Source organism: Equus asinus, chromosome 9, assembly GCF_041296235.1.
Source record: "Equus asinus isolate D_3611 breed Donkey chromosome 9, EquAss-T2T_v2, whole genome shotgun sequence".
Taxonomy (NCBI): Eukaryota; Metazoa; Chordata; class Mammalia; order Perissodactyla; family Equidae; genus Equus; species Equus asinus.
In genome coordinates, this window is record NC_091798.1 from 93,190,043 (window position 1) to 93,309,343 (window position 119,301).

The 119,301-nt window shown below is 47.0% G+C and overlaps 1 long non-coding RNA gene across 4 annotated transcripts; it reads left to right on the top strand.

Moving 5' to 3' along the window:
• Nucleotides 1-10,894: 10,894 nt before the first annotated feature.
• Nucleotides 10,895-118,037, top strand: LOC123289056 (uncharacterized). 4 transcript variants are annotated; one of them, XR_011506059.1, is made up of 6 exons: nt 10,895-16,474; nt 38,272-38,444; nt 39,408-39,543; nt 95,727-95,954; nt 100,758-101,369; nt 101,601-118,037. It is a non-coding gene; the product is annotated as an uncharacterized lncRNA (long non-coding RNA). The 4 variants fall into 4 exon arrangements; XR_011506058.1 differs by lacking the exon at nt 101,601-118,037 and having other exon boundaries at nt 10,896-16,474; nt 100,758-101,583; XR_011506061.1 differs by lacking the exons at nt 95,727-95,954; nt 100,758-101,369; nt 101,601-118,037 and adding exons at nt 59,391-59,579; nt 63,412-68,739 and having other exon boundaries at nt 10,897-16,474.
• The last annotated feature ends 1,264 nt before the right edge of the window (nt 118,038-119,301 follow it).

Consider the following 119,301-nt stretch of genomic DNA (forward strand, 5'->3'; position numbering starts at 1 on the left):
CCTCACGGGGTGTGCCTGGTATCTCTGCGTGTGTGTCCAATTTCCTCACTTTATAAGGACACCAGTCAGATTGGACTAGGGCTCACCCTAACAGCCTCATTTTAACTTAGTAACCCTTTCAAAGGCCCTATCTCCAAATACAGGCACATGCTGAGGTAGGACTCCAACACATGAATTTTGGGAGGACGAAATTCAGCTCATAACAAGACATATGGAGTTTGAGGTGCCTTTGGACATCCCAGAGAAGATGTCTAGTAGATGGTTTGCAGCATCAATTGGCGCCCAGGGGAGGGGTCAGGGCTGGGGACGTAGGGGTGAGCCGATGAATCAAGTGCATGAGCTGAGGTCAGGGGAAAAGATGAGAAGAAGCGCTCACTCTGGGGTCATGGTGGTAAAGTTACTAATAAAATAGTAATGGTTGCCATGTATTGAGTTTTCTGTGTATCAGCCCTGGGCTAGGCCATTTGCCTGCTTGGAATAACAGCTCTGTGAAAGAGTTATTATCGTTGTTGTTGTTGTTATCATTTACCTTTATTTTATAGAAGAGAAAGCTGAAGCCTGGAAAGGTGAAGTGATTTTCTAAGCTCTGATAGCTCATAAGTAGCAAAACCAGAATAAAAAAATCAAGTGTCTGAATTTAATGATTTGTGCCTGACTGTCTCCAGGAAGAGCAAGTAGGAGAAAAAGAGAAGAAAGTCAAGGGCAGAATCAATATTTGGTGGGGAGGGGGTGGGGGGAGGAGGAAAAGCAGAGCAGAGGGACACTGAAAGGATGGTCAGAAGACAGAAAAGCCAGGCAGAAATGGCGAGCTGGGAGCTGAAGGCAGTTGCGGGGGCATAGTCCACACGACCAAATGTGGCAGCAGATGAGAAGTAACAGATGCCTGTGGGCTGGGGACAGGGAGGCCGCTGGTAACCTTTGTGAGAGCTGGTCTTCTGGAGAGTCGGAGGCAGATGACAGATGGCGATGTGTTGAGGAGAGAATGGGAAGTGAGAAGAGGAGGTGGCAAGCCTCATCATCTTGTCAAGGAACAGGAGAGAAAGAGGTCTTGCGGAAGGAGGAGCAGAACCAAGGAAAGTTTATTTCTATAATGGGACAGAAAGATTTGAAATCGTTGGCAGGTGGGGGGGGCACACCTTCTGAAGATAAGAGAGGAAATCGTTTAATGAACAAGGCTCTGGCAGAAGTGGGGGTGGCAGGGGGGACTTCAGGTTGAAAATGGCTTTAAAAAGGAACAAGGCGTCTTCCTCCGAGACAAGAGGGGTTGAGGAAGGAAGGGTGATGACACTGAGGAGCCAGGAGGTTGGCTGGCTTGGAACAAGAAGTAAGTCAAAGTACAATAGATAGAGTAGAAGTTTCTGAAGGAAATTTCCAGCAAGAATGATGAGTTCCTGAACCACAAGCTACGGCAATCCAGAGATGGTTCTCTTTCCTCAGTCTCAGGCTTGGACTGGCCCTGAAACCGGGGCACAGGTGAGCCTGAGAGCGAACCCAAAAAGCTTCACTGGAAGGAATTATTGGGCTGACCAGGATCAATAAATATTTGAACGTTCATGTTGAGAAACATTTCCAGTTAGCTAATACATATTGGATGGCCTCCATGTGCAAAGTGTGATCATTTCTTGGGAGACTGATTTTCCAAGGGTTCCCCAGCTTGTCTTCTTGTGTAAATTGATCCCATCCTTAGCCTCTGCCGTGTGCAGGAACAAGTGTAGGCCCTGGGTTAGTGATGGTCCCGTGCTGGTCCCTGGCCTTGTCGACACTGTCTTTACAGATGTTTATAATTTGTTAGAGTTGGCCTGAGTCAAAAGCAAATCATGCAATAAAGGGACTCAGCCTCTAGCGATCTGGCTTGGGAACACAAGAGCCAATTAATTACTAGGTCATTTAACAAGACTGCTTTTAAATTGTCCACGTGATGTCACAGACGATCCTGGGCTTTTCAAAGTGATAGGCACTGTCCAGGGAAGTGCAGGTGTGCGAGCATTTGCCAGTGCGGGCATGCGGAGGACTTGCTGTTCTGGAAACCTCTTCCAGGCTCCCACGAGAGGGGTCACCAGCGGTGGTTCTCGTCACATTTGGGCGCTTGCTCTGTGGGCAGTGGGAATGGCCGATTTCTTCTCAGGGAGTCTCCTGTTGGTGGGAGGAGAGCTCGGCTTAAGTGCCCAGCTCTCGTATGAAGTGGACGTTGAGATGGTGGAAAGCAGAGGAAGGTTTGCCCCCTTGCTGCAGAGCCACATGGACCGCGTCAATACCGAAAGGGAGTGTGGCAGAGGCTGTCACCACTGTCCCCAGGGGCTGGCGATGGCTCGCTGGTATTTGCCTCTTTGAGGGCATCTGAGAGTTGGCTTCGTAAGCATTTAGAAGCACGTGGGTGCTGTGGAACTTGGCTCTGGGATTTCTGGGTCTGGTGTTCCAGCCTGGGCCATGGTTCCTGCAGGGGCATCTCCACAGCCCAGACCTGGGCTTCCCGAGGCAGCGAACATGCTTCCTCATCTTCAGTCTCCATACGCCTTTGGCATTTTAAAGTAGGCATTTGTTTTAAAATGGCAAATGATACAACATGAATTTCAGGAAAATTCTGCAGGGTTCCTCCGGGAGGCAGAGTGGGGAGTGCAGCTGCCTGGAAAACACGCTCCAAAGTAAGATCCCTCAAGGCCACTTACGGAACACAGGGTACAGAGCTCCCAAGTCAGGTTCTGTGTTGTTAAAGGAAAGACAATACAAACGTTGGACTAGGAGAGGTATTTAGAGACCATTTCGTCTCTCCCTGGGGAAAAAGAAGAAGAAACACATTGCACACCACTCACCCCTCATTGCAGCTAGCCCACGGCCTGCAAAGAGGGGGAGCTGTGTCAGGGTTTGCTGAATGAATGAATGAATGAATGAATGAACTGCTCTCTACTCCTCCCTTTCACACACGTGAGCTCACGGAGCTGTCTGAACTGAGTTCTTGGCAAATGTTTTTGAAGTGGCGTACGTTAAGAAATACAGGTTCAATATATCTGAAAGACGTTTAAATGAAAATTAAAACCCTAAAGCCAGCTAATATAGGATGGGGTGGGGTGGTGGCATGGGAGGGCTCATTATACCGGAACTTAGCCTCAGAATGCTACTAATATTGAATGCAAAACATGTCTCTGAGTTTCCTATCAGTCAAGGCAAAAAAGAAAAAAGATGGATTCATGAGTTCTTATTTTTAAAAGTCATGCCGTTTTGCAAAGAGAGAAATTTCCTGGATGCCGAGAGGAATTTGTTGTATGCTTGTGGTATAAGAACCAGCTATAAATATGGCTGTTTTTTTACATTGATTCTTGATAAAAATGGTGAGCATGATCTGCAGTCACGTTGATGTGAAGGGACTCTAAAGGGACTCAGTGGTGTGTCTGGCTGTGAAAGTCCTTGGTGGTCTGACTCGAAGGAACAACTGGCTGCCTTTAGCTGGCGTTCCTTGTCAGGTCCTAACCTGGGCTGCTGGGGAGGGCTCCAGGCCCGTGATAGACAGAGAGCACACTTAAGGATGCTCCCTTCATTCAAATATGAGGGTGGGGGAGGACAGCAAGGTGAGTAGTTGCACTGGTATCTTGGAATACTACATGTTAAAACAAACATGGATGTATTATGATGTATAGTATATAACCCGAAAATCACAACAGTATTTTTATGGCGAAATCTCTGAAGAAATTTCTTTTCGTAACAGGCCACTTCAGGCTTCTCATGCACACCTTTGTTTTCTGCTGACCCTGGGAATGATTGCATGGCAAAATCTGACAACCCTCTCAAATACGTTATTTTGCCTGAGCTCTTAATAGGAGCTATATGGTTCACAATTCAAAGCTGGGGTTCCCGATAAGTGTTGGAAGGGCAGGCATTGGAGATTGAGAGAGAATGCCCATGCCCTTGTCCCGGGCAGACAGGCAGGAAAAATGAGATTTTGATGATAAGTGGATGCATCTTCTGTCATTGCTTCTAAGAAAGAAGCTCTATTCCAGCCAACACACCAGTGCTGGCACACCCGGACACGCCTAGACGGAGGAAGAGAGCAGCCGTGAGTTACGGGCGCTGTTCTAGTTTAAAATCTGTGTGGTTCAGCGAAGGGTTTGCATCTGCCTGTGATGCTCTTTGCTGTTGTGTAAATCTTCACATTGCACATGAGGCTTTCCAGGTAAGGGCTTTGAGCTGTGGCCGCAGCTGAGCAGCAGCACTAGGGTTCCAAGCAGGGCAGAGACTCCCTCTGTTCGGTGTGGGGGAAAAATTCCGTTCCAGTCAGGGACACCAGGCAGCGGACTCTGCTGCTTTTTATTACTATGGCAGCCCCATGGTTTCATGAGCGTTTGGCTCCGAATGTTACTGGTGTCCCTGCCCCAGGCTTGCTGTTGGTGATGTCTTTAGAAAACGTCTCTTCCGTATTCAAAAATCTCTACTGGTTTTATTTCACACACGAGGCTGTGGAATAAAACCTACAGCCTCCACCACAGTCCAAACGCCCCATGGGGTTTGGCTCGTGGCCACCTGTCTGCTCCCTTTGCTACCCACTCCTGGTCGGCCCCTCTCAGCTGCAGTGGCCAATGTTCCTCAGATGAGCTGGGTTCACCCCTCCTCTGGCTCTCCTCTCCGCCTGGAGCACACTCCCCCAGGGGTCAACACGTCTCAGGCCCTCACCCTTATGGATGGTTTCCGTTTTCACTCCCTCCGCCATACCTTTCCCTCATCTCTATAACCTCACCAAGCCTTTCCTTGTTCTTCAAGGCGTTATCACTATGCTATCTGTTTGATGATTTGGTTTATTGTCTCTCTTTCCCTCTAGAAGGTAAACTCCATAAGGGCAGGAAATTCCTCTCTTCTGTTCACTGTTACCGTCCCATTCGCTAGAACAGTACCAGGCCCATAGCATGCGCTCTCTTTTTGGAAAGAATAAGTCAATACTTCATATCCTTGTTTGCCAGTGGATGACAGAGGGCCTGAAAGAGGCCGTCATGGGAAGACGGGTAGCTTGTGGCTGGCGTTATGTAACAAGAAACATTTGTGTGGTGAGGAGAGGCAAGGAAAAACGAATTGAAATACTTTTTATCCTCCTTCTGTGGGAGAAAGTTCTGGAGAATCAGGAAGGAGAACAATAGAAATATAACATGGTGGAGCTAAAATAACCTTAGGAAATGGTTTCTGGACTTTTTATCAACAAAGATCTCTTTTTAAACTTCTTTCATGTATTTTGTCAGATCTTCCTACCAAGACCCCACACTTTTGAAATAACAATTCATTGATTTTCTCAATCATATTAATTAAAGCCATATGTAATGTCAATAAGACCCTCAGCTTGAAATTAAAATAATCAGGGTAATTATGTGACTCTGAGATAATTCCTTCTGAAAGCAAAGGCAGAGCTTGTGCAGCCTCAGCTCCAACAATTAGACGCTCTCCAGTGGTCCTCCGAAATTTTGAAATTGGCTCAAGGGCCCCCGTTAGCATCTAAAATACTGTGACTGCCCAAGGTCATAGCAAGTCACTGGCACTGTTTCTAGACTGACAGGCTGGTGCTGTGGCTTCTGCCCTGGAGCTCTGGACCAGCGTATGGACAGCTGCCCACGAAGTCCATGCACTTGTCAGCTCTGGTCTAGTGAGTTACTTAGAGGCCAACAGCAACAACTGCTCTTATTTACTAAACATGTAGTATGTCTGGGCTAGGTGGTTTTCCTAAATTTGATATAATTCTAAAAATAGGCTTTATAATAAATATCATTTCCCTCATTTTACTAAAGAGGAAGGAGCAGGGAGAACTTCAGGAACTTGCGCAGGAGCTCACAGCTAGTGAGTGGTGGCAGAGTCAGGATTTGAACCCGGGTTTTTCTGCTTCAAAGCCCACATTCTTTGTTACACATTGCTGCTGCTACACCCAGTGCCAGGTTCTTGTACGTGATTCGCCTATTGAGAGGTTGTGCCCTGGAGAGGCGGTCATTTTTAATTATTTCAACAACGGAACCCTCCCCCAAGTAGGTAGGTTACAAAGAGCGCGGCCTCTTTGATCCACGGCTCCCTGAGCCCGGGGAGGAGAGAAGGCAACTGTGGGAAAGACATCTGGGCAGCTGGGCAGAGCAGGATGGCCTCTTAAACCTGAGTTATTTGTATAGTCACGCAAATCCCTTAATAGTCTACAGCTTTTCTGTCTCCTTCCTTAGTTCATCCTCACGTGTCACCATGACCCGGGAGTCTCCCTATCTGAGACTCACGTTCCCCAGCTGTTCTTAAAAACTATAGAGTCTTGGCTTTGGTATAAGTTGCCACACCTAGCATTGGCAGGTGGAGAGCATCTCGTGAGTGGTCACAAAGGTTTAGAAGCTATAACGTTCATGACTATTACCTAAAGAATATTTGGTTTCTGATAATGGACTTGTGACAAACACTTATCATGTGAATACTAATTACTGTGACTTATACTGAATTCTCACTGGCTGCCTTACTTAGGAGCTGATGTTCCAGAAAGTTCCTGCTGGGTGAAAGACATAGAACCATGTCTGGCATTGAGATGTTAGAAGGAAAACAGTACACTTTGTTCTCTTGGCGCGCTCCCACTTAACTGACAAATCGGTTGAGCTGGAGAAGCTTTGTTTAAGTAAGGAATAAGGAATGATTTAATTCATGTGACAGTCCAAATATGATATTTCCAAGATGGGCTAGGAGGCATGTCTGACCGCTTTGCTCTGAAGGAGGGAAGAAGTGTAGCTTGGTGGGAAAAGCATGAACTTTACAAGCAGAGAGAGGTGACTTTTTAATTTCAGCGTCACTGTTTGTTATTATTATTGCTGTTGTGAGTAATTATAACAGAAATAGTTTACCTTGCACATGTAGGCAGTATTCTAGATGCTTGCCTGGCTTACCTTAATCACGACAACAGTCCTACGCTGTGTTATCATGAGGGATTATCAGTCATTTCTATTTCACAAGTGAGAGGATGGGGCTGAGAGAGTGGATCAGTCAGGGTCCTGGCAGGAAGCAGAATTGAATTCAGATGGTTCCAATACGGAGCCTTTAAGGAAAAGAGTCCCTGCAGAGGTGGAGCAGGGATACGGGAACCAACGAAGGGTGCTGAGGCGCGGAGACTGCAGCCTTGGTAACCATTGCCCCCCTAGAGCTGAGAGGGCAAGAGGAGGACGCAGGGAGTGCCTCCTGGTGGGAGCTGGTGTCACAGGGGGATGCTGCGACAGCCAGCAATGTGGCACCAAATCTGGGAGGGAGTCGGGGAAGAGCATCTCACTCCCTCTCTTCTCCCCTCTGATCTCCTGTCTGTGCCTCTGGCTGACTAAACCAAGGGGAAGCCAGAGGGCGAGGGAAAGCGAGGATGCTCGGTGGATCAGCCTTTCAGGCCACAAGCAGGTTAGAGGATGGAGAGAGTGGGTTGAGGTTGGAAACTGAAGAAACGGGATTCAGTCTCAATTCAGTTTGGATGTTGACACTGATGAGGCTATACATACACTAAGAGGGAGAAAAAGGTGTAACTCATATAACGAGGCTTTCTGGGAGAGCATGGTGGCTCCCACGCAGATCTGAAAATGGCTTGAGAGTGCAGGGAAAGGAGACTGGCTTGGTATTTTTATGGTGGTCAGAGGGTGGAGGTACAGTGAGGGTTCCCATGCCTGGTTTAAATTTCTAGCCAGTGCCAAAGGAAGGAGCACCCAGGCTTTCTAATCAGCTTGCCCAGGTGTGGGGCTGGAGGAGAAGAGGGAGAGGTGGGTCTTCCAAGCTCAGACTCTTTATCATATGGTGTCAAATGGAGATTAACCAGCAGAGTGAGGCTCATTGTTGTGTCCTAAGGCACTTAACTATTAAGTACGGAGCTGGGTTTTCAACCCAAGCCAATCCTTGGCCAAAACTCCTGCTTTTAACTGGCTTTGTCACCTTGAGCAAATTACTTGGTCTTCTTGTCCACAAGCTGGACGTGGCAGCTCAGAGTCGGATGTGCTGGAACAGGTGTTCCATTAATGGCAGTTATTATTGTCACTCTTTTGTTTCTGCTGAGGTTGCTGTTGGTGGTGGTATTTCTTTCTCCCATCGTCTGTCTCCATCAGGGCTGGATACCCTGGCATTCTGGTGTCTCTTTGTGAAAAGGCTGGCACAGATTTTACTCCCACTTCCCCAAGAAGCATATCCTTGGACACCAAACTTTACCTCTTTCTAAGACAAGGCTGAGAAGACTTATCTTGTGAAGTGAACTAACAGGCAACTTTAACATCTGTCTCCCTGAGGCACTCAGACAGGAAGCCGCAAAGCTTTCAATCATCTGGACGCCGCAGCAATGCAATCGAGGAGCGGAGAAATGAACGGGGCCCTTCTCACTCTATCCTCTGCTATCAACTTTGGAATATTGTCTTTCTAAGATGCTAGGTAAGAAAAGCTGTGAGATGGGCATTTTTCCCCCCAGCGATCCTTAAATGTCATGTGGTTCCAGAATCTTCTATTTCTCTAATGCTACTCCAGCTCACCTACCCCATGGACTGGGTGTTTTGCACATAGTCTCTCCTTGATTCATCTTTGTTGAATTAAAACAAATACATTAAAGACTGATCTTTGAACCAATGGCACACCAACTAAACCACCAATGGCTTGCATGTTTTTCTTTTAAAAATGAGGCCAAGAAGATTAATTATAAAAATAAAGGGTGTTTCAGAGAGAATATTACCAGCAGCCATCTCGTCACATGTGGGAACTGAACTCACTTCTGAAAAATTCCAGGTCTCTAGACTGCATGCACGTGAATGGCGGATCAACCAGGTGACGACACCAGCCCGCAGCCTGGGACTGGGGAGGTCCTGGGCCTGCAAGTGCCTGTTCTTCCAGCCAAGGGGCTGGGGATGTGAGGCAAAGAACCTCTCAAAAAGCTTTGACAGGAACTTTTCTAGGAATTTCAAAAAGCATTATTGAAAAAAAAATCCTGGCATCTGTCCTTCAGCCAGCAGTCCTGTGGTGGATGAGAACAGATGCTACCCTGGCTCAGTAAAGGGCACAACATGAGTCTTTTTCTTTCTGCTTTGTAAACCAGAAAACACCATGCAATGCAGGCCAGAACAAGACAGGTGGCATCCATTGGAATTGGAAATGAGATGCTGAGATAATGGACTGGGGCTCCACCGTGGCCGGCCTCAGGGAGTGGCTCCCGGTCAGAGGGCTCATTGTGTTTCTCTCTTAATGAGCAGACTTCATAAAATGTACAGCTCCTGATGCCACTTTGATTCCCTAAACTGTGTTAATTGTTCTTTTGTGCGCTCTTCTTGGCACAATTTGCTTGTGATGAACCCCGAGCGTTCATCATGACTGGACGGGGCTGCCTCTCCCAGAGACCCTGGGCTTTCTGTGAAGCAACAAAGGAAGAAATGGTTCTGTGTGGGCTGATTCCCAGAGTCTGGGAGGTTCTGCGAGTGCCTGTGTCACCTCCTTGGCACAGCCCCTCAGCGTGGAGGAATCTTTAGGGCGGGGGGAGGAGAGACGGGGTTTAAAGATGAAGAAAGCTGGAGAATCTTCACCATCTCCTGACTGGAAAGGGCAGAGTTGTGTGGCAGGGTAAGTGGGCAGTGGGCCTTTCTGACCCTCTGTCAGTGTCCATTTACCTCTTCTCTCCCATCATGGGACGATACCCTCTACAGCCCCTTGCTGCTCTGTCCTCCTGACCCCGGCTTCATGCACAGTGGGGTGGGGGGAGTTGGGAGTTGGGGACAAGATTCATCTTTCAGATTTCCACTCTTTCACACGGTTTCTCGTCTTTACACACACCCCTGACAACAGTGAACCCAAATTTACTGGCACTTGGGGCTCAGTGAGGGGTTCCTCCATTGGAGGAAAGCTCCAGGTTACAGCATTGATGCCCCCTAAGCGTGTGGTCTGCTTTCTAGCCCAGGTAATGGTAACTTTGGTATTTTCACAGCCTCTTCTGTGGCCATAACCAAAGCAAGGGGGAGGGGTTTCAGTTGTCATGAAAGAGCCAGTTTGGGACTGATTTGGGAGCAGGGAGTATCTTTCTATTTTTCAAAGCCCTCAAATTAAGCCACAAAACCCCAGCATTAGGCAGTACACCCTCTGGAAGAAGAACGGGAGCTGAAATGCATCGAGAGACGCTAAGTTTTCCTGTCTTTTGACCTAGTGGTTGCAGCTGTAGGTGTCTATCCTAACGAGGAGATGTGCGGAAATGCAGACAGAGCTTTCTGTGGGACAATGTTTATGGCAGTAGTGTTTTTCTAGCTGGGAAAACAATTATTCGAAGAGCTGGCAAATAATTCCTTTCAGAGAGAAAACTGCCCTGGTTTAGGGTCACAGCTTCTGGGGCAGTTATGGTTACGAGGGTGAGGCTCTCTGGCGACAGGCAGATGGACAAAAAGATACCTAGACCTCTCTGCCTATGGTGTTTATGGGCATCTGGGGGTTAGGAAAGGCTGACAACAGAACAGAGGGAGAGAGGAAGGGAGAATGCGGAACAGAGCATCTGGAAGGGGGTGGCGGAGGAGCTCTATGGAAATGTCTAGGCCTCTGGGTAAGTTGAAGGAGTGGGTTGCCAGCAGGCATGTATCTGTATCAGTTTATTCAAATAGGGGAAAGAGAAGGGAAAAAGGAGACAAGTGTGGCGAGGAAGACAGAGGAGGACACACCTGGTCCTTGGGCAGAGCTCTAAGGCCTAAGTGGAGAGGCTGTCTTCACAAAGGAACTCAAGGGCCTGCTACTCAGTGTGGTGCGGGGCCCTGCACGTCAGCCCACCTGGGAGCATTTAGATCCACTCGAGACCTCATGAATTGAGACCTGCATTGTTACACGATCGAGGTGATCTGTGTACTCATTGAAGTTTGGGAAGTGCTGCCCTGGGAGACCCAGCAAATCCAAGAACATCTCAGAGAATGAGAAAGAGCAGCTTCCCCTCCGTGTCTGCCAGAGCACTGCCTGGCTGGGGAAACAGAGAGAGGACGGGGACCAGCTGGGGCCTTGGATTCTCACGGAAGGAGTGGCAGGGAGAGCATGAACGTTGAGTGAGTTTTCAGAGGTGGGAACAGTTCAGAGGACTGAGAGATCACAAGGATTACTCAATAGCAGACATGAGATACGCTGGGAAGTCGCGAACACAGCGCTGAGGCTTGGAGAAAGGCGGGTCTTGTGTAACACACAAGCCCACCTGTCAGCAGGACCACTGCAGCGGCCTTGGGAAGACCTGGTAGGGTGTGTGGCTGGTCTGATCCTTACTCGAAGGAGAGTGTACAGACAAGGAAATATTATTGCCAATGATCGCAGGGAAACGTACCTTAATTTAATCAGTGTGATTTCAGATTTTACTTTCATGCATTTTTGTACTTTGCAAATTTTCTGCGATGATCATGGGTAAATGTTAGTAGAAAAATGCAGCAAACTGTAAATAGTGCCTGCCTCTGAGCGGTCTTAGTGTGGATTTATTCCTCCTTCCTATTTTTCTGTACTTTCTGAAGTTTCTCCATGAACTGGTAATACATTTGTAATGAGAAGGGAAACAAAAAGAAGCAGGAGATACGGACTCAGAAGACTTGTGTTCCAGATGGACCCCTGCCCTTGAAGCTGTGTGTTCTGTTGTCATGCGGCCTCGTTCAGCCTCATGGGACACTGTCACAGACCTCGGGGCTGTGGAGATAATGGGTGTGGAGGACTTTGTGAACTGGTGAGTGCTCCACAGATGTTAGTCCCCAGGCTGGCCTGGCGGGGTCCTGTAGAGTCCTGCCTCGGAGCTCTTCCCGCTCCTCCCTTGGCCCACACACGGGGAGGTCAGCGCAGAGTGTCTGGCTCCAAGGAAACCTTCCAGCCCCAGCAAGGGACTTTCCGCTCCACAAATGAGTGGCCGGGGGCCCAAAATTCTTCTTCCTCTTTGGCCAATTTGACTGAGATAGAATTCCCGAACTTTTCTTTTTTTAAAATTAAAATTTGTTTTTTATTGCAATAACATTGGATTATAACATTATATAGCTTTCAGATGTACATCGTAATATATTTCGAATTCTGTGTAGATTACATCATGTTCACCACCCAAAGACTAGCTATAATCCATCACCACACACATGTGCCTAATCACCCCTTTTGCTCTCTCCCCTCCCCCCTTCCCCTCTGGTAACCACCAATCCAATCTCTGTTGCTATGTGTTTGTTTGTCGTTGTTTTTATCTTCTACTTATGAGTGAGATCATATGGTATTTGACTTTCTCCCTCTGACTTATTTCACTTCGCATAATACCCTCAAGGTCCATCCATGTTGTCACAAATGGCCGGATTTCACCATTTCTTTTGGCTGAGTAGTATTCCATTGTGTATATATACCACATCTTCTTTATCCATTCGTCCCCTGATGGGCACCTAGGTTGCTTCCAAGTCTTGGCTATTGTGAATAATCTGAACTTTTCTTAACAAAATGCTACCTGCCGTCTGTCAGACAAGAGTGGCATCTCTCATTAAAACTGCTGGAATGGCGCCATGGTGTTTTCTGTTGAGTCCTCATTGCCTGGTGTGACAGTGGCCTTCTTTAGACAAGCTGTTTGGAACCTCGAACAGGTCTGAAATTACATGAGGTGTAACTAACAAACATGTAGACTGGTGGATAAGGCCAGTTCAACATACGTGGAAGAAACGTCTTCCTACACGCACCGAAATGATCTTCATCTGTAAAGCCACATGGGTCCTGCCAGCCCAGTGCCTGTCATGCCGGGCTGCTGCGTCCAGAAGCACTTTTGACTTGCAGTCTAGGTGCTGCAGTTCAGCAGTCAGGCTGCCCAGAGAGCCCTCGTGTGCCTTGCTTTCTCCTAACATGGGTGCAGATGTGATGTGCAAACCCGAAGGGCGTTGACTCGGACGGAGGCTTGGAGATGGGTCCCTCACCTGGCAATCCAGTGTCTGATGACAACACCAGAAACCTTGTGAGACCAAAGTCCCTATTTTAAAAGACACCACTATTAAGTTTTGCCAAACAGAGACGATGTAGGGCAGGATCAGCTCTCGCCCCCAGTTTTAGGGAGATTTCTTATTTGCAGATGTGGGATGTTAGGCCTTTTGTTAAGATGGACTGTAGCCCAGCTCTTTGACTTATTTCTTAATGGCCTTGATCCTCGTCAAATACAAGCGAGGCAATTTGTTGACTTATTTGCCCTTGTGTGTGTCATCAGCTTTGACAGATGGTAGTCAACGTAGTGGTCAACAAATATTGACTGGGCCGGCTCTCCCTGGGGGCTGGCCAGGCAGGTTCTCTTCCCTACTCTGTCTCTGTAGCTGTTTCATGGGGCTCAGCTGGGCGGAGTCTCAGAGATGTAGCTGGGGAGGAGGCGCCTGCCAGGTGGGAGGAGAGACCTGAGACCCTTGTTGGCACACAGACAGCCCATTGACTCCCTACCCATCAAGGTGAGGAGGGTGAGGCAGCCTTTCCTTCCTTCCCCGCATCCTGCCCTTCAGGCTGCCCTGTCACTGCTTGTCTTCCCCTTCCAGGATGTATTTGATGTTACTGTTTGCTAGTTTGCATTTGAATTAAAAAAGGAAGTGAGTTTGTGAAAGAGGGGATGCAGTGTCATTTGCCATGGGTGGGCCTTGAAAGCAAGACTCTGGCCTTCTGCACCTTGGGGAGAAAAGTCTTCTGCTCACGAAAAGATCATACAAAAAAATGATACTAGCTATATTTTTAGTGACTCTCATTATTTTCTAGACGTTGAGATGTGGGCTTTCTGTGTAAAGTTTTGAGACTCTAGTGTAGCAGAATATGCAAATAAGACTACATTATTTGTTTCTGCTGCTCAGAAGAGGCAAGCTCTTCATTCCTTGGGGATGGGAGGCCATGACTGCTTTTCCGAAGGCCAAGCCTTCTCTCCCTCGGGAAAGATAAACCAGCTCTTTGGTGGCGATGGGCCATTGGCTGCCCAAATCAACCGGCACTTTTTCCCTAGAGCCACTAAACCTCCTCCTGAAGCCAAAGGGTAGGAAGATATGCTTTTCCTTTCTAAGGGTTGAGAAGGAAGGGCTCAAGAGAGGAGAGTGGAGTTCTCCAGGAGTCAGGATAAGGACGGAAGGGTGGTTGGTGCCTTCCAAGAGTGGTAAAACTTGAGCCCGCATGTGCTCAGCACTCTAGAAGTTGCTGGAGCTTGGAAGGAAATGACCCAGGGTGGCATGTGGCTGCTGGAATCCAAAAGTAATGAGTCCCCAAGGCCAGCTAGTCGTGAAGGGAGTATGGCCACCTGCCTATGACAAGGCTGTGTGAGGGTGGCAAGAAGCATCCTGAGGTGTTCACAGTAGACTGCTAGCCTGAGGCCTTTCCCCTTGATTTCCTTGACTATTCCTGGATTACCAGGTCAACGGGAAACATGGTAAAAACATAACAGATCCTAGACTGCTCATGGCACTGGTGGGTAGAGAGTTGCATCTGGATTTGACACAATTTAGGAAAAAGTAAAGCAACAACAACAACAAAAACCCATGACAGCCCCAAACAGGCAAAATTGAGTGCTATATTTCGGAATCAATACACAAGTGGTAAAACTATAAGGAAAAACAAAAGGACAATGACGAGGGAAGTCCCATGGGAGGGAGGGTGGTGAGGGGACGGGATAGCCTTCTAAGTAGAACTGCAAGATGAAATACAGGACATTGAGGTAAATGTGGTTGTCGGATAAACAATAAAGAGTATTTTAGTGAAAGTGTTTCCCAAATGTTGCATGGGACAAACTTATACTTGAAAAAAAAATCATTTATTGCTTATCTGAAACTCAATTCCTGTATTTTTACTTGGTAAGTCTGGCCTTCTAAGGTACTGGCGATGTCCTGATTCTTGACCAGGGCTAGTCTACTGTTTGACTGTGGGGGTTCACTTTATTTTGAAATGTACATGTATGTTTTATATACTATCCTGCATGTGTTAGCTTTCATAATAAATTTTTGTTTAAATATTCTCACTCCTCAACTATTGTGGAATAATTTGAACCAATTACAAAAATATCATCTTATTTACTCTGTCGCTTCCCGTCCCTCCCCTCCCCCACAAATGTTGTAAGGAATGTACTCACATCCCATTACAGATGAGGCAACTGAGGCTCATTAAATAACTTGTCCAAGGTCACAGAGCTGGTAAGGGGTAGAACCAAGCTTGAAATTGAGTGTGTCAGACCCCGAAGGCTGTGCTTCTAACTGCCGTGAAGTGCTTGAGTTTCGCAACCAAAATAACATAGACCAAAATCTCCTGGGGCTCACAGGAAACTTGCAAAAACACTTGTCCTTGAAGCAAGGGATGGTCATGTCACTCTGACAATGGGGTCATGAGTAAAAAGTTTTATAAAAGAGAATAGAAAGAATCAGCAGATAGCAACACTGAGATGTCACATCTGTCGGAATTATCTAACAAGGATTTTAAAGCAGCTGTCATAAAAATGCTTTGACAAGCAATTATGAACGTACTTGAAATAGTGAAAAAATAGAAAGTCTTAGCAAGAAAAGAAAATACAAACAAGAACCAAGTGAAAATTTTAGAAGCCAAACATACAATAATGAAATAAAAAACTTAGTGGGGCTCAACAGCAGAATGGAGAGAACAGAGAAATGAATCCATGAATTTGAAGAGAGGACAATAGGAATTACCCAATCTGAGCAATTGAGAGAATGTAGACTAAAAAGGAAAGAATGAACAGAACCTTTCAGGGATCTGCAGAACTGTAACAAAGGATCTGACATTCATGTATGTAATCAGAGCATCAGAGAAAAGAAAGAGGGTGGGGCTGAAAAAGTACTCAAAGAAATGATGGCTGAAAAGTTCCCAACTACGGCAAAATTGGAAACATATAGATTCAAGAAGCTGAGAGGATTTCAAACAGGATAGATCAAAGAAATCCACACCAAGACATATTATAATCAGGCATCAGAAAACCAGAGCCTGGGGCCCAGCCCTGTGGCCGAGTGGTTAAGTTCGCGCGCTCCACTTAGGAGGCCCAGGGTTTCGTGGTTCGGATCCTGGGCGCAGACATGGCACTGCTCATCAGGCCATGTTGAGGCAGCATCCCACATGCCACAGCGAGAAGGATCCACAACTAAAATATACAACTATGTACTGGGGGGATTTGGGGAGAAAAAGCAGAAAAAAAAAAAGAAAACTAAAGACAAAAACCCAAAAAATCTTGAAAGGAACAAGAGAGAAATGCCACTTTACCTACAGATGAAAAGCAATTTGAGTGACAGTGGGATTACTCATCAGAAACCACGGAGGCCAGAAAGAAGTCACACAACATTTTTCAAGAGCTGAAAGAAGATAACTGTCAGTTCTGAATTCTACATCCTGTGACGCTATCCTTCAGGAAGGGAAATCAAGCCATTTTTAGATGAAGGAAAATTAAAGAATTTGTCACCAGCAGACCTACCCTAAAAGCCTCTTTAAAAGAAGTTCTTGAAACAGAAAGGAAACGATGAAGGAGGGAATCTTGGAACGTCTGGAAGGAGGAAAGAAAAATGAAAAGAGTAAAAACGTGAGTAGATACAATAGACTTTCCTTCTCCTCGTTTTCTTATATTTATCTGATATTATTTTCATATATTATTACTTCTTAAATTGTATTTTTCAATCCAAGCAAAAAGCGTAACATTGCCTGATGTGGATTTCAATGCATGTAGAGGAAACATTTGAGACAATTATATTGTAAATCGTGGCGGGGGTGGGGGGGCAAAGGGACTTAAGGGGAGCTGAGATTTCTACACTTCACTCAAACTGGTAAGATACTGGCACTGGCAGATCTCTGTGGTGATCCGTGTCTTGATTGTGATGGTGGTTACAGAAATCTACGGACGCAATCACCTGTAGTAGAACTATACACCGCATTGTACCCATGTCAATTTCCTGTTTTTAATATTGCGTTTTAGCTATGCAAGATGTAACCACTGGGAGAATTAGTTGAAGGGTACATGGGAACTCTTTGTCATATCTTTGCAATTTCCTGTAAATCTGTAATTATTTCAAAATAAAAAGTTGAGAGAGAGAGAATGAGCAGCAGGCTCCAGTTGTCGTGTTTTTCCAGTTGTAGTTGTTTGACTTTAGGGTGTCTAGGAAAAGCCTGAGTGGCTTTAAGACGTCTGAGTTAAGTTCTGGCTGGATAGAGCCTACAGTAATTGAATTGAGGCGTCTGTGGGTCAGCCTGAAACCAGACCACTTTGTGTCTGGAACATGTCTTGGTTTCCTGTGCCCTTTCAAGGGAATCGATATATTGATTTTCATTTACCCAGCCATATGTGTTCAGGACATGGTTTATTTAGAGATGTCCCTTCTCCCTATGCATCAAAAGATATGGAGGGGCTAATTGAGAGGTTCACAAACACAATTTTCCTGGGGAAGAACAGTCATAAATAGAAAGCCTCTTTCTTCGGAATTCCCGCTTCCTCCTCCCTCTGCCTCCACTGTGCCCATGGTCGGGTCTGTCCTGATAACGTGCATTCCATGTACACCCACACCCCCCACAAGTCCTCTCAGCTCTACTTCCAAACTGTATTTCAAATTTCCCCACTCCTTTCTTTCTCCATCGTCATCATCCCTGTCCAAGTCACCTTCAGTGCCATGCGGATTACTTCAGCATTCCCTTCTTGATCTTTCTTCCAACTTGCGCCCTTAAAATCCATCCTCCATGCACCAGTCCAGGTGATATTCTAACAATGTACATCGGATCATGTCACACCCCTGCTTAGTGCCTCTGATAGCTCCCCTTGTGCTTGGAATAAAATTTGCACTTATGACTTATGGCCATGACCTTGCCTCTGCCTTTTTCTTTGACCTCATCTTCAGGCGTCACATTGTCTTAGGTCCACTGGCTGCTTTTCTGTTCCTTCACCACCCAAGCTATTGCACACTTGATGTCCCCATGCTTTCCCTGGAATGGGTGTCTTACTGCTCTTCATGCTGCTGGCTCTTTTTACCCTTTGCGTCACAGTTGAGAAGCCTGACATCCAAGTGGTCTTCTTTGACCCCTTGTCTAAAGCAGCTCCTGCCTCATTGACTCCCTGTTCCATCAGCCCATTTATTATACTTTCTAATGCTCCTGGTTGTCTTCTTGTTTATTGTCTGTTACTCTCCTAGAAAGGAGGCTCTAAGGGCGGGGGCTTTGCATTCCTAGTCACTATCATGGCCCCAACTCAATACATATTCGTTGAAAACATGAATGAATAAAAGAATGCTTGAAGAATTCTAGGCTATCAGAGCTGCAGGACCTTCTTGCCGACAAGAAGCCCCCTGGGGCGCTTGGAGGACGTTGGGGAGGGAAGATGGTGACAGCAATCTGACTTTGGAGTTTACAGAACGTTTTGCATTAGAGTGCCTCCATTCCACAGGTGAGAAGCAGTGAGGCTCCTTAGGGTCACCCAGACCGCAGCAGGCAGGAGCCTGGACCTGGAGAAGCCAGTTCAGCTTCTCAGGACACGGGCCTCCGGCAGGGCGCTTGGAACAAGTGTCCCCCTTGTTGCCAGCACTTGCGCAGCTTTCACTGTTTATCCAGCAGCAGAGGCTTCAGGCGGTCTGCATCAGGCCCTGTCACCAGAATATGGAGCAAAGCTGAGAAAGAGAAGTCCTCAGGGAGACAAAAAGCTTCAGGAGGCACTGGTGACATGCCACTGTGATGGGGAGGGAAGAGAGGCAGAAGCAGGAAGGTCGATGGGGAATGAACAAAGGGAAGCATGACTTAACCGAGCTGGTGTCCCGGGGGCTTCAGTTGGTCAAAGCTTCAGCAGCAGTTCAGCCATTCCAGAGGACCGCCACAGCAGGACCTAGTCTCTGTCCCCTTGAGAGCATCCCGGGGCTTCTGGGGTCCCACTGGTGCTGAGAGCACAGAGAGGGGCACCTGAAATTGGACCCCCTGTGGCTGGATCGCGGTCTCCCATCCGGTCTTCCATTGCCTCTGACTTTTTGAAAAGATTGAGATAATGCTGGAAGAATTTCCAAAGCTACTCTTTGCTGTCGCTCTTCTCTTGTTTCCAGAGTCATAGTATTCAAGACACAGACAATCCCAGCTTCCCCAAAGCACCCATTGGAGTGATAACGTTACCCCAGAAATTCCACTTGCATCTACCTTTAATCATGTGGCAAATTACCTTATTAACCACCAGGGAGTCTAGTCTCGTTACCTAATTAAACCATCTCTTTCTTTTCTTCTTATTAAAACCACATGGGTTTTAACTTCTGTGTGGTTTTAGATTCTTTCCCCCTTCTTCGGATGTCTGGGTAATAATAGCTGCGTAAAAGAATTTCTGCTATTTTGTGTTGATGACTAAAGGGTTAGCAACATTAAATAAAAGGGGGGCCGCGGTGGAGATGGTCTGGATAGGCTCATGCTGGCCAGTGACATAACACCACTTGGGTGGTATGAAAGTCTGAGATGTGTACCCGTCGCTTACTGCTTTCTCTCACCAAAACATCTGGAGTACAAAATCCTGTCATTAGACAGCCCACATGTTAGAAAAACAAAAGGGCAGAAGAAAAGAAAACCCAGTCTGCCCGAATGGCTGGATAAAGCCTCATTATTGCGAGTAGGGAATTAGACATTTAAGGTTATACTTCAAAGCAACTATTTTTATTACAAGAGGCTCAACATTTTGATTTATTGGGCAGCAGAACAAGATTGTGACAAATATTTCCACCTCAAAGAAAAGACCAATCAGGCCTCTAAGAAGTCATATATTAACTAGTTTAAAAATAAAGTTTATTTCAACAATAGTTGTAATGATGAAAATTGTATGCTTCTCCTCCTAGCGCCCAATACATGGCTGCCTTAGCACACATGCCTAGAACAGGGAATGATTTAATCCTTCGGGAACTTTCTTCTTATCAAAGGGAAGTACTAAAATTTTGTAAAATGAAACAGCTGGAATTGTTAGCAAGCCTGTACTCCCTCTCTTCAGAGGTGGGCACGGGGCAGGGCCTGTCTACGATCCCGCGCTTCAGTCTGAGCTGCACCGTTCAAGAGAGAAGCTAACTACATAGGATGGGTTCTGAGGAATCCATGAAGATAATTAAAGAATAAAACATAGGGTTTTGAGACAGAGCTGAAGGAATTTAAAATATTCAGCCTTGTTAAAAAAACACACAAACCAAAAACCTAGCTAGAGAATTAGGTTACTAACCATTTTAGGTAGAACAAGCAGTATGTTGCGTTAAATAGTGATGACCTTCACCCACCTCCATCCGGACATGACTTTTTTCCTGTAATATGGGCAATTCCGATTAGATTAAGCTAGGGGAAGGCTTCAGTGAGAGTGTGCGTTACTGAACCTGGGAAATGCGTTTCTCAGGCAGGCTGTAAATTTGTCCTCTCTGTAGGTCTCTAAATAAACACTTCTCTTCCCAGGTGTGGGAACAGAACTTAGTGGAGAGAGCAGCAGCTGTGATGTGAGGCTCATCGCTTGGTTCTAGTCCCAGCTCTGCTACGTAGGTGACTGCCAGCCAAATCACTTAACTTCTCTGGGCCTCAGTTTCCAATCCGTAATACAAGTTTGGACTAGTCGATCTAAAGGACCTCGTGAAGTGTGTTCTGATTCTAGGAGGAAGCCAGAATCACCCCAGAAGGGCAATGAGACCCTTCTTCATTTTATTCTTAAGACTCTACTGCTTGAGAGGGAAGTTGGAACATGTGTGCATAGGGATGTCTGTGCGTGTGTGTGTGTGTGTGTGTGGTTATATTGGAGGGAGGGAAAGGGGAATCTAGGTGCCATAAGTATGTTCATAAAACTATAGGTGTAATTTGAAATTACGTAAATTACTTTAGTCTTTAAATACCATGCAAAGGAATTCTAAAGGTGAATGCTCTGTAAATTGAATAATTACTGCCATGTGTATCTGTTTGGTAAGCACACACTATCATTTGTTGGGGGCCTGCTGCAATTCTGCATACCATGTTGAGCTTGACGAATGTGTGCATGAATTAACTCCTAGAATAATCTAGCACTGCGTGCTTCCACAGCCGATGCTAAGAACAGGGAGAATGGAGCTTCGACAAAAGGAGCCTGAAATGCCGCAGGGTTCTGACATACTTTTTGAATCATCAGAAGATACGTAAATCTTGCTCCTTACACTTTTTTATTTTAAAGGTGTTTTACTGAGTACTAACTCTGAAAAATTGGGAAGGCCTCACTAAATTTTTATTGATTGATGAGACAGTATGGGAGATCAATTTCTGTTAACTAGAAAATTGGACTTAATAGACCATCCCAGTCTCTCACACTTTGTGCCAATGACCCACCACCCTCTTGTTATTGTGGGAAACGAGGGAGAGCAGGTGGGAAAGCCCCCTGAAAACGACTGGGCTGATGGCCACGCAGGCAGCTCGTGGTAAAACAGTGCCCTGGGAGAGCCTCATAAATCAAAACTGGTCTTCAGAATTAGCCAGACGCGCCAAGGTCACAGCGAGTCTTGGAGAGCCAGGGTCCCGGGGAGTGGGAAGAGAAGAGGAAGGTGACACGGTGCTATTGTGCCCTCCATTGACGCCCCCCAACTCATCACCTGACAGTGACGGGGCTCCCAGCTCGGGACTTCAAAACAGTTGGGAAATGTTCATAAACGTTCAGAATCCCATGGTGTAAGTAAAACATTTTTATAAGATTATAAAATAAAGAAAACTGGCACATGTTTTGTTTGAACGAGTGTGCTGGCGATTTCTTTTCCTAAGGTGAGGGACGCTTAAACAAGTCTCAGTAATTGCTCTTCGGGAATTTGGCCTCTTAATTTTTGAAAACAATAAAATCACGCAAATCTCTAAACCTTGTAGATGACAGACTCTAAACCGCAGACATATGGGGAGAGAATGTGAATGAATGATGGCTCTGCTCAGGTTATAGTTTCAGGCACGGAAGTCAAAAGGAGGCCATGGGATTCTTGCTTTGATCCTTGCTTATGGGGAAGCATGAGGATTCTGGAGGGTTTCCTCATCTGAAGAACCCCCACAGACTCCACTAGGAGGTAAGTAGGCCTAACCCTTAATAAACTGGTTGTTTCCAGAAGAATGAAGCATAAAATGTCATTGTTGTGGCAAATTCATATTAATTGCCACTATTAACAGTTAAAAGCTTAAAAGGAAAGAAAGAGTGGGAATCACAATTACTTTTTTGTGACTAGATACCATGGAAATTATACATAATTGCCCTCTCTCCCCTTTTAAGGAATTTCCTAAAGCCATGGGAAACCCCATGTCTGTTGGGATTGCCCTGGGGTGGGAAGGCAGAGGGGAATTATTCCTTGAGGAAGTTGCAGCCAAAGACCCTCATTTTTGTCCTCTGGTCTCTGTTTATTTGTTTCAAAGGCATTCCTCTTAGTGAGGCATCAGCTGGAGTAAACAGTGTTGACAGTGAGAAGCTGGAGCTCCTCTCAGGGGAGTTGGGAGGATGGGGTCTTCCAGGAAAAGAGAACAATGGGAGGAGATTTCTTTAAACAGTAAATAGTTGCTCTCTGATAAGAGGCAGCCTCGGAGTTGGTCTCCATCTTTCCAGTTAATGATCAAGAGTAGAGAGGGGCAACAAGATCAAAGTTGCTTTAGGGGAAAATTGCTGACATTCCTGAAGTAGCCCCAGATGCCTCACGTCCCAGTAGGCAAGAATCAAGTCCACTCACTTGTGAGGAGGGCCCACCCACTACAGCCTTCAATTCTTTTGTCACCTTGACTCTTAGCTCATTGTCCTGTCTGACCGCCTCTTAAACCGAAGAGTGATGACTGCGGATTCGACCATTGTTCTCTACACATAAAGATGTCAGGGGTCAAGATCTGTAGCTACAGAGAAGCGAACGGTCAGGAAAAAACTAAAAGAAGGCTCCATCGATGTGGTTAAATATTTAGACATGTAAAGACAGTCTGCATGTAAAAGTAATCTGAAAGAACAATCAAAGGAAGCGAGAATCATAATTGCCTCATTAACATTTCAAGGGGTTCCAAAGATGACAGCACACACACATAATCTAAAAAACGTAGAATCTTCTCAGGGTCCTGGTGGCAGGATGTGTTACCTAGAAATAGTCTGTATCAATTTGGAGTCTGAACTCCCTATTCTAATCCTTCTAGAATCATAATACCTTTTAACAGTCCGTGATAATATCGATGGAAGAGTTCCATTTATGTATTCTAAGTTTCAAGAAAGATGAGAAAGGGAGAAAGAATAAAAAATTCAAAGTCACTCAAAATACTAAAAGTAAAATTATTTAAAGAAAAATGTTAGCGTTCAAAAAATAGCAGAACAAATATTAGTAAGATATCCTTCTTACATTGGAAAGTGATTGTTACAAGGTTTTGTGTAGATACACATTTTCAGTTCCCTTGGGTAAATATCTAGGAATGGGATTGCTGGGTTACATCTATGAGTATAAGAAACTGCTCAAACTGTTTTCCAGAATAACTCTATCATTTTGTGTTCCCAGCAGAAATGTGTGAGAGTTCCAGTTGCTACACGTCCTTGACAACACTTGGTATTGGTTAGTCTTTAATTTCAGCCATTCTAGTGGATGTAGAGTGGTAACTTAGCATTAGTTTTGATTTGCATTTCCCTAGTGCCTAATGACATTGAGCATCTTTTCATGTACTTATTTGCTGTTCCTACATCTTCTTCGGGAAAGTGTCCAACTTATTATTTACTTTATTGCCCATTTATTTTATTGGGTTGTTTGTCTTCTTATTATTGAGTTCTAAGAGTCTTGTGTCAGATAGATGTTTTACAAATATTTTCTGCCAGTCTGTGGCTTGCCTGTTCATTTCCTTAAGAATGTCTCAGTAAAGAGGAAAAGTTTTAAATCTTGATGAAGCACCATTTATCAATTAGTTCTTTTATGGTTTCTGCTTTTTATGTTTTGTTTAAGAATTCTTTCCCTAACCCAGGGTCACAAAGATTTCCATGTTTTCTTCTAGAAGTTTTATTGTTTTAGCTTTTATATGATCCATTTCAAGTTAATTTTTTGTATATGGTGAGATAAGGATTGAGGTGTTTGTTTTTTTCATGTAACTATCCTATTGTTCCAGCAATGTTTGTTGAAAAGACTAGGCTTTCTTCCCTGAATTACCTTGCACTTTTGCCAAATTCAACCCACATCCCAGAAGGCTTTTTAACAGAAACTGACTAGCAGATTCAAAAATTTATATGGGAATGCAAGAAACCTAGATTAGCCCAAACAATTGTGGGGAAAAAACCCCCACACATTTTTGAGGTCTTATTTTACTGGACTTTAAGACTTACTCTAAAGCTATGGTAGACCAGATAGTGAAGTACTGGGATAAATACAGACATACAGCAAAACGGGACAGACTAAAGCCCAGAAAGAAACCCACACATTTATGATTAGTTTCTGTTTATTTTAAAAATATTTAAAACAATTTTGATGTATTATTTTCTGCAGCTACAAATGAATCTCAATGACATCAACAACCTGAGTGTTGCCTCCCCACTGTGCTTATGAACAGTCTCCAGTTTTCCCACTTTGCTCAGTCCCCTTAAAGTGTCCTTTTCCTAGGTATTTCTTGGTGCTCCTAAAGAGACTCTCCCATTTCTCGGGAAGAGTGTGAGAGCCATAGTTCCTGCCTCAGTGTATGCTGTGGACGCCCCCTCTGCTCAGCTGTACCTTCCACTTCCTGTCCTACTGTTCGCCCTGCTGGTACCCTATGAGAATGCGCGTGTTCATTCACTTGTCGCGCTGTCTTCCTATCACCAATGTTGCCGTCAGTTTTCAAGGTGTCAGAGGGGCCAGGCAATGGGGAGTCTGGCTCTCCCTTTAGCTCAAGGGCTCCTGGGCCTAAAGCAGCCTGTTGTTGCCCAGAGTCTCACAAAGTCTCTCAGAAATCCAGCTTCATCACTTGCTGTATGAACCCCACTCCCCAGGGAGGCCCAAACCAGCCTAAGAGGAGGGATGGGGGACAGACGGTAGTCCCTCCTCCATGTGACCTGTCTCTCCATGCTCTCTCAGGATGGGGGCATTAAAAAACTCAAAAACAGGGGCCAGCCTAGTGGCATAGCAGTTAGGTTTGCACGTTCCACTTCGGTGGTCTGGGGTTCATGGGTTTGGATTCCGGATGTGGACATCTGCACTGCTTGTCAAGCCATGCTGTGGCAGGCATCCCACATATAAAGTGGGAGAAGATGGGCATGAGTGTTGGCTCAGGGCCAGTCTTCCTCAGCAAAAAGAGGAAGATTGGCGGCAGATGTTAGCTCAAGGGGGTTAATCGTCCTCAAAAAAACCCCCCAAAAACCTCAAAACCACTCTCAATTTTTTGCCTCTACCTTCAGCCCTTAAAACAAAATATTCCATGTCTATCAACTTGAGGCAAGAGAAGGCTAGGAATAATAATTATTGTTATCAACTTTATTGAGTGTTTCTTAATCATAGTTATCCCAGCCTACCAGTCCTGAATATCGACTGGCGATTTTGGGGCATAAATGGAATTCTGTGCTTGCCATCCTACAGTCAAGAAAACTGAGACAGGAAGGAAATTTATCTGTGGTCCTATAACAAGGAAGTGGCTGCTGGACTCAGAAACTATGACCCTGAGGTCATCACTACGCAAGCTCCAATAAATTGCTGATTCCGTGTTCATCCGTGCAGTCAAAGGAGAAGCGCTTCCGGGAGGCAGCCATCAGGCCATTCTGGTAGCTGAATAAAGCAAGTGATCGGCTCACTCACTATTGTCACACCAGTGGCTCTCCACAGACTCCCTGTTAGAAGAGAAGCGCCACAAGGTGTCTAGAGGGTGTTTCTCACTAGTAATGTGGTGGCTTGGAGGTAAGATTTTAGCAAGCCAGGCTGTCATGGAACATGGGGAGACTTCTCAAAAGTATTTCTGGGAAGTCACTGGGAAGGTTAATAGAAATATGGGTGTTTAGTTTTGTCGAAAGCGTCCTGGTATGTGCAGTAGGGGGTATGCAATCCATCAAATCAAAGCGTAATCAAAGGCATAACATGGAGAAATGTAATTATAACTTATACTTACTCTTAGAGTCCAGACCTCGCCCTTGCAACCTCCCACTTCAAACTCCAGTGAAGACGAAAGCAAACCTGCTGTGTTTCAGACAAAGCAGCGGCGGATTTATGAGGGAGAGAGCTGGTGTCGGGGCGGGGAGTCCATGGGAGACTCAATTGTAGGACTGAAGGCCTCCACTGAGGAAACCCGTCCGAGCGTTACAGAATCCAGACCAGGCCCTGTTAGCGCAATGGGCCCGCTGATTTCCAGAAACGCAATAATCCGTCAGGGGAGGAAAGGTTGTTCCGCTCACTAAGGCTGCGCTTCTTATGGATTACAAGTCAATAGCAGTCCCACATACCTGGAGATAGAGGACACCTTTATGCTCTCTCCTTTAATAAATACGGCATTCTAAGAGCATAAATCTCTAGAGACTGACTCTCAGGAGTCTCCTTTTAGCCCAGACTCTCTCTATGCTAAAAGACAGGGCTGAAAGAGTATGGTTTTTCACAATCCCAGGGACCGGGTACCAAAACATCAAGGTCTCTGAAACAAGCCTCAGGACAGGGGCAAGGAATGTGGGCAGGAGGAGAGAATATGCCCATTGACCCCACACGGTAGGGTCACTCGGAGGACGGACCTGCTGGGCTCTATCCAGAGTCGTCAAAGAGCCTGCTACTGTGGTGCCTTCTGGGCCCTGCTCACATCCTCTACAACCCCAGGGGGCCCGGGCCTGCCACCTCAAAGGTCCAGATGACTGTGACACCACAAGACCCATCTCCCAAGTTGTGTGAAGGGAAAGGGGCCACCCGAGTGTCCACCAGGTATCTGGGGTGGAGGACATGTCTCAGGGGGACCGTTGTCTCTTATAAACCATGACAGCCAGCGACCCTGGAGTCTGGTGCTGAGAACAGCCGAGAAGGGCCCTGAGGCACGAGCTGCAAGTCCGCTGCCCACCGTGTGGCATCCAGGTGCACAAACAGCCCTTTGCCACACAGTCGGCCAGCGTGGGGGTGGGCGGCCGCAGTGCTTTCCCGGTTTGCCTGTGCTGCGGGGGTCAGACAGCAGGGCCAGGGCAGCACTGTGACCTGCACGGGCAGAGAAGACACACCTGCTGCCTTCCACAGGGCCTGGAGCCCCTTCCCGGGGTGGCCTCCGACGGAGACGGCTGTGTGCCTACGGCTTCCCTGGCAGGCAGTGATTTTTACTTGGCCCACCCATTAGAGATTTCCACTCCGCCTTTTCCAGAAATGATAAACAAGACATGAGAGAGGCTGTGACTACTAAGAAAATTTTAAGAAAAGGTTTTCTAAGTTAATCTCCACTCCCTGCCAAGGCACCCTATCTCTATCCGACTCCAACACAAACACACCCCAAAAACCCAAGCACACGGTTTACCAGTTAGTCAGGACAAGGAAGACCTTCCTGAAGCCAGTGCTATTTCAGGAGATTGTCACTGACTTTCCTCACGCCCAAGCTTTCTCCTTTGGGAGCTGTTGCTTCAGTGAATTCTAAATGTGGCTCCAGGAGATGTCTCGGAACTTTAAAGGCCCCAGGTTGTTTGAATAGGGGCTAAGAACAAAAGAAAAGAGAAGGGTGGGCCGGGCGTTGAGGAAATCCTTGAGCCATGCGGCTGGAGGGGCTGGGCTGCAATTTTCTCCTCAAAGGTATGCGGCACTAATTACCTCCACTCAAAGTAATTTTCTAAGCAGTAGATTAAGAAGCTTAGACAGAAATACCCCTCAGTCACTGGGTTAGTAGATGCACGACTTCCTGGTGTAAGATCCTGATGGATGTGATGCGGGGGCAACAAAACGTGAGGGCTGGAGGTGGGGCGGATGCTCTCTCCACATGATGAGCAGCCCCCTCGCCTCCTGCCTGAACCACATAGGAGCAATGGGGGGCTTTATGGGAGCCTCACTAAGGAGGAGGTTTATGTACACACGTCAGAGGATTTCCAGCCAGCTCAATCAATGCGACTTGAAGAGCTGCTCCTATGACATCATTATTCTGCAGATTTAGGTCAAGTGCCTTCAAGTGGGAAGTTAGGGATTTTGCCCATTGATCTTAGAGGAGCCGGTCAGAGACCCATTCTTCCTCACCCTGACGTGATGCGGTGGGGATGGAGAGGGAGAAGGGCCTGCAAGGACCATCTCGCTGGGTGAGTTCCTTTGTGCCTTTTGGGCCTTCCTTTCCTGGCGCTTCCCTGCTCTCTAGTTTCTGCAAACGTACGGTGGTCAGAATAAGAGAGGCTGGTGTTAGCGGAACTCATTTTGTGCTAGGTTCCGTTTGGGCCTCACATTTGCTTTTTTAATCTTCACAGCCACACGGTATCGTAAGTACTATGGTTATACCCATTTTACAGATGGGAAAACTGAGGTATAGAGACATGAACTAGTCCTCCCAAGGGTTCAAAGCTCCTGAGAGACAGAGAGGAGATTGAACTGGAGCTTGAGGCCTTGACAACAGTGCGTGTTTTTATACCCATGTCTCTGACTCTCCAGCATTCTCATCTGCTCCTGTGGAATCAAGTTCTCTGTACATGACCGCCACCCATGTCCTGAGCACTTCCCTTGGCCTTTCTGAGCCTCCAGGGTCAGTGTTCTATCAGCCTGCCGCCCTGGCTGAGCTGAACCCACCCATCTAAAGCCAGACAGCACTTTTCCCCCTAAACTTGCTTCCTATCTTTAAAACTTTTACTTTATTTTGTAGTTTTTTAATGACTATATGATTAATATATGACTATATGGTTAATAATAAAAGCTAGCACTTGTCAAGCGTGTGCGGTATGCCAGACACTGTTCTAAGCGCTTGACATGTATTCACTCATTTAATCCTCAAAACAACCTCACGAAGCAGGTGGTGGTAGTAACCTGGTTTTACAGGGGCGGAAACAGGGAGATTACAGCTGGTGGGTTGGGAAGCCAGGTTGGAGACCCGGGCACCCCGGCTCCAGTGCCCAGGCCCTGAATACGGAGCCCGACTGTCTGTCTACCATTTTACCAGCAGACTCTCGCTCACCCCGTCTCCTGCGCTCTAGGCCCCCGCGTCAGGCACAGATCCTTCCTTCTTTCTTGCTCTCTCATCAGGCATCAGATCCTTTTCTTTTTCTTCCTAATGTCTTCTTGCGTGCCCCCATCTCTTTGGTTACACGTCATCTGTCACCATGATGTGCTAGACCCTCACTGGTCCTCCGAGTCTGTCTAGGCTGCCTCCTGACTGGTTGTCCACCTCTAATCTCTCCCTCCAGAGCATCGTTAACACTGCGGCCACCTCAGTTTCCCTAAAATGCCGCTTTGTATACATCACACCCTTCCTCAAAAATCTGAAATATTTGGCTTAGCAAACGACGTTCAGGTTTTTTATTTAGGTCTCCACAATCTATAAAAAGTCTCCACAAACTATGGCCTGTGGGCCATGTCCAGCTCACTACCTGTTTTTCTTTACCTCTTGAGATAAAAATGGTTGTATAATTTTTAACAGCTGAAAAAGTCAAAAGAAGAGTAATATTTTGTGACAGTGCGAAAATGATACAACGTTCGAATTTCAGTGTTCCAGAAGAAAGACCTCCTGGCACCTATCCGCCCTCCTGTTCTCCTCATTGTCTGTGGCTGCTTTGAGCTACCCCAGCAGGGCAGAGCGGCTGCCGTGGAGACCACGAGCGAGGCCTGCGGAGCCGAAACCTTTCTCAGAAGAAGTCTGCCGAGAGAAGGGAAACAATAGAAAGAATAAACAAATGCGACTTCATCAGACTAAAGAGCTTCTTCAAGGCAAATGAAAACAGGATTGAAACCAAAAAACAACCCACTAACTGGAAAAAAATATTTGCAAGTCATATATCTGACAAAGGCTTAATATCCATAATATATAAAGAACTCTCACAACTCAACAACGAAAAATAAAACAGCCCAATCAAAAAATGGGCTGGAGACATGAACAGACATTTCTCCAAAGAAGATATACTGATGGCCAATAGGCACATGAAAAGATGCTCATCATCGCTGATCATCAGGGAAATGCAAATCAAAACTACACTAAGATATCACCTTACACCCATTAGAATGACAAAAATATCTAAAACTAATAGTAACAAATGTTGGAGAGGTTGTGGAGAAAAAGGAACCCTCATACACTGCTGGTGGGATTGCAAACTGGTGCAGCCACTATGGAAAACAGTATGGAGATTCCTCAAAAAATTAAAAATAGAACTACCATACGATCCAGCCATCCCACTACTGGGTATTTATCCAAAGAGCTTGAAGTCAGCCATCCCAAAAGTCCTATGCACCCCAATGTTCATTGCAGCATTATTTACAATAGCCGAGACATGGAAGCAACCTGAGTGCCCATCAACAGACGAATGGATAAAGAAGATGTGGTACATAATATAATGGAATACTACTCAGCTGCCAAACAGAACAAAATCATCGCATTTGTAACAACATGGATGGACCTTGAGGGAATTATGTTAAGTGAAATAAGCCAGTTAGAGAAGGATAATCTGTGTATGACTCCACACATATGAGGAATTTAAAAATGTGGACTAAGAACGGTTTAGTGGATACCAGGGGAAAGGTGGGGTGGGGGGGTGGGCACAAAGGGTGAAATGGTGCACCTACAACACGAATGACAAACATTAATGTACAACTGAAATTTCACAAGATTGTAACCTATCATTAACTCAGTAAAAAAAAAAAAATTCTTGTAAAAAAAAAAAAGAGGTCTGCCGACCTCTGATACAAACCATATTTTTCTGCCCAGTCGCCTCTACCTAGACAAACTGGTCTGCTTAGCTGTCTTTGAAGACACAGCAGTACTTTTCCGGCCTAGGGCTTTTTCTTTGCTCCTCTCATTCTTCAGCTTAGATCAGGGGTCAGCAGACTTTTTCTGTAAAGGGCCAGAGAGCAAATCCAACGGAAACTCGTGCTCTGCTAATTAGAGTAGAAATTGGTACAAATGCTTCGTACACTCCTTGGCATTGTCCACCACAACCAAACATGAATACACCTTAGGTGATAGAGATGACACGTCCAGGGATATACCCAACAGCAACTCTTGCATATGTGCACCAAGAGAGATGTCCACACGTGTTCATTGCAGCATTACCCACAAGAGCCAGAAATTAGAAAGGACCTAAAATGCCGTCAACAGTAGAAATGTTGCTATACTGCTGTGCACTTATGTAAAGGATACGCCTGTGAGGGAAGGCGGGCAGCTGGGAAGGGCAGAAGCAGAGGGGGAGCTGTGACGAAATCACACCAAAGCCTTCAGCTGCCTGAAAGGGACTCTGAACTGCTGCGGCCCAACCGAGTTGTGTTGAAGTGGGAGGAGGGGACCAGGCCCTTATACCCCGACCCAACCAGTCACTGGATGCAGCACGCCCTCAGGAGGGTGTGTGAACTTGGCTCCCTTCATCCCAAGGATGCCTTGGAGAGGGACCAGGCTGAGAGCTGTTGGCTACCGACACTCCCAGTAGCTGGGGGGATGGATATTTCAGACCTGGAGGGCTTCTGGGAGGCAACCCCACAACGTCCACTATTGGTGGTTACCTCTCAGTAATCCCGAAGGGGAACCGAGACTGAGGGCTTCTGGGGTACTGGTGGTGTTCTGTTTATCTAAGTGGTGGTTATCAGGGCATATTCACTTTGTAAACATTTATATTCATGATTTTTGCACTTGTCTATATTATATTCTATGTCAATAAAAAACCTTCTTTAAGAACGTAAGGAGGAAGTGAGCCAGAGCGTCAAAGGCTGTGAGAAGTCAAGGAGGACGCGGACTGTAAAGCTCTCCTTGGGGTTCGGGGCATGGAAGTCCGCTGCACCCTGTGACAGCTGTTTCAGGGTGGCGGGCAGGCTGGAAGGGGCTAAGGAGGGAGTGAGGAGGGAAGGAAGGGAGAGAGTGAGTGTGGGTGATGCATTTGGGATGTTGGCTTAAAAATGGAGGGACAAGAAGGGGCTCAGCGAGGGTTTTGTTTTAAATGGAAAATACTTAAGCCTCTTAAAGATCTGATGGGAAGCATCCAGTGAGAGGAGGCAGTTGTATATACTGGAAAGATAAGGATAGTTGATGGGGTGTGGTTCCCAAGAATGTGGAAAGAAATGGGGTTCAAAGCGCAGGGTACTGGCCTTATCTGTGAGGAGGACGTTTCTAACCTCCGCTTGCACCAACCGTTCTGACTGCTCAGTTGCTCCTTAGCACAGTATACACTGTTGTGTCTCTATTTACACATAGGATTTTCATTTTTCAATGAAGTCCTCTTGAGAACCATGACTGTGAGCCCTCGAATTCCCACTGACTACTTAGCACAGTGCTCTGTGCTCTGTACGCTGTTGGTGTACAGCGTGCTGTAGTTACTACCGCAGCGTGGGGGCAGTGACCATGGAAATAAGGACAAAGGGAGCAGATCCATTCAGCTCTGATATGGAGCTTGAAGCGAGATAGATGAAAGATCCTTCGAATAAACGGACATTTCCCAAATGTTTGCTTTTATTTATATAGCGCACGCACTGGAGACAGGACGAAAGGGTCAGGGCAGTGACCACAGTGGGACAGCCCAAGGTATACAACCAAGAGAAGATGTGATTGTGTCTCCATCCTTTATCAGGGCTATGACACAGCCCTTTCTCACTCTTCAAAGTGCTTTCACAATTTGGAGAAAACAAGTTCAGAGAACTTGGACAACTTGTCCAAGGTCACACAGCTATGGACAGAAGCAAGCCTAGAGGCCAGGCCTTTTTCCCCAGCAGCTCCGTAGGCTGTCTGTCTGCAATGGCCATGTGCTCCAGATGGACTGCACATGCTGAGGTGTGAACACGTCAGCCCAGGAAAGCTGGAATGTGTGCTTGATCAGTGAAGCTGAGAGCTCCGTCCTTGGTGAAAACCCCCTTTTCCCTGGGACTTGTCTCTTGGGCTGTAATTGTATTATGATGACAATTACTGACTACATGGAGCCTTTCAACCTCCAAGACCTCAGAGTCCTTTTAGATGATGAGAATACTAGTCCCTTCTGTTTGGCTCTGTGAGTCGTTCTGCGGCCCAGGCCTCGTGGATGCGGCTGGCTGTCGGACTTCCACGGCGGAAGCCTGGGTAGAAAACCCAAAGGAGAGGAGGAAAAATCTGTAGGCGACATCTTCCTACCACTACTGTCTGGATTTGTTGTCATAGACATTTCAGATCATAACATTTCAAGCAGCAGCATTCTACACCGTTTGATTACAGACTGCCGTTCGTTTGCTCCTCGCCTTTCTTCCTGTCAGCAATATCACAATTAAGTGGAAGACGAGAAGGGAGTGCCTTGTATTTTCTCTGGGTCTGAGTCTAACAGCATCTCTCTGTGTTAACCCTTTCTTTCCTACTAACTTGGCATTTTTTGGCTTTTTCATTTTGAAATCTGGTCAGGTTGATTTCTGGGGAGGGCACAACAGCCTCAGACAACACACTACTTTCTGTAGCAGATGCTGTGATGCCCACTGTGTCCCTCCACCCACGTCCCAGTTCACCCGCCGCCGAGGTAGGCGGCCCAGCCCGAGGACAGCCTCCCAGCTCCGGCACCCAGCCCTCAGCTTTCCTCGGCTTCTTCCTGCCTGAGGGCTTCCTGTGGCCCCAAGGGGGCACTCAGCCCTCAGGAGCAGGGCAGAAGTCTTAGGATTTAGTGTCCCTGGGGAAATCCTCTACAAAAAGCCAATGGAGTCCACGGATAAGCGCCTGAGGTTCCCCAACTCTGCTGGGATAATTCTGGGGTGCCGTCTAAACGTTCCTCAGGGGGCCTATGGGATTGAGCCCCATTCGCCTACAGAAGGGACCTGTGGCTTTTTTCCCTTCCCTCCTCTCTTCCCTACCCCCTCACCTCCTGAGTTGTTACCTGTACACAAGTCCGGCTCGGCATCTGCTTTTGTGTGGTTCCCACATGAGGGCACTTCCTAAGAAGTCGGTGATTCTTTCAAACTGTCTGTCATGAATTCAGTGTTGTAGGCCCAACCAGCACTTTCCAACAATGGAAGATACCGTCGCGCCTCAGTTAGTAGATGTAAGCGCTGTGTCAGCTCCTTATATGAACGCATACTGGTCATGACACAAATTTATTTCTTCCCTTGGGTCGTGATCAGAGTGTTTTTGACATTCTACTTTGGTTATGGGAAGTGAGACCAGAGAGAAGAAGGAAAATAGCAGCTGAATGTGGAGGTGGCATTTCCCACGGGATACAGGAGTGCAGAGAGCCCAGCACGAGGGCGGAGCCTGGCGGCCAGGCCACCCTTGCTGGGGGACGTGCGGCAGGTCCTGTATCAGCTCCTGCATCCCGAGATTCCTTCTCCACATTTCTAAAATGAGGGACCTGCAGGGAGGGACTCTTTTTTCCCTCTTCCCGTCTGAGGTTCATTGGCTGGGTCTCTGCAAATCACACCGACAAAGGACAAATTAACAAGAGGAAAACAATCGGCAGTGTATTACGGCGCATCGAGTATGCACACTGCGAACTCAGGGATGCGGAACACAAAGGGGTGGTTAGAACTGGGGCTTTTATAGCGTGTGAACTAAAGAAAAATGAATTTGTAGAGAAGTGACGAGACAAAGGAAGATGGCTTTGGGCTTTTAGGCATGGCAAACCATGGGAAGACAGACATGCGGGGAAACAATGGAAGATAAGGGCTTGTGGTAGCGGTAGCGAGGCCGTCAGGTGGATTCCTCCGGTGCAGTCTGGGCTGGCTAAGAGTCTAGAGCTGTCTCCCGACTAAGAACCTTCCTGGTAGAGATGGGGAGGGCAGCAAATGTTTCTTGTGTCTGCTTCTTCTTAATTGTCTTCAGCTCAAAATAATCCTTACGCCAGGCAGATGTGGGGTCAGGCCCAGCCAGCTGATCTTGGGCGTTCTCACCGGCTCTGACGGGTGGCCAGTCCGCTCCTGAAGGCTTGGCAGGTGTGCAGACCCACTTGGGTTGATGTCTTCAGGTCAGCTTTATGAGAGGTTCGGAGAGCAGGGAGTCTTCCCCGCTGGGCAGGAGGACCCCGTGGGAGCGCTCATTCTTGCTGCTGCGTGGGAGGGAACGTCAGATGAGGGGCACGGGACGCAGCGCCCGCTGTGGGGTCGAATGGGACGGGGGCTCAGCGAGACGGTGTGGCCCCCAGAGGGAGGGCAGCGGTGGTGGGGAGTCGAGGCTGAGCAGGGCAGCTAGCCACCAAGAAGACGCTGGCGGGCAGTGCGGGGCCCATGGGTTCCTTCTCCTCTCCCCTTGGCCAAGGCTGAGCTGCTTTGGAAGGACCTGGGAGGGTGGAGGCAACACCTGGGAAAACACAGAGGACGTGGGTACTTGGAAGCCAAACGAGATTTTTTCCCCCCAAATCACAGTGCACTCTAAGGTTAGAGTCTTGGTAAAACTTTTCCCCCATTGCCCCAGCCTCCCACTCTGTTCCAAGCACAGAGTTTAGCACATGGTAAGAGCTCAGTACACAAGTTACATGAATATTTGGAAAAACGCATAATAGACACACATACACACAGACACGCGCCCAGCTCTGCGTACCCTCCTGTCCACACGTCATTCCCCAGCCTGGGATGTCCTGGGCTTCTCTCCCTGCACACTCTGCTCTATGTCTCTTACTCTGCCTTCTCTGCCCGGGATCCCAGCAGGCGGGAAGGCCACACGGTGTGGCACAATATTGTGGTGTGTTCTCGTGTTCTGTCTGTCATTACTCGTTCACTTAACAGTCAGTCCCTCTTTTCTACTAAATGATTTTAAGGAAAGAAAAAAAAGAATAGGGCCCCCAAATCTTTCCTTACAGGACAGAAAACAAGATGTGACTCAGATAAGAAGACCACAAGGCAAAAAAAAAAAAAAAAAATCGCACGGAAGTGGGTGTGCCACCAGAAAGCGTCAAGAGAATCCTGTGAGGGTAATGGTGGTCACTGATTACTGAGCCATTACTCTACGTGAGGCATTCTTGAAAGAGCTTCCCATGTGACGCGTTTACTTAAAACACCTGTGCAATGGATACTATTTGTGTCCTCATTTTGTAGGTGAGGAGACTGGGGCACAGAGAGGTTGGGCACTTTGTCCATGGTTGCACAGTGCCAAGTGGCATTGTTGACATGTGAATGCAGGAGGTGTGGCTTCAGAGTGTGTGCCCCTATCCAGGACGTGTGACATGTCTCATACCTGTGGGACTGGCGGAGGATGTGGCATTCGAAGCTGACCTTGGAGGGGAAGGTAGGAGTTGGATGTTTGGACATAGTGGGCGGGGCATGTTCCCTGCACATGCACACACCCCCATCTGTGCCTGTCCTAAGGTCCCACCCGAAGTCAGCCGTTTCCTTGGTAGGACATCACGTTGCTAAGTGCAGGGCTCAATCTCCACTTGAGAAAGGATAAATAATAAGGACAAAAAAATAAACCCTATTGTTTCACATTTGATTTTCCTCGTTTTTTGTCTTCAAGATGCTTAGCTGCAAGACACAAGAGTTTGGGAAGATTTGCCCAAAGGGCAGGAGAGCACAACACATTCTGGGAAGGCAGGATTTCTTCCTTTGGACCTACTTCCGGTGGAAACCCCATGCTGGCCCCATCTTCCGTCTGTCTGCTGGAGCACAGAGATAAATGCCATGACGGGAGAGCAAGGGAGAGGTGTTTAAAGCATCGAAGACGCTTGAAAGCGGGGGGATCTTGTAGGGCTTAAGAAAGGCTTTCATCTCTCAGATTCGTATCTTTCTCCAGGGAGTGTTAACTGCCCCCAGATCTAATATCACCTTTGAGTGACCGGGATGCAGTGCCTGGTAAAACTATTTTGTCCGTCTCTATGGCATCCCTGAGGCAGCAGGAGGCCAGTTCCTCAAAGGAAGACATGCAAATGGCAGTTACACAGAGCAGGGCGGCAAGGAGCCAGTAAGCACATTCCTGGAGAAAAGCCGTGTGGAGTCACAGGTGTATTTTACAAGCTTTGACTCTTCAGAAGGGCAAAGTCCGGCTGCTTCTCAGGTATCAGAGGTGTGTTCCACGCGGCGTGGCCCGTACCACATCTCTGCGTGTCGCTCGGCATTCATCACTGTTCGCCAGCTGGCTGATTACTCCTGCGTGGCTCCTTCTGCTCCCTCCCTTCCGTTCGCTGCAGCCAGGCATTGCAACCCTGATCGTTCCAGGCTGTCTCTTCAACATTTATGTGTTTTCCTTAACTGGAAATGTTAGGCGCACAGCCGCCTCCCTTCTGGGACTGAAAGATGAGATATTTTGCAAGCTTGTCTCGTCCTCCGAAGCACAGGGAGGGATTCTCTTTCCTGACCCTTCCCACACACTCTGGCCTCCCCCTCTGAATGCACAATCACTTCCTGAGTCCTGCTCTCACCCCCGGAGTGATAGAGAATGAAAGCTGAGCTCCAACAGGAGTTTCCCCGCTGTGATGAGTCTCTTGAATTTTAAATATAAGACATATTTATTCAATCCTCTAGTTTGGTAGGAGAAGTGACTAGCCCCTGACTCTGGATGTGTGTGATCCGGAGACAGCAGAAATGTCTATTTTGATTGACCAAGAGTCCCTATAAGGTACTTCCGTTTGCACAGCTAAGCGTGGGCTGGGGCTGGCACGGCCAGCTGTGCCATTCCTGCGGCCACGTGGCTGGTGGCCAGACCCGGGCTGGGAGAGAGCTGAGGACTGTTTCCTGGGAAGCCTTGCCCAGTGTCCCCCCACTGCCTTCCCCGTGCAGCCGCTGGGCAAGTCATCCGCCTGGGCACCGGGGCCTTGCTTGGCGCTGGCGGACACGGATCCTCCTGGCGGCTCTGGCAGCTCAGACAGGTTCCACGGAGGAAACTGAGGCAGAACCTCACCTGGTCCTGCCATCCGGTGACTTCGGCGTCTCTACGTCAGAGAGGGAGCTTGTGGGATCTCTGCCCCCTTCCAAGATACTGTTCATTCTTCTTCTTTCTCACAGGGATGAGTATTAGTGAAAACGGATTCTCTTCCGCGAAAGTCACCTCACGTGGCTGCACTCTGGGAAGCTGGCAGGGTTTGGCTCTGACACCACATTGTCTGTTTTTCTCTTCCGCCCCCCCCTCCCAGTTTTAAAAACCACATTCATTACTTTTATTTTCCTTTTCGCTTTATTTTTCAGTGTGCATTACGCAAACGTTAAAGAGCATTAACAAAATTCTAAGTAAAAGGCGAGAAGAACCACCCACAACTCTGCCACCACCGGCCACACTGCGTCACTTTGCCGGGCCCTGCCCCGCGCAGAGCCACACGCGTGCGTAACTTCACCGGCATAGTTATGGCAGAGATGTGTTTTGTATCCACTTTTTTTGTTTTTTTACTGGACGTTGTATGGTAAGGTCTTTCCATGTCGTCACGTGGCGTTTACATTTATCTTTCTGTTCTTCTCCCAGCCATTCCTCGGGGAAATACAATGTAATCGATGTGACCATTTTCCTACATGTGATCAATACCAATGGCTCCAGCTTCTTGCCGTCGTGGGAAAGCACTCTGCTTTCCCCTGTGGGACCAATTCCTCGTGATGAATCCCTAAGAGTTTCCTCTCGATTTTGCTTTGGATCCAGAGGTAAAGGCTATTTTCCTGTTTCCAGTGTCTCCTATGGTCTGAGTACTGGGAGTCTGGGTGGGGACCTTCTCCCCAGCTGTCTTGGGCCGTGGGACCCAGACGGGGTGGAGGAGGGGCCACAGGCCTTTATAAGGAAGCTGAGAAAACTCACCGCCAGCTAATTAGAAAGGGCCGTGGAGCAAGTCCACTCTTCATGGCTTTCCTGGAGCTGCTGATGGGTTCTGACCGGGCCTGCCTGTTCTCTCGCAGGTGTGCAGCCTCCAAGGCCATATGGTTTTCTGCTGCGCGGGGCCTCGTTCTTTGTTCAGCCCGTGATCCTGTAACTGAATATCAGTTAATAACTTTTCGTAATAATGTAGCTTGGATCAGCTTCGAGGTCCGAAACAGGCCCTGCACAGAGCTCGGCCTCCTCGGCTCCTGCTGCCTCTCGGGCACACCTGGCGGAGACGCAGCCCGTGGCCGTCCCAGGGCGATAGCAACATCCTTGGCTCACAGGGGGCCAGCTGCAGCTTCCACGGGGGAGAGGCCAGGGCGCAGCCCGTGCTTCAGCAGGAACCTGTCTCCCTTGGGAACTGCCAGGAGGGTTAGTGTCCTGTGACTTAACAAAAAGGGCCAGAGCTTTAGACTAACGATAGTTTATGGCAGTTTCCAATACACAGGCAGTCTCTGGCTTACGGGGACTGATCACAGGCACCCCTGGGAGGCCTGAGGTCCCTTGGGATCTTGAGAATGGCTGGGTCAGCCCTGTGAAGGAAGCAGTTCTCTCCCCTCCCCCAGAGCTATGGCATTTCCTCCTCTTTTGTTTCCCCCATCTGCCCCACCTTCTGTTTTTGGGGGTCCCACCTTTCCTGCTGTCCCCTCTCCTTGGTGGCAGTGACTGAGGGAGTGGATGGCAGGGAGCCGTCACGGCCGCGGTCTGCCTCCCCTGAGGCCTCGCATTCGGCCTGTGCTTCTGGACTGCAGGGGGCAGAGATCTCGGGGAGCTGGGCATCTCTTTGATCCTACTGGAATCTGTCTGATCTTCAGAGTCACCAGGGAACTTTGACAAGATACTGCCGCCTGGGCCTCCTTGCAGACCCACTGAACTGAAATTTCTCAGGTGAGTGCAGAAATGCCCTTGACTCAGTCAATAAGCAGTTATGGACGATAACTGTCTTCATGAGCTCGTGCTTCACTCCTTCACATAAGGCAAGACCCTTGTCCCTTGACATGCGTGAGTACCTTTCCCTCTGCTGCTTGGCTGGGGGCTTAGGGGGGCTTTCATGAGCCTGGGATCATGCCCTTCTTGTTGTTCCCAAGCAGAAAAACATCCCTTGAAAACTGTCTCCCAGAAACAGGAGGGTGAGGGGAGGCAGGAAACCGCCCCACATGGCAATCACCTGGGAAGGGAGGGGTGGGTGCAGCTGAAGCAACAGGGAGCTGGGCGGAGGCATCCTGAATCCTGGAGTGGGAAGCACAGTGATGGGGAGTGAGTCTGGGCCCTGCGGGTGTCTAGGGGGCAGCCTGGCAGGACCTCTGCACCCCTTAAATGTTCTTGTCCACTCTGGTGGACCCACGCCGACCAAACGTCCCTGCATGCAGGCCTGAGGGCCACAGAGCAGAGGAGGATTCTGGATTTCCCCCTTCACTCAGCCGTATCCTGGCCTCCAGCACAGAGCCTGGCCCTGTCCATCAATCCTCGCTGAATATTAAAAGCCAGCATTCACTGAAGTGTTTACAGTGATTTGAGGACTGTGCTGACCATTCTACTTGTACTGTCTCATGTGATCTGTGCAACAACCCGGAGGATAGACACTGTTCCTCTTCCCATTTAGGGATGAAGCTGAGACAGACTGAGATCAGGTCATTTGTGCAAGTCCTCACTGCTGGGAAGGGAAGAGAAGAGCGGGGCTCAGAACCCGGGCCATGGCCTGGCTTCTGGGCTTCCCGGCTCAGTGGTCCTGCCTTCGCTCTGTCGTGGCTGTGTGGCTGACAGGTTTTGTTCCAAGAGCCAGCCCCTACTCTAAGAAATGTCACGAATCACATAGGCTTTTGTGAGTGTCCTTAGAGCCTGACCTTGATGTATGACACTGTCCCTATGGAAAAATGTCCCCATCTTAGGAAATGTAGTGAAGCCTGGCCAAAGGAAATGAAGGCTCCAGCACAACTTGGGGTTCTCAGTGTCCTAAACACTCTCCTCTTGGATGACATTCCCAAGAAATGAAGCCAAGATGAGGTTTGATCAAACACTCTGCCGATTCTTAGAACATCTGCCCTCCATCCTCTCCCTTCTCTCTCCTTGAACTGGTTTTAGGGGCAACTCAGAAGTCAGACTAATTCTGGTTAAGATCTGGGTGCAGTGGGTCAGAGGTCAAAGGGAGGCTTCTCCGCTGCCAGCCCCAGCATCTGTGCTATTTCCTGAGTGATCCAGCCAACTTTGGGGCTGAGCTTCCTCCAGCTGGCCTCTTAAACCCTTCTAGTGGGGCTCCAGATCCTCCCAGGGGCGCTGGATCCAGCCAACGCAATTGCCTTGGGGGCCTTCCACAGGGCCTTCGGGGCACAGACAGAACTCTCCATGATTCTTGGGGATGTGAGAAAAGTCCACAGGCAAATGCCAGAATGAGAAAGAAGATTGTCCACTTTGCTCCTTTCCCGTCCAGCTCAAACGCATCCATCTTCTTCGATCTCTTTTGGGTGCGTGGGAGGGAGACATCTTGGAGGAACCACTGACAAAGGCTTGCTATTAAGCAAGCTGATTTGACAGACACATGACCAGGGAGGGCTGGGCTCAGCCTCAGAGATATTTTGCAGCAGGATGTGAGAGGGCGTGAATCTAAAATCTAAAAGTGGGTATGCGGTGCGTGGGAGGGGCGGTTCTGGAAGGCACCGGGCCGTTCCACAGTTGGAAGGGCTAGCCTTTTGCTCCCTGACAACACAAGCAGAGGCAGCATGACTTCCTGGCAACAACCTTCCCTCTTACTTTCATCTGAAACCTTTCTACCTTCTAGCTGGCAAATGTGAGTGAATGTTCGTTGGTCCCAGGGTTATACACTAGCCTAAAAACATTGGAAGAGTCATTGGTTTATGTTGTGACGAATAGAATCTTCAGATCAGAAGCACACGCATATGTGTGTGTGTGTGTGAATGGTGTGGCGTGTACGTGGTGTGTGTAGCATGGTGTGGGGTGGCGGTGGTGGTGATGGCGTGTGTGTGCGTGTGGGTGTTGTGAGCATCCTGGAGGGAAGACTTCTTGCTTCCACTTCACTGAGTGAAACAGCCCATTATAGGTGAACAGCAAATCTCCCTCTTCTGCTTCTCCTGGTACACGTTCTCCATCCCAGATGAAGTCAAGCAGACATGCTAAGCTGGGGAGAGAAAACGCTAGATGACACAGGTTCTCGGGATTTATTTGTAAGAAAACGATGCGCATTTTCGTCTTCGGTTCTCTGGAACAGGACTGGTCTGTGGAGACAGGAACACTTGGTGTTACGGAGGGGTGCGGGTGAGGAGGACACTCTTAGGAGCAGCCAGCGCACCTGCTCTTCTCAGTTTTCCCTTGGCTAGCCCCATGGTGACATGGCCTGGTGCTGCCCCATCACGTCAACTGGCGTCGTTGGCCCTGGGCTGAGGCTGACGCTTCTTGTCCCACTGGGGCCATAAGGTAAGCCTTCACCTGCCAGGGCATGGTGGGGTGGCAAATACGGCAGACACCAGGGAGCGTTAACAAGCCTGGCGCCATGTTGCTGACTCCTAGCCCCTCCGCCCAACCCTAAGTCAGGATCCAACAACCTTGTGCCTCCCTCCCCATGAGTTTCTCTTTGGTTTTATTAGGCTCTGGGGTCCTTGCCTTTCTTCTTACTTCCTAGCGTTTTTCAGAATTGCGTTTACTTTGCCATATTGTCCAGAGCAGGAAAAGTTTTTTACTTTAGATGATTTATTTTGTAACCAGCCATATTATCAAGTTACCTTATTTGTTCTAATTATCTGCCAGGATTCAGAGCCGTTATTTGACTCTCTTACCTTGTGTGATTTAATATTACAGGAAACTCGGATCATTTAATTCATTTCCATTTTTGAATGTAATTCATTTTATATACCAAAATATTTGCGAGTTTCCATATCTTGAAAGTCAAAGTTCAATTTAAGTGTTTCGAGCTTCACTAGCACATGCCTACGTGTGGCTCTTTTTTCCCTTTTGAGTAGAAGTCTCACGTCTTTGTGCAGGACGTTCTTGCTCTTCTCTCCTGGACAGAAACGCCTTCCTAGGTTTGTCCTCTGTGTCTCTGATGGGTTGGCTCCTTGTGTAATTTTCTTCCTCCTTTCCTGTGAATGACGAGCCAACATCCGGGCCTGTGATTCTCATTTGTTAGTTTCGTATCTAGCTTGCTATTTATGGCATCTTGAGTTTGTGAATTTTTAAAATCTGAAAGCAATCCTTAATAATCTCAGCTCTCTGCTTGCCCCTGGGTCTCAGGTGTTCTGTAAGTGCTTTCCTTATTTCTTGGGGGTGGGGGTCGTGTTTGCTCTGAATCTTAAGAATAGTCTTTTGTTTTGAACAACTTTCATCATTTCATATATCCAGCAATCTTCCTTCTTCCCTCCCTCCCTTCCTTCCTTCTCAACCACAGAGGGAAGTCTATGCATATCTAATATTAGATGTTGAGATAGATTTTATCAGAGTTTTTGTAGGTACTTGTCCAAATATTTTAGTCCCAGACTAAAGGGGAACATTGAAAGTTTACATTTTCTCTAGTCTAATTTAATTAAATGGAGGCTTTCATTGTCTATGGGAGATCAGAGGCAGCCCGGGCAGGTGAGTTTCCTGTGTGTGCGTGTCGCAGCACACTGAAGTTAACTGCTCTTATTTCTAATAATAGCCTCTCGAATAGATGGCTGAAACAATGCTGCATTTACCTTGTCCTTCAGTCTACACCAAGTGGCAAGACCCCAGCATGAGCTGGTTCATGTGTGGGGTTGGGATTTTCCCAGACCTGTCTGCTCCTCAGCTCACCCCCACTCCTAGCCCCTGTCCCACTGACCCTGAAGGTATATTGTGGCTTTGTTAGCGATTGTGGTCGCTTCCTCCTGGTGCTGTTTTTCAGTCACATATTTGACAGATTGTATTTTTTTTTTGAGGAAGTTTAGCCCTGAACTAACATCTGCCACCAATCCTCTTCTTTTTGCTGAGGAAGAGTGGCCCTGAGCTAACATCTATGCCCACCTTCCTCTACTTTTTATGTGGGATGCCTGCCACAGGATGGCTTGATAAACAGTGTGTATGTCTGCGCCCAGGATGCAAACCAGCGAACCCCGGGCCACTGAAGCAGAGTGCGCGAACTTAACCGCTGCACCACTGGGCCACCGTGACAGATTGTATTTTCAAAATGGCCACATGCCATCCTCTTCCAGAACTTTGCAGCCCCTCTAACACAAAAGGACAAGTGCTTCCCCGCTCCTTGAGAAGGATCTGGCCTTCACAAATAGAATGCAGTGGAAGTGACACTGCGTGGTTTCCGACACTAGGACACAAAAGAGCAGTACGGCTTCAGCCTGGCCTTCTCTCTCTTTCTGCACCCTGGGGGCCCTGAGAGAACTTGCAGAAAGTTTGCTGCCCTGAAGTCCCCATGCTGGAGGCACAGTGTGGAGAGACCACACAGACAGAGAGAGAGATGCCCCAGCACCTGTGAGTCTCCCCAGCATGAGCCACTGCCCATGTGAGCGAGTGGGCGAGCCTGTGGTGATTCCACGCTCCAGCCTTGAGCTGCTCCAGCTGACGCTCGGTGGCGTGGAGATAAGCCGGTCCTGCCGAGTCTTGCCTCAAATGCAGATTCATGAGCGAAACAGACGCCGGCGTTTTCAGTCATGAAGTTCAGGGCACTTACTCACACAGTGGACAATCAGAGCATGCCCCCTTGCAGGCCGGACTTTCTCAATCCCATTCCATCTTTTCAAGAAGTTTTCAAAGTGTCTGGCCATTCATGTTATCCTTCCCTGTTTAATATTGATAAAGAAATTATTTTATTTTGTTATTTTGTTATTTCTTATTTTATTTATACAAAAACTTTCTCAAATTTTTATTCTTGTTGGTCATTTCATCAGAATTGTGGGTGAACAGGAGATAAGACTGTGGGCTCAAATTGCCACCTTGCACAGAAACCTGTGGTTTCGTTCCTGATTAAGATGCTGTGTGACGTCCATATGTCCCCGTCCCTTGTGTGCGTGTCAGTGGGAAAGAGTTTATCAGGTCAGCTGTGTCGTTTAGCAAGGCCCAGCTCTGGGGGACTCTTCGGCCCTGGCTGTGCACACGTGACATTAATTCATAATTTAGGGGGACTTTTTAGGTGTTCATGCACTTGATAGTAAGATAAACTACTTCTAAACGTTGTTAATCTGTTGAGGCGGCTCGCCGCAGAATAAGCAGAGCAGGGTGCTTTGTAAGGAGAAATAAAAATAATAATGCTTTCCTAATTTCATGCAGAATCAGCAGTTCTAAACTCACCAGAATCTGTAAACAGAATGTCAAAAAAGATTAACATTCCTAAAAAATTACAGTTTTGTTGAATGGGGAATAAATCATGGATCCTCTTCCACCTGGGCTGACAGACGATTTTATGAGTTCCAATATTGCTGAGCGTGCTTCCTCACAGCGTGATTTTCATACCCCTCTCGCCCTGGTTGGTTGTCCGTAGTTGAGCCTGAAACAGCCTTGTTCTCCATCCTGGTCCGCACTTCTTTCTTGTGTTGCCCCTTTCAGGAGAACGTCTGAACAGGCTGTAGACCATTTAAGTCTTTGGGGGAACAAGCCCTCAGCAGTTAAGGGAGGGATGGGTATGGAAGAGAGTGGCCTGGCAGGGCGGGAAGGCACGGACTCCGAGGCTGGATCGGGGAGGATCTTGGCTCTACCACTTACCAGCTCGCGATCTTCGGCACGTGACCTCCTTGGAGCGTCAGTTTCCTTAGCTAAAAAGTAGGCATAATCACATGTGTTATTTGCTTGAGCTGTCATAATGAGGGGCCACAGACTGCGTGGCTTAAACACTAGAAGTTTATTTACTCACAGATCTGGAGGCTGGAAGCCCAAGATCAAGGTGTCGTCAAGGTTGGTTTTTCCGAGCCTCTTTCCCTCGCTTGGAGACATCCGTCTCCACCCTGGGTCTTCACGGTCTGCCCTCTGTGCGTGTCTGTGTCCTCATCTCCTCTTCTTACAAGGACACCAGTTATACTGAATTAGGCTTCACCATAATGACCTCATTTTCGTTTAATTTCTTCTTTAAAGACTCTCTCCAAACGCAGTCGCATTTTGAGGTCCTGGGGGTTAGGGCTTCACCATATGGATTTTGAGGGGATGCAATTCAGCCCATAACACACACTTATCCTAAAGGGGTGTTTTGAAATATTGTAGATAGAGTTCCCAGCACACAATAAAGATGTAGAAAATGTTAACTCTCTGTCTTCCTCCTCTCAATTCCAAATTCTTTTGTCCCTGACGGTAGAAGGAAATGTATTTCCTTTACCCTTAATCTAATTTTCCCTCTTTTTCTTTCCAAGAAATTATTTGTGAGGAATAAAGGGAAAATGATCTATTTTAATTTTTTTTTTCCCAAAGATCCTATTTCATTAGTCTCAAATGGAGTTCCAGCAATTTTCTTCCTCTCTTCCGGAATGTGGACATGATGACTGGAACTTCAACAGCCACCCTAAAGCTCAGAGATGACCTTGAGGTGACCTCCCATATAAAGTGGAGGAGTGAGAAATAGAGGACACCCAGGGCATGGATGACATCATGTAGATGTCTATCAGCCTGGGACTGCCTACCTCAGGACTTCGTGTTACATGAGAGGAAAACATCCTCTATATCATTTATACTGTTGTTATTTTAGCCAAAGATAATTCCTAGCTAGTGTGGAATTTTAGTTCAGTTGCAGAATTTAAGGTGCATGTTAATAAACTAATTTATGTTAAAAAAGAAATTGACTTCATGTCCTTCCAAGCTCACACTCAGTATCTTGCACTGACTGCAGTTTGAGCAGTGCTGTGTGAGCACGTGTGCATAAATCTGTGTTCCGGAAAATAGGGAGGGAGGGGTGAACAGAACTGGAGCGAGCCTGGAGGCGAGTGCTGAGACAAAGTCAGATGACGAGGCGGGAGACGGACCATGCACAGTTCAGCAATCCATTGTAAGAGTTTGAAAATTATTCTAAATGAAGTGGAGAGCCATGATCCGATTTGCATTTTTAAAATCACGGTGTTGCTTAAAGAAAGTGTTGCTTGACGTCGACCAGAGAGAGCACACTGGTGGGTGACCGGGAGGGGAGGAAGGGAAGGAGCGTGTGGAAATAACTCTTTCGAGTTTCCCTATGAAGGGAAGCAGAGGAATGGATTGTAGCTAGAGGAGGATGTGGAGTCAAAAAAGGATGAAAAAATCTGGGAGAGAACCAGCCCTGACGGATAGTGGTTGAAGTTCAGTGTGCTCCGCTTCGGTGGCCTGGATCCGGCTCCTGTCAGCGGCCATGCTGTAGTGGGGGCTCACAAAGCTCACAGAGAAGAACCAGCAGCACTTACAACTAGAATACACGACTATGCACATGGCTTTAAGGGGAGGAAAAAAAGAGAGAGAGGAAGGTTGGCAACAGATGTTAGTTCAGGGTGACTCTTTCCCAGCAAAAAAAAAAAAAAAAGAAAAGTGAAAAAAAAAAATCTGGGAGAGACTGAGCGTATTTGTACGCTGACGGGATATATCCCGTAGAGAGGGTGAGATGGACGATGAATGGGCTAGAAAGTAAGATGAAACCCCCAGGGAGCTGGACCAGAGTGTAAGGTCCAGGGCACAGGTGGACTCTGATGGGAGAAGAGACAAGTAGGGTTTTGTTTTTTGTTTTTATTCTGCTGCAAGTAATCCTGCAAAGATCATCTGTTTATATCAATATTTGTTCACATTTCTAATCTCTTCTGAGGAAAAAGCTGCCAAGGTCAAGGCCACGGACATTTTTTAAGGCTCTTGACATGTTTGTATGGCTGCATCCAGAAAGGTCACATCAATTAACACGATATCTCATTTTTATCTTACATTCCTTTGAATATTTTGAAACATTTTTTAGTCATTATAATTTTTGGTTTTTTGGTAAATGTTCTGCCCCCATGTTTTGTACGTTTTAAAAACTGGAACATTGATAATTCTTAAAATATGCATATCAGTTTTTATATACTAATAATTGTTCCCTTTGACATATTTGTGACACATTTTTCCCAGTTTGGTTTTTAATTTTTTTCTCAGTTTGCCTTTTAAGTTTTTTTTATGATGCTTTCTATCAGTTTCTCCTTCATGAATCCTTCTGTTGATTTCATCCTTAGAAAGTATTCTTTTCTCCCAAGAAATAATTAATACTCTAAAGAATGATTCTGAAGGCTGGCCCAGTGGTGAAGCGGTTAAGCTCGCACATTCTGCTTTGGAGGCTTGGGTTCACTGGTTGGGATCCTGGGTGTGGACATGGCAACGCTTGTCAAGCCATGCTGTGGCAGGTGTCCCACATATAAAGTAGAGGAAGATGGGCATGGATGTTAGCTCAGGGCCAGTCTTCCTCAGCAAAAAGAGGAAGATTGGCAGTACTTAGCTCCGGGCTAATCTTCCTCAAAAAAAAAAAAAAAAAAAAGAGAATGATTCTGAAAGCAGGAAAACACTGTGATCCAGACTGCCCTGTACTCAGTACCAAGAACATATGGCTCATACACGGAGCAGTTCCCCAAACCCCATCGCATTTCCAGCCCGAGGAAATGAAACATTCCCAGAAAAAATGCATCATATTTCATGTCTACTAAACAGCAAACAACAAAACTCAATCTGCATCAAAACAATTGGCCATAGAAACCTTCACAAATGAAATTTTTGCAACATCAGAGGCTGAGCCAAGTGACAAGCCACCCACATCATAAAGCCCTAAATGCTGCCTCAAGTTACCAATTTTCTGAGTAAACTTGCTTTTCAGTTGTTTATCTGATGAAATGCTCTTTTGTTTCACCAGAGAAACTTCTGGTCTGATCATAACTTCCTTCCTTCCTCCCTTTCCTCCTTCCTTCCTTTGTTCTCTACTGTCAGTGGCAGCTCGGGAAGTTATGAAGGGTCAACAGTTATCATCACAGGAAAACTAGGCGTGGCTAGTCTCTGAGCAGTAACGTAGGTGGAGGAACACAGCATGAATCAGGCACAGGTGCTCACTTTTCTCCACTGTTGGGGTCGGGGGAGGGTTCAGTCAATCTAGGGAAAGAAACTCAGCTTGGTACCCAGGAGAAGATCGGGTTCCTCACAGTGTGGGTAACAGTAAAAGCCACTTTCTGAAGGATTGCTTCTAAGGTCTTCATTACCTGCTATTTCCTGCCCTCTCTCACTTCCTTGACTCTTCCTCCTCTTCTCTGTCTGCTACCATCCTTGGACCAGAGCAGAGGGCCCCTGTCCCGACCCATGCTCCAGGGGACCTGCTCGGTTTCTTTCTTCTTCCCCGTGGCATGAAGAATCCACAGGCCAATGGGTCACGCCCACCCAGAGCCAGCTCCTCTTTAAGACCACACTTCAAGTAATCAGATAGAATTTCCTCTCCCAAAGGGCGTGAGTCTATTTCCAGAGCCTTTACAGGTCCCTGGGTCCAGCCTCTGGGTGAGGTGCTCCTCTTAGGTCTGAGCGGTTTGCCACTGCAGGCGGTTGCAAGGGGTGTGGACAGAGCTTGGACTCACTGTGGCACATCTGTGCATGTGAATGAAATCCCTGGTCGTGTGGGGTCCGAGCCAGGATAGGAAGAGAAAGGGATCTGGTCAGAGACCAGAGGCCAGGGCAGGTGACCAGTCTGCTTGCATTACTGCATTCCGGAACTCTGAGGAGTCCAAGAACACTAAATTTATGAACTCGGGGCTTCCAGTTTGCTATCAAGATCTGTTTGTCAAGGTGGGAGAATATCACATATTTTACTTAAAAGTCTGTTCACTTGCTGTCCAATTGATTTATAACTTTAGGAGGTTTAGACATATAGTTTATGGATCTTCATTTACTTTTTGCCCCTGTAGATGTTGGGGTGGTTTGCCCATGTCCACTCTTCTATTTTCTCCTTTTTTCTGCTTCTTGGCCCTTTCCAGCCAGGCTTCTTTTCTCTGAGCCATAGCACTGGGGTTTGCTGAGTTCTGGGTCACCTTTCAGGACTGGTGGTACTGCTCTTCCTCCTCTTGCTTCCCTGCCTGTCCTGGATCATTTCTCCACCTTACCAGTTCGAGAATTCTGTACACAATGAAGGGTATTTCTGAAAGATAAACAGAAATCTTTATATGGCACTGAAAACATTAAGTAATAAATGAGCAGATGAAAATAGATGCTAACCCCACTTGTATAGGCCCAGGTGAGTCTCTTGTCTATTCGCTCTTTCCAAACCATTGCCTGCCTCCACATGCCCCTCCCCCCTTACATCATATGGGGCAGAGGCAGGTGGAAATGGGATAGGCATACCTGGTTAGCCATACTTTGGTTTTCATAAGACTCTAGAATGATTTCCTTTCTTCCACTGCCAGGGTTTCTAAAAGCCAGTGGTTCTGAAACTTTAGCATGCCTCAGAATCACCTGGAGGGCTTTCTGAGATGCCTACTGGGCCCAGTGTTCAGAGTTCCTGAATCAGCAGGCAAGATGGGGTGGGCCCAAGAGTTTGCATTCTAACCAGGGCCCAGGCAATGCTGATGCTTCGGGCCCAGGTCATCCTCTGAGACCCACTGCTAGAGGTCATCAGGTTTTATTGGACTTTCCCTGTTTGAATCTCTGTCGCTTATGTGAAATCACTGTCAACGGTGGCCCATGAGCAGCCTCTCACTGAGCTCAGAACATTGCACAGAGGCAAGCAAAGAGCCCTGGGACTCTAGCTCCTAATCCCCTACCCCCTGCTCCATGGATAGGCAGGCTGCTTAGCTAGCAACGGCAGAGGAATTCTCCCACAGAGGCAACATGAGCCTCAACTTGGCAGAATATAAAACGGCCTTGGCCATACTGTTTCCTGCAAGCTTCTCTTTAATTGCAGAAATCTGGGTGGCCTTCACACAAGTTGTTTGTACAGCAAAGGAAAAGAGATAAGTTTGGTAACCTTGGAAGACCCAATCTCTTTTTCCCAGCCTCCTGAGAAGCAATGCCCAGAGGAACAAAACACTGTGTGTGGGAAACCAGAGAGGGGCTCTGGAGGGTGGACTGGAGAGGCCAAGGAGGGGGTGGCTTTTCCTAAGAGTAAATGTCTCCTGCTCTGCCTCAAACTGTGTCCTGCCGAGTGAGAGTTCATCAGCTGGGATTCCATAAATGGCCACAGTCTGAATCTCCTTAGCCGGACCCCAGGCCATGACTCCTCTTACCAGGCTATAGGCACGTGCAAAAATGACTTTGGCACCAACTGCTAGCTTAAAGCAGCCAGTCCTAAAAATGGCTCTTAACGTGAACCGCGTGGGGGATATGCATCTTACCGGGACAAGGAATTTTCTTCTCTGTCGACAGCTAACCACACGGGCTTCAGTGTGTTGACTCAAGCAACGTAAGCTCAGTCACCAGCCTGAGAGCCCAGGATCTAGTCGTTACTTGTCTGCTTTCTTTTGTGCAAATCCATGGGCCAATCACTGGCTTCGTTTTATAACCTCACCTTTTCCAAGTGACTTGTGTTGTGGGATGCTCTGAGTCTGTCCCAGATCTGTCAAGCTGTGAGAGCCTCCTCTGCAATGAGACAGTCTCAGTGTCATTAGAACAATAATGGCACTAGTAGGTGTTGCTTAGTCAGCATGAAGGACCATGCCAAGCATTCTTCACCCATGATCTAATATAATGCCCACAATAATCCTAGGAAATGGGGTTTACCATCCCCAATCTGCAGGTGAGGAAATCAAGGCTCAGGAGTTGACTTTCCCAAGATCATGCCTCCAACAAGATGTAGAGACTTGATGGAGACCCAAGCTTGTGCCAAGGCCCATGCTTTTACATTTCGTTCTTGATAAATGTTCATTAAGTCAATCAATATATCTACATATACATAAAGGAGAATTTCAGAGGCAGGTTCTATCTTCCTAAATTATTTAGAAACAGAAAACTCACTTAACCAAGCACTCTGTGTCCCAGCCGAGTCAGTTAACTGAGTTGTAGAGTATAATCAATCACTACTCCATTCCTTGCATCATAGGAGGCAGCATTAGTGGAAATGGAAGCTACGGAGGATCAATACAGCTGTGTTTGTGATGAGACTGCTGTCTGCTACATGAAAGTTTGGTGTACAGAATACAGCAGGCTCCCTGAGGGTTGGAGCAGGTGGGAGCAAATCTTCCAGGAATGTCTATGGCTCACATTTTTCTGCATCCCATCCCTGCAGACATACCAGGTTGCATGACAAGCTTCTTTCTCCCCAAAGCAAAGCCCATGCTCTTAACATGGTCTTGTTGGCTCTCCACGGGGAGTGTGTGCGCATGTGCACAGGCAGAAGAATGCGTGCGTGATGAGGCTAGATGATCTGCACGTGAGAAATCGCACCGCAGGCAGGGATTCCTTCCTGCTGCAGCCGAAAAGGGCGTCGGGATCACCAGGCTGGGTTAGGCTCCTGTTCAGACAGGGGGCGTGTGAGAGGCAAGCTGCCTTCAGCGCCAAGCCAAGAAGGTCAGGATCTGTCTCCAGAACATCCTAACCTGCTGCAGAGTTTCATTGCATGCAGTTTTCTAAAACCTTCTCAAATGTATGGCTTTCACCTGTAATAGCTTTTGGGGGCAATAATTCCATGAGTTTATCTCTATCCTTTGTTAAAATTCACTTTGGCTAAGTGTTTCAACCTTATTGAGATGTTCTGGAAGAAATTTGGTAAAATAAAAAATTACCTTTGTTTTAGATTTGGAATATATAGATTTGATACCCAGCTCTGTTGCCTCTTAGCTGAGAAGGACTTTCAGCCAAGATGGCACCCTGCGCTTACATGGGAAATCCCCTACCCCAGTCTTAATGCATAAAATGCTTTAAAAGTTTTCAAAAGAATTTAAAATGCCTAGTTGGATTCAAAAGCAAGAAAGGGAAACTTCAAGGACCAGAGATAAAGAGGGAGCCAAGGTGGGGGAGAGAGAGCTGAGGCCACATGGCCGGTGGTGATACACAGAGCAGATGATGGCTTAGAGGAAAAGGCTTTCTAACCCACGTGGGAGTGGCAGTTGTCTGCTCTCGTGAGTCAGACGGAGCCACAACTGGCTTCTTGGGGCAAAGCTGAGAACCAAAAAGTTCTTGTGAATGGGGACAAGAAAGACTCCATCCCATCCCAGATCGGCACAGACTTGGGCTTCTTGCCCTAGACCATGGGTGGAAACAGAGTCACCTGAGAGAGAGTCAAACCCTAACTCTGTGGCCCATGATGGGGCCAGGGGGCCTGAATGCTTGTGTTACATGTAGTGTGGGAACCCAGAGACCAAACCTGTCCTGGACTGGTGAACTCCGGGTTCCAGGCAGGGACACTTCTAAATAATCTCCTAATTATCACTGACCAATGGGAGAGCACCCCTTCGAGGTCTTGCTCCCGCAGCCTTGTAAATACATAGGTGCGTGGGGAGAAGCCTGGGGGGGTCTGTGTGGATGTGCAGCATCAGCTTGGCTTAATTTCCAGTTCTGAGGGCTCGACTCACTACCCACCCCCTGCACTGCCCCTTCCTCCACAACACCCACCTCCTCCCAGGAAAATGGCCACAGCCCACCACTAGCTGTCCCCCTTTCTCCTGATAGTAACCGGTTTCCTATTCTCTTCCCTGCAAGTGTTAACAACTGTTCAGGTACTTGGTCCCGGGTTCCCAAGGTGGACATGGCCACGGAGACGTACATCGTGAGATGGCCAAGTCCGCCTTCCTCTGGTGGCAGCCGTGGGAGGCTGTTCTCCGAATAGTCCTGTCAGTTCTGCAGTCCAAACGATGCCTATTCCACAATCCCAGTAATTGGAATCCCAATCCCAATTATCCCAATAATTGCCCCAAATTGTTCCTTTGGTTCTGCCTTTATCATCAGGTCCTCCTATTTATTTCCCCTGTGGAAGCATTACTTCCCGTCTCCCGAAATCCCACCCCCCTATCTCTCTCCGTCCTTCTCTGAGGGCATCCGTCACTTTCTTGTTGCGTGGTTCTATTTATGCGCCTGTCTCAGCTCTCCTCCTGTAGTAAGCTCCTTGATTCGAGTCCAAGGAAAAGGAAAGCCACGGAACCATGCTCTCTCTGTCTTCAAGTTTTCGTATTTTGTAACACGAGGTATAACAATCACACAAACGAAAACAACATCTCTTCTCTCTTTCTCTCTCTTGAAATCACTCCCTTCCTTCTCTTTTGCTACCCTAGGTCCCTTTTGGGACATTGTTTATTCACGAATGATTCTGTTTCATCTTCAGGGAAGGCTTTCTTTTTGATTACCTACAATGGTTAGTTTAATTGCCATAGAGATTTGGTCTCTGTTCAAGCAGATAAAAGAGTGTGTGTATGTGTGTGTTGGAGGTCAATTTATGACAATTTTCCTCTTAACATAAAGGAACGGGGCTGGATGCAGGGACTCCTTCAGTTCTTGCTTCAAATGTGACTGAGACCACCCAAACCCTGCCTAAGGCTGGTGAGGAAAGACGACCTGTGTTTCAAAGCCGGTCACTGTGCCGGCTTCTTGTTTAGGGCAGGACAGAGCTTTGATCTTCCCCTGAGTGTTCCTCACTATGTGCTTCTCAGGAGTTTCTGTGTCTGCTTCTTTCCCATTTCTTATCACATTCAACACAGCTTCTACCAGTTAGGCACTTGCTAAGGGAGATAGTGACTGAAGCCTCTGGGAGACCATGGCAGGGAGACAGTTGGTTCAAAATAAACTGCCAGAGTGGCTAGAGAATGTCTTAGCCAGGGAGGTTTTAGTTTCTGGGAACAGAAATCTTTTCAAGGAAGCTCAAGAGAACAGGGGTTTAATTACAGGATGCAAAGGAATCCTATAGAAACACAGGAAGTGAGCAGGTCCTCCTGGGAACTGGGAAGTCATTGGACGATCACATCTCTCTTCTTTATCTCCACATCCTCATTGCACCTTTCTTTATACACAGACCTTCTCCCTAATTCCCTTGTCTACTTGCAGGTGGTTACTATGGCCACCTGCAAATAGCTGTCCCACTCTCTGAGTCCATATGATCTTTCCTTTCCCCTCCCCATAGCCAACTGACCCCATCTCTGGGTCCCAATTCCAAGTCCTTGGAAGGGTAAATACGATTGAACTTGCTTGGATCAAGTGTCTATCTTGGTCTCATACTGTGGCCAGGGATGGAACCTGTCTGTAAAGATTAGAGGAGGGAGGAGAAATTTCTGAGGTATGTATGGATTGGACATTCTCTTTAAAGACATGAGGATGGGAGAAAATTTTGAGTATAGATGGAAAGATGCAAGGCCAGTATGTACTCTGGACCAGCTTGAATATGAGTCAGTCATGCCTCCATTCCAGCCCAATATGGCTGAACTTTCAATGATCCTGATTGGCCCAGGAGTGCACTTTTCAGTTAAGTTTCTGTATCGAGTGATGAACCACTGGGAAATGACTGAGAAGGATAAAGTCTTTGGAATGACCCTATTAGCAACCTATTGTCAGATGGTCACCACATAAAGGGTCTTTGCCTTCAAAGAAAGCAATTTCTTCCCATGCATGATTCACAGATCCTCCATTTGGAAATGTTTTGAATTACAGTTTCTTATTCAATTTAGATTGAAGAAAACAGTTTGCATTTCTGAGAACACTCCCTTCCCAAAGCATATTTCTTGAGGTTTAACAACTATTCTCTCAGTTTTTCAGGGACTGGTAACTGGAGAACGGAATTGGAATGTTTTGACTCCCCCAAATGTAAGAAAGGAAGAGTTGCAGCGTTTGTGTTTTCCTGAGTAGTTTTCTGAGCTAGGGCCCCTTTTAGAGCAGCAGTTCTGTGTTGCCCTATGACATCCTCCCAAAGAACCCGAATCACCGCATGTACCCCATTGATTGATTGGTTAAGTGGTTGAGTGAAGGCTGAGAGGTGATAATAATGGTAGTAGAAACAGTAATAACAGCAACCACAGCCATTTCAGCGGCTACTCATCAGAACTCCCTTGCATTTTATATCCATTACGTTATTTAATCCTCACCACAAAACTGTGAGTGTGGCGTTATCTTATTACACAGGGAAAACTCAGATTAACTTTCTTTGTTCTTTCATCCTAACAAGACAGTGGACTTAGGTTGTGCCTATACAATGCCCGACAGCTGGTCAAGGCAAGGCATTTTGGGAGTCTTACATATGCAGAGCAATTTGTAGATAGAACTAGTTTTATTTGTGTTAGTGTCTTTACTTAAATCATCCACTGGTTATTTCTCACTATCCTGTTTACAAATTAGCATCTTCCTATCTCTGCACAAAATAAAGCAGAGACTTTAATACGAGGCTTGTTTTGGACCATGTACCCTCCCAGCTAATTCAAAACAATACATAACATGTCGCCCATTAAATTACAGGCATGGTCAGTGTGCCGTAAAAGCAAGAAAAGGGAAAAAAGGACTTTGTGACTAGTTATACATAAAAATCAGTGTGTGAGTTCCAGTAAGTTGCATAAAAACAATAACAGGGAGACCATTTTTTTCCCCACACAGTAGAACACAGATAGATCTTTAAGACCAGCATTCCAAAGTGTTCAAGTCATTCTTTAGTGTATTTAAATAATAAAAGGAAAGAGGGGCTGGCCCCGTGGCCGAGTGGTTAAGTTCGTGCACTCCTCGGCAGGTGGCCCAGTGTTTCGTTAGTTCGAATCCTGGGCGCGGACATGGCACTGCTCATCAGACCACGCTGAGGCAGCGTCCCACATGCCACAACTAGAAGAACCCACAACGAAGAATACACAACTATGTGCTGGGGGGCTTTGGGGAGAAAAAGGAAAAAAAAAATAATAATAAAAGGAAAGAAATTTCTTGCTACTAATAAAAATATTATTTATGATTGTCCACTCATAAAAGCTGCATTATCGCTCACCGTGCTCAGGTAAATATTTTACACGTCATTAATACTTACAAGGGCATTGACAACGTTCTCCATATGAGACTCGAGTTAGGTACACTTCCACTGAGCATCACACTCACCTTAGTTTTACATTTTTAAAGTCTATTGTCTACATTGGATCTCTACAATGTGTCTAAATCAAGTGATTTCCTAGACAAAAAAGGAAGTTGGGAACTTCAGAGTGCTGAGGTTTTGTTGGTGTCACCTGGGACTTCAGTGGAACTTTAATCCTCTGGCTTTTTGGTGTCTGTATCTTTGAAATGGGACTAAAACTTGTTTTCTAAATAATGAATTTGTTCTCCTTCCCTCTTTTTTTTTTTTTTTTTTTTTAAAGATCGGCACCTGAGCTAACATCTGTTGCCAATCTTTTTTTCTTTTTTCTTCTTCTTCCCCCCAAAGCCCTTGTATGTTCTAGTTGCAGGTCCTTCTGGCTCTGCTATGTGGGACACTGCCACAGCATGGCTTGATGAGCAGTACCACGTCTGTGCCCACGATCCGAACTGGTGAAACCCTGGGCCACGGAAGCAGAGTGTGTGAACTTAACCACTGGCCATGAGGTCGGCCCCTTCCTTCTCTCTAAATACAAGTACTGTCGTAATCTCATTGTGCAGGAGGCATTTCTTTCCTTGACTTAGTGGGAGAAGAAAGGCTCTGCCAGACACAGAGAGCACAGGAGTGAGGGGCAGGTCGAGCTGGCTTTGATTCCAGGGTCCTTCACACGCTAGTTGTGACCTTAGTCAAACACTTCACTTCTTTGAGATCCAATTTCCTCATCTGTAGAATAGAGACAACAGTGGTCTCCCAGGGAAGTGATGGGACCTAAATAACATCATCTAAGCAAAATGCCTGGCTTAAGAGTTCTCAGGAGATAGTTTTCCTCCCTACTCCATCATGTAAAATGTTATTATCAACAGTTTTTGCTGATTTGGAGAAAAAAATTCTTCCTGTTTTGTGGGCTATTTCAAGAACATATGAAAGATTGCTGCTTTCTTGGCTCATACATAGTGAATAGAATGATTCTTCTCCCTTTTCCCTATATTCCTTCTGTTCACCCTTTTATGCAGTTATTCACCAGACACATATTGATCGCCCAATACAAGAATGTTTGAGAAAAACTGATGTAGGGAGATAGGCAGGGCTGAGACTATCTCTTGATGCTGTAGTAACATCGGGGAGTTTAGCTTTTTCCTTATTAAATAAATATGACAGTAAATATAAAATTTAAATGTCTAGGAAACACTGGCCCAAATCTGGGCAGGTGACCGCAAGTGGGGAGGGGCGCATTAGTTTGAATCCCCTGCTTTCAGAAGGAGTGCTGTTACCTGTGTCAGTTATCAGTGTCCCTCGACTTCCTGGTTGGTGGGAGATATTTTAAAAAGTGGTGGGAGCAAAGAGTAGGGAGGGGCATTCTTTTTATTTTCACTGTAGTAGCTGCCAATGTTAGTGATCAGGACAGTAAGTTCATGTATCCCTAAATCGTCATTAGAATAAATGTGATCCCTCTAGCTATGGTCCCATGTCATTTAACTTATTAATTAATACTTTTGAATGCTGTTGAGTCGTTTTGAAGATGACCCTACTGAAATTGGTCAAGGCCTGTTTCGGGATAATGGCTGAAATGGTCAATGAGAAACAAAAGAAGTCACCGGTGTGTGTGGTACACCTATGGCCACTGTTTCTGGGTGTTGGAAATGGTTTTAACAGTTAGCACAAACCCTAGGGACTAGAAGGGATGGAACTTTATTTATAATTCCTTGCTGTCCTATCAAACTGGGCAATGGCTGCCATGGTTTCTAGGTCAGGGAGTGGCTTTGCTTAAGCCTTTAAGACTGTCCTGCCATCCTCTTCTGCATTCTGAAGAAACAGCTTCAAGACACCTCTGTTTAACAGGACAGATCAGTCCTTCCACAACTGAGAACATGTTCAAAACCATTCAAGTCACGGGGCCGATCTGGCTGAGATGTGAGACTAAACAATCCTCTTTGTGGGAACCAGTTCCGTTGTCCTTCTTGCCTTTTAAAGTCGTTAATAGCACACTAAGCAATTTGGAATGTCCTGCCAGTGATTCAGCTAGCTTTCATTGTTTTGTTTACTTGGTTTTTCATCTTCAGCCTCTTCACATTTGTGCTATTTAAAAGGCTTCTTCCTAAAAGTTTAGACACTTCAGTTCCATTTGAGCAACGTAGAAAAGGTTTCCTTAATTTGGGCAAGACCCATCTGACCATTTGTCGATATTCTTGCCTATCTGCAAATGGGCATTTTTCTCTACATTGGGTCACACACACACACACACACACACACACGCACGCACTCCACTGGAGCTGGAGTGGATCACTCCAAAAGCAGACATACCTTGTATTAGACATGACAGGAAACCTGGGAAAGTGTCCACAACCTTCAAAGTTTTGATCCCTGTCTTCAGCTCTTCAGTGTTAGGATCTATCAAACTACCAGGAGGGGACAAACTGGCTGGGGGCAAGTGGTGGTGAGAAATACAACTCAAAGTGGAAAAAGCAGGACTTAAGTCTTAGGCACTAATGGCCCCAGAGCACTGCCGATAATGATCGACTGACCTGGAACACAGCACCTCTGGGGTTCAGTGTCCTCACTGATGCGAGGTGGTCTAGATCAGAGGCTGACCAGCTATGGGGGCCAAATTAGCCCACAGCGTGTTATTGTGCGTCAAGTTGTATCGGCACACAGCCATGCCAGTTGTTTAGGTATTGTGAGTGTCTGCTTTCCTACAACAAAGGCAGAGGTGAGTAGCCACAACAGAGGCCGTATGGCCCTCAAAGCCCAAAATATTTACTATCTGGTCCTTTACTGGAAAATGTTGTTCAACCCAGGTCTAAAGGGTTTCTATTATTCATGCTCTAAACTCAATCATTCCTCTATATCTTGAACTAATCTTTTCCCCTAGGCACACTACGTGGAGTATATGTTTCTCTGTGTCTGATGAATTGGATAAGTACTTATTTTCACCCTGAAGGCCAAGAAACATGCACTTCATAAGGAGTGGAACTTGAGAGTAAAGAATCAGATGCTCAAGGAAAAGCGAGACAAGATGGAAGAGCGTGGGAAAGATGAGGACTTGGAGTGGTCTGGTGAGGTGAGAGAGGAGGCTCTGGGCACAGTGGGCTGTGTGACGGTTGTGCAATGAGGACGTTCCCACTCAGCAATGGTAATGGAATGAGGCTGGACCAGCTGGTTGGTGGAGGGGTTTCCCCTTTGGGAGATGCTACTGTGATTCATACATGTAGGAAAGAAGGAGGGAGGAAGGGAAAGAGAAAGAAAGAGAGAGGGAGGGAGAGGGGAGAGGGGTGGGCAACTTAAGACCCCAAGATGCAGGCAGCATTTCCCATGACCAGTGCTTTATGCCAGGCCCTGTGGGGGACACAAAGGAGATGGGTCATAATACCCACACTAAGAAGCTTAGTTTTAAACCAGGGGCTTACAGACAAGGGCACAGCTTCTGGTGGAACAAGAAAAAGGACCACAAGGAAGGGTGGAGCAAGATAGATGGAATTCATTTTTAAGAAAAATATATAGGAAAATGCTTAGACTATCCAACTCCCACATTTTATATTTAAATCCTAGCGAGGCTTGGAAATGTTAATGGTAAAAATTTCTGCCGAAAATGGGCATATTTCTCTGTACTCCTCAGCCTGGTCCTTCATGATCTATTCATTTCTGACCTCTCCAGCTTCATCCCTGACCTCTGTCGCATTCCTGGTTCATGTCTCAGCTGCTCTGAACTTTTCCATTTCCTCTAATACAGCACCTTGGCTCTTGTCGCCAGGCCTTTGTCATGCTGATCCCGTTGAGAATTCTGTCCATGCTGGGTCTGCCCTGCCTACTCCTACTCAACCAGCTCTTCAGACCTTGCTCAGTCCCTGGGTCGTCTCTGATCCCCAGGCGGGGTCAGCTTCCAGTCTAATATATTAGTTCAATATCAGGCATTTTCCCTATCACACCGCGTGGTAATTTTCTGTCTATTTTTAAAATTAGTTTGGGTTCCCTCAGAAGCAGACCCTAAGACAAGAATTTGAGTGCATATAGTTTAGTTGGGAGGTAATCCTAGATAAAACTAAAAAGCAAAATGTCAGGGGAGTAGGGAAGTGGGACAGAAAAAACAAGGTGGAAAATAAAGGAGTCTTTGTGAAGGAAGTTATCACTGTGGGTAAGAGGAAGAAGATCCTTCTGGGGGAGCTGAGGGCCAGTTTAGAACATGCAGCATGGAGTTATCCCACCTGAGGGTGAGGGAGCTGGGGTACTTATACACCGTGTGCATTGACCATGGGTAGAGCGCTGATCTCAGTGAGGGGCATGGAACGAATTCCTTGGCACCTCTGGCCTGCTGACTGGGCATGTAAAGTGGGCTTTGGGGGTCAGAGAAAGCCCTCCAGCCAGGGAATGCAGGTGCTGGCAGTTGGAAGTAAGGTTGGTGTGCTCTGAAGTGGGAAGGGCAAGAAGTTGTGGGAGGGGCACAGATAGTGACATTCTTCCTGTCTCCTATCAGACACAGACTTGAAAGGAGCTGGGGCTGGAACAGCGAGGGGTAGGGAGAGAGTTGCTGAAGCAGCTGAGGCTGGCTGTGCATCTCCCCTTCATGGAGTTTTACCTTGAATCTCTCCACGTGGTCTCTCCACCTGGGCTAGTTTGGGCTTTCTCTCCAAGGAGGGCTTCACAGCCCTCAGACTCATATCTGGATGACCAGGGATTCAAAGGCCAGTGTCCCAAGAGAACCAGGAGGAAGCTGTGTTGCCTTTTGATAACCTAGCCTCTGAAGTCACATGGCATTACTTCCCCTGTAGTGGCCAAAAAAAAGTCACGTGAAGAAGCACGTGGGGGAAGGAGGTATTACCGTGGCTGTCTCTAGAAAATACCTCCTACCACCCAAGTGTTTCAGAAAGGCTTAAGAGAGACATTGTAAAGAGTTTCTTCAGGGCACACCTATACCGTCTCTGGGTTCCTTTGAGGATTCCTGGGGCTCTTAACACTCAGGATCTTTGTCCTAATTCTCAGAAATCTCGGGCCTTCTGCCAAAGCTATTTAGCACACCTAGAGCTCGGCCTGGCGTCTGAACTGACCTAGGGTAGGTATCAGCTCATATTCCACCTATGAGATAATACCAGGAAATAAGCCAACTCAATCAATAGTGTCGCAAATGTCTCCAGTGGTAGAAACCATAAAGAAAAGAGGGACAGGTTTGACTCAGGGAAGATTAAAACTTCAGCACATCAAAAACACTATAAACCAAATCGAGAAAAATTAAAACTGAGAAACTTTTGCAACTTTATGAAAGACAAATAATTGGTATTCTCAATACATGAAGAACTTTTACAACTAAATTAGAAAGGATAGACAGTCTAACAGGAAAAAAAAAAAAGGGTCTGTAAATAGCTAAAACCCAAAGAAGAAATACAAATGATGAAAAATGTTTAGTTTTACTAATAATTTCTTTAATGAAAGTAATGATCACCATTTTATATTTACCTATTAAATAAAAACAAGACACCATTCCATTTCTGCCTATCAAAATGGTGAAGATTGAGTTGTAATACCAGCCTTGGCCAGAGAATGGGGAAGTGCTGACACCCTGCCGGAAAGAGGAGGAATCTCCACAATTTTCCTGGAGGGCTGTTTGGCAAGCGGCATGGGAAGCCTTTGAAAAGATATGCTTTTGATCTAGCAATTCCTTTCTGGGGGTTTATCCTGCGAAAATGCATGGACAGGAATATTATCTCCAATGTTGTTTACATTCAAAAAGCTTGGAATTTACAGTGTTAGTTAATAATAGAATACTCTGCCACCTTAAAAACGATTTTATATATATATATATATCCACAAATAGAAAGATGTTGATAATATATTTCTAAGTGAAAATGCATAAAATGGTTCAAAAGAGTAAAAATAATGTAATTTTATATATATGTATGTGTGTGTATGTATATATCTCCAGGAAGATAGCTCCATATATGTATATATCTCCAGGAAAAAGAAAAGGAAGAAATGCTATACATCCAAGTATTATCAGATGTCACCTCTGAAAAGTATGATTATGGGTGATCTGTAATAGAGTCTTTTTATCGCTGTATCCTAAGGTTTCTTTAAAATGAATATATTCATACTACTTTTTAAAATTCTGAATGTAAATGTGACTTTCAACCTTTTAAAATGTACTTTAGATTATCCGAGAATACACGGAGATATTCTAATTGTAAAAATTCAAGTAATACAGTAAATATAAGTACATAATATAAATAGAAATATATGATGTATATAATTGTATATTATATAATCTATATAATATAAACATATAATATGAAGTAAAATCCACCTTCACCATTAAATTATTTTCCAAAGAAAAAAAGTTAGGCACAATTCCCTCCCTCACCTTTCGTAATCATAGTCCAGACAAGGTTACACACACACACCAGTGGACTTAGGATCTGAACACAATTTAACAACTGCCTGTTACCTCAGTTTAATGAGCCCAAATACAAGTCAGGAAGCCACACAGTGACAGAGGCAGGGCCTGGCTCACTCTGACCAGCGTGAGAAGCACCTAGAAGCATTGGCTGGTCACATTTTCACACGGAAACTTGTGGTTCCCCCAGAAAAGCACATCGTGGACACAACAAAGACAGATAACGCGAGGCATAGACAGCTCGAACATGGGGCTCGGCCTGGTACTGAAAGGCCGGCCGTGGTACAAAGGCTGAACCAAGGGGCCTGCTTACGTGGAACCCTTGGGAGGGAAGATCTGCTCTCAGAAGGCCGATGGGTCCAAAATTCAAGTCAAATTTCACGTTATGTTAGACCTGAGCTGTTTTTATGAAGCTCTGACAAAGTCAGTGCTTTTTCCATCAGTAAGTAAGGCTTCAAGAAAGCTTTTCTTGAATACATCTCTCATTTATCCCCCGTCTTCACATTTACAGAGCTTACCAGGGAAGCAGGCTGGCAGCGTGAAGTCCCCTGAGTGTTTCCGTGATTGTCTGGGAAAAGCATTTTAGGTTCGCTCAGAAAACTCTGTGTAGATAATCTCTCCCAAGGAAACCTGGAATTTCTCTGCCTACTGATTGCAAAGGGATGACTTGAATCTCAAAGAAGACGGAGGTTTTCTAGTCAGAATCCTCACCCTGTTTCTGCCCTCGGTGCACATCCAGGACACGTTCAATTTCTCCATGCTTCATTCCCCTTGAGTGTGAAATGAATGCAGAAGAAGAAATACTCTAAGGACAGCATTGGGAAAAAAAGGCAAATGTTCTAGATGTTTCTATTACATTACACATTACTAAGAGACATTGGGGCTATTCAAAAGAATGAAGACGTACATGGGTGTACAAGAGTTTGGGGAGACAGTAAGCTGTTGGGTGGAAATGGCCGAGAACTGTGAAGCATTTTTACTGTGTTCTGCTGGTATAAGAGAAAAGGCTATTCCTGCTCATACTGTGAGGTACTTAAATCTGTTGCTTTAGCTGATATCTTCCAGCACTGTCTGCCAGACTGTAATATTTGTTTTCAAGAATCAACCAACTTTCTGCATTTTAAGCCATGTCTATGGTAGATACACTTAAGCCCCAACGTGGCCCAAAGCACATTGCTGTCCAGATCCGTCTGCTGGTCTGTGTCTACATAGATTGTGTAGTGTTAGCAAACACTGGACTGTCTTCTGGCCGTCTCTGTGATTAGAAAGCAGTGGCGTGATGATAAAATGCATGGGCTTTGGAGCAGAGACTCGCTTTTGGGTGCTGGCTCTGGTGTTGATGAGCTTTTCCTTGTAGCGAGCTCCCTGGTCTCTCTGAGTCTGTTTTCTCATCCGTAAAATGGGGATGATCATAATAAGAGCTGTCTCCTAGGACTGCATGAGGATTAAAGAGAATCATGCATATCAAGTTCCCAATACAGGGCTAGGTAGGTATAAAACACTTTATAAATGTTAGGTCTTGAAATCTCTTTCCCATACCATGAGACAATGGCACTGCTCCCTCGTGGTTGTCAATGTCACCTCCCACTCATCTTTGGTTCTTGCCATCTTTCTGCAGCTCTCTAAAATAGTCCCTCAGAACAGGACCCAGGCAGGAGATCTCCCCTCTTCAGTTTTGCTCTGCTGTTTTGTCATTTATACTTTCTCTCTCCCAGGTAGTAAGCCCCACATGGGCGGAGAACTGTGTGTTATCTTTATGCACAGAAGTATTGGGGAGCATGCCCCGGACCTCTGACAGGACACAGAATGGGGGGTGTAGAATTTATATTATGCAAATCTCAAAGGGCAGGGTTTCCAACAGAGATGGAAACTGAGGCCCAGAGAAGAAGAGTAACCTTCCCCAGGGCACAGAGCCTCCTTTTGCTAAAGCTGGAATGGTGTCCCTCTGCATGGCAGTGGAATGTCGTTTTGCCTCTCTGGGCTCCTTGCTCAGCCTCTGACCCTGCGCTCGTTCTTCACCCATTTGGTCCCCTGAATGGTTAGTGCTTAGATGGATTTGCACTCATCTCTGCTTTGGGGTTTGGCCCTGGGTAACTGGTCTCCCTGAGGAAGCCTGGCCCCATCCGAGGACGCCGACACGATGATTCTGGCTTGGCATTTGGTGCCTGCAGGCTTCTTAGGTGATGCTGAGAAGCGGTGCAAGAAGCTGGATGTGCAGTCAGTTCAGTGTCCAAGTGCCGGCCCTGCAGGTTCTGGGACTCGGTCAGCCCCTGGCAGACGTTGGCTTGGCCTGCAGCTTGGTGCCACGTTGGTGCCATGTTCCGTTTGCCAGTCTCCTGAATAAAGAAAGATTCAGGACAGCTTCTGGCACTGCCAGTCAGGGTTTCAACTTTCCATCCCGTGTGAGTGAGCCATGGTGTCACCGCTCCCTTTTAAATTAAAATAGTCAAGTGGTTAAATATTCATGCTTTGCTTATTTCAGTATATTTAATTTATTATGTATCACTTTTCTTGGGTTTTATATAAACTTGCCTGAGGACTTTTTTTTCAGTTTAAATTCTGGCAGAATATTCCCTTTTCCTTGGCAGAGTGTTGATGAGTTAAAGAAAATAAAAAAGTCTGCCTAGCTAAGAAGATAATACCTTTTTTTTTTTTACAGATTGCTCTTGCACTTTAATAAAAATGATATTATAGTCATTATCGCCATCATTAATTAATCTTGGGTGATCATTAATGTGGTGCTCACACGAGGTGTCATTAAAACATCTGGGGCGTTTCCTCCCAGGGTTGGAAACCATTGCCTCCAGCTCTCTAATCGGCCTTTCTCTTCGTTTGGGACAGTGAAAATGCAGTAGAGATTGGCTTCTTCCCCCCCATTTCTCTCATTGGTCAAAACGGAATCAGAGCTGCCCCTTCTCTCCCTCTTCTGGCAGAGCGGGTCTTCACCACACTCTGTCTTGTAACTGTCTCGGAGGATCTCATGAACGAGCTCCGACCTGGACAGGAGGCTGACTCTTCTTCTAAAGCTTTCCTCAACCTGGTTTTGAAGAGCCAAAGCATTACGCAAACATGAAACATTCCTGAGGCTGGGTGGAGGCTCAGAACCCTGTTGATGCGAAGGGCAATTTTCTCCCCATGGCTCAAACAAAGGGATGGCAGCAATTCATTTGGGTTCAAGGAGGTCTTTGTGGGAGAGCTTCTAACTATGGCTTTTGGAGACATATTTTCCTCTTTTGAAAAAGTCGCAGGGGCTGGCCCCCTGGCCAAGTGGTTGAGTTTGGGCGCTCCACTTTGGTGGCCCAGGGTTTCCCCCGTTCGGATCCTGGCCGCAGACATGGCACTGCTCATCAGGCCATGCTGAGGCGGTGTCCCACATCCCACAACTAGAAGGACCCACAACTAGAATATACAACTGTGTACTGGGGGGTCGTTGGGGAGAAGGAGAAGAAAAAAGAAAAACAAAGTCATAGGGCCTGTTGCACCCAATTTCAAAATATGTGAACAATAATCCCTTGATTATTGAGAGCTAATTAAAAATTACAAGCCTTGTTGTCCCCCCCACACATACACCATAAATGGCACTGCCTCTTGCCACCACCCACATGGCATCTGCTAGAACCTAAAAATGAGTTTCAGTATTAGCCTAAGAAAATAACAAAACAAAGTTAGAAATTTAAATTAGTTGCCAAAGAAGAAATCATATGTCACTCCTCTGCTCAAAAACATTATATAAGCAGCAATAAAAGAAAGAAAAAAGGAAGGAGGAAGTCAGCGAGGGAGGAAAAGAGGAAGGGAGGAAGGAGAGACAAATTATGCAGAAACCTAAGAATGCAGAAGAACAATATGAAGGAAAATTTGAGAGTTACTATAGGACATAATAATAAGAGAATGGAGATGGGAATATGTAATATCTTAAAAAGGGAGTTTCTCTCCAAATTAATTTATAAATTTAAGGCATTTAATCCTAAATAAAATTTTTTAGAGAACTTGAAAAAAGCTATTCTAAATTTTCTATTATCTGGATGACTAATTAGTTAAGAATAACAAATACATTTTTTAAATTTAATAAAGTGATACTTGTATTGCCAGACATGAAATTAAAAAGACATGATAATTAAAATAGTGTTTACTGACACAAGAATAGACTCATAAATAAAAAGAATCAAAAACTCAGAACCAAACATATGTCTATAAATATTTTATGTGATAGAGATGACACCTCAGACAAGCAAGAAAATGATGGATATTTATTGTTTTAGGAAAACTATTTGGTGGGGAGTTGTATTTGTTTCCTGCGGCTGCTGCAACAAATTACCACAAATTTGGTGGCTTAGAGTAATAGAAATTTATTCTGTTGCAGATTTGGAGGCCAGAAGTTGGAAATGGGTTTCACCGAGTCATACCAAGGTGTTGGCAGGGCCGCACACCCTGGGGAGGCACAGGGGAGAATCTGCTCCCGGCCCCTCCCGGTCTCTGGGGGCTGCTGGCATCCCTTGGCTTTTGGCTGCATCACTCTAAACTCTGCCTCCACCTTCCCATCACCTTCTCCTCTTCTCTGTGTGTCAAATCTCCCTCTGTCTCTCTTGTAAGGACACTCGTGATTGGATTTAGGGAACACCTAGATAATCCGGAATAATCGCCCCACTGTCACGACCTTTAAAGTAATCCCAACTGTCAAGATCCTTTTGCCTTATAAGGTATATGTTATAAGGTATATGTTACCTTATAAAGTAACATTTATAGGTTCCAGGGATGAGGACCTGAAGCCTTTGGGGGCCATTATTCAGCCTCCTACTAAGATAAATTAGATTCTTATCTCAACTTATACATCAAATACATTTATAATGCGTTAAATATTTAAGTGGGAGAATATGAAGGCCGATAGTTATCTGATCTCAGGGAAGGAATGGCTCTTTTAAGTATCAAAGAAAAGATTGATGGCTTTGCTTATGTCAAAAATAAAAAACTTGTTTGGGTCTAAAATTACCATAAACAAAATTACCAAGAATTGACAAACTGGAAAAAGCATTTGCAACAGACAGAAAGTTTGTATCCTTAATGGATGAGATTTTATAAATCAGAAGAAGAAAAATCTCCTAATAGAAAAATGGTCCAAGAACAGGATAGGCATTTCACAAAAGAAGAAAAATCACAAAGTCAACCAACATGAAAAAGTTTACCATTGTAGTAATCAAAAGCAAGTTAAATATTGACGATATATTAGTTTTGGCCAACAAATTGGTAAAAGTTATTAAAATTGCAGGACCCAAAAATGGCAAGGAAATGAGGAAAATTCCTCATTTAAGTTAATTCCTCATGTTAAGTTAATGGTGCGGCTTTTCTCAAGAGATCTTTTGCAATAAATACAAAAGGGCTTAAAATGTGTATTTGCTTTGAAATTGTAATTTTAAATTATGGCAATAAACGAGCAACCACACAAACAGAAGTGTACATGTATGCTCTTTATAGCTTCATTAAAACGTGGCAAAATTACAAATGGTCTAATATTCCACTATAGACGATGGAAAATGTTCACAGTATGTGGTTAAATGGAAAGAGCAAGTCAGAAGACCATCTGCAAATCGGTCCCGTGTGTGTGTGTGCATGCGCGTGTGTGTTTATCTGAAATAATGAGTGACAGTGTTGACGGTTGTCCTCCCTGGAGGTAGGATTATGGGTGATTCTTCCCACCACTTAAAAATCTTTAAATTTTCATGATGAGTATGTATTACTTTTGTAATTTGGAAAGAAGAAAAAATAAATGCATATATTTAAAAATTATCTCCAGAATAAAGCTGACTCTCTCCAATGTGGCAAACACAGTTTCTTTCCATCTACTTTTCCGTCTTTACCTCCCTTGACTCCATCACCTGCCCAGTGTTGCGCCAGCAACGTGGAACCTCTTGGCCTTCTCCGAACTGGACCCTGCGTTCTCATAAGTCTATGTCTTCTTACATGTTGTTCCTTCTGCCCCGCATCCCAGAGACCTCCTATCACTCATGGAAAATCCAGCCCTCTAAGGAGGGCAGAGAATCTTCACGATGCTCCAGGCAGAATAAATCACTTCTCCTTTGCAGCTGTGATTGTCTTTCTGTTCTGCTTGTACGCCACGACTCTATTTCCCTCACTGGACTGTGAGCTCAGCGCAGGTGAGTCAGAATCACACAGGGACGCCCAGTCCCCATCATCAGACATGAGGTGGGGGTTAGCCTGGCCCCTAGAGCCTAAAGAGGGAAAACCTCCCCGGACCACAGTTCCGGTCAGGAAGGTACCCAAGGATGAGGGTCGAACGTGATCTTTTTGGATTGGTGAAATGTAAAATTTTAAATTGGCTGTAATTATGGCAACCCACTGGTTGATGCTGGTTGAAGTGAAATCGATGCATTTCAAATTGGGTCTGAGCTGCCTGCTTATTTCAGGTTTTTCGGCGTGAAGAAAGCTGTTTTGTGGCTGCTGCTCTTTAGCTTATAATTGGTGTGCTAAGCGGCACAGTTTTGTTCAGCACGTGCTGGTTGTGTTTCAGAACGCCTCACCTCTTTACGAACCCGCATTCCTGAGTTCTGCTCAATCCTTTGCTCTAAGTGAGTCTTTGAAGATAATTCACAGCAGCTGGGGCAGGGGATGTCTCAACCACACCTTTCCACACCACTCGGGGAACAGGAGAGAAACAGGAGGCAGTTCGGGGATTAATGGGCCTCAGGCTGGTCAGGTCACCTCTCAGAGTCATGACCCTCTCTGTTTTTATTTAATGAGGGAAGTAGCTCCCAGGAAACTTGGCTGATACCACCTGCTGGGCCTGAGATGCTAGAGGGGAGCGTGCAGGTGCCTCCAGGAGCTGGTGGAGCTGGTGGTGAAGCTGAGCCCTCAGCCAGGGAGCAAAGGAAAGATGTTATTTACTTCCAGCACCTTGCTAGACAGGGACTAAGCAGGGAATTGTGTGAAGAAGGTCATGGTTGAGTTTAGAATTAAGTAAACAAATACATAGAACTTTATCTCTCTAGGAGTAAAGATGAGGTGCTAGACGGCTGTGCACTTTTTCTTTCTGGTTAGCTGGTGTGCTATTTGGTGTGCTGGCATTTGTATATATTAGATGTAGCTGTTGTGGAATAGTTTCTCTCAAGGTTTTATATATTGTTTTTCATATTCCCAAAGAAAGCCTCAATTGGCTGCTCCCAGCTAGGGAGCAGAGCACAGGGGTGGATTGGAAAGGCGTGTGAGTCCAGAGGCAGAAATGTGCATGGAGAGGCAGGTGGACAGCAGCAAGGCTGCCCTGGGGTTGGTGCTGGCTCAAAACTAAGCAACTGGACCTTGGGCAAGTCACAGACTCCAGGGCTTGGTTGACTTCTTGATAAGATAAGGGACAAGGACTAAATCATTGTTTTTCAAACTCTTAGCGGAGGAATCTTCTTTTTTCACAAAGAAAGCCTTATTCTAAGTCCTGTTTTATCTGTGAAATAGATTTTTAAAGTGGAGCAATTTTGGTTGAGACGGAGGCGGGCCTCTTGCTCTGTCCCCTGCCTTCCCCGGCCCCCCTCTCTTCGGACCCCACAGGGAGGCCCAGATCCCCAGGAGCATCGTGTGAGTCTGGGCTCGGCCTTGGCTCCTTCATCTCTAAGGTCGTGGAGTTTAAGAGGAAATGAAGCCTTAAGAAAATTGCCTTGTGGCTCATCTGAGCCCACTGTCTCACTGGGAGACATCAATCCAATATGGAGATTAACTGAAAAGGAATTTAAATGTTTACGGAGGTTTTTTAAAAAATGAAACTAATGAAACAATGAAAAAATAAAATGAATAAAAGGAAACACATACGCCAGCCCCCAAATTACAGAAGGATATTAAATTCATTGCCCACTTCCCCTCCTCCTCAGGTCTGTCCTCTCATTTGGTCCCTCTCTATCCTGTCCAATGGGAATCTGCCAGCTTCTCGTTCTTCTCCCTTTGTACCCCATTCTGCCCATCACAACCCCATTAGCTCTGTGCAGTCCCAGGCGGATAACACCAGCCGAGTGTGAGATCCATGGATTCCTTCTTTTCAGAGTGGGGAGTGAGGAGAGGCTGGGAGGAGACCGCAGAGACTTAGAGTTGAATGTCTTCTTTACAGCTTCTCTCCTCACTGGTGATCCTAGTGTCTTGCTCCTAGAACTCCTGCCTGCCTCCTGCTACAACTCAAAACCCTTAAAAACAGACTGTATATGACTGGGCCCCGGGCCAGAATCACCGTGCACTGTTTACATTTGGGGAGGTGTTTTGCTTGCTCATTTCCTATTCATTGTGTGTCTCTCTCATTATTTTCCTTTTTCCTAATCACTGGCCATTCCCGGGACCTTGTCCCACTGCCCCAATATTGCTGTGCCATGGCAGGTGGTCGAGAATGGAAGGTCTCCCTGTTCTCCTGAGGCTAATGGGGCTCTTTAAGAAAGCCCTGGATCTTTCCAAATGAGCTGCCCAATAGGATCCATCAGGCTTTGTGTGGACACAGGGGGCCTCCCGAGGTGGGAGGTGCTGGAGGTGAGGCAGGTCCCAGCTGAGGTCCTTCGACCATCATCTGGGTGTGGATGCGGCTGTCGGGCTGCCAGGCTGCCAGGCCAGCACCTCCTGCCACAGTGCCAGCACCCCTATGACCCAGCCTTTCTCAGGCACCATCGACACAGGCTCAAGTTCTTTTTGGCTCCACATGAAAGAGAAACACGATCTCTGCCCCCGCTTCAGAATGGCTGTTTTCCTAATCAGTGTGCCCATAGTTCTTGCCTTTGATTTGTGCAGATCCACTTCCGCACGCGTTACTTACTCCTCTGGTGCCATGTCTCTGCTGCGGCCCCCGCACTCACACCCTCAGGAAGAGACAACCGTGTTGCCCAGCTTGTCCCAGCTCCAGGATCCCACAGAGTGCTCCCTCTCTTCATTGCTTGCCAGCAAACCCGTCCCTTTGGCAACTGCAAACCGATCACGGATCTTTGCTTTTTTTTCCTCCACTGCCAGGGCTGTCTTAGGGTGTTGGAGGAAATTCTAACACGCAGCAGGTGAGTGTGTGTGTGTGCGGGAGAGAGAGAGAGGAGAGAGTGCCAGTCTCCCAGGCATCACTCAGCTGGGTCTGTATTTGTACAACTCTTTGGCTGCCCACAGAGTCATAAGGGTGGGAGCCGGTCCCACCTGCTTGCAGAACTGCGCGCCTGCCACAGATTGCGTTCGCCCAACGTTTCTTCTCCTTCTCTTCCTGTACTTATCCCCTTGGGCTGAAACCCAGGCTTTGCAAAAGAGGCATGGAGAGAACCCAGGACTTGGAGTCAGATGACCTGGTCCAACTCTGGCACTGCCGGATAGACAGAAAAAGGGTCTTGGTTCAGTGGTCAATGGCACATGGACAGTGGACCCAGTTTGTCTGGATGTGAGTCCTGAACCAGCCTCCTAGCAGCTGCGTGACCTTGAACAATTTACTGGCTATCACTGTGCTGCAGCCTCTTATCTGTGAAACAGGGCTGACAATACAAGCCCCCACCTCGTGGGGTGATGGAGAGCTGAACTAGCCAACAAGCATCTCCTTCCTAGTAAATTCCATGTAAGCACGTGCTGTTCGTTACTCATAGAAACACTGGGAGTAAGCTGTGCAGCTACACAAAGCAAAGGCCCAGTTATGGCTGCTAGTTGTGTGGGTTTGGGGTGAATTAACATCTCTGAACCTTGTTTTCCCCATCTGTAAAATGGGGATCAAATTAGATACCGACTCCCCCCACCACTAGGCTGTGCCTTGTTATTAAGCACAAATTTGTTTGTTTGCAATGGAAATCCGTAGCAGATCATGCCTTTGCTGCTGAAGATTCTGCCAGGCTCCGCACATCCTACTCTATGAACTTGGAGGTTGTGGACCAAAACATCTCAAATATTTAAGATCCTCCCACAAAATGGAGGAAAGCTATTGCTCATTCCTTGGTGTCGTAGGTCTCATATCCCAGAGCTCAGGAGGAACTTGCCTCCTCTGAGTCCATGCACATTTGATTGTTCTGAAGGGAACTCCTTCAGGAGAGCTAAAGGGCTGGGTGGGTTTTGAGGGGCAGACGGATGCTGTACAAACCTGGGATACATGATGGAGCAGGACATACTGATTCTCTTGTTTCTGATTTGGCCACTTCTCTGCTGTGTAACATTTGGCATGTTACCTAACCTCTCTGGGTCTGAGTTTTCTTCTCAAAAGGAAGATTAAGACAGATATCATAAAAGAGTGTGGCACACAGTAGACAATCTTCAAATGTGTGTTCCTTTCTTTCCCTTGGAAAAAAATTAGCATCTGGGTTTATCAGGCCAACCTTTGGACTTGAGTTGGTGCTTGGTTTATGAAATATAATGCGTTAAAATGTTGTGTGATTTAAAAATTCCAAAGGTACTTTTATGAAATAATGATGATATATATTTTTAAAATCCCAGCTGAGCTGACAGCAGGCCTTCTATATCTGGACTTCGGTAATTCTCCCACAGTTAGACAGTTTGCTCTTCAACCTAGGAGGCGTCCAACATCTTAAATCATAAAGCAAATTACTGTGTGTAATAGTCTCTTTTCTTTTAAAGAAGATGACCACATAAAGGATAAAGAACAGCCTTAGGATGGGGGCTCGTCTGCGCATAGCTTGGACAGATCAAACAAAGAGAAATCCAAAAGGACCGGAATCAACAGCCTGGGGATGAAAGTGAAGATGCTCAGATGTGGCCTCTCCTGGCGTCTTCTGGGAATTGCTGTGAGGGAATTCCTGGAGTCACCGGGAACCTAAAGCTTCAGGCAAACTCTGAAAGTTTCTGCCCTGGGAGGCATTTTCAAAGGCTGGTCACACTCCTTGAAAATCTGCCTGCTTTGCCGTCTCCTCTTGGGTATCTACATTAGCATCTCGAATCTAACAAGGTCAAAATCCAACTTCTCCTCTCTTCTGCTCCAGTCAGCTTCCCCCAGAGGATTCCAGGTCTTAGTAAACAGCAACTCCAGGCCCGATTTTGCTCCAGAAAACCCTTGGAGTCATTTTTGAGTCCTCTCTGTCATTCACACCCCACTTCCAATCATCAGCAAATCTCATTGGCTCTGCCTTCAAACTATGTCTGCAACCTGACCACTTCGCGCCGCTTCCACCTTATTCCCTGATCCAAGCCGCCGTGCTCCCTCTCCTGGGCTAGCGCAAACCATCTCCTCACTGTTTTCCTTGCTCCTGCCCTGACGTCGCACAGAAGTCAGAGCACGGCCCTCTGTTTGGAATCATCTGCTGACGCCCCATCTTACTCAGAGTCAGAAACCAAGCCAGTGCACCGGCCTGGGGGCCCTACCCGACTGTCTCCTGCTACCCTCCCTCTCTGTCTCCCAGCCCCCTCCCTTCCTCGCTCTGCCCTGTCCTAGTGGCCTCCTTACTATTCCTCCAACAGGATGCCAGGGCCTAGAATTCCAGATCATTCTCTCTTCAAACTTTACTCAGCGAGTTTAATTTTACTGGGCACACCAGGTCCTATAACTTGGAGATGATGTTTTCAATCACGCCCCGAAGGACAGAGCTCTGACTCCAGCCCTCCAGCCTGCATGCGTTGTTCCTTTCTCTGAATTCCTAGAGTACTTTCATCCCAGGAGTCCCGTAATTTGATGACTGATTTATGCTCTGCCTGAAACTGATCCTTACTCATAACCCATTTTTAAATTGGGTTATTTGTATTTTTACTATTGAATTATGAGTTCTTTATGTGTTCTAGACACAAGCCTATTGTCAAAACATGATTTGCAAATATTTTCTCCCATTCAATGGAGTTCTCTTAATATTCATGATGGTATCCTTTGAAGCACGAAAGTTTTGAATTTTGATGTAGTCCAATTTATCGATTTTTTTCTTTTCTCACTTGGGCTTTTGACATAATATCTAAGAAGTCTTTGCCTAACTTAGGTCACAAAGATTTTCTCCAATATTTTCTTTGAGGAGTTTTGTAGTTTTAGTTCTTAAATTTAGAGCTGTGATCCATTTTGAGTTAATTTTTTATGTATGGTATGTGGAAGGGGTCTAACATGATTCTTTTGTGTATGAGCATCCAGTTTTCTCAGCACTGTTTGTTGAAAACGTTGCTCTTTTCTCATCGAATTGTCTTGGCACTCTTGTGGAAACCAATTGACTATAAATGTGAGGGTATTATTTCTTGACTCTCAGTTCTATTCCGTTGATGTATATGTCTATCCTTATGCCATTACCACACTGTTTTGATTACTGTAGCTTTGCCTAAGTTTTGAAATCAGACAGCATGAGTGCTCCTACTGTGTACTTCTTTTTCAAGAATGTTTTGGCTATTGTGCCCCTTGAATTTCCATATGAATTGCAAGATCAGCTTGTCAACTTTTGCACAGAAGCCAGCTGGGATTTTGGTACAGATTGCATTGAATTTGTGGATCAATTTGAGAGTATTGCCATTTTAATGATATTAAGTCTTCAGGTCCCTGAATATGAGGTGTTTTTCCTTTCATTTAGGTCTTCTTTGATTTCTTTCAATAATGTTTTGTAGTTTTCAGAGTTTAAGTTTTGCACTTCTTTTGTTAAACTTATTGCTAAGCATTTTATTCTTTGACACTATATAAATGGATTAAGGATTTTGATTTTATTTCAAAAACAATGGAAGTCATTGAAGGGTCATAAGCTAGATGGTCAGGAACATGACTGAATTTTTAAAGATCCCTCTGCCTTCTGTGTTGAGAATTCATTTAAGGGGGTAAGAGCGGATGAGGGAAGACCAGTTAGGAGGGCACTGCCATGGTCCAAGTGAGAGCCGGTGGTGGTTAGACAAGGATGGTGAGGCAGACATGGTGAAAGTGGACAAACTCAGGAGGCCTTTAGAAAGAAACTCAACAGGATTTAGTGATGGATTGGATTTGAGGGGGTGTGAGAAAGGGAAGTGTCAAGACTTTTATCTTGCGTAGCAGAATGGAGGGTGGGGACATTCATTGCTATAAGGAAAACTGGGAAAGGACCAATGCATGGTCTTCAAATCCCACTTTACATTAGAGATAATTCAATCCAAGCCACATATTATCTCAGTTGATTTTTCTAAGACTCTTAGGAGGTGGATAGGATAAGCATTAATCTTCTCATGTGATGGGTGATAAAGTGGAGGCCACAATGAGAAAGAGCCCCGGCAGGAGTCAGAAAGCATGGGATTTTGCCTGTTACGTTAAGAATTGCCGTTCTGTAGTGGTATCAGTTCACTTCTCTAGTGGTCAGCTTCTTGATTTATTAAATGTGGGACTTGGTGAAGTTGTCCCTAAAATCTCTTCCGGTCTGCCTTCTTTCACTATTATCATTCATTAAAAAAATACATGTGGGAGCGAGGGATGTGTGCAAAGACACAAGTGATGTGGACTGGGATGTGAACGCTGATCTCCCAGTTTCTAGCCCATTGTTCATTAGACCCTGCGGCCTTACATTAATCTTTTGCCACTTGTCTTTTATGAGAAAAATGGATGTCTCCACCTTGTTCACAGATACTGGGCAGTGTGGCCTATACTTGGGCCAATATGTATAACTGTAAGTTTTAGCACAGGGACACACAAACTGAAAATCTCTTGAACCTGTGATTGTGTTTGAGTATCTTTAATATGTTTAAAATACTATGCTTCACGCAGTAACACTTATACTCCTACTGTGACTTTAAGTTCTTGCCAAATTTAGAAATGCTCTCTTTTATCTTCTGTGGTGGCCACTCAGAAACGTTCTCCATCAAGAATGCCTCACGGGTTGCTGCCCATAGACCAGCATTATGTCTTCAGCCTCGAGTGTCCCAGGAGTGGTCCTTAATCTCTTATGAAATACGGTAAATGGGAGCAGAAGTCCACCTGTGAGGTGGGAAAAGTAAATACTAAAAAAGGTGTTGTTGTACTTGAAGAAGGATCAGTGAACTCTCCCAGGAGATGAAGAGTGAGGTTATGAGCCCAAAGAACTGGCGAGCCAGGCCCTCAACACCAAGCTCCGGGACTCTGAGAGCATGAGGAGACCAGCTGGTCCGAGGCGCACGCTTCCTCCTCGGTGTAACCTGAATAAGGAAGAGGGTGGAGGCATTGGTTCAAGACCAGCCTTTGAATCCACCGCCTGAATGAAGGGCCAGGACTCACCTGAGCCAGCTAGTCTGGAGCAGCCCCTTTCAAACAACAAAGCAGCTGAGCATTTACACTGTGTATGCAAATTTCCATCACAATTGCTGCCCTGCTTTTATGGAACTAGGAACAATGCAATAGTTCAGATAAAGGGGAGCCCTTTGAAAGAGGAAACCCATTGAAATAACATCTCTGTCAAAGGGGCACGTTTCCTCCACACATGATCCCTTCCTTCGGATGAGTGTCACATCGCAGAGAAACATGAGAGCGACTCCAAATGGTCATTCCTGCACATTCGGATAAAGAATTTTAAAGAGACGAGTGCAGAGCTGTTGGGCAGCCAGGACTTGCCCACCAGCCGGGCAACGAGCCATGGGCTTGGCTGTGAACAGGGCTGGGGAGGAGGGACGTGTGTGCAGCAGAGAGGGGAGACGTGCCGAAGCCGTCCCTCCCTTTGCAGGGAAAGCAGGGGCTTTCAGAGAGTCTGAGAGGCCAGAGTTAGGAAAACTAGCTAATTTCTGAATTCAGAAGAAAAGCTAGTTATGTTCTCTGGAGCGATGAGTCCAAATCTGAGTATCTATCAAAATCACCAGGAACGTCTGTGAAGATGTCAGCTCCTCTGTCGTCCTGGACCCAGGAATCGCCCACACCCTGCTCTCCCACGAGCGGGCAGGGAGGGCGGGAGTCTGAGGAGTGCAGACCCCAGATCATCCTGAGCTGGGACGGGGGAAACCCGCCCGAGAGCTGCCCCTCCGCTGGCTGCCTGGACACACGGCTCCTGCCCTTGGTGAGGCACGGATGTGCACAGTACGAGAGAAGGTCGTTATTTCAGGTGGACTGAGGGGAAAGTCTAAATGGGAGAGGACTTTGAAACATAAAATGAACGAAGGAACTGCTTCATTTTTTCGGTCGGTTTAGCGTGGAACTGCTCAGCAGCTCCTCACTGCTGAGCGATGCTGAGCCTGCCCGGCTGAGTCACTGACATTCGGGGCCTGAGTTCCCGCTGGAGAAGTGATGAGATGCATAAAGAGACCGCCAGAATAAAGCAGAGTTCTCCCCTCTCACTGCGGGGCTTCTGCCATCTTTGCATCTGCTGTGTCTGATGCTTCCAGATGCCATTTCCTCGTAGGGCAGTGGCATGGGGAGGCGGTGGAGACCGAGTGTGGCAGAGGGCACCAGCAGGAGCCGCAAGGAGGGCAGCAGGGCTGCGAGTCCAGGGGACTGCGGGTTCTGGGTAGGGGGAGGGAGAGAGCTGGGGAGGGGGTGGAAGGACAAGGAAAAGCCTTATAGAAGATGAGTTCACCAAGAAGGAAACCAGTTGGTGCCTTCTTCTGTTCCAAAGGTTCTGTTTAGAGGGCTGAGGGCAGAGCTCACACGCCAGGGACGAGGATGACATCGGCCCCCATTCGGCCTCCAGACTCCTGAGCTTTGCATCAGGTTTCAGCCACCGGAGATGATGGCTCAGAGTTTGCTCCTTCTGGGTCTATGAGGAGACTGCTAGAAAGTTCTGCTTCTATCCAGCAAGGTCACCCACCCCACAGAGCTCCTTGACTCTGTCTAAGTGTACATTCCCACTGTGCCTTTGAAGAAGGCTTTGCCTTCAGACTTGAGATTTCCTCGTCCCTCAGTACATTAGGTGTTGGGATGGCATCATGTGTAATCTCTTTAGAGCTGGCAAAGGGAGCCTCACTCTAGCCTGGGGGTCCTCTGTGACCTCCGGCTAAGCCCTGGGTTTACTCCTCGGCCCAGACCTCCTTGCCCTGTACGTAGGGCTATGCCCTGGACCCTAAGCTTCTGGAAGGCAGGGAGCAGGTCTTATTCATCTCTGGATCCCAACACCTCGCACAGTGGTTGGCCCTCAGTGAGAGGCCAGTGACTGTGCTGGACCAGGAACTGAAATGGGGCGAATCTGATACAACACTCTGGGTGAAATAACGCATCCATCCCCTCGTCAGCCAACCACTGAAAGATCTGGGTTGGCATTCTGTTCTGCAGACATTAGGGTTGTCTTTTAAAGAATTTTTTTAAGCCATACAGATATTCAGTAAAAGTCTGGAGACCGCTGCCATAAACAATATCTAAGGCACTCTTACATCCCGGCCCCTCTGGCCTCCGAGGTCAGAGCAGAGCCTGGGGTCCGAGGCGGCTGCCCTGAGGTAGGTGTGAAGAGTGAGCCGCACAGCCCTGGAGCCGGGCCACGCAGCCGGGGAGGGCCCCGGCAGGGGGGTCTCCAGGCAGCCATGGAATGGGCTGCGGGCTGCTCTCAACCTACAGCAGCTCAGGCTACTGGCTCAGCCTCTCTCCATTCAAAGGCCCTTTGCTCAGTCTGCAGCTGCCCCCACTACCCATGGGTCTTTAGGATCTTCATCCTTGCATCCCGTGGCCCAGCATTTACTGAGCACACTTTACCCTCCTGCGCTTCCCGCCCAACTGGCTCCTGAAGACCTCGTGGCTGGGGCCATCTGCGTGGATGTGGCACCTCCTGCTTCTGAGACAGACAGCGTGGTGGTTTTCCTTCTCTGTCCAGGAAGTGGCCATCCCACTGCTGTGTGTCACCACTGCTTTCTCTGCAGGTCTCTCAGGGTTTGGGAGAGGCTCAGCCTCCCTCTCATATCAAGGATTCCCACACGTTCACAAATAAAGATGCCAAAACAGGCCAACAAAAATTGTGGCATCCTTTTTACACTTAGATTTAGGAAAATGGTGCTTTTAATAAGACATTTCACAGTTTGCTGTTTTTTATACACAACAAAAATATGATTGAAAAATATTTGACTGACGTGAAATATCAGAAATTTTATGACAATAATGTAACTTCAAACATTGATAATCATGACTTATGATTTAAATAATTGCTACATTCTACTCATAATCTATTGATTAAATTCTAAAAATAGACCCAAAATGTCCCATCACAGAAGGAGGTGTCACAAAATATAAATGTGCTAATTATAAGATAATTATAGGAAACATAGAAAATGTTCATTTATAGTGCATTAGCGACAGTCTGGGTCTGTGAATGTAAAATTGAATGATGACGTCTTTCCATTCTCTCATTTTAGCTCTGCTATAAGCAAAACTTTAAAATTGAGGCTCTTGTGACCGTGTGGTACGGAATAAATGGACTGCCCTATGACAGCACTGTAACAGGCCCTGTCAGTCCCCAGCCCAGACCCCTACAAGGCTGCAGCCGAGGCCCAGCATAGCAGCCACTGGATGCAGAAGGGCTACAGCTCTCTGACCGCGTCTATGGCGGGGGCGTGTCCCAGGAGAAGCACCGGCTCCACCCCATCCCTGCCTCCCTGGACCATTCATTTGCAAGCACCTGGCTCAAAGTCGGCCTTCTTCCCAGCAGCCTGCGCCTCTTTCTCTTTGCTTTTCCTCAGCCTGCTGGAACAATGTGCCAGCAGAGCAGGGCAATAGCTGGGAGTTTACATACCCCTGGGGGCTCTCCTTAGCCAAGAGCTGACTGGGTGAGGGGTAGAAATGCCCCAGCTCTCTCACCCCTGATTCGGTCAACTCTGAGACTCATATTGTCTTCAGAGCTCACTTTCGAGACTTTCCTTGACATTGTGACTTTTCTTGGCCTGCTTCCCTTCCTGGTCCCACTTCCCCACTCCCTGACCAGTTTTCCTAGGAAGCCCTCCCAATAAGGCACATTCACATGCATCTTGGTCTGTCATCTCAACCTATGACAGGAACTTAGCTTTGTTACTGACTGTGTGGCTTTGGACAAGTTACTGGTCCTGCCTGAATCTGTTTCTTAATCCTCAAAATCGAGGTGGACATACTGACCTCCTGGGGCCACTGTAAGCATTAGAGGTCATGTATATGAGGTATCTGGCAGGGGTCAGTTGCAGTAGACGTCAGCTGTTTTTGCTAGTTCCCCAAGGCCATAGGCTCACTCACCTGGCCATTGGCAATCTCCTCTGTGGCTGGAGCAGGCGGGGACTTAAGAGCTGGGATGGAGAGGCAAGTCCAGTTGCTTGTTGTCCTGGGAATCAGTCCACAGCCCTTTCAACTTCACTGGGTCTGAGTAATTCAGCCATGAGCTTTTTCAAACCCGTAGCACAATGTCAGGATATAAGAACATGATTAGGGTGTGGGGTGCCAGGAGAGGATTCAGGATTTGATCTCACTTCTTTCCAGGGTTGTATCCTGACCATGGAAATCTTCAGTGGTTTTGTATAGGGTTGACTCTGACAAGCGAGGCTCTGCCTGGTTCAGGTCTATTGCTATGTTCTGGGACGTGCTTGGGGCCTGTGAGTTGGTGACAGGCTGTCGGGGCCAGGGTTCCCAGGAGGGAGGCTGGGCTGGAATGAGAATCCAGTGGCCCTGCAATCAGGGAAGCAATCAGAGTTTCTCGCGTTATGTGCACTATCAGGTAAGGCAAATCCAAGAGGTTCATTTCCTCTTTCTCCCGGTGAGAGTGATAGGAATCTGACGCCGTACTGTCCACTCTCGGGCTGGCCCAGCCGTTTCATTTTCTCTGACTCCTTCATTTCACTCACTTCATTCTTCCTAGACGTAGAACATAGCTCTCTTAGGTCAACTGCCCTAAGCCTCTATCCTCTGAGGTCTTAAACATCTGCTTTGGTTTGCTACCTTGACTCCAGAAGAATTCTCCTTTGCTGTTAACTGTAAATGCGGATGGTGTAGATAACACTTTAACGTGAGTCAGAGCCGGCCTGATAAAATCATATGCCTCGGGCAGACAAGATGGTCTCAAGGAAGAAGCTGGGCTGGGTAGGTCATGGGAGAGGGTATCTGCGTGCAAAAAGTGAGGTGGGCAGGGCAGTGCCCGAGTGCAGAGAGCTGTCTCAACAGCAGGTTTGGCCTGATTCTGCCGGCAGAGCCCATCTGCACCCCACGCGCTTTGTTGCCTTAAGTACAAAGGTTAAGAGAAACAGCCCTTGCTGGCCTGCGAGGGAGCAGTGAGGAGAAAAAGCAGAGGGACCCACAGACTGACTCTAAGACTGTCACTGTGAACAAGTGCTCACGTGCGAGTGATGGTCCCCTGCCTGGAACACAGCTCCCTGTTTTCACAGCAGAGATCTAGAAGGCAGTCTCTAGGTGAACAGGAGTTAGGGCAGACTGATGTAGCCGACTCGTCCCATCTAGAATTCTCTAGAAAGTGCTCTCGGAGGGGTTGTAACATCTAAAGAGTGAGCACCCAAAACTCCTCTCACCCGGAGGAAGTGGGTTCCTGTCCTCTGAGGCCGGGCGTGCTGGGTGAGCCCTGCGGACGTGGGCTGCCGAGGAGCACAGAGCTGGAGCTTCCTGCCCGGGGCCGAGCAGGCAGGGCTGAGGACAGACGCCCCGGTGCCCTGTGTCTAGAGCCGGCTGAGGTCCCTCAGCCCCCAGCTCCTGCCGTTGAGGCTGGGGCTCCGGAGAAAGGGTACAGCCCTGCCGTGGACTCGCTGTCCTCTGCTCCACGAGTGTTAAGCGTCAGTTCCAGGTCACAGCTGGGAAAGTGCACCCGAGATACACACCGCCTTCCATGACCGACTCTGGGCGAAGGGTCAGTGAGAGCCACCCAGACCAGGACAGGGTTTCTCTTTCCTCCAAGGTCGTCAACAAAGGGAGCACTGTTGCCAGAGGCTATAATGACGAATGTCAGTTCGTCCTGGAAGCACATCTCATGTTACTCACCCTGAGGCCTTCTGGAAGCCACCGTAACCCTCCCCACCATGGTGTGTACACAACACTCAGCACACCTGTTGGTCCAGACTGTTTGCCCAAAACACTAACTGGCCTCCGTGGTCCCTCAGCTCACCCCGAATCCTGTGTACTGTGCAGGCGTTGTCCACCTCGCCCGACTCGATTTCCTGGGGGCACTTGTTTGTTGTTATTAAACCGTGTTTTTTGTGGAAACGTGGAAGCATGGCACGTGGGCAGGCAGGGATTACTTCCTGCTTCCCGGCTTCCATGCGTCTACCCCGACCGTGCCGGTTTGGCTCTCAGCCTTCTTTCTCTTGCTCACGTGAAACAGCCAGTTTGGTTAACAGCATGTCTAGGCAGATAATTCTCGTCCATTAACTGGGCATTTACAGACACACCTGTGTTGTCCTCAGATGGAGGGACTGGTTGCTTTAGGAGGGGTGCATGGCTGCTCTGTGAAAAGAGGCCCCGTTGCTTATGTTATGCCCAGGCCCGCAGTGAGCCAGACAGGGCACAGGGCGGTTCTGTGAGACAGCGTCTCTCCTGGTTGCTATGGGACAGAGCGGCCTGGGAGGAGCATCCTCCTGTGGCATCCTCTGGAAAATGCTGGCTCTCTCCAACAGTCCCGGGCGTGGGGACCTCAGGGCAGGAAATGGACTTCTCTGCTTCAGCCTTGACTCTGTGAGCGCTCACTGGAAAGCTGTTGGTGAAGCCCAATGCTGTCTTCTAGATTACCCGGGATGCTGTTTAGGGAATATCTTTGGAGATGAGCTGGTCTGAATTCTGAAGTGTCAGTGTAAGCTCGGTTCAGCGCAGATACAGTCTCAAAATTCCGTGGCCTCCTTCTCTAAGTGTCTCCATAGCAGACCCTCCTGGTGATGCTGTGTCTTGATATCTATATTGGATTGACTGGCTCTGTGGCATTTTCCCAACTCTGTTCTGCTAGGTGCTGACCATCACTGTTGGACGGGTTTGAGGAGTTGTCCAGGGGCCTCCATGGCCCTTCCTGGGCCAATTTGTGACAGTCTTATGCTGGGTTTACAGAAACCACACAGTGGTAGATGAAGGAACCTGCTACATGAGGACCTGGTGGTCCTCCCAGGCCTGGACTATGTGGCTACAGCTGCTGCTTCCTGGGAACTCCCAGCTCTATGGGAATTCAGTCTGGCAATGGTGTTGACAAGAGCAGGCTGGTGCTCGGGGACCGCTACAGGGTCTTATCAAGCCCACACTTCTTACAGTGTAACTTTACTGAGTGGAAAATGCATGGGAAACAGGCAGAGTATGCTTCACACCTCAACTGACTCCTGGAAATGGCATCACAAAACATCCTGTCACCAAGCGATTGAATAGAAATTCGTTGCCCATAAGAGCAACTTTACATTTGAGAGGTATGTGCCTGAACTAAGACTTGGAGGAGATGCAGCTCCAGTGACCCGTGTGTCTTGCGACCCCCTCTGAAATCAGCATGCACTGATTCCTGTCTGTCTCCTGAGTTCAGATGTTCCCGGAGAGAGAATCTCATTGGACCAGTTAGCCATTGTCACTCCTCTTGGCCCTCTCTAGCTCACAGACTGTCAGCCCATTCGAGATTTGCTGTTAACTGTTCTCAGGTCAGGTACTTATTCTTGATTTAATCGCTGTTGGTCAAAATAATGGGGCTCATTTGGAGTGATATTTGCTGAAGTAACCCCTCAGAAGGGTGTTATGGTTATGTCAGGCTTTCTGAGGTTTGGTGTGACCAATATACTAATTCCTTCCTTCAACAGGCTGACTTAAAACCTTATTAACATGCTTTTAGCACAGCACGCAGTTCACTAGAAATTGCTGCAATCAAATTGCCCTTAGCAAGGACTATTACATGAGACAATGGCTGAGACAGGCATAGTTTACTGGGACTTGAATAAATTAATAGAGCAGAGAATGTGAGCCATGGGAAACCAGTGGAGGGCGGGTAGTTACATCATATTTGCAACCCAGCTCTTCCGGTTATCTATTGTCACCTAACAAATCATTCCAAAAGTCAGTGGCCTCAATCAACAACCATTGTATGACACTCACAGATTCTGTGGGGCAGGAATTTAGATACAACACAGAGGACATGGCTTGCGTCTGCTCTACAATATCTGGGACTGACTAGAATGGCTGAGGACAGGAATCATCTGGAGAATGATTCACTTCACGCAAGTGACTGGCGTCTGGGCTGGGATGGCTGAAAGCATGGGCTCAGCTGGGACTGTCAACCAGACCGCCGACACACAGCCTCCCTGTGTGGCTCAGAATTCCAAGAGGAACCGAGTGAGCCAGGCGAAAGTCCCATGACCTAGCATGACCTAGCCTTGGAGGTCACATAACATCACTCCACCATACTCCATTGGTCAAAGCAGGCACAAGTCCATCCAGATTCACGGGGAGGGGACATAACCCCCATTTCTCAATGGGAGGAATGTCAAGGGATTGGTGGCCTTGTCTTAAAAAGGCCACACCAAGGATCAATTTTCTGTTTTCTCTAAGGATCGTCTCTCTCTGGTATGCTTGGGGAAAGGAGGTTTCCTCAATTCAGCTCCCAAATTGTGCATAACCAGCTACTCCTCCAGAAAGGGTGTCTTTTCCAGCTCCACTGACGGTCATTATTCCCCTTGCCGAGGATCTTGGCATCCAATAATGGATTGTGGTTTCAACATTGCAATTCTGCTACTTCCACAAGGGTCTCCATGGGGAGGGCAGGCAACATCGGGTGGGCCCCATTTCTCACTTCCCTTGACAAAAGCATAATCCACATTTGTGTGGATTCATCATATTTTGTGGAAGACTGAGAGAACCGAAAGGAATAACAACACGTGAAGAAAGGCATTTAAAACTACATTATGGGCGGGACTCTGCCCAGAATGCAAATGAAAAGTCTCCAAGGGGTTACAGGCAGTCGGTCACCTCCGTCTGCCTGCATGTCTGCCCCTATCTCTTAGAGAGGACCCTTATAAAATCTGCATGCTAATCTTCATTCACTTTTTGGGAAATTCCAACTCTACCCCTGAAGTTATTTTTGGCCCCAAGACTGAGCTCTCTTTCTCTAATAGTATATTTCCTTAAGTTTGAGTTATTCAACCCATATTGATACTCAAGGGGACTCCAGTGGGATAGTCTCTGGTGGTCTTGGGCACTCCAGATTCCTTAGATCTTTCCAGAGGGAAGCTTTGGTGTTCTAAGTCTCATGGGTTCATTTAGGAATCATTCATCCAGACTGTGTGGAGGTGTCCCCATCAACGTGAGTTAGATATATATCTTATTTTTCTTATTGTCTAGCTGTAGTGGTTTGAACACACACAAATAGACCTTTCTAAACCACAGTAGAGGCTAAAAGCATAAGGAGAAAAGAAATATTTTCCTAACTGCCCTAGAATGTGCATGACCTTCTTTCTGAGAATAGGAATTAGCTTTTACTTCCTAACCTAACCCTTCTTTCCTCTCCTTCCCAAGTGTGTTCTTTGAGCCTCCAGGAAATGGGAAATTGATCTGTTCCTGGCCAAGTACAATTTGATACCCAAGACCTGGCTGAAACTTTGAAATTATACTTTTAAATTCTCAATTAAACTCTTAGGAAACGGCAATCTTCTCACTCAGTCTCTGTCAGGGAGGGGAGTGGAGTGGGTTAGAGGCGGGGTTGCTTCATTTCTTAAGTCTGAAGGAGTTGTCAGCAGTGCCAAAGAGCTGGTGGTCCAGCTCTGTCGCAAGAACCCAGCTGATGGCAACAGATTTCCGCCCAGATTCACAGTCTGGCCTTCTGAAAAGCCAGTGCTTCTCTAGGCATGAAATCCATTCATAAGCAGATTCAACACCATGTTCTTCCAGAAATGTTGACTTTACATATCACTGAACAAGAGCCCAGCCCCGCAGACACTGCTGATTAGAATGGTAGTCAGCGTGCTCCCAACCCTGCACTTAGTCCCCTCCGGCACAGCAGACCCCAGCCGCCCAAACGAGAGCTCTTCTCTCTTAGTGGTTTTGTTTCCTTTCTATCTCTGCCTGGTAACAGTCACTGGCCAAGGCAGCTTGATGTCAGCCTTCTTCATCACTGCCCCCTCCATATCACCTCTCTTTGTGATCTTGTCAATTCAGTTCTGATTTCCTGCTTGTTTCCGCCATTTCCACTTCCTAAAACATAACTTGTATATTTTCTGATCGCTTCACTGCCATTCTTCCAGTACTTAAACCAACACGTTCTTTCCTTTCCAATTCTCCGAACTTTTCTCCTACCATCCACGTCTTCACAGTCCCATGTCCTTTGGCTTTGAGTATGTTTTTATTACATAATGATCCATAAGTTATCATTAATGTCTTAGATTTTGAAGTGTCTATTTTGCTATTAAACCAGCATGAACATAAAAGGTCAAAAGTAACTGTATGATTACGAGATGCCTGAAGTGGCCCTAGGAAGAAGTCCTGAGTTGTTAGGCTGTGAGACCCATACTGACTTGGTAATGACTCTCCCCCTTTTGAAAGTCCCACCGTACATTCAAGGGAAACCTCCTGAGATTAATTAACTCATTAACTTGTTCTTATTTCGTGCTTAAAACATAAATAATGTCAATCTTAGAGAACCACATTTTTATAGTCAGAGCTTTTGTTTGAAATCAAATAGCTTTTGGGCCAGCCCCGTGGCCGAGTGGTTGGGTCTGCGCACTTCGCTTCGGAGGCCCAGGTTTTCACCAGTTCGGATCCTGGGCACAGACGTGGCATCACTCATCAGGCCATGCTGAGGTGGCGTCCCACACGCCACAACTAGAAGGACCCACAACTAAAATATACAACTATGAACTGGGGGCACTTTGGGGAGAAGCAGAAAGAAAAAAAAAGAAGATTGGCAACAGATACTAGCTCAGGTGCTGATCTTTAAATAAAAAAAAAGAAATAGATTTCATCTTCAGTAAGTGGGTTAGACTCCATGTGAATTAAAAATGTGATAATCATATTTACAAATTTGTTTTTGATGTGGTAACATTCTCAATAATTTTTATCATAGTTTAGGTATACTAAAAATAAACATCCCCAAAATAAGCTTGAACAAATATTCTTCAGTAAATCTCTTTTGAAATGTGACTCATGCTGCACTCCTGCTTGGTTTCCAGGTTCTAGAAGAATCTGTTCTGGGGATCTAGGCGTATCTGATATTCTCAGGTAGACTTTTTTGACTTACTCCCACTCCTCTCCTTAGGCTTGATCTCCTTCTGAGAAGTTCTCACAACACCCTTTTATAATGGGGACTATGGTCATAATTTAATGTAAGGACGAAGACCAGGCCTCCTGCCACTGCTCACTGCTGTATCCCCAGCGCCCAGACCAGTGCCAGGCGAAAGGCTCAAATAAATATCGATTGAATGATTGAGTTGAATGACTAAATGATTGAGTTGGCATTTTAATGAATGAAGACATAGAGGGGAACTGTGTAGGAAATGATAAGAAATGTCATGGTTTAAACCAGGTCTCATCGAAAACACACCTATCTTATTTGCTGCACATAATCCTAATGGAAATCACTTGATTTCTTTTACAGCATATTTGATTTATAACTTACAGACTTTCAATTTGTAACTGTGACATTGAGTTTTCATCTTTAGACTGGATAGCAGCTAGTGCCCTGTACAGTAATAGAGAAATAGTGCCGAACTTCCTGATCAGCCTTCAAAAGTCCAGATTTCTACCTATGTGGGTGCAAATCTCTGCCAGCCACGTGGGCAGTAGCAGTGGTCCTGGGTGGGGCTCCGGCCCTCCCTGTCCAGAGCTGGCTTAACTGCTGCCCTTCCCCGGGTCAACAGCATTTCTGCTAATGGAGTCCTTGCTGACCCAACATCCATTCCCAAGACCCTTTCCTCTTACCCACCTCTACTCTAAAGAATCGGAAAGCTAAATATTCGCTCTCTCAGCCTCCCTCAAAGCCAGGCTTTGCCGTGAGGCTGAGTCGGGGAGCATGAGATACAAACAGAAGGTCTTCCGTTCAGTTGTTATCATTCCTGAGAGAAGAGACAGACGTTGCTAATGTCAACATCGCCTATTTTTCATGCCCTGAATGTGGACGTAATGGGGAGAGATGCAGCAACCATCTTGCAATAGTGGAGCACTAAGCTGATGCTCTAAGGACAGTGGAGCAGGTGGTAAAAAGAGCCTGGGTTCTTGTTAACACAGTCACCAGCTCTGGACATTGCCCACCTTAGGATTCCTTGTTACCTGAGTAGAGTAAATCCCTGCTTGTTTTTGCCTGCATTAGCTGGGCTTGCTATTAATTGCAGCCCAAAGCATTCCTAACTGATAGAGCTAAGTAGGCTATTTTTTGACTGCATCTTAGTCTAAATCTAACTATACCCTTAATCTAAATCTAATCTTAATCTAAATACATCTTTAATCTAAATGTGACTCTAATCTGAATCCAAACCTAACCTTAATGTAAATATAAATGCTTTAAGAAGGGGCCCACCTTAAGGGGTAACAGCCTTTCCTGTTCGCACATCTTGTTTTCACTTCATGGCAAAAAAATAAGCCTCATGCTATGTTTTGCAGATTTTATCACATAAAAAGCTTTCGAGAATGTTTTTCAGAAAAGTAGAAATATCTCTTTTCTCAACTTGGTCTAAGACCTACACGCTATCCCCAATTTAAAGTCAAAGTTATTCTGGAATTAACTAATCAATGACATACCACATCAGCAAACAATGGTTAATCTTCAGGCTCCTAGCTGTGATTATGTATCTGTAACAAACGGGATGGGTAGGGCAATAAGTCTTCTGGCCCATCATCCAACTTTAAATGAAATTGTTTAGACTATGGTTATTAAATGCTAAACGAAAATGCAGAAATACTTCCAAATCCACTTGATGCAAAGCCTCTGAAACGCTTAGCCCTTTTCATCTCTGGGAATTAGGAGAGCCTCGTGCTTTGACTAAAACCACCAAGCAAGCCCCCCGCCTCCGTCTCTCCTGCTTTCTCCTTGCCTTGTCCCTCAAAGCCCAACGTTAATAGGTTGCACATGGTGTTAACGGAACCTCCTTTCCTCCCCAAAGTCAACACTGCCAAGACGCCCTGACTTTGAGCGGGTCTCTCGGGTTCCTGGCTCCGGTTTCGTGTGAGCTGAAGCGCTCTTTCAGGAGACCAGGAAGATGTGCAGTGCAGCACTGTGGAAAATGTGAAACACCAGGCGTGTGATGGATTTTTCAAATCTGGACTATGAAAGCGAAACTTGGCTTGTTTGCTGTCTGGCTGATAAGGATGGCTGGGAGACGAAGACTTTGCTTTGCTGTCTCCACGGCAGACTCTGAGCATTGATCTTAAAAGGCACATTGCAGATGAAAGAGGTGATTAAACTGGTCAGGCGTTTGTTTTCCACCTATTGGTAATCACTGCGAGAGTCGGAGCCGCCTGGACACTTAGATGGGCCGGGAGCTGGAGGCAGGGGTACGGGCCAGGCGTAGATGGACCAGACCTCAGGCTCCAAACAGGCCAAGGCCTTGGGAAAGCACTGCCTGTGTTCTGTCTGTGGCGGGAAACGTGACTTCTGTGTGGCTGCCTCCCCAGAGGGAAGGCGGTGCTCCAGCTGAAAAATGGCCTTCTCCGTCTTGAGTAAGCCTACTGTTTTCAGGCACTCACAGCTGATTTTTTGTCTAAAAACTTCTCGCTTTTGACCTTTCAAGATATGTATGATCGTGCAGGGTATTTTCATTTGTTTGACGTGTCTCCCTTGCCTCTACAGAGGCAAGATGTCATGCCTTTTCGGGGGTTTACAGTCTGAGTGATTATGCTTCCCAGACCCCATGAGGGAGCCGAGGTCTGTAAGTGTGGCTGGCGAGCTCATGTTATTATTATACGTGGCACTTCTCTCCTGACATTCTTCCCTTCACATAGTGTGGGGGTGGCTGATTTTACTAAATATGTTTTAATGGCCCTCTCATATTTAATGGTATTATGGAAACCACTAATTTTGACCATGACCCTTAAAAAGAAATACAGTGACATCACAACCTAGTACCTCTTCTAAACCTTTTTATGTACAATGTACTCTGATAGTTTCTACTTTATTCTATTTTATTTTTTAAAAAATGCTGGTCATGACCACTAAATTTATTTCATGACTCATTAAGGAGTTGCGAATTGCTGTTTAAAAAACACTGGGAGAGCATAACTAATGTCAAAGGACAAATAGTATTTTGAATTAGAAAATGCTTCTACCCTACTGAGAGTAATGGTGTAAATCTAAATTCATTGGTGTTAAAAATGGCGCATGCCGCCTGTGGTCGACAGACTTCTCCAACGGCCCCCGACGACTCCTGCCTCCTGGTAGTCACAGCTCCGTCTAGGCCCTTCCTCTTGAATGTAGTCTGGGCCCGCCGACTTGCTACTAGTTGCTAGAAGTAGTACGGCAGTAAAAGTGATGGGGTGCCATTTTTGTGATGGGTTTACAGAAGACATCTTGCTCTCGCCAGCACTCTCCTTCTGGCTCTTTACATGCTTTCTCTCACCAATGAAGCTGGAGAGGCCCACGTGGCAAGGCACTGAGGTGGCTCCTGACCAATTGCACATCATTGCCCAGTTGAGCCTTCAGGCAAAAACACAGTCCCAATCAACACCTTGCTTGCAGCCTTGTGTGAGACCTGGCTAACCCATGCCTGGATTTGTGGCCTCCAGGAACTGTGAGATAACGAGTAATTGTTTTAAGCAACTAAGTTTTGGGGGCAATTTGTTAAGCAGAGATAGGTAACTCATACATTAGCTCTTTATGAAGCACAAGACTGAGTTTGCACTCTTGGCTTTGAGACGGTGTCCCTTTGCCTCCACGGACACAACAAAAAAGACATTTGGATATCTGCCTTTTCTTGGAGATGTAGCACTCACCTAGTCATTGACAGAGAAGCTTTGAAACTTGCTTCTGAAAGTCAGCGCCTAAAGATTCCTTCGGCACAAAGAAGATGGAAGACTTTAGAGTTATGGTAATTTTAGTGTTAAGCACTATTTTGTTACAAGAGCACTCCAGATGAGAATATTTGGAGAAAGACAATGCTAAATTGCTTGATTTGACAAAATAGGCTTTTCTGAACCATGCAGGATTAAGACATTTAGGAATGACACAATCGCCCAGCTTTGCATCATGTATATACGTCTGAATGCTGGAATGCTCCAGGGCTCACTCCTTGGACACCTTCTCTTTTCCACCTACATTCACTACCTGAGTGAATCAGCCAGTCTCATGCATCTAAATATCATCCACATGCTGAGAAAAACCTAAAAATGTCTCAAGTTTGGACTTTTTCCTTGAATTCCAGATTGGTCTCTCCAACTGCCTACTCAACATCTCCATTTGGAGGTCTAATAAGCATCTCACACTTAAGACATCAATCTTCAAATCCTCACCCCCCTCCCACTCTCTTTCCTATCTTAAAAAAATGACAATTTCATCCTTTGGTTCTCATGCCAAACAATCTTGGAGTTACTCTTGACTCCTCTCTTTCTTTCACAACCTACGTCTAATCCATTAACAAGTCCTATTGGTGCTTCCTTCAAAATAATCAGGATCTGGCTGCTTCTCAGACCTCTGGTCCAAGTCTTTAATATCCTTCTGAATTGGTCTACCTGCTTCTGCCTTTGCTCCCATACAGCCCATTCCAACACAGCACCCGGGGGAAACTTATTAAAGCAAAAGTCAGATCCTGTCACCCCTGCTCACAACATGGCCATGCTGTATGTCACTTACAAAGGGCCCATGATGCCGATTTAAGCTGCTCCCCTTCTTCTCTGACCTTAACTGCTGCCACTCTGCCCTCTCCCTCGCTCCGCTCATGCTAGCTCTTTGCGTGTTTCCATGACTGCTGCAAATGCTTTTTTCTTCAGACATCCACACAGATCACTCATTCAGTTCTTTCAGCTCTTTGTTCAAATGCTAGTTGGGCTTCCTCGACCACATTTTAATAAATTGTAGTCACCTTTTCCATGCTCCCAGAAAACTCTCTCTCTCTTCCTCATTGTATTTTTCTCCATATCATTTCCACCTGCCATAGCATACACTTTACCCGGAAACACCATATACACAGGTATTTATTGTCTGTTTCCCAACACTACCATATGGGCTCCTGAGGGCAGCCATTTCTGTCTGTATCCTCAGTCCCTAGCACAGTGCTTGGTTCAGACTAGACATCACTAGCTATTTGCTGAATGAATGGATTCATTTTCTCTTTTCTCACCGGCCATTCTTTGCTTTTCCATCCACATTAGAGGGATTCATTTGGTCGTCCCTGAGCACCCAGAGCTCAGGGGAACCCAGCATAGGGACTGGTCATAGAGAAGAAGGACTTATTTTGTCTGTATTTGCACATCACAATTGTATGAGGTCTGATTTCTCTTAGGCCTGACTTTATTTCTTTCACCTTCTACCTGATACACTGGTGATCAGTTAAGCAACTACAGGAAAGAAAAATGTCTGGGATCTCCACAGTCTGCAAGAATCAGAAGAAGATTGAATTCAATGGAGATCTAGTCCCTGGTTAATAAGAGCAATGTTTCTGCATGCAAGAGGCATGAATCTGCGTGTTAAAAGAGAGTTAGTCAAAATAGGGAATAATAAACCCTTGAGAACTAGGTTTTAGAATCTTTTTCAAATCTGGCTCATCTTCAGACTTTGAAAAACCTCTTGATACCCATCATTAGCATGTAGTGACTGTCTTAAAGCATGTATGTGCCTTTTTCCCTAGACAGGATTGTTTGTAAATAACACTAGAGTTGATTAATATCAAAAGGCTTGCCCAAATAATGGAAAGCAATGCTGGAGAGAGAAGCCAGAGGCCCCGGACACTGCAGCTCACATTCTTTTCTGAAGGCATCATGCCTCCGGGGGAGGAACAAAGGCCCGACTGCGGAATTAAGATGGGGTGGCAATCAGAACTTTGAATTTTTTGGCATTTCCTAGTTGGAGGCTTAACCTTCTGAATACTTGAACATCATTACATGTGGTTTCTTTAAAGAGCCTCAAACAAAGCGAATCATTTAAGGAATGTCCTAAAAGACATGTCGTTCAGAGGAACTGTGCTTTAGTCCCTCCGGACATGAGTATACCTTCAGAGAGTTTCTCTTGAATTGCTGGAATTTGCAATAGCACAAAAGACAACAATCCTGCGGACTCAAATTTCTCCTGACTCATGGTATCCAAACTACCCCAAATGGTTCTTACCAAATAATTCTCTTGAATGCATAATTTCAAAGCAAACATCAGCTTTGAAAATAGGCAGCCAGACCTCCTTTACCACGGAGACTGAAAGCAAGCAAGCAGGGCCAGTGGGCATCCGGTGGCGAGCATATTTGGGAAAGATGTTTTAATGAAAGGAGGGTGTGAGAGTGCAGTATCTCATTTATGTAACCAGTTGGAAAGGGGCTAATTGGAGTGTTTAGAAATGTATGAGTTTTATTTTCTGCGTGTCATTCTTAGTACTATTAACATCTAATATTTATTGAGCACTTTCTATGCGGTAGGTAAAGGGCTTTACAAGGATTCCTTCACCGATTCTTACAGCAGCTCTCTGAGACGCAGAGACCATTATCATTCCTAACTCAGCTGCGGAGAAGTGCGGGGTAGTAAGGTTAAATACTTCGCCCGAGTTAGTCTACTCTGTAACTGTGGAGCCAGCATGCGCTCTGGTCTACACGACTGGAGGCCCTGCACTTTAGTCCCATCATGCCCCATGCAGCCCACCACCCTCCCCGGTCATCCGAGAGGATCGCATTGAGCTACTAATGACACTTCTGCAGCCCCGTCCCTCCCAGTCGGGTTTGGACGGAACCAATTGAGGTTCCACTTTCGGGAAATCGTCTGTGGCCCATCTCCAGGTGCATCCGTTTTCCTTTGCCTTCAGCCTAATGACGCCAAACACACAGAATGGAGTTGTTCTTCCTTAAATGGCCAGCGATGGCTTTAATAAGGAGGGCGTGGATCCAACCCTGTCAGGCGCCTATATGGTTTTGGAATCGTGTTTCCAAGGATGAGATTAGATTTTTAAAGATTTACTCTAATACTTTGCATTCCCAAAGCACAGTCCTGTGGTTTTATATCCCTTTCTGCTTACCAAGAGGCCATTCCTTTTCCACTCTGTTTATGGCCCAAAAGGCTTATTGGCTGACTCTAGGGCTTAGAATAGTTGTGGAAGGCCAGGTGGGTGGGTGTGGCTGGTTTCCTGGCACAGTGTCCCAAGGCCTTCGCTATGGCTCTATTTATGATCCATAAATGGGTCTCTCTCGCAGGAGAGACCAGTGCTTACAAGCCTATCAGTGTGTACGTAGGCGTCTGTGTTTGGGGTGGGAGGGGTGTAGTGTTGATGTACACTGTAGTTGTTGAACCCACTGCTATTTTTAAGAGAGAAAGAAGACATAAGCTGCAGGCATGCACACAAATGTTACTGTGGGCAGTAAGTTGGTTAAGTATTGAGTACCTGCTGTGTGCCAGACACCATGCAAGGTGATGGGGACAAAACTGTAAGCAGAAACAGACCCAGGTCCTGGCTTCCTGGGGTTTCCAGTCTACTGAGGGGAATAAACAGTGAAAGAAAACTGTAACTGTGCTTGTGCTCTGAAGGAGAGGTGCCTTGTGTGAGGAGAGCATCCACAAGGGAACTGACTCTGGTCAAGGAAGTCAGTGCAGGTATCTTGAGAACTTAAGGCTTGAGCTGAGATCTGAAGGAAGAGAAGAAACCAACTAGACTAAGGAACAGGGAATCTCCGGGCCGGACTCCAAAGCGGGTCAGGGCCACGTGGCTGGACCGTGTGGCATGAATCCCTGGCTGCAGGGAGGCAGGAGGATGGGGAAGAGTGGCTTCTGCCTCTGGGGCGCTCTCTGGGCCCATACCCTCTCCAGAGCTGTCATTCACATGGTTTTCCTCTCCCTTCGGAGGTTGTGGCCACTCTGAGTGGTAGTTAAGAGCAGCCAACAGGAGCCTAACAATATAGCAAAGCCATTTCCACTCCTTAGAAAATTAGCTACTGGAAGTTTTAAACCTGCACCCCCACTCTCCTATAGTTTTTATTTATTCCTGAGTGTCTCTTCCATCCAGCTATAGGAAGTGCATCTGCTCTAAAGTCCTGGTCCTCGGATGGAGCTCATTCTAGCCTGAGGCCCCGCAGCAGACAGGACCGAGGCCCTTGACACTGTCAGGAGGCCGTCACCCAAGTCTTTGTGGTGATGGACTACCTTGACACGGCAGGTGGCAAGAGGACTTCTCGCGTCAAGAAATGTTCAATCCAGATCAGAGAGAAGGAACGACCCCAGAAGCAAACTGTCGGTAGGTGAGAAAATACAGTTCCTTCTCCCAGTCTGCCTTGGGGGGTCACTGCCACTCTCCGGTGCCAGCGTTCCATCCCTCGACCAGCGATGGCGGCACACGCTCTCTCCTCATCACAAGCCCAGAGAGGCACAAGGATTAAAGGCCTGCCTGACAAATGCAGTGGGATTAGGAGCTTCCTTCTTTGAGCACTTGACAGCCAATCCGATTTTATCTCCCAATGACGGGGCTTAAATGCAACTCAGGAGTAAAGGTTGCAATCCACAGACTTTCGCTGATGGCTCCTGTCACATTGGAGACACCACTGATGGTGTGTGCGCTTAGATCCCACATCAGAGGAGGAAGGGCGTCTACACTGCATGACTGAGCCAGCCCCAGGCCCATCACTGTTCTTCTCATCCTCTCTTAGCCAGAGGGACCACCTTTCAAGCAGAGCTAGCCCTTGCCGACACAAAAGTCTGGGACACATATGCCCAGCAGGCCAGGGCAGGCTCTAGGAGGGGCATGGGAAATGGCTAAGACAAACCACAACCCCTCAACTTCCAGGAGAGAATAAACAAAACAGCTTGTAACTGATGCCATACAGGAACCATATACTAAAACAAATCAACGTCAGATAGGAAAGGAGACCATTCCTGCAGCCTGGTGATTTGTGACCCGCCCCATCAGCTAGTGGAGCGCTGTGGTGCTGGGACATAGGGAAGGTCCATGTGCTGCCAGCTGCAGGCAGCGTCTCCCCTCTGGGGCTTCTAGAGAGGACCACACGCCCTCTTCCTCTGCACAGGCTCCTGCCTTCAGACCCTAGCTCTCTAACAGCCACTTCTACCTCCCTTGTTTTCAGCAGAGCCCCTGGGCCTCTCTCCTCTTGCATAACAAGTTCCACACCCCTGTCCACCCCAACCCCCGCCCTTGAAGGCCATCTCTGCAGACTTCCTGATTCCAGTGGTGCCACATGTGACTTGACCAAGGCACCCTCCGCTGGCAGCCTCAGGCCCCCAGGGTCTCCATCAGCTGGGCTGAGTGCCTTCATTGCTCGAAGCTTCTCCATCAGCGAGGGGCGCAGGAACACTGTTTCGGGGCTGCTACCTCATTGTCTGAGGTGAGGATCCCCTTCGCTGGTTTTCAACCCAGGCTGCACTTTAGAGTCACCCGGGGAGCTTTTAAAAGCTACCACGGCCTGGGTGCAGCCCAGCCCTTTGAAATCAGAGTATCTGGAACCACACCCAGGAAAGGCAGCTTTAAACGCTCACCAGGTGATTCTATTGTGCAGCCCGTGCTGAGAACCAATGATTTACCCTCTGCTAGTCCACACCCTCTGCCCTAAATCTGTTAGGACGCAGGGGTTGCCCTTCTTACTCATCCACTCCCCGGCTTCAGATAATAAAATATGTAATAAATTTAGCAGTGTGAATCCCAGCCTGGAGAGACAGAAAGGAGGGAAGAGAGAAAGAGTTATGCTCCCACAAGCTTCACCCTCCCTTGGCCAGACCTACTTAAGTGAGAGATTCACTCCTGTAGGCATTTTTTTTTTAAATTCTGGAAATATCCAGCGTTCACAGCATACCCTCTGACCTCATGCATTCATTCTTCCTGCAAACCCTTTAAAAAAATCAATCTTCTTAAAAAAAGTCACTTTACTTAGACTAGCTTCTTACCCCATGACCCATCTAGAATGGCAGGTGCTTAGCAATTCAGGAGACTGGGCATGAGCTGCCATTTGTAAGATGACATCAGGCTCCTCCAACCCTGTGCACACCTCGCCCTTTGCTTGGATCCAACAGGCTCCCAAGGAGATGTCCAGTCTGGCCAAACGGAGGGGTGGCCATAGCCCTGCAGGCGGTTCTTGCCCTGACCTCTGCTGTGATGTCCCCGGGAGCGTCTCCAGTCTAGCCAGCTCAGGGTAGTAATGAATCGTTGTTTAAATAGCATACGAGGGACAGTAAGAAACCAACTCCTTTTAGGTGATGGAGAGAGTCAAATTGGTTGAAAGTCAGATCAGAGCTCATTAAACTCACTCTGACTCTTACACAACCACAGATAACCTCAGAGAAATGTTGCTTTTCTTTTTCTTTTTCCTTTCTTTGAGTCCCACCCTCACCCCCACCCCTACCCCCGCACCTCTTTGCTGAGACAAATGCTCCCCTGAAATAAGATCACGTTGTATTTCAGGTGGAGAAATTAGATCCCGGTTGGGTTTTAAAAGTCCCCCCAAATCTCTTGAATGAACCCAATTTGGCCACGTACTTTCAGGATGAGCTCACGTGAAATCACAACAAACCTCATCGTGAATTCTGTAATCCGCTCATGGTCCGGAGCACCCGCTTCGAATAAATCTCGGCATTTTCAGTCTCGAGCAATGCTGGAGCCAGGTCGCGGCAATTACGGGCAAATGTCAGTCTCCGAGTCTGCCACTGTGGGTTAAATGCATGCGGTTTAAAATAACAGTGAGGCACCAGCACTGTCCCTGGGGCTGGGGACCCGCACGCGGGGCACGTGCAGCCATGGAGAAGGAGGCACAGCCTGACGGGGTCTGAGCCTGGAGACGGCGCCAGCTAACGTGCTGGAAGAGCTGCAGTCCCTCTGGGCCAGGGACTAACGCACCCGCTTCCGGAGAGTGCCCTCACTCGCACCTCGTTCAGAAAGGACCGGTTTCAGACCGTGAGCGTGGAGCGTGCATTAGTTTGCTTGGGCTGCTGTAATAAAGCGCCACGGACTGGGTGGCTCAGGTGACAGAAACCTCCCTCACGGTCCTGGAAGAGGGAGTCCCAGACCCGGGCACTGGCAGGGTTGTCTCCTCCTGAGGGCTGTGAGGCAGGTCTGTGCAGGCCTGCCTCCTTCGTTTGTGGCCGTCTTCTCCCTGTCTCTTCACATCGGCTTTCCTCTATAGCTGTCTGTCTCTGTGGCCAAATTTCCCCTTTTTATAAGGACATCAGTCATTGGATTTAGGGCCCACCATCATAACCTCATTTAACTTGATTGCCTCTGGACAGACTCTGTCTCCAAATAGGGTCACATCTAAGGGACTGGGATTAAGGCTACAACTTATCTTTTGGGGGAGGGACACAATTCAACCCATAACAGACCACAACTAAAATGGAATCTACTAACAACAGCTAACACTGAGCATTCATGCCGTCCATTCGGCATTGCTTCGAGTGCTTGACATTGATAAGCTAATTAGTTTAATTCTCACGACCCTATGAAGTCAGTACCATCATTATCCAAATTTTAGAATGGAAGAAATTGAGTCACAGCAAGGTTAGGTAACTTGCCCAAGGTCACGCTGCTAGTAAGAGCCGTGGATTCTGTCAACTGCTCTCCTACACAGCCTCGATATTTGATGTTTGTGGCAGCCAGGAGAACGTGCCTCACCGACCTCCACCGAGGCCACACTTGGCACAGGTGGCTCCTGGCCAGCACCCCAACAATGAGGTCATAGCAAGGCAGCCTATCCCAGGAGTTGGGGGACTCCTGTGGCAGCCAGGGATGGGCTTCTGGGCTCCCTGACAGCCAGGCCCAGTTCTTCACACTGCGGGCAGTCTAGGATGCTTCCACCCGCTCCCCGCCCTGCCCTCTCTCCTGCCCCTGGGTCAGACTGCATCACTGTCCGAGGGCGGCAGGCATCCCAGCTCTCTGAAGCTCCCGCTTCATTTTCTTGCACAGTTGTCTCGCCTCATAAATCCTGGCATGTTTAATCACAACTCCATGTTATATCTTGGAGGTCCTGGACAAACACAATATTTAATTCAAAACTTTCAGGAAATACATAGGTTTAGTTCTGTCTGAATCAAATTGATTTAGTCCATTTGTGTTTTAAAAACCATGACACTCAAATAAATGTATTTTTTCACCATATACGGTTAGGGATGCCATAAGACGCATTTTTGCTTCATGTTCAGGAAATTCACATAGTTTATGCCAGTTTTCACGCTGTTTCTCTCTGTCCTTGCTCAAACACGCAGAGCTCCCAGAGCACACGCAAGACCTCAGCAACGGGCTGACAGATGGCCCGCCTGCAGGGGTGGAGACTCCTTCGCCCCTCGCCTTCTCAACACTGAGCCCGGCTGGAGGGGGGAGGCGAAGGCAGACCAGGTTGATGGTGGGGTCCTGGCTGTAAGAGCGTTACCTGGACTCCTGCCCCTTCTTGAGAAGCGAGCGCTCTCCCAGGGGGTCTGGTTCTGCACCTGGGGGGATGGGAGAGGCTCTCGCGGGGTGCAGGAGATCCAGCATGCTGTGGAGGCAGGAATGGTGGCCTGGTAACGGCTTACTCTGGATGGTTATATTACTAAAATAAACCCCCTTCCTCTTTTCCTTTACCAGCTGAACCACTCACCTTGGCCAGGGCCTTTGGTCCCAGCCTCAGCTCTGCTGCTAGTTAGCCGTCTAGTGGGCATTTAACTTCTTTTGGCCTCAGACTCCCCTTCTGTAGTCAAACTGACTTGAGTTCCACCATGCGCAATTGGGATGAACGACCTCTAAGGTCCTTCTCTACGCTAATGTTCTCTGAAATGCCCATCTCGGCATGAACATCGATCGGCCCAGATAAATTTGCAGGGTGTCAGAACAGGACGGAGAACACCTTCGAGCCCTGAGCCATTTCTGCCACTTTCTACCCCTAGAAAAACCACACAGTGACCCCCTCACTCCCTGGGGTATTGCGACCACAGGCTGGGATATGCTAGAAGAGTGGGAATACCCACTTCTTTATGAGCTTTGTGGCCCTCAACTTCCCGGTTGACTGTACTAATCCAGGTGCTTACCATACATACTGTTTTCTGTTGTTATTTTCTTTTTTAATTTCAGGAGGAGCGCCTTGACTGGAGGTATATCCAATCTCCGTATTACCATGCTCTGTTATCATGGCGTCCCACCGCATCTTCCTTGGGTTTAATGAACAGCACCAGAGTGACTCCTTCACTTCCCAGGACCATCTCAGGAATTTTTAAATCGGAGCATGAGGCTGATGGGAAGTGGCTCTCCCGGCCAGCAGGAACATCTATGGGGCAGCTGTGATGTGACTGAGGGTAGTGTTTGCTGATAGGCCTTGCTAATAATCCAGTGAGATGCTGGCATTCTTGGCAGGGCCCAGAAAGAGCAGCAACAGACCAACAGCTCTCCTGGCCGCTAAGGCCCCTGTAAGATTCCTGGTCCTTGCTGTTCCTGAGCAGAGGAGATTGGGAAGTTCTGTGAGCCCAGCTGGGCCGTCCTACCTCCTGAGGATGGGAGTTTTTGTCAAGAAACCTTGGTCACTAGCTGGTTTACATATATCCTGTAGAAAGGTTTAATCCACCTTTGAAGCTACTCGCTGGAGCAGAGCTTGATAGTAGAGCCAGGAGAAAAGGAATTCCTGGGGAGATGGTCCTTTGCACCGGAACTGCCTCATCGCAAGGGGAGGGACTGAAGCTCTTCCAGCCTGTGAGTCTCTCCTGATTTTGGGGTGGCCAGGGAAGGGTAGGAAGAGGCCTTGGGGAGGGGAAGAGGACACTTCATGATACTTTTGATTCTAGAATTATAAAACAAACTCTCTGCTCTTTACCATAATGCATTTCTTTTTCTTTTAATTTCTTGGATTTTGCTTAAGCCAAGGACCCAGGGAATCCTCATGGATCCCAGTGAAGAGACTAATTGATGGTTTTCCCCCAACAGAGTCCAGTCCTGGCGGCGTGGGCCACAGAGTCAGCGGACCTCCCCCTGCTGGTCTGCCGCCTCCTCCGGGCTGCACCTCTCACTCTTTGACCCTTTAGGGCAGGTGCTTGTCCTGATAGAAGAAACCCCTGGAGCCCCATCTGTGCTTGCTGGGGAAACCCTGAGAAAAATGCGCTTTCTCGAAGAAAAGCACTCACTGCAGAAATGTAGGGCCCAGCCTGCAGGGCACTTCGTGAGAGCTGGGACACTGGACCGCGCGGCTACACGTTGTTGGACTTTCTTCAAGGGGCAGTCGTTCTACATTGGCTCAACAAGTGTGTAACTTACCCAGTTGCCTAGGAGTGCAGGCCATCTGTGCAACGGCAAAATGCATTCTTTTTAGAATCGTTGCAGAATAAGGGGCTTTAACGTGGTTGCTCATAGTCCTGGTGATTATTCTCCAGAAATTTTGCGAATAAGTCTATTTCTTGATTCCTGGAATAGGTGCTGTCTAGCAGGCCTGGAAATAGAGCAAATGTTGGTAAAGCAGATGATATTTTCCAGTTGACTTTTATGATAACCAGAGCTCTGTTGCCATGGAAAAAATCCATCAGTACTCTGAGTTGAAAACATTTGGGAAGAAGGCTGATGGTTATTTCCAGTTCCATAGAGAGCAACATTCATCCATTCCACAGATACTCACGGAAAGTCTGCCATGTGCCACAGTGTCCTAGGAGCAAGGGGTCCAGCAGTGAGCAAGGCGGACACACCTCTCTCCTCTCACGGAGCACACGGCCTGGCAGGGGGAGCCAGGTAGTTATAAAAAATAGGTAAACTGTAGAGTCTGTCAAAGGGTGATAAATGCTGTGGGGGAACTGAAGCCAGGAAGAAAGAGTGGAGGTGGAGGTGGGGATAGACAGGCACAGCTTCTCTAAGCAGGTGACTTTCAAACAGGCCCTGAGGAAGGGCGGAGGCATCCACGTGGATACTGGGGATGAATTCCCAGGAAGAGATAGCAGCCAGTGCAAAGGCCCTGAGATAAAAGTCTGGGGCCATCAAGAAACAATCAGAGGCAGCTGGACCCCAGGCTCTGCAGGCCTCTCGGGGACGGCCACCATCTGCCTTGCCTTCCTTCCTCAAGGTGTCTCTGCTGCTGGCCCTTCCCATGCACAAACATCCATAGCCCACCTTCCTGGAGGCCCAGCTATAGGGCCTTCTCTGGCCACAGCCATTGCTGACGCCCCTCGCTGATACTGAGAGCACTCCTTACTCCCTGGGTCTTCCAGTGCCGCCATGTTGAGTTGCATCATTTCCTGAGTGTCTTTACTTCCTGTCCAGATTCTTGCTGAGTCTGGGTTAACCATGCGGGGCCTTTTCCTGTATTTCCTACAACAGTTGGTGCAGCATCAGGCATCAGCTAATGCAAGGAGAATACCTGTGACATGCAAACTCCAACTCGCCATTTCGAGCTTCAAGAACGTTAGGAGCTCCTTTTCCTTTTGCCTGGGAGATAGAATGCTGTCCAGGGATTGTTTAGTCTTGTCTACTGATCAATATTCTTATTTTAAGTATAACGATCTAATATAAGAAAGAGTTCAGCCCCAAATTCCAATGTTACAGACTTTCAAAGTTTACTACATTTGTCCTATGTACTTATAATTGGAAAATAGTGCATGTTTTTTCAAATCATTCTCAATTTTCTCTGTGCTAAAATACAGAATAGATTTTTTTTTTCATCCTGCAAGTAGCTCTCAAACCATAAAGATGTAATATTCTACAGTTCTTGGATACTGACTCCTAGCTTAGTGCAAGAGGGGGCAGCTTTCCTGCCACGGGGGGGCCATACTCTTGACTTAGACCTCTCCTTGATTCCCCCCTAAGGTGGGCCTCTTGCCTTGTTCATCTGGGGTCCCCATCATCCAGAGACCTGGGAGGGGTCTGATAAATGCCACTCTGTAAGTTACTATTATCATCCCCTTTTTGCAGACAAGAAAGTTATAATTTGAGGTTGTAATTTGCTGAAGGTCACCCGGATAAGTAGTGACAGCGTCAGAACGAGGACCCGTTTTTTTTCTGACCAAGTTAGTTTGAGTCAGTCTTCCCAGATTTATTGTCAGCACTCAGCACTTTGGAACGCATAGAGGAGACACAGCGTATCTCAACCACACGACTCTTTTATTTTGCACTTTGTAAATTTCTCACGTTAATCTGAGGGGCAAATGGGGCAGCTTCTTGGGCCCTTGTCTGGTGGAGGCAGAAAGATGTGGGGGTCCTGAGTAGAGATGCAGAGGGAGGGTCCTGGGTCCGAGCTGGCACTTGGAGAGCACAGTGATGGCAGTTAAAAAAGGTGCCTGAGAGGAAGACAGTGACAGGGGCGCTTGCTATTTTTTCCTGTGGTCAAAAAAGTTGCCACTTCTTTCCTGAGTCCCATAATCTCTGAGTATTTGGATGAATCCTGCTAGATGGTGGGATAAAATCTGGATACAAATCCAGCCTTGTGGTAGAGGCATAAGTGATTTCTGGCGACTGGACAATGGGCGAGCACGATACTGTCTGGGCAGGAGCCAGGAGGAGAGATGAGCGGGGAGAAATGTTCCAGAAACTCTTGTCCCTGGGACAGCCTCGGCCTGGGAAAGAGGCTCTGCAGCCTGGTCCTTCACTGCCGACGGGCGGGTGACTGATCTTGGCAGAGCTTCCTCCTCTCCAGGAAGGGCGAGCAGGGAGAGCAGGGGGTTTAAGCTCAGGGTGGTGGGTTCAGCCTGCCTCATGCAGCTCCCACCCCCACAAGCTGATGCCTCATCTTTGGCTGTGTCTCCTCTGGGAGATATAAAGGAAGCCACAGAGTCTGGAGAGCTGAGTTCTAGCCCAGCTCTGAGTCTCCTTTTATGGCCTTGGGCGAGCTTTCTTCTTTTCTTGTCTTCCATTTTGTAGAAGGAGGTTCCTTACCAAATGATCGCTCAGATCTTTCAGCTGAACACCCTATGATGCCATGACGTTTTTCCTTCAGGTCACAACTGTTTGCTGGAGATGAAGTCGGATGGAGAGGAATAAGAGAGGATGGGGAATTTTGGGAAAACTCGGGTGGGAGGCAAGGAGTGGGGCTTTCTGTCACTTTGGCGTCTCCTCTGTTGTAGCTGGCGTTTGACGGGGTAATTTCTTTGGCATATCTTTCTTTAGATCTAGTTCCATCGGGGAAAGAAATATGGGTAAGGGATCCAAGCCATGTTGGGAAATGAAGTCCTCTTCCCTTTTTTGCCACTAATTAAAACCTATATCCGGGTAACATTTGGCTGTTGTTTCCACCTGCCCAGGCCTCCAGCCCACATATCCTCGCCCAGCCTGGTTTCCCAGTCTGTTGCCCCCATTTTAAGGATGAACGATCCCAGTACTCAGAGAGCTGACATCATCTTGCCCAAGCTTACAAATAGTGCCCGCTGTTTTACCCAAAAACCGCAATCAAACACGAGCGATCCAGAGCGATCGAAAAGCAAACACACTGGGGAGCCGTGGCACCCTCCTTAAATTGCCTTTGGAAAACTCTTCAGCTTATAAATAGTGACTAATTTAACTCCAGGAAAATAAATTGGCTCTGGGTCAGATCATTTATGTCTGCCTGCAGGAAGATGAACTGCATTATAGATCTAGGCAAATATGGTAGCTTCAATATTGGCCCTGTTAGAACCGTTGAGCTGAAGTTTTCAGAGGACAATTCATAACATTGTCGTCCCGTCCCCCACACCCCCCCCTTCTCTCACTGCATGGAACGTGGCCTTTCTCCATCTCTTAAACTCCAGACAGGAGCCCCCAGAGCGACCTCCCCCTCTTTGACACATGCAGTTTTCTGATTTATGGGAATTGTGAAAGATTACCCTTCTCTATCTGAATGAAGGTCCTCACTGTGGAAACCCCGCGGAGACCACAGACTCGGACTCTGTGCCCGCCGGGCCTCCTGCCTCTGAAAAGAGCCATTCACAGACCCCAGCACCCTGGCCATCGCTGGGACTCGGGGCTTGTTTTTGCTAGAAAAATTTTGTGGGTTAGGGAGCTTTGCTGGATTCCGTGTAAAGGGTCACCGTAGACAGTTGCTCAGTCTGTGTACGGTAAACGTTTACAGACTCTTAGTGTCGAGCCCAGGAAACTCGTCAGAGTCCAGGGGGCAAGGCAACAGACACTGTTGGCAGCACAGTCACTGCCAAGGCTGCGACGTTAATGGCTGAGCTGGAGCTGTCTGGGCTTGAAGTAGTTCACACCAGAGATGCCAGAGCCAGACACGTCTGCAGCCTGGTTTGACTGTGGCCAAGTCACGGCGAACGAGGGTGCGGGCAGAGCTCTAACAGGCGTGCATGGGCCTGGGGCGTGCTTCTGCTTCCCTGGATGACATGTCTGGTTCTCCCTGGTGACTTCTGCCTTGTGGAGGGAGCTGGGGGCAGAGAATTTCCTCCTCAGCCTTTCTTCTTGTCTCCCCACTTCCCTGCTGGGCCTGGGGAGCAGAGGGAAAGTAAGAAAGCATTCGGGGTAGAGGTTCAGAGCTCACGCTGAGTCTGAGGAGACAGCGCGTCCACCACACCCACCACGTCTTAACGAGCTTTCGTGGTCACAGGCCAGGAATGCCCCCGGCCTTCCCGGGCTGGAGCCGAGGTCCGAGCTGAACAAGAGAACTTAATTGCTCTTTTTACTAAACTAACAGAACTTTGCTTCTTTCAGGCGGTCCAGGAGAGCCCACAAAATAGAATGGAGAAGAAGGTTCTCAAAAGAGAGAAGCTTTAGGACAGGGCGGATGAGCTTAAAATTAGGATGACTCGCTTGAGGTCTCTTGTTAAGTGTTGACTCTTTTCTTTTCCTTGGACTTTTCCCTGCATTGTGATTCTCTTCTTCACCCCCAGAATTTTAGTACATGTCTGCTTTCCGTGATATCTCACTGAGTGATGTCTTGAGGGATGAAGGAAGAGTGGTGATGTCCAGAGTTGGCAGAAGTGGTACTGAGCAAGGACAGCAGCTACAGAGCTAGGGATGGTGCCTGGGAGCTAGGAGCCAGCAGAGAACCAGGCCATGGCGTGAACTGTCTCAGGACTGAAAGCGGCATCATCCCCCTTCTAGGAAGCGTGCTAGAGAAGGGGTGTGGCGTGGGTCTGGGCTGCCATAGTGTGTTAGATGGGGAACAGCCACTGTGTTTGGATGTTACGGGTGTGACCTCGGAAGACTTGGGAGTCATCCAGAAGGCACACACTTGGGTTACATCATTAGCGTATGGCCTAGTGATTTGGTGTTCTTAGAGCTTTCCTCCTCAGATGCTGGGCAAGGGGTTATGGAACTTCCTTGAATCTCCTGAGTGCCTGCTCGGGTAAGGACAAAGGCCCCTGACATACACGTAGGGCCTGGTCAAGGCCTTCAGGGGCAGTCACGCTGTCACAGTCCATGGTGAGCTACCTCCCACCACCCCCCCTCTGCCTCCTCCAGCTACTCGACCACCATCATCAGTTCCTCAAGCCACTGTGGCTGAACATGGTTCCAGAACACGTTAAGTGGAACCACCCCTGGACGTGTTGCATCCTAGAGAACCACTGTCCCCACATCCTGATCCTGCTCCCAAGGTTGTTCCAGAGCATTCTGAAGCTCCAACCATTTCCTACTCCATGTCCACACTTTCTGAGACAAAGCACAAGGTGGGCTGAGGGAAAGGCATTGAGGCTCAAATCATAAGCTCCCCCAGGGAGAGCCTGCCTCTGCCCCCCGTCTATGTTATTCTGACCTCTCCGCTTGGGGAGAGGAGAAAAATCCAGCACTTAGACCTCGGGATGCTCCTCGGGTGCTTTTCACAGTCCTCCTTGGGAGGTCGGGATGGCTAGAGACTTCCAGGGTAACGGACCTTCTGTACACTTGTCCTTCGGTCCTCGCAGCAGAGGTCAGCGGTGGTGAGGAAGGGCCGGGGTTCCCAGGAGCCGGTCACATCATTCTACATCCCGTGACCTGGAGCTGCTCCCGGAACAGAGGAGAATCGCCCAGAGGAGGGGCGTGTGCAGTCAGCCGGAGGGAGAAGCAAGGGCAGCTGGAACGACCGAGTTGGGTCCAGTCCGAATGATTCTTATACAGGACCCAGCTCTCAGCAGCGCCAGGCTACTTGCATGAGTTGAAATGGACAACAGCCTATAAGCTGCTGACTTGTTTAAAGTGTAGACCGGCAATGGCAGAGGCTTCCCCTCTCCTTTCTGCTGCCGTATTTAACCCATCAAAAACTAGCGCCGTGCCCTGAGGGGCAAAGCGGCTTATCCACAGAGCTCAGCTCGCCCAGTTGACACCCAGATTGGCAATTTTGTAAACCTCGCTTGAAAATTTGCTTTCTCTTTCCTGAATTTTCTCTAGGGGTCAACAGGACTGTTCAATGTAGAGCCACCGCTTTAAAATGGCTCCAGAGAAGAGCCATCCATTTTCGTTTTTAATCATCACTCGATGGAAACTTAAAAGGGACCTGTCTCCCTGGAAACGACCTGTGATTACAGGTCAGCACCAGCAGAGCCTGTGGCGTCACGCTCTGGGCTCCAATCACCCTGCTGATGTACTGAAATGTGCACAAAATATGACACAAAATGGGGTTCAGCTGGGGCAGAAGGATCTTTCTGTTGTAGGCAATACATTTTATTTGCAAAGTTTGTAGATGTGACCAAAGTTCTGAAAAAGGTGAAATTATCTGAACTTCTCTCCCTTTTAACACTTTATCCATCAGCAGACTCTGTAGTCTTTGCTTCAAAGCCGTCCCAGTCCCTGTCATCCTCAGGCTGACTTTTGCAAAAGCCCTCCTGCCGCCACCCTTGCTCCTCTTTCTGTAGATTCTCCAACATGAGCCAGAATCAACTTCAGACCATGTCATTTTTCTGTTCAAAACCCACTAACAACTTCTCATCTCACTCAGAATAAAATCCAAAGTCATTAGCTGGGCGCATAGGACCAGCTAACTCTCCAACCTCATCTCTTACCACTCTTCCATCTTTTACTCTGCTCTGGCATCATCAGCTTTATTACTAGTCCTTGAATATAAATGAGTCTGTACCCCAGGGCCTTTGCACTTGCCACTAGAATGCTTTCCTCTCACATCTTCCTCCCTTATTTCCTTATGGTCTCTGATAAAATTCCATTTTGTCATTGAGGCCTTTGACACCCCCAATCACTCCCTCTTCATCTTGCCCTGTTTTAGTTTTCTTTCTATTATTGATTATCACTTGACATGTTGCCTATGAATTTGTTCATTTGTTTATTGTCAGCCTTTCCACATGGGCAGGGACTTCCTTTTGTTCACTACAGCATCCCAAGTGCCTAAAACAATTCCTGGTACAGAGCTGGAGCTCACTACATATTTATCAGATGGGTGAATGAATTCCTGAGTCTGAATGCTCTGTCTCATCAGCTGGCAACAGAGCCCAGTGAGGCTGCAAGTGATGAAGGGGCCGTTAATAAGAAGAAATTATCAAGATTGTCAAGGGTTTCTAGAGAATAAGCAAATGTAAGAGAAACATCATTAAAAAATTAAGGAAAAAGGGGCTGGCCAGTGGTGCAGTGGTTAAGTTCAGACGTTCTACTTCAGTGGCCCAGCGTTCACCCATTTGGATCCCATGTGCAGACCTACCCATTGCTTACCAAGCTATGCTGTGGCAGGCTTCCCACATATAAAAGAGAGGAAGATGGGCATGGATGTTAGCTCAGGGCCAGTCTTCCTCAACAAAAAAAGGAGGATTGGTGGCAGATGTTAGTTCAGGGCTAAGCTTCCTCAAAAAAAAAAAAAGGAAAAAGAAAATAAGCAGAAAGTGTCCCAGGATCTCATTCACCCACTCACTGTACCAAGGCCAGGCCGGATTTGTTCTCTTCAGTTGCCGAAATCTGGTCCTTGTCACAAATCAACGTAGAAGTCAATTTTGATACACATATGATATGTCTCTTGGCGTGCAGAGCACTCATACCACTTCCCGAAGTTGCTGGAATTAGGGAAGGTGGTGTGAAATGCCTCTTGTTGTCCAGGACAAGAGGCGAAAATGCTGACATTTGGCTCTTAGCCAATTTCACAAAAGTTTAGGGTTTCCAACTTTTTTCTCCTCCTGGGTGTGGTTGCTCTCTCTTATCAAACTTCTGTTCTCTGAGTGTCCATAAAGACACGTCTGCGTATCTAGTGATATTTTAATACTCAACTACATTCTGATGTGTATAAAACTCGACATTTTGGCCCAGCTGTTACGAGAAGAATGAAAAAGGCTTGCTTTGCCCCGATGATTGTCCGTCTCCCCTATTTCACTTTAGTGAGCTCCGGTGAGCTAGGATAGGCTAGAGGGAAACTGACTCATTCGATGTACACGACACGGGGCCCCACCGTGCGCCAAGCCCCGGCCCTTGCCCACCTGGCCTGTGACCTTGGGCGAGTCTCAGCCACGCTGACCACTCTGCCACCACCCCCTCTCACCTGAACTGCTGTGGGAGCCTCTCACCTGCTCCCCCAGTGCCCCAGCTGTCGTGGAGACCTGCTCGTCCCTTCTGTGTGGGGTGGTGGAGGTTGGAGGAGATGGTCCGAGAAGGTGCTTCCGCGTGGTGCTGGCACAGCCGTCCTGGGAGGCCTGACGGAGGGGTTCTCGTCACCTGTGTCACGATCACCGCTCACGCTGATGAGCCTCTTCCATCGGCAGTTGCCAGAGCTTTCCCCCAGATGCAGTTGTTTTCCAGCTTCTCTCTTTGATTAAGTGACTCGCTTCGGCTGGGGAGGTCGTCATTCTGAGCCGCGTGTGAGGCACGTTTTGAGATGGTGCTGGTGCCGAATGCCAGCCTGGCAGGGATCTTGTGGAAACACGTCCCAATGTCCTGCAGTCGCCCTGTAACACACAAACCTAACTTTTGTTGCTCCTGAGTCCAAAACATCTTTATTTCCAGGTTGTCTTACAAATACTGTCTTGAGGTCCGACCAACAGAAATAAACAACTGCTTCTCAAACCCGTATCTCGCCTTCATCCCCCAAAAGCAGCCTCGATGTCCTGCCGCAGACACGGTCACAGGCCTCAGGAGGAGGTGGCGTGTGACTAATGCTGGGGAGGCAAAGACTTGGTAAACCCGTTTCGTCTTTCGGGAGGAGCTCCGTTTCCGTCGTGCTCTCTTGGCGTCGGACCATCACCCCAGCCTCACCACCAGCATTTCCGAGACGCCGGGCGAAGTTTCAGAGGGTTCCTTCAGCGAGGGCCACCTTCCCACACCCACGCTGACCCCTTAGATGTGAAGAGGCTCACAGGCCTGGCGCTGCCTGAGGCTCCGACTCTAGTCCTCACCTTCCCGGCCGAAGGGGAGAGAAATGCGTCTGTATCCGTTCTTTCCTGTTTGTGGAGCACCCATGGTGTACAAAGCACACTCGGGCGTGCTCCGCCGTCGGGCGCCCCCGTGAACACGGCTTGAGCTCCGGGGCCTGAGCCTCAGGCCGTCCACACGCTCACCGCACACGCGGCTTCCATGCCTCCGCTCTCTGGCCCCCGGAGCTGTTGCGTGTGGTTTACTCTCTGGCAGGCGCCTTCAGCCTTCTTCTGTTTGCAGTGGGAACTGTGTTCAGAGGGAAGATTCCCCTGTTAGCACAGAACAAGAGGCTGTAATTTTTCCCGAAAAGAATTTTGTCCATCTTCAGATGAAGTTCTAGGTAATTAGCACCATACACTCATCGCTCAACTAAATGGACTATAGTTTGCGGAAGGTGGTTGTTTATGGGGAATAACGCAGGTGTGCCTCATGTGTACAGAGAGTACCAATGGCAGATAAAGTTGTGCCATTTCTATGTGTTGGGGGCTATCCAAAGACTTCGGGTCCAAAGTATTCATCTTAACCACTGTTGATAAAATGATTTTAAAGATATATTTCATATTTCTTTGCCATTTTAAATCCAGCAACTGAACATATTTCACCCTCTTCTTGATGGCTCAGAGGCATCACCCTGAGCACAGATAATTTTGCTGTGCTTTGGATAAACAATGACGTTATGGCCTGTTGAGTTACGAGCTGCGCTGGGAAAATTCCTAGGTAAATGTCTCGGGGTCTTAGATTTATTGAGCCCTAAGAACTTTTCTAATCCTTCCCTTTGCTTGTTACTGTCCTCCTGTATTTGTCTCTGGAAACTGTCCCCCACTCTCATCCTTTTATTCAAGGACTGTTTCTGAGCAGTCACTATGCGCCAGGCCAGCTTCCACATGCAGGGGGACAGTTCAGTCGAGGCCACAGTGGGCAAGGGCCTGCCTGCACAGAGCGGGTCTGCTGGTGGGAGAGGCAGATGGTAAAGAAGGTCGCAGTTACACAAGGTAACTCTAATTTGCTTTGGTCTGGGAGAGTGGATAATCACGCTTAGGAGAGTTATGCATAAATTAACGATAAACAGGATTCCAGAAATTTGCATGCTCAGAGTCCATTTCTGTTTACTTCGGAGTAATTCCCAAGCAATGAGATTGTTGGCTTCATGTTCTCTGAAAATGTGGAGCTTCTGTAATCCCACAGAATACTAAGCATAATACTGAAAATGCTCGGCGTCACTCGAACTGGGTCTCTAATATTCTGCCAAACAGCCCTTTGCCTGAACTAAAAATTGAGGACAACGTGGCATCTGAGAGTCTAGATTCCAAATTCACATCTCCGGGCCCAATTTGCCTTCATCTCCAGATCTGTGTGTCCCTCTCTCCATGTGGATGTCCCACCCCTCACCATCGCCTCCACTCATACTCTCTTTATAGTGCTATATCTTCCAAATATAGTGCTATAATCTTCCAAAAATCAAGGAATTATTCTCAAGTCTCTCCTTTCCTCATACCCTGCTGCCTGCCCCTCATCCAATTCATCAGCTAAGCCTGGGGATTCTTATCTCACATCTGAATCAGATCACGATTCTCCCCTGCCTGAAATCTATCAGTGCCTTGTTTTGCTCTTCAAGAAAAAAGCAAGCTCCGAACAGTGGCTTCCAAGCATCACAGGGTCCATGTCCTTTTTTACAGTTTTTATTTCTTCTCTTACCACACTGCCCCTCTCTGGCCATGCTCTGACCACACTGGCCTTCTTTCTCTTCATCCCCACTCGTATCCTGGGCCAACGCACTGCATCTCCTTGAGCTCGACTGCTCTGCCCCTGACCAGCCAAATGGCTGGCTGCTTGCTATTACTGAGGTCTTAACTTTAATGTCTTTCTAGAGGCCTTCGATGCCAGGCCTTCCCATACTTTAACGTGCATACAAGTCCCTGGGCTGCGGACTGTGATCCTGGAGCTCTGGACGAGGGCCTGAAATTCTACACCTCTAGCTAGCTAGCAAGTGACGCCAATCCTGCCTGTCTGTGGACCACACTGAATGCTCATAGGCCACCAGTAAATATTTGTTGTTGAATATGCTTTCTGCTCTTCTGAGCCCTCAGAAGGAGGAATGAGCCAAATCTCCAGCTTTGGGTGAGAGCAAGCCCGCTGGTATCAGAAGGTATTTCTGATTGAAGCATTAAGATTTGATGAGACCTTGATGAGGCCTTCACCCTTTATCCAAATGCCCAAAGAATGATAGTATAGTCCATCTGGGATGACCGATGACAAAATCAGTTCCAGTTTTCGAGTGGCGTTTTGTTTGCTTTTAAAGTTCTCCTGATTTAGAGTTTGTGTCATTCGTTTTCAAATACAGCATTGGATGGAACCGAGAGCAACAAGGTTCCCAGCGAGCTCTGTTGACTGTGGACACCCTCCCCATAAGCATAGCAAGCACCCCACTCCCAGAATAGGGCTGTTACGCCAGTGAGAGTTCAGACACCGCGTGTGTGAGATTGTTCTTCAGCTTTCTGTTTTGCAAATTTACGTGAAAAACTAGACACAGGTCACAGCTGCTGACGGCTTTCTTTACAAATGGAACAGAGACCATGCCTTCATCTTATGAGGTGTCTTTGCAATATTGTCACGATCAACCAATCGGCCAGCAAATGCTTGCGGTGTGCCCACTATATGCAGGATATTTCGTGCAGGATTTTAAGACATGGACGCTGCCTTTTGAGGTTATTACAATTTAGGTGAAAGACACAGATATACATAGAAAGTTGAGAATGTAAAGCAACGTAGAATTAATAGGTTACTGTTTTGAAGGCAACGACCTGGAGCTTCTGAACTCCTAAGGATCTTTCCAAGTGTATGACATGCCGCTGTGTTCAGCACTAGATGAACACTATAGACCAGTGCACATCAAACTTTCAGGTGCAAAGAATACCCTTGTTAAAATATAAATTCAGAATCAATGGGCCTGGGTGGAGCCCTAGAGCTTGTATTTCTAACAGGCTCCCTGGTGATGCCGATGCTGGTGACCACACTTTTTCTTGCAAGAGGACAGAACGGTGCTACTCAAAATGTGGTCACCAAATTCCCAGGTACCTCCCCAGATCTACTGAATCTGAATTCATGGGGATGGAACTCAAGAACGGTGTTGTAATACTTTCCAGGTAATTCTTCTGTGTCCTAAAGGTTGAGAAGCACGGGTACAGACATTAAGCGCTAGGAGCCAGATGTGTGGAATCCAGGACACATGTGCTCTCCCCAGCAATTTGCCCCCAGGGTGATATCAGGCCTCCGACTGTTCAGGGACTGTCAGTTCAGTACCAAGTGGCCTGGTTTGACTTTTCCAACATAAGCAGGCCGGAGGCTGGCCAGGAGCCCCAGCTAGACGCTGACACACCCTAACATGTTGTTAGGCACAGAGGGGATCAGACCAGAGGGTAGAGGCCAGAAAGGAGCTGTGATTTAGCTAGATTGATGGCTATTCTTACTGTAATACTCATGAGGAACAGAGATCATAACGGGTTTAGCAGATGCGGACATCCTAATGCCAGAGCGTCTCTGCCTAGAAGGGAATTGCAACCATCCAATATGTTTCCCCCTCCTCTGGCCTGAGATTGAGTTGTCACAGGCTCCCAGACATCGCTCCAGGCGCCCCAGCTGGTACTGGCTAACACACTCCCAGCATGTCATTATGAACACATGCAAACCACATGAGGGCAACGAGCTTCTGGAGACCAAAGGCAGAGCACTACCCCCTCCCCCAAGGTCCCTAAGACACTGCTGGGAGGAAGAGAGGAAAGTGGGACCTCAGGTGCTGCGAGGTCTTGGGAAAACGAAGACCCATGGGAAACCCTTAGGGAGGGGGAGCTAGGCAGACATTGGGAAATTCCTCTAACAATGAGTTAATGTGAGAAGAAAACATATTCAAGTTCCGGCACTTTCTCTTTCTCTTTTAATTTCAACATTGTCTGGTTTAAGAAGCATCGTTTTGAAATCAGGGTAGAATCATTAACTTTTCGTTCTAACAGAGAGTTAAAACAATGATTTAATTAATTTATTTTGCAACGGTAGAATGATTTTGTCCAGCCAGTAAAAATAAAACAAAGGCAAATGCTAACTTGGAATTGACAGACCCCTTGGATAATTTTCTTTGATCTAATTGATTTCACAAATCTAAGAAGCTCATGAATCAGGACGCAGCGCTGACCCTGACTTTGGAAGTTGAGCCCACCAGAATCCAGTTCTGCAAGATTAGCAATGAGCATGTCTGCCCCAGGCCAGAATGATCCTGACTCTGTGGATTGAAGAGAAGCCCTTTCTACTGACTCCAAACACAAATAAACAAAAGAGTCAGGAGAGGCCGTTGCCCTAGGCTCCCCTTCCAGTCGCCCGAGGTGAATTCTACTATGAGAGCTTTGGTTTAAAGTTCTGAATTCCAATTAGTTACAAATAGCCTTAGAATGGGTAACACCTGTAAATGTCCCCCAAATTGAAGCATTTCGCCAGGAAGAAGGGAGAAATGGCAGCGGCCCTGGAGGCCAATAGGGTACCATAACAGAAGAACAGGGCTCAGAAGTCCCGAGACAAACCTAGTTTTTCTATTCAAGACTGTTGCTAGGAAGACGTATGACCTTAAGAAAGTTACTTACTGCCTTTTAGGAATGAAACTCTCCTCTGACCAAATCATGATAGTACTTACCCTTCATCCTATCCCCCTATCTAGGCTACAGAGAGAATAGAATGAAATAACAGGTTTGAAAGTATTTTGAAAAGCTGGAACTCTTTTAGAAGTGTGAGTTATTATTTTCTAAGGTCATGTCCTTGTCTCGTGCGAGGTGGAGCTGACCTTTCGAGGAGGATCAAGTACTAGCCAGTGAGCTGGAAGTGAACCGATGCTTTTAAGAGGAAGCGTGTTGTCTATAAACAGTGTGTGCATTCCTGGGACGTCTTAGCTCCTTTAAGATACAACGGAACACAGTGGTTACACAGCCAGCCTGTAATCCAGGAGGCCGAGTGACTGTCTTTGCAGTAATGGGTTCTTAAGAGTGCCTTATGGCACTGTCACAGTAGCCCAAACCAGCCCTCTGAAAGCCTGGAGGGATCTTGGTTTGTCTGGATCTTGGCTCTTGTGGGATCTTAACTGGCTTCCTTTCCAGAGCTTTTACTTTAAATGCTTTATTGAATTATTTCAGGTGTCAGAATCAGAGGGAGACAACCCTGGAAATGACGACAATTAGAAAGAAAAGTCTGAACATGTTAGCCATTGATCCCCAGGGTTTATGAAGACGGATTTATTAGACGCCAAATCTCCTGGTTAGGCCATGGATTATCTGGACAATCGCAGGACTGGGGGTGGCTAGGACAAGAAACACGTCTAACAGAAAGACGTTTCCACCTGGAAGAATGGCTCAGCTCCAGCCCAATTCCTTGTGGATTTGTTAATTGGATTTGTTCTTGCAGTTAAGGCAAATCAGCATCTATGCTGGTTAGCGGTTTCAGGCACTGCAAAATTGGAATTCTGCTCAAGAAAAGGTTAGCCAAGAAATAAAAGCACTTTCTCTAGAGGTTTAGTCCTACTGGACTGAAAGAAAATTTACATGTTAGGCAGAGCCAGAAAGGAAAGTAGAAGTTCCGTATGTCTAAATTTCACTGCCGAGGATGGGAGATTCAGATGCAATGTATTTAAGCATTTCCACACACCAAAGAGGTGTGGAGTTAGGGAGCTCTTTGGAGAAAGTACACGCATACAAAGTGGTGTGGCCACAAATCCAGCCCCTCAAGTCCCACCTGAACACCGTAGTCACACAAAGATCTTCATAGATAAATCATAAAGCCATCCTATAGTTTAGAAGATGGTGCCACTAGCACTGCCATTCGCGAGTGCGGATGTCCTTAAAAGAGCCTGCAGCGAAGAGTTCTTCCCCCACTGGACACGTGAAGACTGCTGTTACTGTACGGCCGGTGCGGCTGGAGGACTTGAAGGGTGTCTGGGGAGGAGTCCCCTGCCCTGGAGGGCCTGACAGGACCTGGGTAAGGTCCCGAAGGCAGGAGGCATGCCGTGGACAGCTAGGGCCTGCTGTGTAGACTGGAGATGGGCAACTCAGAGGGCTGTGGGGCTAAATGCAGTGCGGGATTCCTGATGGGATCCTGGAACAGAAAAAGGGCACCAGCAGAAGAAATGGCAAATCCGAATAAAATCTGCAGGCCAGCTAATAGTCTTACAGCAATGTCAGTTTCTTAGTTGTGATGAGTGCACCCCGTTACGGAAGCTGTTAATAGTACAGGAGCTGAGCGAAGAGTGTATGGGAAATCTCTGAACTATCATTGCAATTTCTCTATAAATCTAAAATTCTATGAGGGCTGCATGTAACATAGAGGAATGAAATGGGCCAGGTTGGGGCAGTCACAAACTGGTCAGCCTTTGTCCTGTCTAGAGAATGCTTGCTGTTTACCTCTAGCCAGTTGTTGCCATGTGGAAAGGCAAACTCCAGCTTACAGGTTTTTCAAGATTTCAAGAGAATCCAGAAATCTGTGTGATTGCAATTTTAAAACAATGCTCAAAAAATTTAAAAACAGAGGCTGGCCCGGTGGCACAGCGGTTAAGTGCCCACGTTCCTCTTCGGTGGCCCAGGGTTCGCTGGTTCGGATCCTGGGTGTGGACATGGCACCGCTTGGCAAGCCATACTGTGGTAGGCATATAAACTAGAGGAAGATGGGCACCGATGTTAGCTCAGGGCCAGTCTTCCTCAGCAAAAAGAGGAGGATTGGCAGAGGTTGTTAGCTCAGAGCTAATCTTCCTCAAAAAAAAAAAAAATTTTTAAAACATATTAGGGACAAAGAAAACAGAGCTGCTTTTGAGGATAAGTGGCCCACATGTGTGACATCTCTTCTGGTGCCCAGAAGAGTGTGCAAGAGAATGACCCAAGAAGCTTTAAAAATGCAAGTTCCAAGGTCGAAACCTAGAGGTTCTGATTAAGTAGATTTAGGGTCAAACCCAGGATCCGGCGTTTTCATTAAAAATAAAATATATCCCAGGATTTTGACGCAGGAAGTTCGTAGATTCCACTCTGAGAAACATTCCTTTCAGGAATGAGATTCCTTTTCCCTTGGCTTCTTCACTCCCTTTAATTCAACTTCTTTCTCTCATCATCAGTGGTACAACTTCAAGGCCAGGGTTAAAATGCAGGTCCAGAACTGCACTGTCTCGTGTGGTCACTGCCAGCTGCATGTGGCCAGTGAGCAGCTGGAATGTAGGGTCTGGGTGGAAAATACACACAGACTTTCAAGACTTACTACCTGTTTAAAATGTAAAATATCTTATTAATAAATGTTTAATATTGATTAAATGTTGAAATGGTAATATTTTAGATATATTGGGTTAAGCAAAATACATTAAAATTAATTTCACTTGCTACTAGGAAATTTACCGTTACACATGGGGCTCGTGTTTCTCACTCCCGTTGTGTTTCTCCTGGACGGCGCTGGTCTGGGAAACTGGGTGAAGAGGGTTGTTTTCCCCTCGGACTTTGGTGTATAGAGGCAGAAGGAGTGCTTAGTGTTTGTGTGTCCACAGTTCTGCCCAAATCGCCCGGATCAGGGATTTCACATTTGGGGACAGGGCTCTGGGCGAACACACACTGTTCGTGCCTTGGCATCCTCCTTAGAGAGAGAGCAGTAGGTGGCTGGCTGAGACTTGGGGCTCTCGGGTTCTGCCATCTCTGCCTCTGCCACCAGAGGCACGACTAACAGCCATTCCCATAATTAGTACGTCACAGAAGGATGAGACAAGTGCAGTTCATTGTGAGTACTGCTTTCAAGAGATACAGGGAAAGCTACAAATTCTGCTAGGCGTTAAAGTGGGTGCAGATTAAGGCAATGCCTCTGATTTAATCTCAGATGAAGAAATAGTGTTTTCAGAAGACATCTATAAAGAGCTTTTTAGAAACTTTTCAGGCGGTGTTAGAGTAAGAGTCATTCAGTGAAGAAAAGTTAACAGAACATGGACTCTGAGAGAGGATAGAATTTCCGCCACGAAAATGGCAAAGTAAGGTTATGAGATCTCGTCGGTGGTTTGGGTTGAGTAGAACATCTCAAACTCTACTTTCCATCTTATTCGTTCATCAGATCTCCAAATGTATTATGTCAACGTTTCCTATTCTTAATTCTTTAAAAACATCCACGTGCTTCAAGAGAAATTTTATCCATGTGTTTCTGATTCATTTACATTTAACTAATCAAAATGCCATTTTGTAAGAACGATTTCATGTCCAAAAATACTCTTGATCTCCATTAGTGATCGTCTTTTCTTTCAACTGAAGGTCCTGTTGCGTCTATACAGAAACTTGGATTCAGGTCTAAAGTCAGAACCCATACAGTTCAATGGTTTTATGACTTGGCAAGACGAACTTACTGATTCCGTTTTAAAGTGCTG